The sequence below is a fragment of the Epargyreus clarus genome, unplaced genomic scaffold (genome assembly GCF_041222505.1).
Source record: "Epargyreus clarus isolate Ecla_fem2 unplaced genomic scaffold, WU_Ecla_fem_2.2 ptg000004l, whole genome shotgun sequence".
NCBI classification, from domain to species: Eukaryota; Metazoa; Arthropoda; class Insecta; order Lepidoptera; family Hesperiidae; genus Epargyreus; species Epargyreus clarus.
The window spans coordinates 5,878,477-6,000,372 of NW_027332212.1; the positions used below are offsets into that span (position 1 = coordinate 5,878,477).

At 36.1% G+C, this 121,896-nt stretch overlaps 9 protein-coding genes and 1 long non-coding RNA gene across 12 annotated transcripts; 5 read left to right on the forward strand and 5 right to left on the reverse strand.

The window, feature by feature from the left end:
• Window positions 1-3,362: 3,362 nt before the first annotated feature.
• Window positions 3,363-5,856, forward strand: spt4 (Transcription elongation factor subunit spt4). Its single transcript, XM_073093006.1, has 4 exons — window positions 3,363-3,602; window positions 4,370-4,476; window positions 4,675-4,730; window positions 5,689-5,856. The coding sequence occupies exons 1-4, from the start codon at window positions 3,534-3,536 to the stop codon at window positions 5,805-5,807; spliced, it is 351 nt and encodes a 116-aa protein (XP_072949107.1). The 5' UTR covers window positions 3,363-3,533; the 3' UTR covers window positions 5,808-5,856.
• Window positions 5,857-6,692: 836 nt separating this feature from the next.
• On the reverse strand, window positions 6,693-7,410 carry LOC140757342 (TP53-regulated inhibitor of apoptosis 1). The gene is made up of 2 exons (XM_073093007.1): window positions 7,176-7,410; window positions 6,693-7,097 (listed from the first exon to the last, which is right to left on the reverse strand). The coding sequence occupies exons 1-2, from the start codon at window positions 7,320-7,322 to the stop codon at window positions 6,993-6,995; spliced, it is 252 nt and encodes an 83-aa protein (XP_072949108.1). The 5' UTR covers window positions 7,323-7,410; the 3' UTR covers window positions 6,693-6,992.
• Window positions 7,411-9,221: 1,811 nt separating this feature from the next.
• On the forward strand, window positions 9,222-14,804 carry LOC140757344 (ESF1 homolog). The gene is made up of 8 exons (XM_073093009.1): window positions 9,222-9,784; window positions 10,088-10,211; window positions 10,946-11,048; window positions 11,519-11,636; window positions 12,492-12,682; window positions 13,011-13,212; window positions 13,665-13,865; window positions 14,122-14,804. The coding sequence occupies exons 1-8, from the start codon at window positions 9,358-9,360 to the stop codon at window positions 14,781-14,783; spliced, it is 2,028 nt and encodes a 675-aa protein (XP_072949110.1). The 5' UTR covers window positions 9,222-9,357; the 3' UTR covers window positions 14,784-14,804.
• Window positions 14,805-14,931: 127 nt separating this feature from the next.
• On the reverse strand, window positions 14,932-24,000 carry Dnmt1 (DNA cytosine-5 methyltransferase). The gene is made up of 9 exons (XM_073093008.1): window positions 23,742-24,000; window positions 23,449-23,548; window positions 22,452-22,932; window positions 21,985-22,198; window positions 19,545-21,890; window positions 18,694-19,351; window positions 17,265-17,445; window positions 16,353-16,534; window positions 14,932-15,051 (listed from the first exon to the last, which is right to left on the reverse strand). Exons 1-9 carry the CDS (start codon window positions 23,867-23,869, stop codon window positions 14,971-14,973), a joined length of 4,371 nt encoding a protein of 1,456 aa, XP_072949109.1. The 5' UTR covers window positions 23,870-24,000; the 3' UTR covers window positions 14,932-14,970.
• A 7,881-nt stretch (window positions 24,001-31,881) lies between these two features.
• Window positions 31,882-37,572, forward strand: SerRS-m (Seryl-tRNA synthetase, mitochondrial). Its single transcript, XM_073093010.1, has 4 exons — window positions 31,882-32,628; window positions 35,619-35,806; window positions 36,728-36,895; window positions 37,242-37,572. The coding sequence occupies exons 1-4, from the start codon at window positions 32,026-32,028 to the stop codon at window positions 37,555-37,557; spliced, it is 1,275 nt and encodes a 424-aa protein (XP_072949111.1). The 5' UTR covers window positions 31,882-32,025; the 3' UTR covers window positions 37,558-37,572.
• A 681-nt stretch (window positions 37,573-38,253) lies between these two features.
• On the reverse strand, window positions 38,254-39,678 carry dbe (KRR1 small subunit processome component homolog dbe). The gene has a single exon (XM_073093011.1). It carries the CDS (start codon window positions 39,488-39,490, stop codon window positions 38,468-38,470), a length of 1,023 nt encoding a protein of 340 aa, XP_072949112.1. The 5' UTR covers window positions 39,491-39,678; the 3' UTR covers window positions 38,254-38,467.
• A 6,678-nt stretch (window positions 39,679-46,356) lies between these two features.
• Window positions 46,357-84,702, forward strand: LOC140757347 (uncharacterized). 2 transcript variants are annotated; one of them, XM_073093012.1, is made up of 27 exons: window positions 46,358-46,526; window positions 48,731-48,802; window positions 50,914-51,069; window positions 52,360-53,042; window positions 53,989-54,199; window positions 54,742-54,787; window positions 55,549-55,774; window positions 56,641-56,817; window positions 56,916-57,935; window positions 58,421-58,570; window positions 59,080-59,227; window positions 59,767-59,850; window positions 60,507-60,775; window positions 61,745-61,891; window positions 62,255-62,429; window positions 62,850-62,992; window positions 63,842-63,996; window positions 64,935-65,124; window positions 65,646-65,762; window positions 66,741-66,863; window positions 68,233-68,391; window positions 76,444-76,603; window positions 77,448-77,607; window positions 79,000-79,111; window positions 80,224-80,276; window positions 80,930-81,063; window positions 81,406-84,702. In XM_073093012.1, exons 2-27 carry the CDS (start codon window positions 48,766-48,768, stop codon window positions 83,733-83,735), a joined length of 7,365 nt encoding a protein of 2,454 aa, XP_072949113.1. In that variant the 5' UTR covers window positions 46,358-46,526; window positions 48,731-48,765; the 3' UTR covers window positions 83,736-84,702. The 2 variants fall into 2 exon arrangements, with proteins under 2 accessions (XP_072949114.1, XP_072949113.1); XM_073093013.1 differs by lacking the exon at window positions 68,233-68,391 and having other exon boundaries at window positions 46,357-46,526.
• Window positions 84,703-84,844: 142 nt separating this feature from the next.
• LOC140757348 (serine protease persephone) lies at window positions 84,845-97,517 on the reverse strand. 2 transcript variants are annotated; one of them, XM_073093015.1, is made up of 10 exons: window positions 97,018-97,513; window positions 96,864-96,942; window positions 95,953-96,095; window positions 95,098-95,130; window positions 93,111-93,202; window positions 90,416-90,525; window positions 89,241-89,384; window positions 88,535-88,650; window positions 86,706-86,863; window positions 84,845-86,165 (listed from the first exon to the last, which is right to left on the reverse strand). In XM_073093015.1, the coding sequence occupies exons 1-10, from the start codon at window positions 97,079-97,081 to the stop codon at window positions 85,995-85,997; spliced, it is 1,110 nt and encodes a 369-aa protein (XP_072949116.1). In that variant the 5' UTR covers window positions 97,082-97,513; the 3' UTR covers window positions 84,845-85,994. The 2 variants fall into 2 exon arrangements, with proteins under 2 accessions (XP_072949116.1, XP_072949115.1); XM_073093014.1 differs by lacking the exon at window positions 84,845-86,165 and having other exon boundaries at window positions 86,505-86,863; window positions 97,018-97,517.
• Window positions 97,518-99,244: 1,727 nt separating this feature from the next.
• On the reverse strand, window positions 99,245-100,801 carry LOC140757349 (uncharacterized). The gene is made up of 3 exons (XR_012103961.1): window positions 100,495-100,801; window positions 100,156-100,234; window positions 99,245-99,535 (listed from the first exon to the last, which is right to left on the reverse strand). It is a non-coding gene; the product is annotated as an uncharacterized LOC140757349 (long non-coding RNA).
• Window positions 100,802-103,294: 2,493 nt separating this feature from the next.
• Window positions 103,295-107,717, forward strand: MET1 (methoprene-tolerant protein 1). The gene has a single exon (XM_073093016.1). The coding sequence runs from the start codon at window positions 103,593-103,595 to the stop codon at window positions 105,153-105,155; it is 1,563 nt and encodes a 520-aa protein (XP_072949117.1). The 5' UTR covers window positions 103,295-103,592; the 3' UTR covers window positions 105,156-107,717.
• Window positions 107,718-121,896: the final 14,179 nt, after the last annotated feature.

The window sequence follows — 121,896 nt, forward strand, 5'->3', positions numbered from 1 at the left end:
GAAAGTCTTAAAATTATTATAAGAACATTTCCTAACTTCGGGTTAATAGAATAGATATATTATGAGAAGATAACTTAAGTTATCCGGATTAAGTAAGTACAGTTAGTGTCGGTTTTTTACAATTATATGTAATTTTCTTTTCTCATAGGCACGTGAAATCTATCAATCCGCACTTGACACCGACAAAACAAATTTATTAGACTTCGAGAGAAGCCCCATGCCCAGAAGGGAAGGAATAATGGGTGGACGATGCAAAAGTATGTTGTTCTTAGATAGTCTATCAGTATCAACATTATTTGTACCTTATCAACGAAAAAAAAAATAATAATTATATGAAATAGCGAGAGAAACCATCTCACAGATCGTAACGTATACATCATACTTACATATTAATCGTATTATTTATCATGATACAACATTGTGAACCGAAATAAACTAGTGCTAATCTCATGCTGACCTATCATATGCGCCCTTTGTCGTAGATATATTACTATACTTCCATCTGCCTACTTACTCCAACTGCGGATAAGTTCGTGACATAATCACAATTATTATAATTAGGTATAATGGTGAATGGTGGATATAATTAAGTATAAAATCACACATAATATAATAATATATGTATATATATATAGCAGTGATAGCCTAGTGGTTAAGAAACACGGCCTCTCGATCGAGGGGTCCGAGGTTCAAATCCCAGGCACGCACCTCTGATTTTTCAAAGTTATGTGCGTATTAGAAATTAATTATCACTTGCTAAACGATGAAGGAAAACATCTTGAGGAAACCTGCATAACTGAGAGATTTATAAAAAAAAAAATCTCAAAGGTATGTGATGTCTACCAAAACGCACTTGGCCAGCGCGGTGGACTATGGCCTAATCCTTCTCATTCTGAGAGGAGATCCGTGCCCAGCAGTGGGACAGTAATGGGTTGATGATGATGACGATGATGTATATATCACAGTTACTGAATGCTATTTTCTATCAAATTTTCGATTAAAACATAAGGGTATGTGAATTTTAAGGGTGGGCTCGCTCGCTCGTAAGTATATACATATTGATCGTGCATTACCATTCCATTGATAATAATAAACATTTCACATTCACACCCAGAATATTTTCTTTATGCTACTATTATTATCAACAGTTATTTCCTCCTTGATCGTAGATAATATAGCTAGCTATAGTCGAAGGCGTCGATTTCGGCGATCCCTAAGCATCTGGAATGAAATAATAGTCTGTGAAAAATTATCTCATTTCTTTTCGAACGCAAATAGAGAGGTCCGGATCCCCGTTAAATACCTACACCATAGCTGGTCAAGTGCGAATGGCTGTAGGTAAGTATGGTATGTCCCTGTAGTCCCGGGACTAGAATAGGGTATCCCCTGCCTGTCGTAAGAGGCGACTAAAACGGGGCTTCCGGGGATGCGGACGGCAAGATTGGGAGGTCGAGCCGTCCAGCAAGCAACTCCGGGAAGGACGGCGGTATGTGTGGTCGCATACCGTCGTAAACACCAGACGGTGTGGTGAGTCCTGAAGCTCACCTAAGAGGAGCCCGAAAGGGCAACGCGTTCAGAGGACTAGGGTTGCGTTTCGTAGGAAATCCCGGAGTCCTCTTGGCGGCCGGCTGAGGACGGCCACCGGGGGGGTTCTAGTGCGGTAAGAATCCCACATAACCCCGTGTCGCTCCCACGACACTGGGTACCTTTTGAAGGTATCCCCCTCGTAAACAAAAAAAGGTAAGTATGGTAGCCGTAACGTAATCTACCTTCGTGAACATTTTTGTAAAACTTACAGGCATATACGCCGTTAAAATATAGAGCAATTAATTTGTAATACCTACACATAAACATCGAAAAATTAAGCCTGTAATAAGGGCACAGGGCCCCCGCCGTCAAAGACCAAATTCATTCATACATTTTGGTCTAATATCTTTTAATGAATAATAATACTATATCAATGTATTTAACTAGTTCACAAATGTATAACGAAGCGGATTTAATTATTAATGATAATACCCATTCATACGAGTCAAGTTCGTCGTAAATTTAACTGCGTATAACGCTAATTAAGTAACGTACTCGCAAGAATTGCTTAGTTAGGCACAAATAAATGGGAATAGATTACCACATCATAGTATGATAATACGCAATAAGCAACAATTTAAATGAAATAGTATGTATACATATAAATGAATGAATGAATTTAAACGTGTCTGTCCGTAACATAATTACTCCTACCCTGTCTCACTATAACTCTTGTATTTATCCTTTTTTCAATTTTCGTACACAATTTACCTAATAAACAACTTTATATTGTATTAAAAATTAATTAATAAATCATGTCTCGCAAATTAGAACCGTAAGATAATATTGTACCGCTAGTCCCCTAGGTATACCTTCTTTGTACTCTCTCCCATAATAAATTACAAGGCTATGTTTAATTACTTAAATTACAAAATAATTATGTTCTTCAAATGACATTTTACAATAATTACTCATTTTTAGTCTGTCTGTCAATCAGGTCATAGCATCGCATCAAGTCAACGCTTCCTGCTCCTGAACAGCTACTATCCGGTACTTCACGGACGGCTCGAGTAGCCATTACTCGCCCACCTCACTTCCCTCCAATCTCAAGGCCTTGATTCTCCCTCACATCTCGACTCAACGCAGACAAAGGACGTTTGGAGCGCTTGTAAGCCATGCGAAATATACCGAAGTACGGATCACTGAAGATATCGACCTCCGGTCTAAGCAGGGGGTGATGTGCGACTTCCCGTTACTCATCAAGAGATGGCGCCACAAATATACTGAATCACGCTTTTGAAGTCCTCTAAACATCTTGTACATATGCAAGTTTGGAACTGAGAATGTTGGAGCATAGCCGCTCCCCGGGCATGATCACCTAGCCCGGCGCGAGACCTCCCATTGCCAAAATAGTCTATCCATATCAAAAAATATAGTAACCTATAGTGGATTTCAAGGAACAAGAACGTGGTGAATTTGTACCAATATTACCTATATGTTAAATAGGTCAATAATCCAATCAAACAATAAAAGCATCAAAATATATAGGTTTTTTCTAAGTACTTCTTTTTCATTAATGCTCCAGTTGTTTAGGTGCTACCACCAAATATTTCCAATTTCACTTGAATAAAATCATACCAAGGAGGCTCGAAAAATACACCTTATCATGTGCAACATGCAGCTACAGCAAGTATAGGTGTTCTGTGAACTACAGTGTGTAAGTGAGTTGGTTGTATGACTGTTTATATTATGAGTTTGTGAGAATATCTGTGACTAATAATGTGCAATGCTCCGTTAGCAGTATAGGTATTCTGTGGTGCAATGTGCCAGTTGTCACAATAACATTGTCAATCAGTCAATGTCATACTATACTCAAAATCAAAAAATTGCAAACGCAGACCTTCCTCGCGTAACTGAAACAATAATACAATATAAAACTACTATAGAAATTTGAGAAACAATTATAAATACGTATTTGAGAAATAAGCACTAAAACTATTTCCAGTATGTCTCTAGATACCGTGCCGAAGGACATCAGAGGACTACGAGCTTGCTTAGTTTGTTCTCTAATAAAGGTGATATTTCAATATAATACTAACATTTATTACATGTGTCTACTTCTAAGCATCTATATTAATATTATAAAGCCAAAGAGATTGTCTGAACCCGGCAATTTCTCTAATTACCAGTGGTTTTGACAAAACTATGGATTCTTTGGGCCGTTCAAAATTTAAAAGATCTATCGCAGGGAACCCCAGAAAAAGAAGTTCACTTGCAACATCATTATTGACTTATTCTGAGCACTGTCGTCTTCTCAGAATGACAAGAATTTAGGCCATAGTTCACCAAGCTGTCTAATGTGGATTAGTAGACTTCATACACCTTGCAATTTTTTTTAAGTACATAACTCAGATATGTTTATTTATTTGGAATGATTTTTGTAATCAATTATTCTATATATCGATATATATTTTATAATATCAAAATATTAGGGTTGCATACCTAACTGTGCAACAATCATCTGCAAAGTGATTGTAGTGAATCCTCTTTAAACCAGCCATTTTGTCCTGATAATTTTGTAATTAAACAAACCAAACATTCCTCTGTATATGCTTGAACAGGTTACAATTGCTTATGTGGCTGCATGTGTTTTAAATTTGTCGGATTACAATGTACTGCTCTTAAAAACCTCTGGATTAAAGTGGAATGGACGCAGTACTCTATTATAATCAGACCCTCAAAATGATTTCCAAGAACTGCTAGACTTGTGGTTTTTAGAATTATGACTTTATTTTCAATATATAAATACTCCTATGCAACATACACGTTACACTTATTTCAGACATTTGACCAATTTGAATATGATGGGTGCGACAATTGCGATGAATTTCTTCGAATGAAGAATAATAAAGATAATGTTTATGACTGCACAAGTAATAACTTTGATGGGTATGTATTAACGAGTAATTTAAATTGTCGTCTAATAATAATTACATAAATTACAGTAGTATAGTTCTGATATAATAATTAAATAAATGTAAGTTTCTTTGTGTTGGTTTCTGCCTGCAACTTTTGAAATAGCTTATCTTAGATAGTATCATTATTTTATTTTAGAGATGTTAACATTATTAATTATTATTTTTACAGAATGATAGCTGTTATGAGCCCCGAAGATAGTTGGGTTTGCAAATGGCAACGTATAAGTGAGTATTTCATTATTTAAAATTGATCTTAAGGTATATATGCTACACTTAAAATATTATATGCTTTCTAATTAATAATAATATTGACGGTAGCAAAGAACAACTGGCTGGCATCTACAAAACCACTACTTGTAGATAGCCGTTTGTTCTTTGCTGCCGTCGATATGGACCACTTGTTTATTGTGCAATGCGACTGCCAAGAAAGGGTTGTTTTTTGCATGTATCTTTCTTTATTACTTAATATCTCTCAAACAGCTAGGTAGGATTTTGACAAGGTATTGGTGTTTGTTATATCCAAGTCCTTAGATAGGTGTTTCAAAAATAACAAAAGGTCATCAACACATTACTATTCCATTGCTGGGTGCCAATCTCAGAGTAAGACGTCTTTAGGCCACTGGACCATGTGTACTAAATGGTGTATGACCAAACCAAGTTCAAAAAGTGCAGATTAGTGGCTTTAAAACTTTAATAAAAAAATTTAAAGGACTCACTGATGTGTGGATTCCCTCACAATGTTTTTCTTTACTGTCATAACAAGTAATAGCTCATTTCTAAAATATACTATAATACTAATAAATAATAAAATTTGTCAATTTCGACTCCGGCAGTTCCAACACTACACTTATTTCTGTCTCATAACAGCAAGCATAAATAATATTAAACGTTGCTATGTTCTGGTTTGAAGGGTGTGGTAAAGGAGACACTGAGGCATTCCAGCTTATTCCTCAGGAGTAGCGGCGCGTTTGTGGCCGACCTCAGGTAGAAATATCTAATCATATCTGGAGTTGATTACAGATGGCCAAGGGCGGCAGTGGCCACTTACCATCAAGACTGCGTGCTCGTCTGCTACTCCTATATTATATAAAAAAATCACATCTATAAATACATTTTTTAGTTATTAAAGCAATTCCTATTGAAATAAATGGTGTGCTTAATTCTAAACCATATCTGATTACAGGTCGTTTTTGTAAAGGAGTTTATGCTATATCAGTATCTGGGCGCCTGCCTGCTGGAGTGATAAGAGATATGAAAAGCCGAGGTATCGTGTACAGACCAAGGGATACCAGTCAACGATAATCAGATATTTTTTTAATTAATAAGTTAATATATAAAATTTAAGCTTGAAGTGTCTTTGATTATTTCTTTTTATATTAATGACCTGTCCCTGTAGTTTATGAAATAGGTCATACTCACAATATTAGCTTAGCTGTCAGAGGTGAATTAGAATAGGTGGATTATCTACCTGTTTTACTTATCAAAGGCTTCGCTAAAAAAAGATCTAGGGTTACTAGAATGTGTATAAAAATTTGGAACTCCATAATACAATAAAAATTGTCTACTATTTATACTAGGTGTACAGTTAAGCAGGATAAATTTATCGGGTTCGGATTCCAATAAAAGAAACCTATGAAATGTCATAAAATGGAGATCAAAGGGTAGAGTATAGATTATTTCTTAGTATCATTATAAAATAAATATAAATATTTTATTTACTATAATATATTTTTTGCAGAACTATTATTGAACATGAAGAACCACCAATCCTTCATAAGGTAGTTCATTGTAAGAAAGTAGTGGCACAAGATATATTATCTTAATTAATTTAATTATATTATGATAGTGTGAAGAATTTATATATCTATACCTTAATTCGCAAATCAGCCAACTCCACTTTTCATCAAGATGTTTTTTTTATTTTTTTTTATAATAAATGGAGTTGAACTAAATAAAAATAAAAAAAAACATTTTGAAATAATAGTAGACTTGGCTGATTTGCGAAGTAAGGTATCGATATGTGAATTGAATTCTGATATATAGCATTCTATTAGATACTGATGCGAATACTATTGTGTCAAGGATGTTAACTATATTAAACTATTACTATTAATTTTATTACAATGGAAATCAAATCCAATAATACAATTGTTAACATTGATGAATATTTGTAAAAATCAAACAACATTTTGCTAACAAACATAATGTATTCTAATAGTTAACAAATAATACTTAAAATATGTAAAGTGCTAAAATAAATGCAATTTACTGGCGTCATCTGTATGTGATTAAGATATTTGTCATGATTGCATAAGTAACACCATAGCACTGAAATTTGTACATATTGAATACTTTTTCAAGTTTAAACTTATTACACTATAGATTGTAACACAACTTTTGTTAATCAGGACATTTGGTTATGCCTTTGTTCTTAGAGTTCCAGTAGAAAACTGGACTAAATGCGCACATGAGCAAACTACATTTTTGTCAGCTGCTATTGTTTTCGGATGGCGGTACTTTGAACTCGTTTTCGGTGCCCAGCACATCCTTTTCAATTTCCTTAAAATCAATGTTCTGCTGCTTCATAGCTTTCTGAAAGATAAAGAACAATTTAGATACAACATGCAGGTTGCATAACATTTGCGTGATTTTATGTTTTTGATTAGATACCTTTACACAATCTTGATAAACTTTGAAGATTCCAGCACACACTGAATCGTCGTGATCGCCCTTAAGGAAACGCTCCGAAAACCAACTGTTGAAACAGTCGTCGTATTGTTTCTTTAAGTCTGTACATTCTTCCCCTATGCTATTCATAATTACTTAAAATTAATATTAATCTTTATTGATGAAAAAGACCGAATTGATTTGATTTGACAATTCTGGATTGTCAAGTTTACCACAGAGTAACATAATTATCTGTCACATCAGTCAATCTATGATCAATAATGTAGACTGATATCGCGGCACACTTCTAACGAAATTAGATTTGACAGTTTTTTCCAATATAGACTAGGTGTAGATAACTTAATCGTTTCGTTTAGCTCTATTGGCAAATTAAAAATTCTATAATATTTAATTAGGATAATAACAATGTCTACTGTTTACTTCAATTTGCTTTTGCCTAGTACTCTATTTTAATACGCTTTTATTAGCTTCAGACGTATGTATGTTGGTATGTTAGTATGTAACGGAATCTTTGAACGTGATTTTAACCCCCTTCAAAACGTCGGATTAACACGAAATTTGGCATACTTATTAAGGACCGATGACAATTCAATATTTTAAACATTCTGACCCGTTATCCTTACTAGGATAATCAGGATCAGCGATTTTTGTTTTCCTGAGACCCGGAAGGTCTGCGTTAAGACCAATAAAGGAATCTACCAGGCGCGCCGATCACCTAACCTAACCTAACCTGACCTGACCTGACCTGACCTGACCTGATCTGATCTGACCTGACCTGACCTGACCTGACCTGTCCTGACCTGACCTGAGCTGACCTGACCTGACCTGACCTGACCTGACCTGACCTAACCTCAACTTCGACGCGTCCGTTGTTAATAGCATCATGAAGCGGTGTCTCATCATCCTTATTCATTCAGCACTTCAACATCTGCAACTTCCTTTAACAAGATTTCCACTATTTCATTGTTCCCATTTCTTGCTGCCAAATGTAAAGGCATATATGATTTCAGCTCATCGTCATACACAACTTTTATTATTAACTCGAGCTGTAAAATTAATTAAACTACTAACAGTTTTAAAATCTCTGCAGGCAGCAGCAACACAAAGAGAAGAAATTCTAGAATTATTTTTGATATTAACATCATCATCATGCTGTAATATTAAATCGATGATTGGACGACGTCCTTTTGAAATGGCTAGATGTAAAGCAGTTGACCGTTTTTTTCTTGAGTATTGCCATCAGCGCCTGTTTTTAAAAGATGCTCTATCATCCTTTTTCCGTGATTACTTTTATCCAAGATAGTGGACCTGGGATATGGTATAAATTATGAAAGAAAGCATTGGCAATTCGGATGTCATTCAACAACTCCTCTGGGATTTTCACGATAACAATAAAAATAAACACCAATGTAAAACACCACTTCATACAGCTGTGTTAAACAATGACCCAATATTCATTTTTGCACTGCTAAGCAAAGGTGCTGATGCTGATTCGAAAGATAAACTTGATAATACGCTACGTAATAATCGTTAAAATAATCGCTAAAATAATCACTAAAAAATGAAAAATAAATAATAGTTAAAAAAAACTAAAAAATACGCTTTTATAAAAAATTCGACCAAAAAATGAAAAATAAATAATAGTTTAAAAAAACTAAAAAAATACACTTTTTATAGAAAATCCAACTAAAAAATAGAAAATATTTTTTTTTAAATTTGAATTAAGAATAGTGTAAATAAGATAAAAATATTTTTTATTGTAAAAAAAGCGTGGGGTGCTTTTTAAGATATTATCAAAATGATAATCCTTCTACTCAATATCTATCAATAAAATATTTATAACTATTGACACCATGCACCCCACGCTTTTTTTACAATAAAAAATATTTTTATCTTATTTACACTATTCTTAATTCAAATTTAAAAAAAAAAAAATTTCTATTTTTTAGTTGGATTTTCTATAAAAAGTGTATTTTTTTAGTTTTTTTTTATAAGTACACTTAAGTTTCAAAACTGTCAAAATCACATGTTATTGTGGAATGTCATGTATTCATTACACATGTCCTGTACTCCTGTCGTGTAACCTAAAATATTTTTTATAATTATATACCATTGATGTAAATTGCAAAACAATAAATGAGATAAAAAGACTATAACTAAAAACATGGGTGACATCCTAAAAGATAGTCGTTTCGCGAAGTATCTTAACGATCCGCGTTATAGGCAAATTCCGAAGCATGAACGTAAAATTAAAATCGACAAAAGATTCCAGTCTATGTTCAACGATGACAAGTTTAAGGTGAAATATACTGTCGATAAGCGGGGTCGACCGGTGAACGAAACATCTACAGAAAATCTGAGAAAATATTATGAACTAGAAGACTCGGGCAGTTCCGATGCAGAATCCGAAGAGAATAGAAAACATGAAGATGAAAGTGAGCCCGGGCGCTTCGTCCGACCGCCAAGTGAGGATAAAAAGAGTAGCGAGGAATCGCCAAAATTCGCTAATGACAAGCTAGTTCGCGGCAAGCTCGATGGGAGAACCAAGAAGCGGCTACTAGATCTTGATATTGATTATGCCCGCGGTGAAGGTATGTTTATTTAGTTCATAAAATTATATTCATACTCTTTTTATTTACACTACTTCTGTAGGTATTTAGTTCAATTGTCTCACTAGTACACTTGTTAGCTTAGAATATAGTGCATAATGCTGATGTTTGGTTAAAGTTTTTAATTTACGAATAATTATAAAAAAATATATCTTAAAGTAAGGCTAGTGCTTTGTACCAGAATTTTATGTTTTACTATTATTACTACTTTTATTTACACACAAAAGAAGTACTAAGATTTAGTATGGCAATTGTAATGAAAATTATGGTCATTTAATTAATTAGGTGTGCTGATGACTGACAGCTCGAGTGATGAAGAAAGCAGTGAATCAGAGGCAGACAGTGAATTGGAACATGAGTGGGGGGAATTAGACGCTGATGCCGGGACAACTGATGAGGCAACAAAAAGGTGATATCTTCATATGTGTTGGCAATAGCAGGGTTATTTTATATAAAATAAGAATAGCAGACGAGCATGCAGTCCATCTGATGGTAAGTGGCTAATGCCGCCCGTGGACATCTGCACTCCAGGTAAGATAAGATTTTATTCCTGAGGTCAACCACAGATCGCCGCTACCCCTGAGGACTAAGCTGGACTGCGTCGGAAAAGTATGTCTCCCTTACCACACAAATAGAACTGGCAGCCTATCTCTGCCTTATTGCCTGCTATTGCTGCACTGCTGTAGTTTAATTTGGATGATGTAACTTACCACACCCTTGGAGATATGCTTACAATAGGCATTCTAATTTAGTTCTTAGGAGTATCATTCTAACTTATATTGGTTAAAAATGTCCATTGATAGCAGTGGCAACTTATTGTCAGGTGCTGTATGATACAGTACTTAAAAAAAGCCATCTACTTCATGTTAAGTGGTCACAACAACTCATTGGCATTATTACAATCTAATAAAAACTTGTAATCATAATATTCTTAATACTGTAATATGTTTTTCTACTGTTTATGTTTTTTTTATGACAGAATAGATCGATAGATTTTTATAAAAATGCACTATAATTTTTTTATATAACTATAATGAGGCTAAAGAAACTTGTTAGAGCAGACAATACGTCTTACTTATGATGTTTTAAATTTTTGTGTATTTCTTTTGCCGCAGTTTATTAACTATTAAATAATGTTTTCAGAATTGCAATATGTAATATGGATTGGGACAATATTAAAGCAACTGATTTAATGGTCTTGCTGAGTTCATTTTTACCACCAGGTGGTGTGATAAAGAGTGTTACTGTGAGTATCACAAATTACCAAAATGAACTGTAATTATAGTCTATAATTAAATAATGATCAAGATATACTGTAATAATAATCTATTCTTATGACATGTAGCCTTTCAAAAAGGCAGAGAAAGAGCTTTTCTTGAATGCCAGTGATGCATTGACGCCCCTGGTGTTGTAAATGTTTGTGGGCGATGGTGACTGCTTTCCATCAGGAAGCCCATTTATCTCATCGCTACATTTAATGATAATAAAAATTAAAGTAATCGCTTTCGCAATTGGAATACAAATCTGATATTATTTTGAAAGTGCTACAAAACAGCAGAAATACTTTATAAAATATTGTAGCTTCTCATCACTACAGATATAATGTACATTGTACAACAAGTCAGAATCTTAATGGACATTCAATCAAATACTGATAGTATATGATATTCATAACTTTATCGATTTAATACATTATTTGGTGATTCAAAATTTCAGATATATCCCTCAGAGTATGGATTGAAACGGATGCAAGAGGAAGAAATTCGTGGGCCCATTGAACTAACCGATCGGAAGGAAGACGTCGATTTATCAGATGACGGTGGCAATGAAGAAGGTATGCTTAATATACAATATGTGCAGTGTTCAAACTATCAGTCTCACAGCTATTTCTTCTGTTACTTTGTTGCGGTTGTTGGCCGAACTGGAATATTTACTTGTGTTATACAATTTACATGGTGTGATACCTCAGGACATTTCCTATGTAAGATATGTACTTCTACACGAGCTCAGTAAAATTTCCCATTTCCCATAAATTCCAAACACACATGTTAGTCCTGCATCTGGATTTTTTATCGATATTTACTTATCAATGGCACCAACCACCACTTGAAACTATTTACCGACACTAGTTGATTTGGTATAACTGGTATAAGTTCTTTGGTAGTGTTACTCATTACTGTAAGATATATAAATCTGGCCTTTTATGATAGTATTCCAGGGTTCGAATCCCAGCAACGCATCTCGGACTTCATGAAATCATGTGAATATAATAGATGAACTTTACTCATTTATTAGTGAAGGAAAACATTGCATGGAAACATGTCTAAGAGTTGTCTAAAAGAACAATCGTATATTATTATATGGTATATCTACAATTTCTTCTCATTCGAAGAGACCCATGCCCAGCTGTGGAACATAATCGAAACCTTGATCATGATGATGTATAACATCTTACATACAAAATTCTCGTGTCACAATGTTAGTTACCGTACTCCTCCGAAATGGCTTTACGAATGATTTCACCAAATTTTATATGCATATTCAGTAGGTCTGAGAATCGGCTACTAACTATTTTTCATACCCCTAAGTCATAAGGGTTGTTCACCCTTAACATTTTTGTATTTATATGGCAACACAACGTTTGCCGTGCTAGCTAGTATATGTGTCATATTTAGAAGTATTCGTCCAGGTTCAACGTACCACATGGAGAAGCTGCGTCGCTACCAGCTGAACCGGCTGCGGTACTACTACGCGGTGGTGGAGTGCGACTCCGCGGGCGCGGCGGACCGCCTGTACGCCGAGTGCGACGGCATGGAGTACGAAAGCAGCGCCACGCGGCTCGACATGAGGTTCATCCCCGATGACGTCACGTTTGATCAGGTATTTGTTCTTGACAAAGATAAGTAATAGTAATCTATGGTTCTTGAGTGAAACTTCTCTCAGTGCAAACTCAGAAAGCGATATTCTTGCAAGGACGCTAAATAGTTTTTTTTGTTTTGAAAACGACCTGAATCGTATACATTTTCGTATTTTACAAACGATCCATGATGCGTTTCTATTATTTTTATATATATTTTTTTATTATTATCACGTATATGGCGCGGCACGGGGAGGTAGTGCTAATATCTACCTTTATGTACGGCTTTTTATTTAGTAATTTGATGTGCTACTATCCTGTTAATGTCTGTATATTATTAAAATTATACAGGAACCACGAGAAGTGTGCACGAAACTACCCGACCTAACGAAATATAAGCCGCGGCTGTTCACGACAACCGCGCTGCAGCAGGCGAAGGTGGATCTTACATGGGACGCCACAAATCCTAATCGCACGGAAGCTATTCGAAGCGCACTGGATGGAAAGATTGACGATCTCGACCTCAAAGACTATTTGGCGTCTAGTAGTGAAGGTAGTTATAAATTCATTCCTTAAGTATATGCATTTCAAATTTGCCGACCTCTGCCCATGTATATCACGGCAAATTCAAAGCCTTGTTTAAAAAAATATACTACGTATCAACTGCTTATTAATATTTGACCATAATAATTATAGAAATTTTGAAGAGTTTTAACTTTTTAAAGTACATATCGTTAATAGCTAACAAACAAAAAAAAAGATGATCAATTAACAAACGAAAGATAAAAATGTTATTAAGTGTTATGTACTTTATATTTAGATTATTACCCTTAGGTATTTCACATATGAATCATATAAGAGAAGAAAATTCCTCCTGACTTAATACTTATAGTTATGTTAATTAGTAATTTGTAAAAAAAACTCCAAAAAATTGTTTTAAGATTAATATAGTTGGTATGTACATTTAATAATGTAGATTTTATTTTTAATGTTACTATTTCGCAGATGACAATGAAAACGAGGAAGCAGAAGAATCACAGTCTGAAACAGAGGATGGTGACCCGATAACGAAATACAAAATGTTGCTTCAAGACATTGAAAGTAAGGAAGATAAGAAACGGAATAAGGATATGGAAATGGAAATAACATGGGGCTTAGGTGTCAAGGACAAGGCAGAGGAGTTGGTTAAGAAGAAAATTAATGAAGGTATGTTATTTTATTACAACTATACTTGTAAAATAGATGAATATGTTCAAATCTGACGCATTTCAAACTATATTATTGGTTTCCATTTTAAAAAAGGCATTTTTTAAGATACAAGTCAATTGTTGTTGCGTAATTTATTTATTTATTAAACATGTTGTACTGAATTTGAGCGCAGATTTACTTTTTACTCATATTGAATTGAATGAATATACCTTTTGGATAACTGAATTAAAACTTGATAAACTATCATTTACAGAAAATAAAAACTTGACACCATTCGAAAAGTTATTACAAAAGAGGAAAGAGAAGAAGAAACAGCGCAAACTCAAAAATAAAGAAGAATTAGATAACGAAGATAATTCAGGAAACATTTCATCTGATGATGTACCGTCAGATATTGACATGAATGACCCATACTTTGCAGAAGAGTTTAACAAACCTGAATTTAAGAATAAAAAATCTATTAAAAACAAAGTTAATGACAATTCTAATGATAATGAAAGTGAAGACGAAAAGAAGAAAGCTGAATTGGAACTGCTGTTAGATGAAGACGACGGGAAAGCACACTTCAGTCTTAAGAAAATTCAAGAAGCAGACAATGTTAACAAGAAATCAAAGAGGAAAAAGAAACTAAAAGAAAAAATGAAAGAACAAAAGGAAGCCTTGCCAGATTTCGAAATGAACATGCATGATGAGCGTTTCTCAGCGTTATTTAACTCACATCTTTTTAATATTGATCCCAGTGATCCCAACTTTAAGAAGACCAAAAATATGGAGAAACTAATACAGGAAAAAATAAAAAGGAGGCCAGTTGACACTCCCGCAGATGTGACGCAGCCCAAGAAATCTAAAGAGGATGCAGAATTGAGTTTATTAGTTAAAAATATCAAACGTAAAACAAAGAATGTTATAAAATAAATGTCTTGAAATAAGCCTCAATTTTTGTTTTTACGGAATTATTTATAGTAACTAGTTAATAGTTAGCAGAATTATGTTTTTTCAGACTGTACCGCGCAACATAATGGCGTTAATCGATAATTAGCTTAGCACTAATAAAAAACGTAAGGAATGTCAAAATTGTATAATAACTCAACAAAAACATTTATCATGAAGTGGAGGCATATAAAGCTTTCTTGATCTCTCTGCCCAGCGCCGCGCCTAGTGGAGGAGGTACTGCATTCCCAATCTGGAATGGAGAAAAAACATTACATACTGAGACATCATTAATCCTAAATCTCTACTTCTCGGCACGGCCCTCACAATGAGTGGGATAATGAGATTTTGTAATAAGCACATAATTTTGAAACCTCGCGTTTTAAATTCGTATATGTAATTGCCGATTCTGTGCCGATAACACCCGTCGGTGCTAGGCCAGGATAAAGTCAGCACTGACCGTGCAGGTAGAGTCCACGACAAACTTCCAGTCCGCTTATCTTCGAGAGTATATTATATAAATTTTCGGAATTAGTGCTTGGTACTCCCTTAATTTCGATGTTATTCAATCGAGCCCGTTGCTCACTTTCGTGGGCTGTGGTTTCGAGAGCTTCTTACCAAAATTTCCTGTAGTGATGTGCCGAGTCAGGTCGACTCGAGTCAGTACTCGAGCACTTACATAAACTTGCATACTCGAGTACTATAAGTGATCATTTGAGTACCAGCGATATTCGAATACTGACGGTACTCGTACATTGAAGCGAGCCTTACGCTGTTTGTCCACCAACCACGATACCGAGCCGATACCGATAATTAATGACGGCGCCAAAGTAGCGTACATACATTTGCTATAGCAGCTTGTCCACCGAACGTCCGTCACCCGAGCACCGTCATCCCATAGTAAATGTATGTGTACGCTACTTCGGCGCCGTGATTAATTATCGGTATCGGCTCGGTGACGGTGCAGTGGACAAACAACCTTAGGTACCTTATTTAGGCAAACAAGTGAATACGGCAGGAATTGTGCAAGTTAAAACTTGTTTATTTTTGTTTAGTGAGTGATTTTTTGTACTAAAATAGTAAAAAAAATCTTGCTTGCTGGAGTACTCGAATACTTCATGCTAACTCGAGTACATAATTAATACTCTGGACTCGAGTCGTAACTCGATTCTTTTTTAAGAGTACTTTAGTACTCGAATACTAAAAATGGGCGACTTGGCACATCATTAGTTACCTGTAGATGCATGTCCATGACGGAGCCGGCAGTGTCCGTACATTTTTATTTTATAATATATAGGAGTAGCAGACCATGGACATCTGTAATCAACCCCAGGTAGGATTAGATATTCCTACCTGAGGTCGGCCACAGATGAGCCGCTACCCCTGAGGAGTAAGCTGGAACGCCTCGGAAAAGTATGTCTCCCTTAACCTTCAAAACGGAACACAGCGGCGCTTAACACTGCTGTTATAACAGAAATAGGTGTGGCGGTGGTGCCGCCGGAGTCGAACCGCAAAGGGTTCTACCTTCAAGTCTGTAGTCTTCACTGCCGTTACCTGTCGATGCTTGTCCATGACGGATCCAGCGAAGAGGTACTGGTCGCGGAAGCCCTGCGATCGCGCACACTCGCGTACGGAGACCACGCGCGCCTGCGCGGGGTGCAACACGCGGCCTTGCTTGCCCATCGGCTCGGGGTCCGTCACCGTCGTGCTGAAGTACCCGCCCCACGACACACGCCCTGGAGTACAGGCGAGTGATGAACGACTTAAATACGCTTATGACATAGATTAGTAAATATTACTCACTCCTAACAAGAAAACGTAACCAGTTTTGACAATTGAAATAGTTGCGTAAAAAAGTTTTGCCACATCTCCGTGCTAAAATGGCCCTAAAATATTTGAAATACTTATTTATTTCTAATGTCAATTATGCAGTATTAGTTATTTATTAGTAAATTTTCTCTTTTTATTTGTCATGAATTCAAAACAATAACTGACAAATCAGCCGTTGTGGCTTCAATAAATTTCAAGCGGCGAAGTATCTTACGGTTTTTTGAAAAAGAATTTTTTTTATTTAAGTAACAAATGAGTAGCTCCGTACGCCCATGGACATCTGCAATCAGTCCCAAATAAGATTAGATTTCTGATTTTAATTTGAGGTTGGCAACAGATGAGGACTAAGTTGGAATGCCTAAGTTAGGCATGTCTCCGTTCCTAATCACTACACATTTCAAAGCGGCTTAACACTGCCGTTATTTAAGAGAAATAGTGTGGAATCGGTGCTTCCAGAGTAGCTGTGTTAATTTAATTGGAGCCATAATTTTTCCAAGGTGTCCCAGTTTAGTCCTCAGGAGTAGGAATCTAATATCATTACAGATGTCCATGGGTGGCGCAATTACCATCCAGCAGAGTTACACGTCTGCTATAATAAAATAAAGAAATGAATATAAAAAAATGTGTGCTTGTTACCGTAGAGGCCAGCCCAGTGGTTGTGTCTGTTGCCGGTGTGCGGCAGGCACCAGGGGATGAGCGTGTTCTCCTGCTTGTCGCCGGGCGCGCAGGCGGCGGCCGCGGCGCACGCGCACACGCCGCGCAGCGCGCCCATAGACGACCGACCGTTCTTCTTGTCGTCGTAGCGGTACTGCAGCACCTGGACACGATACACGGCTTATATAACTGTAGATGAAGGACGTAAGTAGGACGTGTTTGTGTAAACAGCAAACAATATTGAGATGTGTAAGGGAGCCCGTTCTTCTTGTCGTCGTAGCGGTACTGCAACACCTGGACACGATACACGGCTTAAATAACTGTCGAAGGACTTGTTTGTGAAAACAACAGTAAATAATTCGCCAAGTACGAGTCGAACTCGCACATGGAGGCTTCTGTACCACCAAATTTTCATTATTTTTTACTATTTTTTTTAATTCCTTTTATTATTTTCAATAAAACCTAGTTATATGAAACAACGCCATCTATCACTATTTTCTGACAATATATGAGGCTGCTAGAAACAGAGTAGATCATCGTAGATGGGGTTGGAGTGATGATGAATGATATGTAAACAACGTATAATACAATTAAAATAACTATATTAAAATAATAATATGTTTTAATGTTCTTATTTGCATTTATTATATTAGCAGTTATAGTAGTAAACGGATTATAAAAATTTCAACTGTCCTCCTAGTATGGTTTGACAGTTAGATCGAAAAATATCAGTATGGAGACCACCTTTAATAATAAATTTCATTTTATTTTTACTCTTTGTTGTTAATAGCTGCCACCGTTATGTATCCTCTGTAAAAATTTCAAGTGTCTATCTATTACGGTTCCAAAGATAAAGCCCTGTGTCAGCTGGACATACAGCTAATTCTTAGTAATAGGGTTCCATTTATACCCTTTGGGTACCCCTAAAAATATTAAGATGTGTAAGGGAGGATTTTACATTATTGTAAAAGGCACTCGGGTGAGACTTGAGTATTATTGGCGCAAAGTCAACCTACTCAAATGATGCTCTGTTTTGAAGCAAAACACGTGTTGGTAGTGGTTTGTATTGCGCCACATATCCTATGTAAGAGGGCGGTGGTACTTGGGTGCAAAAAAAAAGGGTCTGTGGTAGTACTGTATTATTTACCATCATACACATTGATAGCAAAATGTTGTGAAGTAATTTTTATCCCATCTTTTTATGCTAGATTTCCACTAAATAACACCAGATACTATGAATTATATAAGGTTTGATAGTAGTCAAATGTTGCTGTGTTCTAGCTTATGATAAAATTTGGCTTTGGTATAAAGTGTTAAACAATCATTACGAAAAATATTTGCATTATAAATCAAATATTGATTATACAACACATAGACACAGCTATTGATTAAGTTACTTGTGTTTACATACCTTGCATTTCGTTCCATCTGATAATGTCACAGATATGTTTGGTAAATCTCTCCAGTCTGAGCCCGGTGTAGTGGGTATCCGACAAATCCTTGCTTGAATCAACGGGGCCATATTCTTACAAATATGGTCGCGCAGTTTTGCATTCTCATCCTTGCTGCGAACCATGCGCTGGAAGTGACTCTCGGGCATGCAACCATAGTCTATTTCTATTTTATTAGCTCCATTGCATATTTCCGGCAAGTCGCTCATAGCATCACTTATAGTACACGTTCGTCTTGGAGCTGATTCGTCCCATTTTATATTAGTCACAAATCTTTTGCCGTCAATAGTAGTCGTCAGGGAACAAGCGCGTCTACTGAATACGTGCGTGGGTTCTGGATATAGAGGCAACTTGTATCCAGGAGCGGCTGCCAGGATAATTAACCGTCTCCGCGTCTGAGGAACCCCATAGTTACCAGCCTGTAGAATGCCAAACGTGCACTGATAACCCATGTCGAGCAGCGCCCTCAAGGTCAACTTTAAAACCATGCCCTTCTTAAAGGCGACGAAGTTTCGAACGTTCTCCAGTATAAAATATTTGGGGCGGTAGTAGTCACAATAAGACAAATAGGACGCCACCAATGAGTTCTTGAAGTTGGAGTACTCACGGGAGTTGAACCTAGTTGAAAATAAATAATCATTAAATGCTGTGAATTATACATCAAGTTTTGTTGTAATGTAATATAAATAAACATAAATTCCTTTTATAACAAAATATAATAAACAAATGGATATTGGGGAACCTGTACGTCTATTTCTATAACATAATTTTATAAAGCCACGTTTATACAAATAAGAATATAAAAGCTAACCTGTTCATGCCCGAGAAGCCCTGGCAGGGCGGGCCGCCGCACAGCAGCTCCACCTCGCCCTGCGCGGGCAGGCGCAGCCCCGCCGCACTGTGCGACGAGCCCTCCATGGCGGCCTTCAGCAACGCGTTGCAATCCTCATTGAACACCGTACAGCTCTTGTTGTTCAGCGAATACGCGTGCGCCGCCGCCTCCACGTTCTCGATGGCCCACTTACACTCCGCCAGCCCCGACTGGTGCAGCCCGTCCGACAGCCCCCCGCAACCGGCGAAGACGTCTAGCGTTCGCAGCGGTCGCACTTTAGCTTCCGCCACCGACTGGCTGACCTCGACCGGCTTGCTCGACTTGCCCTTCCCTTTCCCCTTGTCCTTGCCCCTGTCGGTGCGACCGACCGCGGTCGCGTGCTGCGGAACGTCCTCGAGCTCGCCGGAGGCCCTGTTGAACGCCATTCGGAAGTAAAACCTGCTCGGGTCCCTCCCGAGCCATTCGTGTAATGTATCTTGATGTGGAATATTTTTTTCGTAGACTAGATGACACGGGCCCATTACTGCCGAAAAGGATATCTCTTTTATTTCATCAGACCAATAAACGACGTTTAAGTCTTCGTGCTGTGGGAATCTGCTCGTAGTGTTTTCAGGTCTGTACAAAATATTCACCTTTACATAAATGTCTTGGGGAGATATAAGAGGGCCCTCCCCGGCGGCGGTGACGGCGGCGATGTGGCCAACACAAAAAGGTTCTCCCGTGTCAACGTTAGAACCGCGTAAATTATTATCACTTTTTCTGTAGTACTCTGGGTAAATATCTTCATCAACATTTTCTAATTTAATGCTGCAATTTTCTTTCATGATATTATTGTTATTTTTTAATTTAAATGTACCCGGTTTTAGAAAGACACCACAACCCTTCTTGTAATCATAGTTGTGCCACCTAACTGTAGTCCATTCAGTTCGATTAACTTCCTTCACAATTTCAGATTTCTCCACTAGTTTTCCTGAAACTTTGGGAATGTCAATTGCATCTCTCTTGGTCTTGCGCTCACAAGACGGACAAAAACGGTGCTTCCTTAATACATTTGGACAAATTGGATCTTCTGGTACATCCTCGAACCGTGCCGTGAATCGTTCGTAATATTTTTTATAGTAGTATGTTTTACCATCATCTTCAATAAACTCCTCATCTACTTCTTTTCCACCAAGTCTGAACCAATCAGCTGGTGCATTTTTCCTTTCTACATTTGCTTTTCGTAGTATAGAAGATAGTGGAGCTCCATGACAGCATCTATCAGCTAAAAATACTTCTCTTGGATCACCACACTCCCCCAAAACCGTATCTGATGACCTTATAAAAACTTCTCCATGAAAATAGCCAGCTTTGGGATTAATACTGTCTTTCCACATATATGTTACTCTCGCTACTAAAGCAGGAATATTAGATTGGGAAGTTTCAACCATAACAAAGTCCCCAATAGTCAGTTCTGCATCATCAATTTCTACTTTTTCAAAGTATACTTTAGTAGCATCTGCTTTTGTGGGTTCTCCAATCCATTTGATTTTTCTGCTATTGGTTCCAGTAAGTTTTACAGGTAGAATTTCATCAATCTTGTCATGTTCCTTCTTTTCTGCCATCTGTCGATATTCTTCTTCGTCTTCAGGATCCGAATCTTCTGCTTGCTGTACAGCCATGTTTGGACAAAGTCTACGTACACACGCTTTTTTTGTACGCCCATGACCACCAAATTTAGCCATCGCCCTACATGCATTACATTGACCACAATCTGGTAACTGACAAGCTTCACAAATACCACATCGTTTTCTTCTCAACACAAGCTCATGGTTCGTTTTATCCAATTGATTCGTAAAGAAACTCTCAAATGTTTTTCTCACAAGCGGTGTAGTAGTAGCTTTAGTCCAAGCTTTTTTGTCAACCTTCTTATAATCTATTTTAGGACGAATTTTACGTTTACCAAATTTGATTCCCATTAGCTTTATCAATTCCCTCATACATGGCAATGTGATCAATGGTTCTGCATCATCATCGGCTTCTAAGGTAACAACTTGATCACATACAAATTGGGCGTGTTTGTGTAGTATTTCCTCTGACATTTTTTTATCATTTAAATCTGGAATTACTGATTCTCTTACAACCTGTAATAAATCTTCATAAGTTGGTTGAAGGTAATGATTCTCTTCTAAATACTCAACAACAACTTTACTGAGCCATATTTTTTCATATAAATTGTCCATTAATGGTGTGTATTCAGCACTAGGTCTGAGCAAGTTGTATTCACCAAATTCTGTGGAAAGTGTTATACAATTCCTCATACCTCCATCAAAGCCATGAATAAACCTGCAAGAGCAAAAAATAAGTCCACAGTAAAATAACACAGAACTATTACAAAAAAATAACAAACGTAATGAGAGCATAATTCAAAACGAAATACCATTCTATTATAGGGCCCACATCCTTAACCGGAATAGATTCATCATCAATATCTGGAGAGTCAGAGCAAATTGATTTTAGATACCCTGACATGTAAATTCGAACATCACTTTCAATTAGACCGCCATCAATAGGGCACAAATGTCCATGGTGATCAAAGATTGAAAAGCCGGTTATGTTAGTTTGCGGTCTTTCCATAATATCTCCTTCATCACCTAAAAAAAAATTATGTTACAATGAAAATAATTATGTAATGAAAACGTTACCAACAATTACATCTCTTCTCAACTCTGATCTCTCAGGTGTACAGGCGTTAAATTTCTTACTTGATGTAATAAAAAAATTACATCATTATAAGCATTAGGCTTATTTAAATCTAGTGTTCCCAACCCTTTACCCCCTTTACCCAAAATTTAAAATGATAGTAAAGAGGTAGTAATGGGAGTTGGTTAAGCATAGGAAACTTACCAGCTGATAATATTAGTTTATCATTAGTCAAAGCTATGAATTCTTCAATAGCATCCTGTGGGTGTCCTTGGTAAAATATAATATCAGAATTATTTAGAAATTGCCCACAAGTATCACATTTCTCTATGGGATTGGGTTTGTGTATAATTTCATTTTGGCTTGAATTTTCAGTACACAAATTAACTTCTATATTTTTAGTCATTTCATTGTTACTTTTTTGCTCAATCGATTCATTTTTGTCGCACATCTCATTTGCAGGTTTAATTTCATTTGAATTTTTATCTATTTCCAGTGATTCACATACAATTTTAGTTTCTTCCGCTGTTTGATGTTCAATCTCTTTAGTTGAAAGTGTGGTGAGCTCAACCTCTTCAATTGAAGTATGTTCAACATCTTCTATTGGGGAGTGATTGAGAGATTTGGTATCATCATCAATAATTGTTTCAGACTCATTTTCTGATTTATCCAGTTTTAATCTTTTCTATAAAAAACGGTATTTAGTTATAACTACATACTTGTTGAATGACACAATAAAAACACATACTTTAGAGTTTTACATTTAAGTAATCAATAACTCTAACAATTATGTTCTATTTATTATTGATTGATTTTTATAGGATATAATAAGAACTGCTGTAAAAACACTCAAGTCGGCAATTTAACACTTGACAGCGCTCAAGCTGATTACAAACTCTCAGGTCGGCACTTGAGTCTGTTCTGTAACGCTCAAGTTCCTGCCTGTTTTCATAGAAAAGCTTTCCAAAAGCATCAGCCTCGACATTCGACTCAGACTTGAATACAAGTCTTAAATGTTTGAGCGCTAAAGACTCGAGATTTCAATGTTTGACGCTCGTTGCTTATTTTACAACACAAGTAATAAAGATAGGCCATGCACCATCCTACCCACGTGGAGATTAATGGTAGACTTATTCTTTGAGAAGCTTTTTAATAAAACTGCACATTGCTTCAATCACATAAGAATTTAACAAATAGTTACCTGCTCTGAGTTATCACATGAAGGACTCCTATTCCTTTTGGCTGGAAACATATTTGTAATTTTCAACTGGGTTCCATTGCTTTTTAATTTTTTGTTAATTCTGAAATTTTATATTAGTACAAATGTTAGGTTCTTGTTCGTATACGTAGGGAAATTGAAGTTATTTGACACTAAATGATGTATGAGAAAATATATTTCACTGATTTTAACAAATATATCTTGTCTAGCATGATTTAATATTTTTATTACTTGTTACTACTTATTTGGTGTTGTCTGTTTAAATCTGTACTTACTTTTCTTGTGGGGAAACAGTTTTTGGCGTGAGAGAAGCATTTTCTTTATCAGGAATACCTGTATTTTCATTTGAAAAACTTTTTTCTTTAAGACGGGGACTTACACGTAAGTTACTTGACACCGGCATTTTTATCGAGTGTCAACTAATAAAATTCAATATAAGCACAATGAAGCTCATAGTTTTACTCAAATCTCATAGTTTAATTCAGATTTCAATGAATAAATAAAACATATGTATTGAACAATATTTCTAACTTTTATTTGGTTTGACATATGAATGTAGCGACTTGTCAAAAAAAGGCGCGAAATGCGCGAATATTTATGGTCATATGATTAGTATTCGATCCTATATAGTGTCCGTGAAACTAGCACAGCATTTGCCAGCAGAGCACTAAAAAATGAGAGTTCTATTCGCATGCACATGAGTTCTATAGTTCCTGATAGTTTTCAGGAATAGTTCTGGCGATTTCAGGGAGATAAAGCAGAATGAAATAATGCTCTGCTAACTTCACACAGCAGAGCATTTTCTACAAAATTGAAAAAAAAGCTATTGATTAGTGTAATTAGCTAATACCTGGAGTTCCTAATAGTTTTCAGTGATAGTTCTCGCGAAATAAACTTAAAAAATAATTTATTGATAAAATAAATTGACACAAATTTAACCAAAAAAAATCTGCAAAAAGGTTATTTAAAAGTGGAAACTCGTCGATTTTGCAAAGCTTAGTAAAAAAATGATACATTTGTACAATAACTGACCCAGGAACTCACACTAAAGTGCCAGCACAGCATACTAGAATAGTACAAATCGGAAAGATTTTCGACAAAACTTTTTTAATATTATTTTCACGTACCCAGGGGGAAGGAACTCAGCGGTTTTACATAGGCTAGTAATATGGCTACAATTTAAAAATATAACCAATCCCAGAACTTACACTAAAGTGCCAGCAGAGCATACTAGAATAACAAAAATCGGATGGAGTTTCGACAAATATTTTTTTTTAATTATTTTCACGTAACCAGATAGCGATGACTCATCGGTTTTATATAGAATAGTAACATAGCTACAATATAAAAATATAACCAATCTCAGAACTCTCACTAAAGTGCCAGCAGAGCATACTAGAATAACAAAAATCGGATGGATTTTCGACAAATATTTTTTTCAATCATGTCCACGTAACCAGATGGCGGGAACTCATCGGTTTTATGTAGACTAGTACAAAGCTACAATTTAAAAATATAACCAATCCCAGAACTCACACAAAAGTGCCAGCAGAGCATGCTAGAATAACAAAAATCAGATGTATTTTCGACAACTATTTTTTTTCAATCATGTCCACGTAACCAGATGGCAGGAACTCATCGGTTTTATGTAGACTAGTAACAAAGCTACAATTTAAAAATATAACTAATCCCAGAACTCACACTAAAGTGCCAGCAGAGCATACTAGAATAGCAAAAATCGGATGGATTTTCGACAAATATTTTTTTTTCAATCATGTCCACGTAACCAGATGGCGGGAACTCATCGGTTTTATATAGACTAGAAACATAGCTACAATTAAAAAATATAAGGAATCCCAGAACTCACACTAAAGTGCCAGCAAAGCATGCTAGTAGAACAAAAATCGGATGGATTTTCGACAAATATTTTATTTAATTATTTACACGTAACCAGATGACGGGAACTCATCGGTTTTATGTAGACTAAAAACATAGCTACAACTTAAAAATATAACCGATCCCAGAACTCACACTAAAGTGCCAGCAGAGCATACTAGAATAACAAAAATCGGATGGATTTTCGACAAATATTTTTTTTTTTCAATCATGTCCACGTAACCAGATACAATTATTGTTGGCTACTGGCTACAATTATTTGTTGAAAATCCATCCGATTTTTGCTATTCTAATATGCTCTGCTGGCACTTTAGTGTGAGTTCTAGGATTGGTTGTATTTTTAAATTGTAGCTATATTTCTAGTCTACATAAAACCGACGAGTTCTCGCCATCTGGTTACGAGGTCATGATTGAAAAAAAAATATTTGTCGAAATTCCATCCGATTTTTACTATTCTAGTATGCTCTGCTGGCATTTTAGTGTGAGTTCTGGGATTGGTTATATTTTTAAATTGTAGCTTTGTTTCTAGTCTACATAAAACCGATGAGTTCTCGCCATCTGGTTACGATGACATGATTGAAAAAAAAATATTTGTCGAAATTCCATCCGATTTTTGCTATTCTAGTATGCTCTGCTGGCACTTTAGTGTGAGTTCTGGGATTGGTTGTATTTTTAAATTGTAGCTTTGTTACTAGTCTACATAAAACCGATGAGTTCCCGCCATCTGGTTACGAGGTCATGATTGAAAAAAAAATATTTGTCGAAAATCCATCCGATTTTTGCTATTCTAGTATGCTCTGCTGGCACTTTAGTGTGAGTTCTGGGATTGGTTGTATTTTTAAATTGTAGCTATATTTCTAGTCTACATAAAACCGATGAGTTCTCGCCATCTGGTTACGAGGTCATGATTGAAAAAAAAATATTTGTCGAAATTCCATCCGATTTTTGCTATTCTAGTATGCTCTGCTGGCACTTTAGTGTGAGTTCTGGGATTGGTTATATTTTTAAATTGTAGATATGTTACTAGACTACATAAAACCGATGAGTTCCCGTCATCTGGTTACGTGAAAATAATTTAAATAAAATATTTGTCGAAAATCCATCCGATTTTTGTTATTCTAGCATGCTCTTCTGGCACTTAAGTGTAAGTTCTGGGATTGGTTATATTTTTAAATTATAGCTATGTTTCTAGTCTACATAAAACCGATGAGTTTCCGCCATCTGGTTACGTGGACATGATTGAAAAAAAAATATTTGTCGAAAATCCATCCGATTTTTGCTATTCTAGTATGCTCTGCTGGCACTTTAGTGTGAGTTCTGGGATTGGTTATATTTTTAAATTGTAGATATGTTACTAGACTACATAAAACCGATGAGTTCCCGTCATCTGGTTACGATGACATGATTGAAAAAAAAATATTTGTCGAAATTCCATCCGATTTTTGCTATTCTAGTATGCTCTGCTGGCACTTTAGTGTGAGTTCTGGGATTGGTTGTATTTTTAAATTGTAGCTTTGTAACTAGTCTACATAAAACCGATGAGTTCCCGCCATCTGGTTACGAGGTCATGATTGAAAAAAAAATAGTTGTCGAAATTCCATCCGATTTTTGCTATTCTAGTATGCTCTGCTGGCACTTTAGTGTGAGTTCTGGGATTGGTTGTATTTTTAAATTGTAGCTTTGTTACTCGTCTACATAAAACCGATGAGTTCCCGTCATCTGGTTACGTGAAAATAATTTAAATAAAATATTTGTCGAAAATCCATCCGATTTTTGTTATTCTAGCATGCTCTGCTGGCACTTTAGTGTGAGTTCTGGGATTAGTTATATTTTTAAATTGTAGATATGTTACTAGACTACATAAAACCGATGAGTTCCCGTCATCTGGTTACGTGAAAATAATTTAAATAAAATATTTGTCGAAAATCCATCCGATTTTTGTTATTCTAGCATGCTCTTCTGGCACTTAAGTGTAAGTTCTGGGATTGGTTATATTTTTAAATTATAGCTATGTTTCTAGTCTACATAAAACCGATGAGTTTCCGCCATCTGGTTACGTGGACATGATTGAAAAAAAAATATTTGTCGAAAATCCATCCGATTTTTGCTATTCTAGTATGCTCTGCTGGCACTTTAGTGTGAGTTCTGGGATTGGTTATATTTTTAAATTGTAGATATGTTACTAGACTACATAAAACCGATGAGTTCCCGTCATCTGGTTACGTGAAAATAATTTAAATAAAATATTTGTCGAAAATCCATCCGATTATTGTTATTCTAGCATGCTCTTCTGGCACATAAGTGCAAGTTCTGGGATTAGTTATATTTTTAAATTGTAGCTATGTTACTAGTCTACATAAAACCGATGAGTTTCCGCCATCTGGTTACGTGGACATGATTGAAAAAAAAAAATTTGTCGAAAATCCATCCGATTTTTGCTATTCTAGTATGCTCTGCTGGCACTTTAGTGTAAGTTCTGGGATTGGTTATATTTTTAAATTATAGCTATGTTTCTAGTCTACATAAAACCGATGAGTTCTCGCCATCTGGTTACGAGGCCATGATAGAAAAAAAATATTTGTCGAAATTCCATCCGATTTTTGCTATTCTAGTATGCTCTGCTGGCACTTTAGTGTGAGTTCTGGGATTGGTTGTATTTTTAAATTGTAGCTTTGTTTCTAGTCTACATAAAACCGATGAGTTCTCGCCATCTGGTTACGATGACATGATTGAAAAAAAAATAGTTTTCGAAATTCCATCCGATTTTTGCTATTCTAGTATGCTCTGCTGGCACTTTAGTGTGAGTTCTGGGATTGGTTGTATTTTTAAATTGTAGCTTTGTTACTCGTCTACATAAAACCGATGAGTTCCCGTCATCTGGTTACGTGAAAATAATTTAAATAAAATATTTGTCGAAAATCCATCCGATTTTTGTTATTCTAGCATGCTCTGCTGGCACTTAAGTGCAAGTTCTGGGATTAGTTATATTTTTAAATTGTAGCTATGTTACTAGTCTACATAAAACCGATGAGTTCCCGCCATCTGGTTACGTGGACATGATTGAAAAAAAAATATTTGTCGAAAATCCATCCGATTTTTGCTATTCTAGTATGCTCTGCTGACACTTTAGTGTAAGTTCTGGGATTGGTTGTATTTTTAAATTGTAGCTATGTTTCTAGTCTACATAAAACCGATGAGTTCTCGCCATCTGGTTACGAGGACATGATTGAAAAAAAATATTTGTCGAAATTCCATCCGATTTTTGCTATTCTAGTATGCTCTGCTGGCACTTTAGTGTGAGTTCTGGGATTGGTTATATTTTTAAATTGCAGCTTTGTTACTAGTCTACATAAAACCGATGAGTTCCCGCCATCTGGTTACGTGGACATGATTGAAAAAAAATATTTGTCGAAAGTCCATCCGATTTTGGTTATTCTAGTATGCTCTGCTGGCACTTTAGTGAGAGTTCTGAGATTGGTTATATTTTTATATTGTAGCTATGTTACTATTCTATATAAAACCGATGAGTCATCGCTATCTGGTTACGTGAAAATAATTAAAAAAAAATATTTGTCGAAACTCCATCCGATTTTTGTTATTCTAGTATGCTCTGCTGGCACTTTAGTGTAAGTTCTGGGATTGGTTATATTTTTAAATTGTAGCCATATTACTAGCCTATGTAAAACCGCTGAGTTCCTTCCCCCTGGGTACGTGAAAATAATATTAAAAAAGTTTTGTCGAAAATCTTTCCGATTTGTACTATTCTAGTATGCTGTGCTGGCACTTTAGTGTGAGTTCCTGGGTCAGTTATTGTACAAATGTATCATTTTTTTACTAAGCTTTGCAAAATCGACGAGTTTCCACTTTTAAATAACCTTTTTGCAGATTTTTTTTGGTTAAATTTGTGTCAATTTATTTTATCAATAAATTATTTTTTAAGTTTATTTCGCGAGAACTATCACTGAAAACTATTAGGAACTCCAGGTATTAGCTAATTACACTAATCAATAGCTTTTTTTTCAATTTTGTAGAAAATGCTCTGCTGTGTGAAGTTAGCAGAGCATTATTTCATTCTGCTTTATCTCCCTGAAATCGCCAGAACTATTCCTGAAAACTATCAGGAACTATAGAACTCATGTGCATGCGAATAGAACTCTCATTTTTTAGTGCTCTGCTGGCAAATGCTGTGCTAAGTTCACCAACATTCCTATATAAGATACATTGATATTCTTTTGATTTCTTTGATACTCTGACTCTGATAACTGGTATTTTTTATAAATATAAAAATTGGGTACTTGACAGTTATAACAATAAAATATGAAATATGTTGGATATGATAGCTTATAAGTAAACATAAATTATGCAGTATTTCGTTTATTTTTTAATACGTTCTAAGTATTTTAATTTTTAAAAAGAAATTTTCGATTTTTTATCTGTGGATTTTAAATCCCAAAACGGCGACAGTGCTGCCTCAAATGTCATGTGACGTCACTACATCGAAACCAAACAAGACAAATAATAATTAAATCGTTTGCTGTTAGAGTTGGTTGAATTTATTTTGTGAACCGAAATGAAGCCATACTATATTAAAGCTGATAGCGTGAACCTGCTTAAAGAAGATCCATATATGCAGTGCAATAAATCAAAATGGATACAAAAACTTCCGTGAGATAACCTATGGAAATATCAAATAAACAACGTAAGTAAAACATTCTTTATATTTACATTTAATCATATCGGACAATTAAAACATTTCTTAACTGACTTCAGACAGAAGAAAGGTTGTCTTCAAGTAATTATTAAGATTTTTTTAAATATACTTATATTCTTATGTGAACTGTTTTAAGGTTATTAATTGGTTATATTTATATTTACAGATCTTCCCGACAATCGTATAGTGACGACGTTATAGAGTATGTGCAGTTTAAGAGGAAGGCAAGTTTGTGTTTCATGAAAAGTAAAAGTTGTCCTGAACACAAGGTACATCAATGAAAATGAAAATGTGATGACTGTCCTGCCTAGAAGAAGTGAGGAGCCAAAACTTTCCGGAAAGTGGAAAGTTCTGGAGGAAAGTGGGCACCAGTCTGAATACATAAAGTAAAGTACACGGGAAATAGTACTTCTTTACTTGCGTAACCTACCCAACAAGATAAAGGAAGAAAAGTGACCATACAGTTCCTATTATTGCATTGCAATTTAATTCTGAAAATGACAGTGATAAAAATATATATCCATTTGTTACGGAAAATAATTTTAGTAATGAAGAAAAGCAGACACGCAAGCAGCACAAAAATTTAGCTTAGGTGATCTGTAGTAATTATTGTAACTGTAACATATGATAAATATATACAAAAGTTCTACTGTGTGTACTCACTAATAGAACCATATAAACCAAATAAACAAAGAAATCGGTTAATAAAATACTAATATTAGCAAATCATGTATTTTTAATTATACAGTCCTGTAACTTAATCAGTGCACATGCACCATCAATAATAACACAGTCATGAAATATTTTAATTGTGTCCTATTTGGGCCCTTAAAATAGAATTCTCATAGACATCTTATAATTCTATTCTTATCATAGACATCTATATAATATATTAAATATATGAATACTTCCACTTGCTGTTTTGTTTTGATTACGTCCCGTTCCAATGATTTGGAATTGACGAATCACTCGAGAGTTACTAAATTTATTCCTTTTCAATAATACTTCTCTTACATAGATAGTATAAAATGTCATTGCTTGCAAACAGATGATTTAAACATATAAGAATCTGCAAGTTCTTTAACGTTTATGAGATTTGGGTTTAGGAACTTGTATAAGCAAATTTGTTACGATCGTACTTGTACACATCGTCACTGCACACGTCTTATAACTTGTCATTTATTTCAATTTTAGTTATAAAAGCTAAATAACTCCCTATTTTCTTCCGAGCGTTGTTTGTTTACAGTATAATGACGTTTCGCCACAAAATGACACTTGACCGCCTGATTTAACGCGACGTTCCGTTCACCGTAAAGAAACTTTGTTTTTTATTAATAAATAGCCCTTTTTTCGAACAAGTGATCAATGAAAGGCATATATAATACGTATACTAATTCATTACAACACTTTCCCAAAAAGTGTCAAGTAGCCAATTGTCTTACCTTTCGGAGTTTCCAGGCAGTTTAAAAATTGTTATATCTGGATGTGTTATTGATGAATTGAAGCAATCAAAAATAGCACAATATAGTCTATAACTTTTCTTCGCCATATTATTCTTGAAACAAAAAAATATACTTCTTAAAAAACCGTCACATTACCCGCTCGTCACCGTGGCACATTCACGACAGTGCGTATACCAAGTGATTACGTTTCGTGCGTTTGTATGAAGATAAAATACTGTATATCCTTATACTGTGCTATAGTTTATCCGGTTTTATTTTTATCTTTACTATTCTTTACTTTTTATCTTTGTTATGAAAGTATGTTTATATTTCAATTTAAGACTGAACAGACTGAACAGATGTCAAACTTGACAGTATATGAACTCGCACCTCAGTTCATAGTTCGTAATCATTAATCAATGGGATTACAATTTACATTAAGTTTTTATATAAAACTTTGAATTAAAAATGAATAAATTGTACCATTAAGCTATAATTACTATGTAAAAAATGATTTCCTCGAGGCTCACAAGCAAGTCACTATGGAGAAAACTGTCAAAACAATTTTATTCTACAGTATCATTACCAGATATCGATACAATTTATTATTGTGATTCTAAAAATGCTACGGAAATAAAAGAAAATATTGATTTACGCAAAGGTGTCGGCGATATAAATCGAGTGTTGGATATTTATAACAGTTTACTGAAATTGCCAGATGGGGATGAAGGTTATCGGAGACTTAGGGAAGATTTATACATGGAATTGAACAAACTACCGAATAGGACCCACCCCGCGGTCCAGAACTATAAAGACCAGCCACATTTGGTACACGAAATAAATGCGAAAAGGAACTTTGGTACATGTACACCATTGCAGTTCAGTGAAATAACAGACCGGCTAAACTTAATGAGGACGGACAAGCTTGGCAATACTTGTGGTAATAAGAGTTACTATTACATAGCAGAGCTCGCAGAATTAGAAGAGGCGTTAATCAAGTACACCGTCTCGGCCTTACTTAGTAAAAACTTTCAGTTAGTGTCTGTCCCTGATATTTTATCTAGTAATGTGTTAAAGAGCTGTGGGATGACTATAAATAGTGATAGAACTCAGGTTGGTAACAAATACTGAGTGTTTATTTTACTATAAGTGCCAATGGCCAGTGTGCTGTTGTTAGACTCCCTTTTTTTTTTTAACTTACAATAGGCTTACGTTTGACTGCAACCTTACCTGATGTTGAGTAAGATGCACCCTTGGACCAAACACGCTTGCCTAGAAGTAGCCTATTCACCCTTGTCTTGACCAATCCTATATCATATGTATGGGGAAACAATGAAGGCGGGAGTGAGTTCCATTCTTTTGCAGTTCGCAGCAGGAATGAGTTACACTTAGTCTGCACAAAAGGAACATCAACTGAATATTGATGGTATCCTGCGGTTCGTCTAGAAGTCCGATGATGCCCTTCCATCATCGGACTTCTAGACAAACCGCAGCAGGAATTAAATTTTGAAGTAGTTTGTCTTCAATGACACCCCTGCCTTTTTCTACCTTATAACTGCAGTATTAATCTAGCATGTTCGGTTTTGGTGATGTGTTTAGGGAGATTTATATGAGGTATTCCAACTTAGTTCTTTGGAGTAGCAATGCATCTATGGTTGACCTCGGGTAGAACTGTAATCCTACCTGGGTCAACAACTCTCATCAATCATTAGTCAATACCTTGCCTATTTATTTATTTATTTATTTATTATTATTATGTTACACCAACAAAGTATACACCAACAAGCGGTAAAGGTACACAAAAGGAAATAAGACACAGGTACAAGTGCTACCTCAATTATAGGTGCAAACTACAATGCAAATAATAGAATAACATAAAATAGTATACAAATTAAATGGAAAGAATTGAATAAAATTGTAAATATAAATTAATGAAATAATTGTAAAATGTTAACACTTAAATTTCTCATAACAATTATAAATTACATGTTCATTATTATTATAAAAAAATACATTGATGAAAAAAAAAATTGCATTATTACAGCGACATACAAAAAGAAAATAAACAATCATAAAAGTAATTAAAAAATTTAGAGATTTATTTCAAAATGTTAATTAGGTTATGCTTAAAATTGTACATGCTATTTGAGAAAATATCTATGCTATTCTGAGGGTGTGACTGTTCTTTACCATGTACACTGCATGGAGAAATGTCTGTATTGCGGTGATGAATGACATTATAGCTTCTGACTGATCTATTTAAAGGAGAGTTATGCCCTAAATTAGATTTGGCCGATTTAGTTAGAAAAGGAGTGTACTTCATATGTCTAGGCAATACTCTTGGCACAGATATATTTATCTGAGAAACCAAATAACTATCATCAATATGCCCATTAACGAGTTTATAGAGAAACATAGTATCCAGCAGGTATAGAGATGTCAGACTAAAGTAGCGTAATCGGTCAATATAGCTTGGTAAAACTTTAGCTAAATTGCAACTATAGACTAAGTGCCATAAAAACCGCTTCTGAACCCTCTCTATGCGTTTGTTATATACATCGTAGTATGGATTCCAAACCACGCTACAGTAATCGAGTCCGCTGCGAACAAGAGAGTTGTATATCGCGATCTTAGTACCTGGGTTTTTGAATTCTCTACAAGTTCGCAAAACAAAACCCAATGTTTTAAATCCTTTTTTTACTATATTATCAACGTGAATGTTAAAACGTAATTTCCTATCTAGAGTTACTCCCAAATCCCGAATACTGTCTGTCTCATCAAGAGGTACGCCGTTTATGAGATATGAACGAGGAACAGTTGTATTTTTCCTAGTAAAACAAATCACTTGACATTTTTTAACATTTAAATCCATACCATTCAACTTGCTCCATAACACGAGTCTATCCAAGTCCATCTGAAGTGATATACTATCCTCTACTGAGTTTACTTTGGCATAAAATTTTAGATCATCGGCAAACATTAAAAATTTCGAGTGTACGAAACATTCATTGATGTCGTTAATAAAATAATTAAACAACAGGGGTCCCAGGTGCGAGCCCTGAGGAACACCAGATAGTGTAACAAAAGGCTCGGACCTGTAACCGCCCACCACAACCATAGATTTCCTATTCTCTAAATAAGATCGGCACCATTGTAGTAAATTTCCGGCAATTCCACAAGATGAAAGTTTTCTTAACAATATTTCATGGCTCACTTTGTCGAAGGCCTTGCTGAAGTCAGTGTAAATAACATCAACAGACTGTCCACGGTCAACATCCTCAGCAAGGTCCTCGACAAAGGAAACTAAGTTGGTTGCGGTAGATATTGCTTTCACAAAGCCATGTTGTTCTGGCATAACAAGTCTTTTAAAATGCCAAGCAAGAACAGGACATACTAGACTCTCGAAGACTTTTGCAAATACAAGAATGATAGAAATTGGCCTGTAATTCTCTACAAAGCTGGCATCACCACTTTTCAACAAAGGGATTACCAGTGATTCCTTCCACACGCTAGGAAATATACCAGAATGTAACGATTTATTTATTACTCATAAAGTAATTGTAAATATGGAAGGCATATTGAAGGTAGAAGTTCCTTCTCAATAACAGTGACAGACTCATATTGCATATTATTGCATCGACAACCCGTGTGGCGGAGCGGTCACCATACCGGCCTGACGCGCAAAGGGCCCCGGGTTCGATCCCTGGCCAGACAGATATCTGAATTTAGATTTCTGTTTCTGGGTTTGGGTGTTTGTGTATTTGTCTATGTGTGTCCATGGCACCCACGACACAGGGAATCCTAGTGCCTAGAGGCTGTGAGTGTAGAAAGTGTTTGTTTGTTTGATTATTCCATTAAAATTCATACAAACAGTTTGTATTCTACCTCCAAAATAACTTAATTTGCAGTTTGCATGCGTAAACTGCCAACTGTAGTACTACAGTCTGAGTGCAGTTTTAACAAATGAACTATTAACACTTGTATCAACTTAAAAAAACTGCAATTTTGAAATTCGCTTGCAGTCTAAATGTAGACCATCTGTGATCTTCTTCCCAAATCTTCACATTGAACTTTGTAGACCAGAGTTGCTTACTTTTTTATAGATTTACTCATTGGATCCTGTGCATCATGGGCCAGATTTGTACCTGTCAGGTACAGCTGAAATGTCATTAGCAGGTCTGCTAATGAATTCTCTGCATACTAAGGAACAGTTGCCCCTCAAGCTAGCTGCTGTCAGCAGATGTTATAGAGCAGAGACGTCAAATGTAGTAGAAGAGAGAGGAACATATAGGTATGTATAAAATATGTAAGGTGTTTTTTTATATTGATGCTTGCAAGGCAATCCTTACTATACAACTACAACAAAAACAAATAACATTAAGTTAAATTTACAACAGAGTACCAATGCGCATTTGGTCAGCGCGGTGGACTATGGCCCAATCCTTCTCATTATGAGAGGAGACCCATGCCAAGTAGTGCAATGATGCTTGCAAGGCAATCCTTACTATACAACTACAACAACAACAACAAATATGAAATAACATTAAATTAAATTTACAACAGAGTACCAATGCGCATTTGGTCAGCGCGGTGGACTATGGCCCAATCCTTCTCATTATGAGAGGAGACCCATGCCAAGTAGTGCAATGATGCTTGCAAGGCAATCCTTACTATACAACTACAACAAATATGAAATAACATTAAATTAAATTTACAACAGAGTACCAATGCGCATTTGGTCAGCGCGGTGGACTATGGCCTAATCCTTCTCATTATGAGAGGAGACCCATGCCAAGTAGTACAATGATGCTTGCAACAACAACAACAAATAACATTAAGTTAAATTTACAACAAAGTACCAATGCGCATTTGGTCAGCACGGTGGACTATGGCCTAATCCTTCTCATTATGAGAGGAGACCCATGCCAAGTAGTACAATGATGCTTGCAACAACAACAACAAATAACATTAAGTTAAATTTACAACAGAGTACCAATGCGCATTTGGTCAGCGCAGTGGACTATGGCCTAATCCTTCTCATTATGAGAGGAGACCCATGCCAAGTAGTGAAACAGTAATGGTTTGAAAACAAGGTAACAAAAGTTGGGCCTCTAGAAATTATTATGTAGTTTTACACTGACCCCAAAAAATAAACCGGAATGTCCTTTTAATCTTTACTTATGTAGGCACCTAAGTATTGATGGATTTTCAGAGTACACCAATTTACTAAGGTGGAGATGTTTGCAGTTACAACACCAGAACAATCTGATGACATGTTAGAATATCTGAGAAGGACGCAAGAGGAACTGTTTGCACCCCTGAATATCCATATGAGAGTGTTGGATATGCCACCTCATGAACTTGGTGCACCGGCATATAGGTGAATTCTTCTATCTTGTGCTATAAACATAAACTTTAGTTATGGAATTAGTTATTCCTTCATATTATTGCACGTATAAAAAATGATCTATGTGAAATAAATGGTTTATAAATCAATAATTATTATTTAGAAATAAGTGTGTATTAAAATAGCACTATTAGGACCTTTTTTAATTGCAACATTGTACGTATGAATTATTTGTGACGCAAATAAAAATATTACATCCGCTATTACCTCAACTATACTCACTATGCTCTAAAGCTGATTTTTATTTATCATTATGACACACATTTGTGTAGATAAAAATAAACACCATGTATGTAACAATCTATCTATATTGTTTAAGGAAATATGACATTGAGGCTTGGATGCCCGGGCGTAATAATTATGGCGAAATATCAAGTTGCAGCAATTGCACCGATTACCAGTCTAGAAGGCTACACATCAAATATGCACAAGATGATGGAACAAAGTATGTCCATACATTAAATGGAACAGCCTGTGCAATACCAAGAATGCTTATTGCCTTGTTGGAAACACATCAAGACCCTAAGGGAAAGATATTTATTCCCGAAGTATTGCAACCTTTCATGAATGGCAAGGAATTCATAACTAAAAATAATAAAGTGCCCAAGTTGAAGTTGTTAAAAATAAAGAAATAAATGCAATCCAAAATACCTCAGCTTTTTATTCCAATTCATATAGAAATGAATGAAACTCCTGCTGAAGGATATCATTCCTTTTTTAGCAGACGAGCATGCAGTCCACCTGATGGTAAGTGGCTACTGCCGCCCATGGACATCTGTTATCAGCCCCAGATAGGATTAGATATTCCTACCTGAGGTCGGCCATAGATGCACCGCTACACCTGTGGACTAAGCTGGAATGCCTCGGAAAAGTATGTCTCCCTTACCACACCCTTCAAAACAGCACCTGAGACTGCTTTTAGGTACAAATAGGTGTGGTGGTGTTGCCACAGGAGTCGAACCACAAAAGGTTCTACCACCTTCAGAGTTCAGTTCTACTACCTTGCTACGATAATAATATACCTTTCCTACCACACCACAACCTAAGACTTTTACCTCACATCTATTAACTTGACCTGTATGTATGTATATGGGTCTGTAACAAAATCTTTGAACTCTATTTATATCACTAGGGTATTTCTAATCCTCGTTTCCCCGTTTTTTATTTATAAGTTCACCTCAGTTTTTTATTTATAAGTTCACCTGATGGTAATTAATCGCATGGTCATAATATTTGTGGAAGTAATAAGCATTGTAGTATTAATTATTGTTATGCTCAGATTAAAGGAGGGATAAAAAGATATGGGAAACATTGTGCAAATTAGATGCAAGTATAAGTACATTATTTTTAATTATTCATTATTTATATCTTTATGCAAAGTATGTATCCATACATTATATTGAGTTCTCATTTCTATGGCCTTTAATCAGACTAAATATACTAATAAAATAATAATATCTCTTAAATCCTTAATTAAGAACTAAAATTGTTGTTAAAGATGGTGATGATATAAATAGTGCACTTTCTAGTAATACAGTTGAGTTTTTAATCATTCTTACTCCTTTTTTTAGTTAATTTCTTCATTTTAGCCTTAAACTGAGTTATGTCAACAGCAGCTTCTTCAGTATCTTTAGTGGTTGGTATTTTTTCTTCAGGTGGTATGAAATCTTTCTTTCGTTCCTCCTCTCGAGTTTTCTTCACTTGAAGCTGTTTCTCCTCTTTCTCGTGACGACGTTTAGCTTTCTTTTGTTCGTCTTTGAGGAAGTATTCACCAGTGGCCAGCTGCTGGTCAAGTTTACTTTCAGGTTGTGGCGGAGGGAAGGGTGTGTAAGGCTTCTTCTTAACTTTCTGCTTGGGCTGCTTTCTAGGTACATTCTTACTTTTAAATTTAGGTAGGAAACGATCCCAGCTTTCATTTTTAAGCCTAGGATCCTTCATTAATTCTCTCTTAATCATTAGGCTCTTAATGTTATACATAGGGTGAATATTTTTCATGGTATCTTCAACTATGCGTCTCACTTGGATTAAACCTTTATAGGGGCCGACGGCAGAAACTGTATTTCCTTGAACTAGTACATAACACTCAGTGAGCAACTCTATAGATTTCAGTGTGACTCCATTAGGCCCTATTAACCGCTGACGTCGCTTTAAAAATGTCTCTTTCTTCCGAACAAATGAATTTATCTTTATAATATCACAACCTATTTCATCTTGCAGCACTCGCATTGCCTGTTCAAAGGGAACACTCCTCGAGAGTAGTTTCATAAGATCTCTAGCTTTGATTATGATGTACGGGTCCCAGGTCTTCCTCGTAGTTTTGACTGTTAAACTTCCTTCAATAAGATCCAATTCAGCCACAATATGATGTTCTTTTAATACCTTCTGAACTAAAGGCCAGCATTCCTTAAGATACTGTTCCCGGTATTTTGGAAACAAAGTAGCAAACTTACTTTCTTCTAAAAGACCATGTGGATTATCTTCTGGCGTAAATTTAGGGATTTTCATTGCCCATGCATTTTCTACTGGACCGGTTTCAACTCTCTCCTCGTTTATTTCTTCTTCATCCATAATAACGAATTATACAAAAGGCAATGGAAGATAATTGGTTTAATTTTACAGTTTTTCAACTAATTGAAATTGTTTAATATATCGCGAATCTTGTTCTCCACTATATCACAATAATTACATTTGTCAAATATTTGACAAATTTGATGAAATTTGTACTCAATACTCATTGTGACTGTGACTTGACATCATCAAAAATTCTAAAGAACTAACAATAGATCCACAGAATATAAATTGTACATATCATACAACATCTGATTTTCATAAAATTATATCATATTGTTTCATATATATTTCATTATTAATTTGCGCTCTGCTAATCAGTTAATCTATAATATGTTGGTGAACTTAGCATAGCATTTTCCAGCAGAGCACTAAAAAATGAGAGTTCTATTCGCATGCACATGAGTTCTATAGTTCCTGATAGTTTTCAGGAATAGTTCTGGCGATTTCACGGAGATAAAGCAGAATAAAATAATGCTCTGCTAACTTCACAGAGCAGAGCATTTTCTACAAAATTGAAAAAAAAGCTATTGATTAGTGTAATTAGCTTAATATCTAGAGTTCCTAATAGTTTTCAGTGATAGTTCTCGCGAAATAAACTTAAAAAATAATTTATAGATAAAATAAATAGACAAAAATTTAACCAAAAAAAAAAAATATGCAAAAAGGTTATTTAAAAGTGGAAACTCGTCGATTTTGCAAAGCCTAGTAATAAAATGATACATTTGTACAATAACTGACCCAGGAACTCACACTAAAGTGCCAGCACAGCATACTAGAATAGTACAAATCGGAAAGATTTTCGACAAAACTTTTTTTCATATTATTTTCACGTAACCAGGGGGAAGGAACTCAGCGGTTTTACATAGGCTAGTAATATGGATACAATTTAAAAATATAACCAATCCTAGAACTCACACTAAAGTGCCAGCAGAGCATACTAGAATAACAAAAATCGGATGGAGTTTCGAGAAATATTTTTTTTTAATTATTCCCACGTAACCAGATAGCGGGAACTCATCGGTTTTATATAGACTAGTAACATAGCTACAATTTAAAAATATAACCAATCCCAGAACTCTCACTAAAGTGCCAGCAGAGCATACTAGAATAACAAAAATCGGATGGATTTTCGACAAATATTTTTTTTTAAATCATGACCACGTAACTAGATGGCGGGAACTCATCGGTTTTATGTAGATTAGTAACATAGCTACAATTTAAAAATATAACCAATCCCAGAACTCGCACTAAAGTGCCAGCAGAGCATACTAGAATAGCAAAAATCGGATGGATTTTCGACAAATATTTTTTTTTCAATCATGTCCACGTAACCAGATAGCTGTAACTCATCGGTTTTATGTAGACTAGTAACATAGTTACAATTTAAAAATACAACCAATCCCAGAACTCACACTAAAGTGCCAGCAGAGCATACTAGAATAACAAAAATTGGATGGATTTTCGACAAATATATTTTTACAATCATGTCCACGTAACCAGATGACGAGAACTCATCGGTTTTATGTAGACTAGTAACAAACCTACAATTTAAAAATATAACCAATTCCAGAACTCACACTAAAGTGCCAGCAGAGCATACTAGAATAGCAAAAATCGGATGGATTTTCGACAAATATTTTTTTTTCAATCATGTCCACGTAACCAGATGGCGGGAACTCATCGATTTTATGTAGATTAGTAACATAGCTACAATTTAAAAATACATCCAATCCCAGAACTCACACTAAAATGCCAGCAGAGCATACTAGAATAGCAAAAATCGGATGGAATTTCGACAAATATTTTTTTTTCAATCATGTCCACGTAACCAGATGGCGGGAACTCATCGGTTTTATGTAGACTAGTAACATAGTTACAATTTAAAAATACAACCAATCCCAGAACTCACACTAAAGTGCCAGCAGAGCATACTAGAATAACAAAAATTTGATGGATTTTCGACAAATATATTTTTACAATCATGTCCACGTAACCAGATGGCGGGAACTCATCGGTTTTATGTAGACTAGTAACATAGTTACAATTAAAAAATACAACCAATCCCAGAACTCACACTAAAGTGCCAGCAGAGCATACTGGAATAGCAAAAATCGGATGGAATTTCGACAAATATTTTTTTTTCAATCATGTCCACGTAACCAGATGGCGGGAACTCATCGGTTTTATGTAGACTAGTAACATAGTTACAATTTAAAAATACAACCAATCCCAGAACTCACACTAAAGTGCCAGCAGAGCATACTAGAATAACAAAAATTTGATGGATTTTCGACAAATATATTTTTACAATAATGTCCACGTAACCAGATGACGAGAACTCATCGGTTTTATGTAGACTAGTAAAATAACTACAATTCAAAAATATAACCAATCCCAGAACTCACACTAAAGTGCCAGCAGAGCATACTAGAATAGCAAAAATCGGATGGATTTTCGACAAATATATTTTTACAATCATGTCCACGTAATCAGATGGCGGGAACTCATCGGTTTTATGTAGACTTATAACATAGCTACAATTTAAAAATATAACCATCCATATAAAAATATAATAATCCATCCGATTTTTGCTATTCTAGTATGCTCTGCTGGCACTTTAGTGTGAGTTCTGGGATTGGTTATATTTTTAAATTGTAGCTATGTTACTAGTCTACATAAAACCGATGAGTTCTCGCCATCTGGTTACGTGGACATGATTGAAAAAAAATATTTGTTGAAAATCCATCCGATTTTTGCTATTCTAGTATGCTCTGCTGGCACTTTAGTATGAGTTCTGGGATTGTTTGTATTTTTAAATTGTAGCTATGTTACTAGTCTACATAAAACCGATGAGTTCTCGCCATATGGTTACGTGGACATGATTGAAAAAAAAATATTTGTCGAAAATCCATCCGATTTTTGCTATTCTAGTATGCTCTGCTGGCACTTTAGTGTGAGTTCTGGGATTGGTTATATTTTTAAATTGTAGCTATGTTACTTGTCTATGTAAAACCGATGAGTTCTCGCCATCTGGTTACGTGGACATGATTCAAAAAAATATTTGTCGAAAATCCATCAGATTTTTGCTATTCTAGTATGCTCTGCTGGCACTTTAGTGTGAGTTCTGGGATTGGTTGTATTTTTAAATTGTAGCTATGTTACTAGTCTACATAAAACCGATGAGTTCTCGCCATATGGTTACGTGGACATGATTGAAAAAAAAATATTTGTCGAAAATCCATCCGATTTTTGCTATTCTAGTATGCTCTGCTGGCACTTTAGTGTGAGTTCTGGGATTGGTTGTATTTTTAAATTGTAGCTATGTTACTAGTCTACATAAAACCGATGAGTTCTTGCCATCTGGTTACGTGGACATGTTTGAAAAAATATATTTGTCGAAAATCTATCCAATTTTTGTTATTCTAGTATGCTCTGCTGGCACTTTAGTGTGAGTTCTGGGATTGGTTGTATTTTTAAATTGTAGCTATGTTACTAGTCTACATAAAACCGATGAGTTCTCGCCATATGGTTACGTGGACATGATTGAAAAAAAAATATTTGTCGAAAATCCATCCGATTTTTGCTATTCTAGTATGCTCTGCTGGCACTTTAGTGTGAGTTCTGGGATTGGTTGTATTTTTAAATTGTAGCTATGTTACTAGTCTACATAAAACCGATGAGTTCTTGCCATCTGGTTACGTGGACATGTTTGAAAAAATATATTTGTCGAAAATCTATCCAATTTTTGTTATTCTAGTATGCTCTGCTGGCACTTTAGTGTGAGTTCTGGGATTGGTTGTATTTTTAAATTGTAGCTATGTTACTAGTCTACATAAAACCGATGAGTTCTCGCCATATGGTTACGTGGACATGATTGAAAAAAAAATATTTGTCGAAAATCCATCCGATTTTTGCTATTCTAGTATTCTCTGCTGGCACTTTAGTGTGAGTTCTGGGATTGGTTGTATTTTTAAATTGTAACTATGTTACTAGTTTACATAAAACCGATGAGTTTCAGCCATCTGGTTACGTGGACATGATTGAAAAAAAAATATTTGTCGAAAATCCATCCGATTTTTTTCTATTCTAGTATGCTCTGCTGGCACTTTAGTGCGAGTTCTGGGATTGGTTGTATTTTTAAATTGTAGCTATGTTACTAATCTACATAAAACCGATGAGTTCCCGCCATCTGGTTACGTGGTCATGATTTAAAAAAAAAATATTTGTCGAAAATCCATCCGATTTTTGTTATTCTAGTATGCTCTGCTGGCACTTTAGTGTGAGTTCTGGGATTGGTTGTAATTTTAAATTGTAGCTATGTTACTAGTCTACATAAAACCGATGAGTTCCCGCCATCTGGTTACGTGGACATGATTGAAAAAAAAATATTTGTCGAAAATCCATCCGATTTTTGCTATTCTAGTATGCTCTGCTGGCACTTTAGTGTGAGTTCTGGGATTAGTTATATTTTTGAATTGTAGCTATGTTACTAGTCTACATAGAACCGATGAGTTCTTGCCATCTGATTACGTGGACTTGATTGAAAAAAAATATTTGTTGAAAATCCATCTGATTTTTGTTATTTTAGCATGCTCTGCTGGCACTTTAGTGCGAGTTCTGGGATTGGTTATATTTTTAAATCGTAGCTATGTTACTAGTCTATATAAAACCGATGAGTTCCCGCTATCTGGTTACGTGGAAATAATTAAAAAAAAATATTTGTCGAAACTCCATCCGATTTTTGTTATTCTAGTATGCTCTGCTGGCACTTTAGTGTGAGTTCTGGGATTGGTTGTATTTTTAAATTGTAGCTATGTTACTAGTCTACATAAAACCGATGAGTTCCCGCCATCTGGTTACGTGGACATGACTGAAAAAAAAAATTTGTCGAAAATTCATCCGATTTTTGCTATTCTAGTATGCTCTGCTGGCACTTTAGTGTGAGTTCTGGGATTGGTTATATTTTTAAATTGTAGCTATGTTACTAGTCTACATAAAACCGATGAGTTCCCGCCATCTGGTTACGTGGTCATGATTTAAAAAAAAAATATTTGTCGAAAATCCATCCGATTTTTGTTATTCTAGTATGCTCTGCTGGCACTTTAGTGAGAGTTCTGGGATTGGTTATATTTTTAAATTGTAGCTATGTTACTAGTCTATATAAAACCGATGAGATCCCGCTATCTGGTTACGTGGATATAATTAAAAAAAAATATTTCTCGAAACTCCATCCGATTTTTGTTATTCTAGTATGCTCTGCTGGCACTTTAGTGTGAGTTCTAGGATTGGTTATATTTTTAAATTGTAGCCATATTACTAGCCTATGTAAAACCGCTGAGATCTTTCCCCCTGGTTACGTGAAAATAATATTAAAAAAAGTTTTGTCGAAAATCTTTCCGATTTGTACTATTCTAGTATGCTGTGCTGGCACTTTAGTGTGAGTTCCTGGGTCAGTTATTGTACAAATGTATCATTTTATTACTAGTCTTTGCAAAATCGACGAGTTTCCACTTTTAAATAACCTTTTTCCATATTTTTTTTTTGGTTAAATTTTTGTTTATTTATTTTATCTATAAATTATTTTTTAAGTTTATTTCGCGAGAACTATCACTGAAAACTATTAGGAACTCCAGATATTAGCTAATTACACTAATCAAAAGCTTTTTTTCAATTTTGTAGAAAATGCTCTGCTGTGTGAAGTTAGCAGAGCATTATTTCATTCTGCTTTATCTCCGTGAAATCGCCAGAACTATTCCTGAAAACTATCAGGAACTATGGAACTCATGTGCATGCGAATAGAACTCTCATTATTTAGTGCTCTGCTGGCAAATGCTGTGCTAGTTTCACGGACACATCTATAATTAATATTAATCTATAATATTATTAATTAGTACTTTTATAACATGGCGTAATGATGGCATACTATTATTAATAGGTATATAGCGTCCAATAATTTACTGCGTTGATTATGGATCATTTCTATTATAATTACTACCGTAATAACTTAATTATTATAGTCTGTACTTATGATCTTTGATTTTGCTGCAGACTGCTGTGCGTTACGTACACACGTGCATTGTCTATGATTCCATTATAGAGAAATAAACAAACCGGTAAAGTCCAACTATAAAGTACTCGTGTTGCCATCAAAAGTACATACATGTTTCCAAATAAATAAGGATAATTTAACTTGACCTAATTTGATCTGATAATATTACTAGATAAACACGTAATGCATCGTACTTCTATATAAATTTAAGAAGATAAAGTTTTTTGTTACATTCAAATAATAACTATCTATAATATACAAATGAAAGTAGGTATTTTCATAACATAGATTAGTATTTCATAATAACTAAATAATATGATTGCTTGTGTTAGCTTTCTATGAGAATTAATCATAAAAACGGATAATCTCATTTTACAGTACGAAAGAATAATTATATGAGAATGATATAAGCACCGCAGGTAATACATATTTCTTCGCGATTGATTAATGTTAATCACATACTAAAGTTTACTAAACCATGAGCCGTGACTAGGTTAAATCTTATTTTTCAAAAACTCATGTCCAGCAGTGAACTTATAAGAACTTATGGATGAATGGAAATTCAGAATGTTTATTGTTATTTGACGTCCCACACAATTTGTCTTTAACCCACATTAATTATTATTTGTATTTAGTTTTATTTAATATATATTATATAACTTTACAGAAATAGAAACATTTTATTAAATATTTCAGAGATTTATAAGATAAGTAAAATACAATTTAAACTTATGTTGGAGTATTCGTTGCTAAAGTCTTGCAACATCTTTTATTACTCACCCTGTATATATAAGTATACTAATTACGTACAGCTCAATACTTGCATGGTAGACTCTGGTAGAGTGTCTGCTAAGTGCTAGTGTTAGCTGTGCCCTACTATACTTTAGTACTGAATATTTTTCTAAAAACAAGTAATAGGAGGCCATAGGTAGCGAAAGCGTTAGAACAATCATTGCGAAGTTATCATCTGCGGTTTGCAAGCACGTAAGTATTTCTTATTCATAGCTCTTTAATCAATTTGAAACATATCCATACCAGGCGTGAATAAGTTAACCAAGTCGGAAATGCACATTTTCATGGCTGCTATTTGTATTTTTTGGTGAGAGAGTTATTTAAAACTTTACAAGTTCTGTGTGTGCTTACTTAGCACCCAATAAATTAAACAATCCTAATGCTTATTTTGAATTAAAGTAAATAAATTTATATATACTAATATGTATATGTATATCGGCTTATCACATATACACGCCTGTTACATGTATATAATATCAATATTTTTTATCTATTTTATTATAATGACGGAAATCCAAATTAATCGATAAGAACGAATCATACCTACTGAATACAATCATAACATTCATAACTTATCATCATTGTGGTTGTTAGATGAATACTGTGCTGTTACAAACAGGGAAGGGATGCATTTCCTTCATTTCCATAATGACGGAAATCCAAATTAATCGATAAGAACGAATCATACCTACTGAATACAATCATAACATTCATAACTTATCATCATTGTGGTTGTTAGATGAATACTGTGCTGTTACAAACAGGGAAGGGATGCATTTCCTGTTTGTAACAGCACAGTATTCATATACATATCCCATAGATTAGTAAAGATTACTCACTCCTAACTAGAAAATGTACCCAGTTTTGAGAATTGAAATAGTTGCGTAAAAAAGTTTTGCCACGTCTCCGTGCTAAAATATACCTAAAATATTTGAAATAATTATTTATTTATTATTTAAATTAATGTAAATTACGCAGTATTAGTTATTTATTCGTAAATTTTCTCTAAAAATGTTTTTATTTGTCAAGAATTCAAAAAAAGAACTTACGATAATAAGCCATTTGTGGCTTCATTCAATGTCAAGGCGGCGAAGTATCTTTACTAATCTATGACATATCCATATTAAAATTAATATTACTCTGACAGATACGATATTCGCTCATTAAATGGTCACTTGTAGATTGTAGATAAAAGATTTTAAATTGCACGATTGCAATATGCGGACTGCGGTTGTAAGGGGCAGAAGGAGTAAAGCAATACATAAAACGGTTTTAAGAGTGAAACCGGTTAAAACACATTTGGAGAAAAATACATACTTAAGTAGTGTAGTAGTGACTTTATTTATAAGTAGTTTTACAAGAGTATTATCAGTTTTATATAGATTATTATAGATGCTTTTCATTGAATTTTCAGAAACGTTAGCTAATAGTCATGATATTCACGATAATATTCTTGTATGTAGGCAGGGCTGGATTTAAAGGTGTGGAGGCTCTGGGGCAATGAAGGAGCGGAGGCCCTTATTTTTCGAAAAAAAGGAAAAAAATTCTTCCGTCCGAGATCTTCCATAAATTTAACAAATAGGTCATAAAGTACAGTTATACCAATAAAATTATTTCGACAAAGAATGTAGTGATTTTAGTTATGTGCTAGTATTGACGTTATAAAGGGGAAAAACATAGCTGGGAAAAGAAAATGCTAAAGTTGCTGACCCGTTGAAATTTAGGTATTTTTTTTCATTTCTTTTTGGGGGGGGGGGGGGCTTCCCTGTGGACGCCCCAGGGCAGTAGGCCTGCCTGTCCTCATAAATCCGGCCCTGTATGTATGTTCGGGGATGCATCAACCGATTGCGATGATTGTCGATGTCCTAATCTCTTAAATTTTGAAATTTCTACTAGTTTTTCCAAAAGCTTAGAAATATACGATGATTTCGTAATTATAAATATACTCGTATTTTTATCCCGAATTAATTTTTTTAATTTATTCCTTTAAGATATTTTCACGCTTTGTGATATTCGTTCTAATTTTGAAATGAATTCGTTCTAATGCTGATCGATATAACATCTTGTCCCCCCGCCGTGAGGCCCCTGCATTATAGAAAAGGGGCCTCCCCCTCTTTTCCCATGGATGCCGTAAAAGGCGGCTAAGGGGATTTGTGCTGACCATCCATGCACATTATATAAATACGTATTTTATTTTATTGTTTATTTATACCTTACTTTATTGCATTTTGCATTAAGTGCATTGATCGATCGTATCAGTATCAAATCGTAGTGTGGGATGGGGTACGATTGGCACCCCATCACATTACGATTTATTTTTATTTGAGCGTGGACTAGTAATCGCCGCATTAAAAAAGGCCTTATCATCGCTAAGTATGTATTTCTTATTATTTCAGTATATTAGCTGCAACTGCGCATAACCGTCGTCGTTATGGACGTCGATACAGACGTAGATTGTGAAGAACCAGGTAAATCCTAATGTATACGCGACTTACTATTAATTAATGTTAGAATTAAGTAGGTTGGGTCTTAAACATTTTAGTGAAATAACAGTATTACATCTTTAATAACTTTATCGATGGACGAGATTTTTTTTCGGGGGAGAGGAGATGGGGGGGGGAGGGTGATATCTGATTTAGAGCAAATAAGGCGTAACGGTTGACTGCTGAGATAAATCTTCGGCTTCGGCTTAAATAGGTAGACATTTTGGCCGAAGCCTACGGCCGTCTTAAGGAATGCCGGGGCCCCTCAGCAATAACTCAGGCCCGAGGGGAGGGGGTGGGGATAAAAACAATGTAAGGTTAAATGAAACCCGACCATTGGTTGCTTATTTGGGCCCCGCTTGTAAAATTGAATAAATTGTTACGAATGCGTGACATCGTAGCAACGAAACAATATTTTTAATTACACGTGAGTAATATTAGTTCTTATTTTAATCTGATAATTATCAGTAAAAGACGTGATCACATGAGACATCACTTATTAATAAATAGTAAGTTGTTTATTTTTATGTACAGTCAAAATAAACCTTTCATTTAAATGTTTTTAAAACATAAAATATTCTTCATTCATCACACAATCGTCGTTTCTACGATTTTTCCTAACCTAGACCCAAAATATAAATCCGAAATTATCATTTAGATATATCTCTTTGGCCGGGGATCGAAGCGGGAACCGAGATATCATAGTATCATCAACAACCTACAGGTATTTAACTGCTGGACACAGTTCCCTTGTGTGCAGCAGTTAAATATCTTATGGCTCATTTTTATTGGTCGTTAGAGCCCGCGTTCGGGTACGGGCCGTACGGGAGATTTCTGTTTAAGCATGCCGTAGGGCTCTAAGTCGATGGGACTCGCATGCGAGGTACGGGATATTTCTGTTTATACATATGTTCCGCGTGCGTGAAAACGTTTAGTTTTCATTAGTCGATGACGCCCGCATGCGGGATGTTCGTGGTGCTGAATAGACGTACCTGCTATGGAATACCAATTAATGTTGTGTGGAGTAATTTTATCTATTTCTGACATACTAAAGAAAAAAATTATTAGCTTCACTAAAGAAAAAGAAAAAAGAATTTGGGTGCGAAATTTACTGTGAAATAGAAAGGTGCACGGTGCGTCAGAAACATTGTGTATGAAGTTAAATTTAGGTCTGGACTGTGACGTAGAAGATCACAATAACTTTTGCAGAATTTTTCAGAACCCCCGCAGCCCGCACTATGGTTGCTTTACACCACCCGACGAATTTCATTGGTTGTTATGGCCGCTTGCGGGGAGCACCCGCATGCTGTATATCGACTACATATTGACGACGCACTTTCACTAGTTGTTATAATGTATTCGGGGACGCCCCGCATGCTGTTTATCGACCGAGTTATCGACCAATGAAAATGAGCCATTACAGTTATGAGAAGGATTAGTCCTTAGTTCATCACACTAGTGGGGAAAACCAAAGCTAAGATATGTTTGACAACTTTTTAAAAGATCTTTCAGGTGTAGGTTTCCTCACAAATTTTCCTTAATTCAATTTTCATACATACTTTTCCGAGGTATTCCAGCTTAGTCATCAGGGGTAGCGGCGCACCTGTGGTCGACTCGGGTAGGAATGTAATCTTTTCTGGGATTGATTACTGATGTCAATGGGTATATCACTTACCATATTAAGTGGCAAATGCCAATACGATAGAGTTATCCAGAAGTGTCATCATCATCAACCCATTACTGTCCCACTGTTGAATACGAGTCTCCTCTCAGAATGAGAAGCATTAGGCCATAGTCCACCGCGCTGGCCAAGTGCGTATTGGTAGACTTCACATACCTTTGTTTACCGTTTTTTTTTTTGATAAATCTCTCAGGTATGCAGGTTTCCTCACGATGTTTTCCTTCACCGTTTAGCAAGTGATAAATAATTTCTAAGACGCACATAGCTTTAAAAAATCAGAGGTACCTCGAATTTGTACCTCGGACCCCTTGATCGAGAGGCCGAGTTTCTTAACCACTAGGCTATCACTGCCTGCAGTGTACTGAGGGGTACTGAGGCTGAACTAAAATTTCAAGAGGTCAAAAATCTGTTTAAGGACCTTCACAAAATCAGTCTTGGAGATCAAAAGCTGGAACAAGGCCTGAATCAAATTTGACATCGAATGAACGATATAACAATGCGAGAAGTAATCAAGCCACACAGAACCCTCGTAGGGGTCAACCGGAAAACTGGCGTCAACGAGATACTAATGGTAAGTATTATACTTGAGTATAAATGGTATTGAAGATCGTAGAATCCTCTGTGGTTCGACTCCGGCTACACCACACCTATTTTTGCTTGATAGCAGTATTGAGCGTTGCTGTATTCTGGTTTGAGGAGTGTGGTTAGGGAGACCTGCTTTTCCGACGCATTCCAGCCCCAGCTACCCCTGGGGCTGGAATGCGTCGTCTCATATTATCTGGGTTTGATTACTAATGACGCCCATGAACATCTGTAATCAACCCCAGATAGGATTAGATATTCCTACCTGGAGTCACAGGTGCGCCGCTACCCCTGAGGACTAAGCTTGAACGCCTCGGAATAGTTTGTCTCCACACCCTTCAAACCAGAACACAGCAGCGCTCAAAACTGCTTTTATGAGGCAGAAAGTTATGAAGCACTAGATGTGGCGGTGGTGCCGCTGGAGTCGATCCACAAAGGGTTCTATCACCTTCAAAAGTATTAATTTAGTTCTTAAGATAATTATAATAATTTATTTGCCATGAACAATATGAATATTACAGTCATCATTATTTATTACAATATACCTATACAGGGTTCCTGAAAATTCGATACATTCCCTTGAAGGGGTAAAAGTAGAGCTCATTTGCAATAGATTTTGTCATTAAGTACCCTAGCCGATAGTGATTTGTTTTTGAGATATTCATGTCTTTGTGTTTTTATTTCTTAATACCGATTTCAGGCATAAAATAACATGCTCCTAAGTGAATGTCCATGGACATGGTCCATGGACGGGAGTGACCGTTTGCCATCAGGTGGACTGCATGCTTGTTTGTTATTTATATTTTATAAAAAATACACAATCGTACATACCTCTTCCATCGAAGTCGGTAAAAATGTACAATGTACTCGTACATAGTTGATTTTATTTTCGTTCGGAAATTACCTATACCTACCCAACTAACTATAAGACACACCTGAATTCTCCTCCTAAATCTCTAAGTAGGCAACAAACCAAAATTGCGGCTCAGTAGGTACCATAAGTGCAATTCTTCGTATTATTTTGGTAAATGAGGTAATAAAAAACATAAATATATTCATTAGTACATGTTTAATATATTTATATATAATACAATATATATATATAATATTAAGTAATGTAGTTTTTATACTAATACCGTTGGTACTTTCTAAATACAAACTGTGAATTGAAATGATTAGGATTTCCATTTCAAATAATAATTCAGATCTCGTCTTGAGGCCTTCTTAATACGGTGTCACTTCAATGATGAGTATCGATTTACAATTTTATTATTTTTAGCTGGAACTACAACCGCTTTTCAATGGAATAGACCAAGGACCGACGGAAATGATAATATGCAACAAAGAAATAATGGTCCCGTACGTCACAATCAAAGAAATAATATCCGTCCATTAAGCAGAGAAATGAAGAGTATGTCATTACAAACTACAAGCAGAGGAAAAGACGTCGGTTTCAATTATTTGCTGGAGTTATCTAAGTCAGATAGTAAACAAATTATCGGATCGATCAATGTAAGGAGGGAAGCTTTTTTACAACTTCTACAGTCGCCCATCGAAAGGCTAGATTTGTATGTGTTAATTGTGAAAATATTGACAATAGTAAGCAAGTCCTCGTTCGAACAAATTAGGTCTAATTTGTTGTTGGACGTTTGTAATTCGCAATTCATTACAAATTTGCGTAACTATTTAATGGATTTGCCATACACGGAAGAACGTTCCTCAAATACCATGTACTGGGATAAACCAGAAGAATTTTGGGAGAATTTTATATCATTTTGTGATTATATCATAAAGACGATGCCCTCAATTGCAATGTTCAAGTGCAAAACGTTAATTGAGGGCACTACGAAATGTTGTTTAGAAGGACTGAGCCAGAAACACGACTTTAACTTATCGGAGGAGCTGGTTGAGAAACTTGAAGTTATGCGTCGGAAATTGATAACTCAGGAAGAAGAAAGCAAGGTATGTGGTCCTGCGACAATATTTTTACTATAATTACTATTTTATACTATTTTTAGCTATAAACTTCTTGTTCGAATGGAATAATTTCAATTTTACCGAAGCCGAAGTATTCACTGAAGGGGAGTAAGATGGCCAAAGCCGAAGCTTCGGTCGGACATTTATTAGCCTGCGGCTTCGGTTTCTACACAAAATAAAGTTTTTTTTTTGTGCTTTCTCATCATCATCAACCCATTATTGTTCCACTGCTGGGCACGGGTCTCCTCTCAGAATGAGAAGGATTAGGCCATAGTCCACCGTACTGGCCAAGTGCGTATTGGTAGACTTCACATACCTTTGAGATTTATTTTTGTTTTTTATAAATCTCTCAGGTATGCAGGTTTCCTCACGATGTTTTCCTTCACCGTTTAGCAAGTGATAATTTATTTCTAATACGCACATAACTTCGAAAAATTAGAGGTGCCTGGGATTTGAACCTCGGACTCCTCGATCGAGAGGCCGAGGTTCTTAACCACTAGCCTATCACTGCTGTGATTTCTGGTTTGATTTGTGATTGATTGTGGATTGTGTGATGTGATTTGTGGTTTCTAGCAAGTGCCAAAATTGAATGATCTCGTGTAACGAATTCGCCGCCCGCGATGCAGATGCGATGCGACGTGTGGGAGGCACACGCACATTTGACTTGCGTCGGCAAATGTGTTACAGTTCACATTAAGTATTTAGAAAAGTTATCATAACGTAATTATATATTTAATGTATTTAAACATTAGGCTTCCCCTTGAAATCTACCTTCGATCGGACAAGTTCTGGAACTTTTGATATGTGACTTATTGATGTTGTGCAATTAATTCCAATACACATGTAACGAGGTTGTTTACGACGAGAAAAACTATGAGATAATTATTAAAAGATAATTAAATAATATCGTTCTTAAAATAATTGCTTGCAGGGTGTGACATCTGCAAAAGGCTACGAAACCGAGCCGCCTGAGAACTTTCGTCTGCTCAGTATCCTACCGCAGGTGGAGGACTTGGTGGGCTGTCGTCCGTACCTGCGCCCTAATATAGTTGAAGGCAGATATGCTGACGTAGAACATTACCTTGATGTACAATTTAGATTACTCCGTGAGGATTGCTTCGGGCCACTTCGTGATGGAATATGTAAGTGTCAAGCAGGAGTGGGTAGCTAGCAGCAGGTTCACCACTTCCTTCACGTCGATAAGTTTGTGGCGAGACACCTGTGAATCACATAGATAGATTATCTTATATATAAAATTATCGTGTCACAATGTTAGTTACCCTACTCCTCCGAAACGGCTTTACCGATTATCGCCAAATTTTATATACATATTAAGTAGGACTGAGAATTAGCTACTATCTATTTTTCATACCCCTAAGTGATAAAAGTGGTTCACCCTAACATTTTTTTTATTTATATGGCAACACAACGTTTGCCGGATCAGCTAGTAATTTAATAAACTTATTACACAAGTAGGAAACTCCGTTAGTCATCTATGATTAAGATTCCCAATGATTACCTAGCCAGCCATGTTTTTACGTTAAGGATTTTTTCATACAATGGCATTTGCTAGTTAAAATTCGTTTTAATTGTTTAAATCTTATCACATAAGTAGGGACTAGACATTCGTTTAATTTGGGTTGGTTAAAAAAATAATCTCATCTCATCTCATTTTATTTTACAGCTCAATTTGTACAAAATCCAAATGAGAGAAAATATGACAATATACGGTAAGTGCATACAAACGGAGTAGTTAAATAGCTGTACAGCATCCCATAGGTACTCGTAACTACTATTTCGAGCTGCGAGTTTCTTGTAAAGTTGTAATCAATGGTCTCCCAAATATACTTGTATATTACGTCCAAAGTCCGTAAGCTATGTAAACATATCCGGGTTTGATTATGTTTTCTAATATATATGAGTAGCACACGAGCATGCAGTCTACCTGATGGTAAGTGGCTACTGCCGCCTATGGACATCTGTAATCAACCCCAGATAGGATTAGATATTCCTACCTGAGGTCGGCCACAGATGCGCCACTACCTCTGAGGACTAAGCTGGAACGCCTCGGAAAAGTATGTCTACCTTACCACACCCTTCAAAACGGAACACAGCAACGTCTAACATTGCTGTTATTAGGCAGAAATAGGTGTGGTACAAGTCTAAGTTACTCTTAAGATTCCAGTATAGAACGACCTTCATAGAGCTGGTAAATGGATGAAAAGTATTTAACATCAAATTAAATATGTCATTACTCATTAAATATATTGCAAATGTGTTGACTTAAAATTTCAGTCCAGAATATGATTAAATAACAATTTAAAAAAATGTCTTTATTGGTTTGGTTAATGGACAATTTCACGACAATAGGTTAAGTAATTAAAACAAACAAACAAGCTCACATTTGCATTTATAATATTAGTTAGGAAGTTAGAATGCAATAAAAAAACTAAGAAATAAGTACCTACATATTTATTTTATTATTTTGCAGTGTTTTTCGAAACGTAAAATTTGCCGAACCCTACGTATCAGCAGATAAAATTGGAATGATGGTGCAAGTTGATGCAAATACTACAAAATGGTTTAGAACAATAAATTGGGCGCAAAGCAAGCGGTTAATTTATGGCTCCCTGGTGCTATTGACAAAGGACAACTGCAAAACTTTTATCGTCGCTACCATTTTGGACAGAGACATGAAACATTTAAATAATGGAATGGTAAATAGATTTAAATGCTTTTTATCTAAATATATATAACTCAAAGGTGACTGACTGACATAGTGATCTATGTCACATCTATGCACAGCCCAAACCACTGGACGGATCGGGCTGAAATTTGGCATGCAGGTAGGTGTTATGGCGTAGGCATCCGCTAAGAAAGGATTTTGATCAATTCTACCCCCAAGGGAATAAAATAGGGGATGAAAATATTACTTCGCAACGCGAGCGAAGCCGCGGCCAAAAGCTCGTCGTAAATAAAACACAAATGTAATGTAAATGTAAAATCCTTTGAAATATATTAAATATATATCCTATTTAATTGAAGTTTAATAATTATTGCGCAAGTAATAAAAATATGTATTAAAACTACCTTTGTTAATACTCTACGATTTCATCCGTGTGTGTAAGTGAACTCTATAAAATTAATAAATAGGCTATATGTATTTTTATAATATTTAATTAACGTAGGTAATATCCTATAAAAAACAATCAAAATAGTACAAGTTACACTTTAACAAAATTTACCTTAAGCGAATCCTTTAAAATCAAATACTTAACATCTTTTTCAATTTGACTTAAACATCAGTGACACTTACAAAGTTACGTTATTTTTTAACAAAGATAAACATTTAGATAAATTGTTAAAATTACATGATAAACTTAGTTTTAGTAGAAAAAAAGTTACTGAAAATAGTATTAGATTTACTCTTTGCGTTTTATTTTTTTCCCGAGTTTTGGGATTACATCTAGCTCTTAGGACGCGTTCAAACGTAATCTTTGAACCTCAAATAGTAACAGGATCGGTCAAATTCAGTTACGTCTTATTTGATATTTAAATACATCATTTTGTATTTCTTTTGCAGATTCCAATTTCTCTGGTCGATAAAACAATAGATGATTATATATGTAAAACAAATGAGTCATATATCATGATAGAAAGTGACGTATACTTCGAACCATACTTTCACGTTCTTAGAGCCCTCCAGGATCCAACGTTTCCTGAACACATTGCCATGAGCAAATATATTGTTCAAGTTGATGTAAGTAGCTACTTACCAATAATAATAATTTGTGTCAAGTACTTAGCAAAGCATTAGTTGGTTTTCAACAAAATGTAAGCCTTTTTGTTCCGTTTCAGTCCATACCCCGACATCCAAGGTACTTGAGAGAAAATTCAATATACAGATACCCCAATTCAGATTATAAGTTTAAAGTCCTTGACGAAAGTACGTGGCCTTCGAGTGTAGAGATGGGATTCAATGAAAGTCAATATGAAGCTTACCGGTTGGCCCTTACTCATGAGTTCGCGGTGATTCAGGGGCCTCCAGGGACGGGCAAAACATTTCTAGGAGTAAAAATCGCTGAAACATTGATAAAGAATCGTACTGAGAATGGATGCCTTATACTATTAATATGCTACACAAATCATGCTCTAGATCAGTTTCTAGAAGCTATCCTGAAAATAACGCGGTCTATCGCTCGAATTGGCGGGCAATCACGGAATGAAGCAATGGAAATGTATAATTTAAACTTTCTTCGCCACGTTGCCAGAATGAAAAGAAAGAAAGTGGGGTGGCGTACGTATGACCTGGATGACTCATATGAATTCGATGAACTTTATGACCTGGATGGACAAAGTAAACTGAATGTTGACCTAGATGAACTGAATAAACTTTTCCTACAAAAAAGATCAATTTTAGAAGATATAGTTATATGCTTACAAGAAAAGATAAAAATCATCGAAATTATAGACGGTAATAACGGTGTACTTAATTTTCATTATGTGAAAAAATACATTGAAGAGAGTGGTGTGATCAAAGACTTTTACGACAAACGTAGGACAGATCCACTTCATAAGTGGTTGTTTGAAAACATGCCTATTATTAGCCTAGATTCCAATATATACAAAAAAGAAGAGCTTCCAACAAATGCTGATGTCGTCGATGATGATATATATAAACGGGATAATATTATTTTGGATGATTTCGACGACATGGACGATTACAAGATTGAAATCAGTGGCGCTTTTTTAATTAACGACGCGGAAATAAATTTATGGAAAACAATATATGAATATCGAAAAGAAAAAGATATTCATTTAAAAAACAAGTTGGAAGCGGAAATTATTGTAAAAACCTCGCGTATCAAAATGTATCAGGTTAGTTTCATTAATAAAGTTTCACATATAATAGGTATACAGGGTGAATTTCTCAAATAGGCGTTCAGGGCCAAATCCGAAACAATAAGGATTAGCGAAAAATGCTGAAAGGAGTTACGATGCCGATTTTGATAAAAACTAAAACTGCATGATTCAATTTTTTTTTAATCTATTTCCATAGCCGGGAATCGAACGAGTTCATTTTGAAAAAAAAACGCACCCTATATTATTCTACTATCGGATAGTTGCTTATAAGGATTAAATTCTGGGAAGTATTGATAGATCACAAACTGAAGGAAAAGCCTCATTTTTAAGAAAAAACATTTTTTTTTCATATTACTCTGGCAGCTATGTTGCCGCCATTCATTAATTTAAACATTTCGCATATTATCTATCACACTAAAATAGATATGGCATATTACGTACACTTAATCTACGTATGTATCACATAATCCAACTTTAGATAATATTAATGTATTATGCAGAAAATGTCAAAACTGCGCCTTCGATCAGAACATCTGGAAATGGAGTCAGGAGATCCAACACGGTACACTAATGAAGAACGTTGGAGAATATATTTTGGATGGGCTCAAAGAATCAAGCAAGAGTTGAAAAAAGAAATCAGAAATTTGCAAGTTAGTAAACAAAATATAAATCTTTGTATAGTACAAACATAAAGTCACACTCCGTTATCAGTATGTCTAGCCGCCTTTATCTTCTAACCTACGAAACGGATAATTATACGGTTTTTCTCTAACGGAAAGAGCGATAATCCAGGAAGACATATAAAAATCATTTCTGATTCTGATTGTAATGAATTATAACTAAATAAATGTTTTCGTATGCTTACATGGCTAACGCTAACGCTAACTAAACCTTACGCGATGCGAGTATGAATGTATATACAACAATTTACCTTCTAGAAAATTGTAGATCTCAATAAGTCCTATTGAAAAATCTGCGATAATAGAGTCTAACACTTTAGGTACGTTAACAATAACGTGAATGAAACCACGGGGTCCGGTAACTTTAATATACTTAATTTTAATAAAATTATTCTGACTTGTGATAATGATTATGGGTAGTTGTTAAATAAAATATTTAGGAACCAATTTAACCTAACCATAAAATAATATTTTTAAAGACGTGCTTGCAAGTAGCAAACGAAGAATATGAAGAAGTAAGAATGATGATGGATCTGGCGATATTGAGAAATGTCAAAGTGGTTGGAATGACTACTACTGGAGCGGCTAGGTTGCGGAAAGTGCTTCAAGCACTGGCACCGCCCATAGGTAAATATTTTTTTATAATATTGCATTAGCAAACGAGTATGCAGTCCACCAGATGGTAAGTGGCTAATGCCGTCCATGGACATTAGTAATGAGCCCCAGAGAAGAGTAGTCTTACCTAAGGTCGGCCTCAAATGTGTTGCTGTCCTCTGAGGAATAAATTAATCATAGTAGTGTTTAACACTGCTGTTATAAGGCAGAAACAGGTGTGGCCGTGGTGCCGCCGGAGTTAAACCACAAAAGGTTCTACAACAATTCAATTTATGAACATGATTAATTAATTAAGTTCAGCTAGATTCATATGTGTTATTATATAAGTACGCAGGCTGTGCTCATGACAAATGCAGTTTTAGTCTTTATCAAAATCGGCTTCGTAACTCCTTTCAGGATTTTTCGTTAATTCTTATACTTTCGGATTTGGTCCTGAAGGCCCATTTGAAAAATTCACCTCGTGATTCACCATTTATATATGTGGGCGGTATTGACTCAAAAGGTCTATTCGATGGATATTTCGTAATTTCGTGTCATTTTATTTTGTACAGTGATTGTGGAAGAGGCTGCTGAAGTATTAGAGCAACATATAGTCACATCGTTGACAAAAGACTGTCAGCACCTTATATTAATAGGTGAGTAGAAATTGCACTTGCGAAATACAGATTTCGTATACACCTGCCTTTGCCATATTTATTTTCCTTTCCGAAAGTTGTTTGGTAGAGGTCCCTTATACCGAGAACACCGCTTTTAAGTCATCCATAAATTACGTCACTCGTCAAGGGGAATGGCCCTTCCTTCCCCTTGACGTGTGACAAAATTGGGAAGGATTCCTGAATTTCGTGACGTCACATTTCAAATGTCATATATCTACAATTTTATCATATGTGAGATAATTTAAATAGAAATATCAATAATTTCGAAACTGCTATTCTAATTTAATAATTTCTATATATAAAAAGGCAAAATATGGAAAAGGAGGTGGGTATCATAAAATGTGTGTCGGGTCGGGGAAGGATGTAAAAATCAAGAAATACGTGTGACGTAGGTAATTTATGGATGGCCCCTTTTCGAATTATAAGTACCGACTATGTTTAACTCATCCACGACGACATTATTGTTATTTTCATTTTTTGTTGCTGTTAACACGAGATCATATTTGCTCCAACACAGCGGATAGGTATAAGTTGTGCTTGTTAAGATGTACAAAAAGATAGGAAAAATATATCTATGAAATTTTCCCGTTTCTATATTCTTATTTATTTCGACAACACAAATATTTTGTTTTAAGGTGACCATCAACAACTGCGGCCATCGGCCTCCCACATGAGAATGGCAAGAGACTTCAACTTGGATGTATCGTTGTTCGAACGCATGATCAAGAACAATATACACAGCCGGAGATTGTCCGTGCAGCATCGCATGCGACCCGAAATAGCTGCACTCATCTCGCCACACATATATCTCGACCTCTCGAACCACGAGAGCGTCGAGAGATTCCCCAATGTACGGGGAATGTGTAACAACTTATTCTTCTTCACTCACAACTATCAAGAAGAAGTAAGTAGTTTTGGGCTTGTACATGTAATTTTTAAAAGGTATTCGTTTTGGAAAAAATAGGTTTGAGGTAGAATCTGCGCCAAACTGCTAGTCGGCTCCGAACATAGAAACGAGTCGCGTCGCAATAGCAAATTGTAGATATTAGCGGGACGAAGACAGCGCGGGACCCCCGGCACCCTCCGCTGCCCGCACTCGCCCGCGGGGACATAGCTGCGTTAGTGTGCCATTACGTTGCTACGGAGTATAAGCTTGTAGTTGTCTCCGACCTCATTGGCTCTCTGACTGACACCTACGCGCATTAACTTCAGAGCGGAGTTGAAGTTTGGCACAGAGTATACTTACACTTGTATATAATAATTAGTGTTAGACCCTCGGAACATGCTAGTTATTGTTCCGAGGTTTGACTGAAGTTCGGGAACTCTCAGGTTACATTCGGCCGTAATCGGGAGTCTGCATCGCAGCACCGGCATTTCGTGACCACTCGATGGTCAGTACGCCGGCAGATCACTTCTGTCAACTGAAATTTTTGCTTTTATATTTCTATTATACTACTACTATACTAGCTGACTCGGCAAACTTTGTACCGCCTCAAAATCTATTTATCAAATATATTTCATATAAAACATAGCCTATGTTACTCGTGGATAATGTAGCTTTCGAATGGTGAAAGATTTTTTAAAATCGGTCCAGTAGTTTTTGAGCCTATTCATTACAATCAAACAAAAAAGCAAAGTTTTCCTCTTTATAATATTAGTATAGATACACGAGGTAACACGTTTAAGTGATCCTATCCTTTAAAAGATTTACGTATACGTAAATCTTTTAAATCGCAGGGCATCGCATTTTCATAATTCCTCAATCTGTTGAAACTAGAACATAAATCAAAGGTTTGGTAGAACAATTTCGATCGGAAAATAATAAAAGTTATTTTATGTACGTTTTATATTAAAATTATTATTACTTGTACAGCAAGTAGATGACAATACAAGTAAGGCGAACCATAAGGAAGCAGACATGGTGTTGCGGCTGGCCAACTACCTCATGCAGCAAGGTTACGACCCCAGCGAAGTCACTATATTAGCTGCTTACTCCGGGCAAATGTTTTATATGAGGAATGTAAGTGTACACTTATAGACTTCCGTACCCAAAGGGTAGAAAACGTAACCTTATTACTAAGCTCTGGCCGCCTATCCATCTCTCACAGGGCTATATCTCCTGAACCATAATAGATAGAGATTTTGATTTTTTAGAGAGTATGTAGAATGGTGGCCGCTATAACAACAAATACCAAAAATAAAAAAAGTTGGAAATAAAATTATTTATTGAATGAGAGATAGTACGCACCTCCACTGCATGATTCATTTAAAAAAGTTTTTGATTTCGCCATTTTGCGATCTTCTTTGACATATTTCATGAAATTTTGCATAGTTGTGCATTACAATTTTTTGATAAATTCTCACGAGTGTTCAATATTTTCAGCAACGAGAGAGATATGCTCATCTATCTGAAGTGAAGATTACTATTGTCGACAATTATCAAGGGGAAGAGTCGAGGATCATTCTGTTGTCACTCGTAAGAAACAACATCGGTGGACATATAGGATTCTTGAAGACCGAAAACCGAGTGTGTGTTGCTTTGTCACGTGCCAGGGAAGGTAATAACATGTTTGTAATCCTTCAACTTTTTTGTCCTTTTTGGTGGTGGTAGAACACTCTGTAGTTCCACTCCAGCGGCACCCCGTTACACTTATTTCTGCTTAATAAGAGCAGTGTTAAGCGCTGTTGTTCCGGTTTGAAGGATGTGATAAGGGAGACATACTTTCCCGAGGCATTCCAGTTTAGTCCTCAGGGGTAGCGGCGCATCTGAGGCCGACCTCAGGTAGAAAGGGTCTTCCTATCTAGGGTTGGTTACAGACGTCCATGGGCGGTAGTAGCCACTTACCATCAAGTGGACTGCATGCTCACCAGCTCCTTCAAAAAAAAAATGAAAATTATACTGTTCATTATACTTACCATATTTGAATATATTTTATGCACTTACTTACACGATTCAATTATTTTTACGTTCATTTTAGGTTTTTATATATTTGGCAATATCAATATATTAAAGACGAATTCCAATCTATGGGTAAAAATCGCAGAAACGCTAGAACAACAAAACTCTCTTGGAACTAGTTTGCAGGTCCGTTGTGATGAACACTATCACAAAACTACCACGGTAAGAACATTACAGTCTAAATATTATTAATTAAGTTAAGTCCTGACCTGAAAAGTCGGTGCACTGTAACCTTATTCATGTTAATTTGAAAAAAGCCGTGGACATTGAGTGAAATGAAATGTTAAGCGGAGAAGTCTCGCCAAGAAATATCACCCAGACATTGGGCGAGAACCGAGAAGGCATGTACACTCATGCGATCTTCTCATTCACATTCTGGACATGTTCGCACTGAGACCGAAAGAGAATGTGATACCGTTCTTTTTTCTCGCTCGGGAGAACCTTTGAAGCGGGCTAAAATACCGACACCGATCGGAGAACAGGCGAACGCTGGAGCGAGAAGGCAAGGAAGCTATCACATTCACGCTTCTCGGGTGTTCTCGGCGTGAGTCTATAGCCGGGGTTACATTTTGGTTGCAATTGTCACAGGACGCCATTATATTTCTAGGACGTCAAGAAGGGGTTAGTGTAAAAATTAGGTTTTTTCTGGGATCGCAGCTCTGGTTCCTCTTCAAAATAAATAAGGACCAATTTATAAGAAAAAGCTATTTTTCGGCATTTTTCGCTTTATCTACTAAACCGTAACTTTATCTATTGAACAAGGTAAACAGTTCAAATTTCACATTGCATTTACTTCTATAGCGGCTATGATAACATAATTATACTATAAATAAAAAAAAAAATGAAACTTTGGTGACCCTCCGTGTTCGACTCGAATTTGGCCTATTATTTAATTTAAATAGTGTAATGTTGTTAATAACCCTTTATTTATAGGATTTTACACATTTGAAAATATTGTTTCGTTAACATTTTAATTTTGTTGACTAATTAAAAAAATGACTTTTCCCACAGATAACAAATGTCACAGATTTTGAAGAAGTACCTGAAGGGGGATGCTTGGTGAAATGCATTTTTAAACTCCCATCCTGTAATCATCGGTGTCCTCTTGTTTGTCATGGCTATGATCTAAAACATATTTTTATCAAATGTCCTCTGAAATGTGAACGGTAAGTATGATACTAGTTTGTTTTTAAACAATATTTAGATACTAGTCGACCACTGACGAATACGCGCGAATACGAATATCTAAATAACCGACTCGGCTGTATCGTTGAGGCGCAGGTATTTGCCACGATGCGATACTCGTCCATATGATACTATGCGGGTGTACGTTTTTAGCGTGATTAGGATTAAACTGCGTCTTTATTCGTTTACAAACTCGTAAATATGCGGTGTATCTAAATATTGCATTTAAATATTTCATACGCTCTGTATATACACGTCTGGTGTATATTGCTGATGTGTTCTGTTTTGAAGTTGTAGTTAGTGGTGGTAAGCACTTATATTGCCAACTTGTTTATCAAGGGTATAGTATGCGCCAAACTGCTAGTCTGCTCTGAAGTTGTTGCGAGCAGGTGTAGTCATACAAATTGCTATGACGACGCGATTCATTCCTATATTCAGAGCGGACTAGCAGTTTTACACGTACTGTACCAATGTAACTCTTTATTTATTAGGCCGACACGTAAAACTTGCATCCTATTTGGGGTTTATTATAGATGATAATGGGCGACGGTGGCCGCTTACCATCAGGTGCATTGCACGTTCGCTAATCAGAAAACTTATCGTATTGTATTTTGAATGTGGTAGAACTCTCTGTGGTTCGACTCCGGCTCCACCGTCACACCTATTTCTGCCTATTAACAGTAGTGTTCAGTGTTGTTGTGTTCTGATTTGAAGAGTGTGTTAATAAATACGTTCACTTCCGAGGCGTTCCAGCTTAGTCCTCAGGGGTAGCGGCGCATCTGTGGCCGACCTCAGGTAGGAATATCTAATCCTATCTGGGGTTGATTATAGATGTTCATGGGTGACAGTAGTCAATTACCATCAGGTGGACTGCATGCCTACAACTATATTATAAAGTAAAAGTAATAATTTTCGTTAGTGTAATCTGCGAGTTGGGGCACGTATGTCCGCTGACATGCTGGCAGGAGTGTGGTCCGTGCGAGGTGCCCGTGACGAAGGAGCTGCCCTGCGGACACTCGCAGGACTTGCCGTGTAGCGTGAAGCCCACGGACTCAGGCGTCAGGTGCAACGTTACCGTTGACTTCACGTTCCCACGCTGCGGCCATCGGGTCAGTCTCTTTAGCAGTATTACGATTCATGTTTTCCAACTTTTTTTATTAATATATTATTATATTATTTTGAAGGTAGTAGAACCCTTTGTGGTTCGACACCGGCGGCACCACCGCCATACCTATTTCTGCCTAATAACAGCAGTGTTAGGCGCTGCTGTGTTCCGGTTTGAAGGGTGCGGTAAGGGAGACATATTTTTCCAAGGCGTTCCAGCTTAGTCCTCAGGGGTAGCGGCGCATCTGTGGCCGACCTCAGGCAGGAATATATAATTCTGTCTAGGGTTGATTACAGATGTCCATGGGTGGCAGTAGCCACTTACCATCAGGTGGACTGCATGCTCGTCTGCTACTCCTCTATCATATAAAAAAATATGAGTCATAAGGGTGCGCGCTAAAGTACACGCGGGTAGTCATTTTAAAAAATATATATCCTGTTTTAGTTGCTGATAGTGTCATAAAATGATCAAAATAATGTGTAATAATAAAATGAAGTGTAATATTTATGTTTTTCTTTTTTATAGATAAATAAGCCATGCTATGTAGATGAATGTCCAATCATCTGCGGTGGTCCATTGAAATGTGGACATACGTGTGTTCGGACATGCCACGTCCCGATTGATCCTGATCACAAAAGATATGTGAGTAGATAGATAGCAAGATAGATAGAAATAGATAGTATTTGTTTTCTAAAAAAAAAAAACTTTCGTATAAATTACATTATGCTTGTTAAAAATTCGTTTCTTAATTTAAAGATATGATAGCGAAACTCTGAACATATTAACTACCCTTCAAAATCAGATTGCCTAAAGTAATACCTAAAGGCCAAACGAGCCTTTGAATCGCATAAAATAAGCAGTGTAGTCTATGTTAAGAATCTCTAACAGAAAGTGTAGCGTCCGTTATTAACAATCTACCTATCCATCGTTTTGCCAATCAAAGATCGACATTTGATTACTTCATATTAGCAATTGTCAAATTTGGATTATTAGTAGGTATTACTTGGATAGATTGACTACTAAATAATATCAAGCTTAATTCGGCCTTCCAGTCAGACAGACAACGTAAGCCACACATGGCTCGGTAAAATTAGCACGGGGTTTTCTTATGAAACGAAAATTAATATGCGATCCGTTGTCAACCCGTTACTGTCCCACTGCTGGGGACGAGTCTGCTCTCAAAATGAGACCAATAAGGCCACAATCCACTGCGCTGGTCCAGTGCATATTGGTAGATTTCACATACTTGTACCTTTTAGAACTTTTTTTTAAGATATGCATATATAGGTATGCAGGTTTCCTTAAGATTTTTCCTTCACTGTAAAGCAAGTGATAATTAATTTCTAATACGCACAAAACTTCGAAAAGTCAGAAGTGCGTACCTGCTGAAGTGGTGATTCAGAACTTGGATCCTTCGATTGAGGGGCCGAATTTGCAACCATTAGGCTATAAGTCCTCAAATTATGCGACTCCGTTTCTGCAAATTACATTAAAATCACGCCTGTTTGACCTTAAATGTGATAATTTTGGCAGAAAAAATGCCAAATATAGTTTAAAATATATGGATAAATTAATTAATAATACCAACGAGCGTACCTAAGTTTGTTCACTTATTTACAGCATACTTGCGAGCAGCCGTGTCTTAAGGCGAAGAATGGCTGTAGTATGAAAATGGAAGGAGACCTAGGGCCCCATCGGTGTCCTAAGATGTGCTATCAACCTTGCGAATACTGCAAAGTCGAGGTATTTTAATTAATTCTCTACACGTATATAAAACTATTTAAAAGTGGTATCCCTTCGTTCCACTCCGGAGGCATCACCTACTTATCTATTTCCCATCTTATATTAGCTATGTTATATAACACGGCTAGAACGCCAAATATGAGGCGTTCTAACTTTACTCTCAGGGTAGCTACGCATCTTGTCGACATGGTACGACGTGGGTGGCAGTTGCTATTACGACCAGGTAGACTGCAAACTCGTTTTCTACTTATAATAAAAAATATACTAATAAAGCAATTAACTACTTGTATCCCAAATTTTATAAAGCGTTATTGACTATCCCAGGAGTAATAAGAGAGCAATTTTATTGGACTTATGTTTAAGAATCGGGTTATCTTTGGCTCGGCCTCTGGAAAGTTTGCCGAACTGAGTCGACGAAAGAAAAGGTCATTTTATCTTCCAGTGTAGAGTTGCAAGCTTCCGCAGCTAAATTTCATATATAAATTACCTAAAACTTGCCTCATCCTGAACCTTTTCGGAGCTATTGACATGTGGATTGTGCATATCGGAAAGTGTGATTGACAGACGAATCGTTTTTCTACGCCGCCAAATGTCAGCGCCATTTTTTCTTTTCTCTTTATTATTTCACCCCAGGGACCAGTGGCAGACTAAGGTCGTTGGAGACCTGGAGCGGAAAGTTGAATGGTGGCCTCCAGTCATAGATTAGTAAAGATTACTCACTCCTAACAAGAAAATGTAGTTTTGAGAATTGAAATAGTTGCGTAAAATAGTTTTGCCACGCTAAAATGCTCTATGCTTGCTAAAATGTCTCTAAAATATTTGAAATAATTATTAATTTATTATGTAATTATGCAGTATTAGTTATTTGTTCATAAATTTTCTCTAAAAATGTTTTTATTCGTCAAAAATTCAAAAAAAGAACTTACGAATAAGCCGTTTATGGCTTCATTCAATTTCAAGGCGGCGAAGTATCTTTACTAATCTATGCCTCCAGTGTAAAAAAATGATTTGATTTTATAAGATTAAAAATATGTCATAGAAGTTTTCGCCGACAAATACTTATGAATCCGGCGACATTTTTTTAGCTGGTTTATACACATTTCTCTGGTTGTTTCTGACGACATTTTTTTTAGGTAGTTGGCAACTGTATTTGGGGGGCCCCTAAGGTTCGGGCTTGGGGAGGATTGCCCCTTCCGCCCCTCTTTAGTTCCCTAGAGCCACGGAACTTTGGCATACAAAAGAAAAATACCTATGATTCAAATAGGACGTTTTTTTCTGACAAATTTTGAGTCCATTTTGGTCCCCTTTAAAAAGCCATGGAGCACTGTATACGTATATTTTATCATTACATGTCCGATTTGTACCATAGGTAGTAAAGAAGAGGAGTAATTGCGAGCACACTGATAGAATAGCTTGCAACGAGGACGTTGACCTGACGCCGTGTTTCAAGAATTGTTCCAGAATTTTGGAGTGTGGGCATATCTGCAAGAAGATGTGTTTTGAAAAATGTGGGGATTGTAAAGAAAAGGTATTAATTATCTCCACCTGTCTCTAATTGTGAATATCATAGAGAACTAGTTTTTATCCATCAAATCATATGCAACTAGTGTATAGTGTTTGTACCATAGGGCGTCTTGTGGTTTGCCTCTGTATTATTTTTTTGGTCATATCAAATTTACATTACATAAAATAAATAAATACAAATAAACATTAACGTTAAAGTATCTATTAATTGAGATTTATGTGGATAGTATATGCATTTCATTCGAACCTCGGAGGCCGAGTTTTACATAAATTAGTAAAGATTTCTCACTTCTAACAAGAAAATGTAACCAGTTTTGACAATAGAAATTATCCCTGTCATCTATTTTCGTGTTTGAAAAATATTAAAAAAATGTAGTTTTTAGAGCATATACGAATGAAACGATATTTCTCCGCACTTTTTCTTCAATTTCGTGTTGTTATTGCACCACTTAACTGCACATGTTGGCATTGTTCCGCGTAAATTACACCACGACAGTCGGAGACGTAATAGGAATACAGTCAGCCATTTTACGTATGTGTATGCCATTTGTGGCTTCCTTCAATTACAAGGCAGTGAGATATGTATACGAATCAATGCTGCGTTACTATAAAACCAGGGTAAATAAGTATTTTAAACTTTAATTTATTAATATGTGTAACGCCGCCTTATATAGCATCGGTTCGCTCGCGCCTTTACCTACGTCTCCGGCGCCGCGAGTTTCGTTCGCTCGTTCCCCCCGTTCGCCGCGCCAGTCCGCTTTACGCCGTCTTTATGAATACACGCTTTTGTGCAAGTACCAACCGACTATCATTCCGTGTCTCCCGCCCTCAGTTGAATCATTTACAGTGGCGTCCCAACTCGTGGCATCTAAAGGATTTTTAGAACTCACATTCGTAAATTAATTAGTGTTAACGATCGTGTTCAACTGTGTTGACACGCCTGTGACTATAGTTTATCGTGTTCGTGTACTTGTGTTAAGTGTTAAGTTTTAAACATGCCTCGACCACGTCGTAAGAGACAATCCTTGGACAGTGCAGAGGGCACTGACAAGAACTTGGACTCGTCATACGAGGATCGGCTGGAGCCGTTGTTGTCAGCGTTCGCCAGAGCTCAAGCTCAGTCGAATCGTGAGCTTATTGAATCTATTCTGAACTCGCACACGCTCAACCAGAGCTCTACCAGCCCTACGTCTCCAGGCATGTCATCAATGGTTCAGACTGGAAACTTCGCGAATTGTACCGCTCGTTTCAACGGATCAAAGCAGGACTCAGAAGTCGTAGAAGCATTCGTCGACGCTATATGTGTGTACAAGGAGTGCACTAACATCAGTGACGACCATGCACTACGTGGCCTTCCGATGCTCCTAGAGGGAGAGGCCGCTGTTTGGTTCAGGGGAGTTAAATCGTCGATCGCATCGTGGGACGACGCACTCAAGCGCCTACGTTCAATGTATGGAGCTCCTAGGCCTCCGCATAAGATTTTTAAGGACATCTTCGCGTCAGACCAGCGCTCCGAACGTGCAGAGGTCTTCGTGACTCGCCTCCGTGCTCTGATGGCGAAACTACCCTATACCATCGAAGAAAGAATACAGTTAGATATGATTTACGGTTTACTCAACAACATAATTCGTGAACGTGTCAGTAGAGAATCCGTTCACAGCATCGAAGATTTGATAAGTAAAGCCAGACACATAGAGGACACCATCAATGAAGCGCCAGCGTATCCAAGTACTGTCGGTACTTTGCGCGGTTTTCATGTGTATCAAAAGAAAACGCTCCCTTCGTTCGCCGCGCGCGGCTTTGCGGCGCCCGCTTTGAATACAAGCGTGCCGCCGCCAGCCCTTTGTAGCGCGCCGCCGCCGACTTTAACCGCCGCCGCGCCGTCGCCCGCCCTTTGTGCGAGCGTGCCGCCGCCGCCGGCCGTCGCGTCGGTTAGAAGCGCGGGAAACGCATCAAACGCGCCGGTGCTGACCGCTACTTCTACGAGTGACGACACGACTAAAGTAGTAAGACTTTCGTCGAGTGCAGGTAAACTTTTCTGTGTTTATTGTCGTAAATCGGGACATTCGCGCGATTTGTGTCCGAAAATTAAAAGTAAGAGTGAAGTGTCCGGTTCTCAAATTTCGTGTTACGGTTGCGGTCGAATAGGTGTTATCCGTTCTAACTGCGTAAAATGTAACTCTTTCGCGTCCATTAATGTTTTACAGAACTCTAACTCGGGTTGCAAATGTTCAAGTGATGTTTCTGTTTGTAATCGTTTAAATCATGATTCTGTTTATGTTCGTAATGTTACAAAAGATAAAATGTGTAAAAGAAATTTGAAAAAGTGTAAGGTTCAAGGACACTTGTCTTCACGGCCCGAGTCGAAACTCAAACGCATGCCGACAGCGTCCAAGGCTAATGATTTTGAGTCTTCAATTTGTGATAACATACCTACTCGCGAACTTTTGCCTCTGGAAGACAAGTTACCTTTCAACGGTTATAGTAATAATGTATCTAAGAATGATGTTGTACCTACTTATGCATGTTTGCCTATGAGCGGAACGGTTTTGCGGACGGGGCGACCGACTGAATCGCGTGTTTCAGATTCTAGTAAGGGCCGTCCCATTCTTTATATCGAGATTTGTGGTAATACCGGTACGGGTTTAGTTGACACGGCTGCCAAGCGTTGCATTGCTGGAGCCTCACTTTATGCACTATTCCAAAGGCTAAATTTACCTTTTCGCGATAGTGTCATGTCAGTGAAGCTCGCGGACGGAGTCGTTCAAACACTGGATGTCAAACTAGTACATGTAAAGGTAAGGCTCGATCGAACTGATGTAGTAATACCTACCACCTTCGTTATTTTTCCGCACGCCGTCAACAACGAAACTCTTCTAGGCGTCGATTTCTTGCGCAAAGCGCGCATTACTATTAACATGCATCGTAATACATGGTTCACGGCTGATCGACCTCATGTTACTCACCGCTTGCACTGCGAGTCTTTCCGCGGCACGATTACGATTCTTACGGCGCCAAAATTTGAATGCGGATCCTTATAGATCTCGACGAGACAAGACGAAAAGTAAGAATAAAATTTTTTGATATCTCGCTTAGTTTTCGAGATATCGATATTTAAAAATCGAAAAATAAAAAAATATATATTCTTTTAATGATGTATTTCGATAGATTTTTGGAAAAGAAAACGAAAACAAAGAATAATTTTTTTCGATATCTTGCTTAGTTTTCAAGATATTAATAAATACATTATTAAAAATGTTGGAATTTTATTGAAAAAATTTTTTGAAGATATATTTTATCCTTTATTATGATTATCACTATTATTATGATAATAATAATAAAAATATAATCTCAATAAAAATCCACACACTCCATACTACACTTATACTGCCCTTCCAATATTAGAAAACACCACACACAAATTATATTACGATCGCACTGTCCTTACAGATCATACTATATATAACAACAGACCTGACATCACTCTCGTAGACAAGAAAAATAAACATACATACATAATAGATATTGCAGTACCTAACACAAACAATTTACAATCAACAATCGCTGAAAAGATCAGAAAATACACAGAATTACAGGAAGAAATGAAGAAAATATGGTAGATGAATTCTGTTACAATAGTTCCTATAGTTGTCTCCACCACCGGCGTTATACCAAAGCAATTATTCCATAGCCTTAAAACGTTAGATCTTCCGAAATTCTCATACCTTACACTACAGAAAGCTGCAATATTAAATACATGCAGGATAGTTCGAAAATTCCTCCAATTAGATACTGATAATAACACCTTACATGAACCGAACACTATCATTCTGAATTAACACTTGGCTGTGCCCGTGTTATTTCATATAACCTGGTAAACCCAGAGAAAAGAAATATATACCAAAAATAATAATAAAAAAAAAACCTAACCTAACCTAACCTAAACCTAACCTAACCTAACCAATACCAACTCAAATCTCAATCACCTCTAACTTCGTTGTCCCTTGCCCGATTTCTAATTATTTTATACCATCGTACTCGTCTCAACGATACCTTTTCGCACATACTACTTCCGTTTCTCTACGTTTTCTAATTTTTTAAATATAATTTTCTCCGTTTTTCAAAAATCAATTTTTGGTTTTTCTCATTTTCCTCCGCCGTTTCTTAACGAATTCTCTTCATTTTTCTTCTACCGTATACTGCACGTCCTCCCCTATCCGGAGATACCAGTCGCACCCGTTTCCGCCGCGCCGTTCCTCGGCAATTTCACTTTTAAAACGCAAAAAATCAAAATTTTCGAATAATTTTTGAGTATCGATATCTCGAAAACTAAGCGAGATATCAAAAAAAATTATTCTTACTTTTCGTCTTGTCTCATCGAAATCTATACGGATCCGCATTCAAATCTTGGCGCCGTAAGAACCGTAATCCCCCCCTTTCCGCAGTCTGCTTCCGCGGATTTTCTGAGGGCAGACGAGGGTACGATGTTGGAACCAGATGAGCGTACAACACTTGCTGAAGTACTTCAGGAGTATGAAGACGTTTTTAAGGAAGGGGGAGGTCCAACACCGTTTGCTGAGCACCGAATAGAAACGGGTGATCATCCTCCCATTGCAGTTCCTCCTTATCGCCTCACTCCAGCTAAGAGGGCTATTATGGAAGCCGAGCTCGAGAAGATGTTACAGCAAGACATTATTGAAGAATGCGAGTCTGCATGGGCTGCGCCAGCATTACTCGTTCCAAAGAAAGACGGAACTTACCGTTTCTGCGTCGATTATCGAAAGCTTAATGCCGTCACCAAGAGTGATTCCTATCCATTGCCGATCATCGACGACCTACTGCAGTACACCGGTAAGAGTTGTTACATGAGCACGATAGACCTTCGCGCCGGGTACTGGCAGGTGTGTGTTCGAGAAGCCGACCAGGATAAAACCGCTTTCGTCACGCCTTTTGGGGTTCACCGTTTCAAACGTATGCCCTTTGGCTTACGAAATGCGCCCGCGACGTTTCAACGCCTCGTTGACCGATTTCGTTCGGGTTCTTCTCTCAAAAACACCACAGTCTTAGGTTATATCGATGACCTTATTATAATTTCTGACAGCTTCGTGAAACACCTTGAGGATCTCCGTGCTGTATTTGACCGTCTTAGAGTCTTCAACCTCCGAGCCAACCGGGATAAATGTGTTTTTGCTCGGGAGAGTGTGAAATATCTTGGTCACATCATAATGCCTCAAGGAGTATCACCTGATCCTGATAAGATCAAGGCCATAGCTGATATGAAAGAACCTACATCCGTAAAGCATCTCAAGAGCTTCTTGCAGACCTGTTCTTGGTTCCGGAAATTCGTGCCAGAATTTTCGAAGGTCGCACAGCCTCTTACGATGCTCACTAAAAAGGCTCAGTCTTGGATCTGGGGTGACGCACAAGTCAATGCGTTTACAGAACTGAAAAGGTTACTCACCTCAACGCCAATACTCGCCCAACCGGATTATATTTTGCCGTTTGTTATCCGCACTGATGCCAGCAATTACGCCTTAGGCGCCGCTTTGCTCCAGGGGGAGTTATCACGTGAAGAAAAACCCATTGAGTACGCGAGCCGACTTCTCACGCCAGCAGAACGTAATTATTCAACGACCGAGCGGGAGGCTCTTGCCGTCGTATGGGCTTGTGAGAAGTTCCGAGGATATATTGATGGACATCCAGTTCGTGTTGCCAGCGACCATCAACCGCTCAAGTGGTTACTTACCCTGAAGTCACCAACCGGTAGATTGGTACGATGGGCCATGAAGCTCCAGTCTTTCGATCTTCAAGTCGATTACACACCGGGAAAGGCCAACGTCATCGCGGATACGCTGAGTCGACCGCCCTGCGAAGAGGATACTCGCGAGTCCTGTGGAGTATGTACAGTTATCGTAGAGGTACCTCGATGGGATGCGACGAACGTCCGTCAATCTCAGCTCGATGACCCCGAAGTTTCGAAGATCCTTAAAGACCTGGAAGGAAAAGATGAAGTAGCTCTTAAAACGTGGACCGAAAGAGGATACCACCTTGTTAGAGGAGTGTTGTACAGGTACATCGAGGCTGACACCGAAGAACCGCAGCTCGTCGTTCCTGAAAGCCTTAGGAAACAGGTTATGTTGGAATGTCATGATTCTCCAACTTCCGGTCATGGCGGTATAGAGAGAACTCTTCACCGCATTGCCGAACGTTTTTATTTTCCCGGGATGCGTCGTTATGTAACAGAATATCTCAAGACTTGTGTAGAATGTCAACGCTACAAGCCAAGCAATGTGAAACCAGCTGGGTTGCTCCAAACACCAGTTCCGGCTCAGCGTTTTGAAGTTGTCGCCGTCGATCTCTTTGGGCCTTTACCCAAAGGACCTCTAGGTGAGAGGTGGATCCTGATAGTCGAGGACACCACAAGCAAGTGGGTGGAACTCTTTGCCCTCACCGAGGCCACGGCCCAGATCTGTGCGAAAACATTAGTCAATGAAGTCTTCATGAGGTTTGGACTTCCGAGGCGTATGATTTCTGACAACGGTGTGCAATTTGTAGCCGATGTCATGCAGCACGCTATGTTTGTTCTGGGAGTCAAACAAAATCTGATACCTCTGTACCATCCAGAAGCTAATCCCGTGGAACGGAAGAACAGGGATTTAAAAGTCCAACTCGCCATATTAGTTGAGAAGGAGCACCGACAGTGGGCCGAAGCTTTGCCGTTTATCCGGTTCGCTTTGAATACTTCGTTGACCCAAGCAACAAAGCAGACTCCTGCCTTTCTTACTTTTGCCAGGGAATTGCGTTCGCCCATCTCTGTTCAAAGTGACCTTCGAGCGATAGTTGAGACCGAGAATTATGTCCCTCAGATCACGCCTTATTTGCTCAAGCTAGCCGGTATTCTCTCAGATGCTAAGGAAAGCATCGAGAATGAGCAAGATAAGAGGAAACGCGTTAAGGACAAGACTCGTCAAAACGCCGAGGGTTATGTTCCAGGTGACTTAGTCTTGTTACGCGGTCATATATTAAGTAGTACTAGTAAGGGGTTCAGTTCAAAACTCGCCCCACGGCAAGATGGTCCGTATGTTATAACTAAGAAGGTTAGTCCAACTACATACATCTTGTCTCGTTGTGGTAGACCTGACGAAATTTTGGGGAAGTACCACACCAGGGATCTGCGTCGATACCACGCTCGTCAGGACGATCAGCCGGAGCCTGTATGTCCTAAAAGACCGCGCGGTCGTCCTCGTAAAAACCCTGTCGCGTAAGTTTTACTGGTGTTTGACCTGTCGTGAGGTCACCTGACTAGGTCAAAAGGGGGAGACTGTAACGCCGCCTTATATAGCATCGGTTCGCTCGCGCCTTTACCTACGTCTCCGGCGCCGCGAGTTTCGTTCGCTCGTTCCCCCGTTCGCCGCGCCAGTCCGCTTTACGCCGTCTTTATGAATACACGCTTTTGTGCAAGTACCAACCGACTATCATTCCGTGTCTCCCGCCCTCAGTTGAATCATTTACATATGTTTTTTGTTTATAGTTTTTTAACTTTAATTAACAATTTACATTTAATTATTTACAACATTAACCTAATACAAAAGTACTAAAATAATATGTGAAACAGGCTTTAAAAAAATACTTACAATAAAATAATTAAATATAATAAGTTTCATCCAAATTGCTATACCTTGGAAGACTCTCCAAAACGCTGGCGACATTACTTCGCTGAATAGCAAAGCTAATTTCTTTGCCCGAGGTAAGCGCCAGCCCTAAACCGTAGATTAGTAAAGATTACTCATTCCTAACAAGAAAATGTACCCAGTTTTGAGAATTGAAATAGTTGCATAAAAAAGTTTTGCCACGTCTCCGTGCTAAAATGTCCCTAAAATATTTGAAATAATTATTTATTTATTTATTATGTAAATTACGCAGTATTAGTTATTTATTTGTAAATTTTCTCAAAAAATGTTTTTAATTGTCAAGAATTCAAAAAAAAACTTGTGGCTTCATTCAATTTCAAGACGGCGGAGTATTTTTATTAATCTATGCCTTAAACTGATTAAAGGTGAAGAAGACTATACCGGATTGCGGGCACGAAGTGATGTTCGAGTGTGCGTCGGTGCCGGCGCGCGAGCACTGCACCGCGCGGGACGTGTCCGCGCGCGACGCGCCGTGCGGCCACCGCGTGCGGCCGCCGTGCGCGGGCTACCCACCTGGGAACTATGGTGAGATCGTTTATTGCTTTCTTTATTTTTTTCTCAGGAAACTTTATATGGGTTTAGGAACCCATATAAAATTTCCTAACCCCTACAGTCCTACACCCCTAGTATCCTAGTATCCTCCCCGCTACCCCCACACTTGATAGGTCAAGTGTGGGGGTAGCGGGGAGGATTTGCCGGACACCTATCGGCTAGAGCTCGTCCGCGGTCTTGACGGAAATGCTTGTTTATTTTTGTTTTCGAGGGGAAAACCTTCGAAAGGTACCCGGCGCCGTGGGAGCGACACAGAGTTATGTGGGATTCTTATCGCACTAAAACTCCCCGGTGGCCGTCCTAGGCGCTGCGTAAAGGACTCTGGGATCTCTAGAGGAACGCAACCGGAGTCCCGGAACTATGACATGTTTATCTCCACCCAGCACCCCCCGCTAAATAGCGGGGTTACTATAATTTTAATGTTGTCTCGTTATCTTAGAATATTTTAAATAATATTATATTAGAATTATTATATTATTATATGACGGAATATTGAAAGTCCGGGGGGTATTCACCCCCTTAAGAATATGCTCGGGCAAAAACGGAACCCTCGAGAGCTCAATAATCCCTATTAACCTCCATATTGAAAACGTAGTCACGGCATATGAGAGACCAGATGGGTAAGAAATCCCCTTGTCAGACATCCTTCTAGCCCTTTACCCCAGCGCTGATTTTACGACAACCTGCTTTACTTGTCTTATTCCATGTTTTACAGTCTGTCGATGGCTATGTTAGTTGTTAACAAAACGTCAGTCATCATATTATAAAAAATAAGAAATAATACCAGAGTGTTTACATTTCGGTTGTTGTCCATCAGAATTCGACGGGAAAGCGTTAGTGGAGTTGTGCACGGCGGCGTGCGACGCGACGCTGGCGTGCGGCCACGCGTGCGGCGGCGACTGCGCGCGCTGCCGCCGCGCCCGCCTGCACGCGCCCTGCGCGCGGCGCTGCGCCCTGCCGCGCGCCTGCGGACACCCGTGAGTGCTGACGCCTCTTGCACCTTGACTGACGAGGTGCATCTTGTCCCTGTTGTTCCGGAACTAGAATAGTAGAATAATATCCCCTGCCTATAAGAGGCGACTAAAAGGGGGCGGCGAGAGTGGGGTTCGAACCGTTCAGTAAGTGACCCCGGGAAGGACCGCGGTATGTGTGGTCGCATACCATCGTGAATACCAGATAGTGTGAAAGGAGCGAAAACTGCTCCCCCCGGGCAAAGCCTGATCGGGGCATCACGCTTGGAAGACTCCGTTTGTGTTCCGTTGGAAATCCCGAAGACCTCCAACAAGCGTTGAGGACGGTCACCGGGGGGGGTTTTAGTCTGGTAAAAATCCCACATAACTGGGCGTCGCTCCCACGTCATCGGGTACCTCTTGAAGGTTTCCTCCTCGTAAAAAAATCAAAGGGAAGTGCATCTTCACCTATACATACCATTAACGTATTAAACATATTTACCATATTATAAAGTATTTAAATATACTTGTACAACCTGTATAGCCTTTTGGGCCGTACCGCGTATTATCGAAATGGTGATAACTGCGTAGTCTACATACATACATACAAAAATATATATACATCAATGGCGGACTAAGCTCGCCGGAGACCTTTTTTTTTTGTTTACGAGGGGGAAACCTTCAAAAGGTACCCGTGTAACCTTCAAAAGGTATGCCGTGGGAGCGACACGGGGTTATGTGGGATTCTTACCGCACTAAAACCCCCCCCGGTGGCCATCCCCGGCGCAGCATTGAAGACTCCGGGATCTCCAGAGAACGCAACCGGAGTCCTCTAAGCGTGTTGCCCCATCGGGCTCCTCCCAGCCGAGCATAAGCTCGCCACATCCTCTGGTGTGTACAACGGCATGCGGCCACACATACCGCCGTCCTTCCCGGGGTCGCTGGCCGGGCGGTTCGAGTTGCTCGCCGGAGGCCTAGGGCGGAAATGTTGAATGAGGCCCCTAGTGTAAAAAGTTGATTTTTTACAAATTTGAAGATTTTTTATTCGCTGATGTAATATACGTTTCACAGATAGTTTGGTCCTGGCGAGGTTTTTTGTCGCTGATAAATGCGGATCGGCACGCCTCTGTCGGCGCCCGTAAAACTTTACATACGTAGCTGTCGTAGCTTATATTAATTCGGCGGAATCCTTTTAAGAACGTCTTTTTCGTTTTTTGTCCATTTAACAGGACACAAGTGTAGCTATCCATTCCGTTGCATATTGTTGCATATGAATTCTGTAAAGGTTTGGCCGTTTGGATCCGCACAGTCTCGCACTCAGGGCTCCAGCCACGATAGTTACAGTCGGTCCCTTTAGATTCCCTCCTCCTCTTTCGAAACCACTATTTAATTAATATGAAACTATTATTTATTCCGTAGGTGTGAAGCGAAATGTAATGAAGTCTGTCCACCGTGTGCCAAGCCATGCGAGGTGGAGTGTGAGCATTCGAAGTGCAAAAATCTTTGCGGAGAACCTTGCGTGCCGTGTAAGGTAAGAGTGATCGTGATAAAATAAGATAAATATTACGTATAGTTGTTAAAAATCATAATATACATTATTTACTTTAAATTATCTTCATTTTTCAAATAATATTTAAAATATCATTTACATATTTTTTCCAAGATTTTATCATTCATTCATAGATGGTGTTAGGTTGATGATGAATGATACATATACAATCTATAATAAAAGTAAAATTACTATATCAAAATAACAGTTACCGTTTTTATTGTTACCGTTTACCATTAGTTACCGTTTTATTTTATCTATATTTATTACAATAGCAGTTTTAGTAGAAGATAGATTGCAAAAATTTCAACTGTCTTCAATTACTACGCTTCAACAATTAGTTCGAAAAATATCGGTTTGTTGTATGGGGACCCCTTTTTAACCGACTTCAAAAAGGAGGTGGTTATCAATTCGGCCGGTATCGTTTTTTTTTTACATTCAACTGTTTTATTTTTAGTTTTTGTTGTTATAGCGCCCACCGATAACGGTGAAATTTTTACAGAGAATATATAAATATTCTCTGTAAAAATTTCAAGTGTCTATCTATTACGGTTCATGAGTGAGAGCCCTGTGACAGACGGACAGACAGCGGAGTCTTAGTAATAGGGTTCCGTTTTTACCTTTTGGGTACGGGACCATAAACATGTTTTAACGTGCGTTACTAATTAAGCGAATAATGTCATAAAACGCTTAATTAATTGGATCGCCATGTAAGGTGCGGAATAAGTTAAACAACTGATCCGTTCCACGTCTGGTTTATTACTCACTGTTACAACTACACACTTAAATATATGTTAGTATTACTAGCTGACCCGGCAAATGTTGTATTGCCATATAAATAAAAAATGTTAAGGGTGAACAATCCTTATCACTTAGGGGTATGAAAAATAGATAATAGTCGATTCTCTCAGACCTACTGAATATGCGTATAAAATTTGGTGAAAATCGGTAAAGCCGTTACCGAAACGGCTGGAGTACGGTAACTAACATTGTGACACGAGAATTTTATATATAAGATTAGTATTATAAAGGTCGTGTTACACTATAGTCCACAGTAAAGCGAGCAGTCTCATTTAAGCTAGTTTTGTCCGCAGGAGCAGTGCCCGGCGCGCCGCCCCGACATCTCCGGGGAGCGCTCCGCCGACAAGTAAGCCCACCTCCCCACCGCCCCCCGTCGACGTTAACATTTTTTTTTATAATATAGAAGTAGCAGACGAGCATGTAGTCCACCTGATGGTAAGTGACTACTGCCGCCCATGGACATCTGCAATCAACCCCAGATAGGATTAGATATTCCTACCTGAGGTCGGCCACGGATGCGCCGCTACCCCTGAGGACTAAGCTGGAACGCCTCGGAAAAGTATGTCTCCCTTACCACACCCTTCAAACCAGAACATAGCAGCGCTTAATACTACTGTTATGAGGCATGTCGGGAGAGCGACTGATCTTGTGTAAACTCGATCTTAAATGGTTCGAGTGACACCTCTCAAGTAGTAGACCCCGTAAATTGTTGTGTAGCTTGTACCTAGTAGGTAGTGTTGAAAATGATCTGACATCGATTTAATAACTTAAAAAATAAAACCAACTACGAAAATTACACTTTAAAGTAAAAGTATACATGGTAAACAACACGGAACAAGAAAATTTATGTAGTTTTATGGTTAATAAGCATTGGTAATAGAACCCTTGCGGTTCGACTCCGGAGGCACCACGGAGCGACAATTTATGTCTTGAACATTTTTGTATTCAGTATAAAGTATTGTATAAAGTAATAGATGCTAATATATTCTTTCATTTCAGGTCCGTTCTACTTGAAGATCGCAATCATGTGTTAGAGCGTGAATACGGAACTGAGGCACAAATAAAAGCCAAGAAAGCAGAACTAGTAGCAAAAGTTAGAATGATTGTAGACAACCCTCCAAAAATATATACAGGTAGGTAAAATGTGGTCAGTTGTGGCATCTGTTACTTACTCCTTGTAGGATTATTTCTAGCGTGAAGCAGTCCTTGCGCTTCGGAGGTGGAGTGTGGATGCTGGCTTAATAATTATGAGTCTTGTAACTTAGTCCTCAGAAGTACCAAAGCATTAGCAATCGGATTCGGGCAGAACCCTACAACAGAGGTTCTGTATATAAAATTGTTTAAAACGTCCATGGACGTCCATATCTTCTGGACTGCATGCATGTTTGCTTCTGGAATAAGAACCTCACCCGAGAGACAAATCACACCCAAGAAATGTATTATTTTTACTAAAAATGTATCTCATTTATTTACAGATAAAGTTTGGCTTGTTCAGAAGTGGTGTACTGCGTTTGTTATCTTCTTAAAGAAAGTTAATATGAAAATGAAACTATCCCTCCCACAATTGGAAATGCAATTTGTGTACCTTAACATATTAGAGAGCCTTTCTGACACTTACAACTTGTATATCGATGCAAATTTGGTCGAATTTAAAGATGAAGTGATACAGCAAATAGACCTTATATGCGAAACCCTTATCAACAATGCAAATAAAATTAGTCAACAACAGAAACAAGACATAGAAAAGGAAATAAAACGCACAAATTCTATAATACAGTTAGCAAAAATTGCGAGTAACCCAGATTACAAAAGTTTGCAGGAACAGCCAAAAGTAAAAGCTGCTTTCGACAAAGCTAAAGCTGTAATAACCCACTGGGCTGTTTATGACGAAAATATGGGAATTACACGTATGAAATTACTTCAAGAGGAGATAAATATACCCGATGTAGATACTAAACACGAATGTGAGTCACCAATTGGGCCAAAGGGCGGACAGTGGTACAAGTGTCCTAATGGTCACATTAATTATAACAAAGAAGGTGACGAACCAATTAATGAGTTGAAATGCAATGAGTGTGATGGGGTAAAGCGTGGACGTTGGTACAAGTGTCCTAACGGTCACATTAATTGTAACGAAGGTGACGAACCAATTAATGAGTTGAAATGCAATGAGTGTGATGGGGTAAAGCGTGGACGTTGGTACAAGTGTCCTAACGGTCACATTAATTGTAACGAAGGTGACGAACCAATTAATGAGTTGAAATGCAATGAGTGTGATGGGGTAAAGCGTGGACGTTGGTACAAGTGTCCTAACGGTCACATTAATTGTAACGAAGGTGACGAACCAATTAATGAGTTGAAATGCAATGAGTGTGATGGGGTAAAGCGTGGACGTTTGTACAAGTGTCCTAACGGTCACATTAATTGTAACGAAGGTGACGAACCAATTAATGAGTTGAAATGCAATGAGTGTGATGGGGTAAAGCGTGGACGTTGGTACAAGTGTCCTAACGGTCACATTAATTGTAACGAAGGTGACGAACCAATTAATGAGTTGAAATGCAATGAGTGTGATGGGGTAAAGCGTGGACGTTGGTACAAGTGTCCTAACGGTCACATTAATTGTAACGAAGGTGACGAACCAATTAATGAGTTGAAATGCAATGAGTGTGATGGGGTAAAGCGTGGACGTTGGTACAAGTGTCCTAACGGTCACATTAATTGTAACGAAGGTGACGAACCAATTAATGAGTTGAAATGCAATGAGTGTGATGGGGTAAAGCGTGGACGTTTGTACAAGTGTCCTAACGGTCACATTAATTGTAACGAAGGTGACGAACCAATTAATGAGTTGAAATGCAATGAGTGTGATGGGGTAAAGCGTGGACGTTGGTACAAGTGTCCTAACGGTCACATTAATTGTAACGAAGGTGACGAACCAATTAATGAGTTGAAATGCAATGAGTGTGATGGGGTAAAGCGTGGACGTTGGTACAAGTGTCCTAACGGTCACATTAATTGTAACGAAGGTGACGAACCAATTAATGAGTTGAAATGCAATGAGTGTGATGGGGTAAAGCGTGGACGTTTGTACAAGTGTCCTAACGGTCACATTAATTGTAACGAAGGTGACGAACCAATTAATGAGTTGAAATGCAATGAGTGTGATGGGGTAAAGCGTGGACGTTGGTACAAGTGTCCTAACGGTCACATTAATTGTAACGAAGGTGACGAACCAATTAATGAGTTGAAATGCAATGAGTGTGATGGGGTAAAGCGTGGACGTTGGTACAAGTGTCCTAACGGTCACATTAATTGTAACGAAGGTGACGAACCAATTAATGAGTTGAAATGCAATGAGTGTGATGGGGTAAAGCGTGGACGTTGGTACAAGTGTCCTAACGGTCACATTAATTGTAACGAAGGTGACGAACCAATTAATGAGTTGAAATGCAATGAGTGTGATGGGGTAAAGCGTGGACGTTGGTACAAGTGTCCTAACGGTCACATTAATTGTAACGAAGGTGACGAACCAATTAATGAGTTGAAATGCAATGAGTGTGATGGGGTAAAGCGTGGACGTTGGTACAAGTGTCCTAACGGTCACATTAATTGTAACAAAGGTGACGAACCAATTAATGAGTTGAAATGCAATGAGTGTGATGGGGTAAAGCGTGGACGTTGGTACAAGTGTCCTAACGGTCACATATATTGTAACAAAGAATGTGATGAGGCCACAGACCTGGATGAGGCAATGAAAAAGTTGAAATGCAATGAGTGTGGTGCAGCCTTCGACCTTAACTAAGCACCAAGGACATTATCCAGAAACGTGCAGATCATTGCTGTATAGTCGGAAAAGTGCAACGCCATATTATTTTGATTAAAAATGAAACTTCAAAACAGGCGTAGATGATCATTTTATGCACTTTATTACGTTGCGAACATTTTTACATTGTTATCTTTCAGTGACAATTTGTAGTGTAAGAATAGTAATAAGTAATTATAATTCTTTATTGTAGGTTATTACGCAACCAATTTTACGATTAAGTTAATTTTATATTCTTTGTTTACTGTTATTTACTGCTTACATTTGGATATTTTTCAATAGACATGAAACTGTACTCCCTAATCTTCCTATACCTTTACTTATACCGTGCTTGATATTTTAAATGTTACAATCATTCTATTGGCAATTATCTATGAGAGAATAGCTATGAACCGCAGTAAAATGCACCCCGCATTTTTTACTATTGAATTGAATTATTATTTTAATAACTTAAATTTTGTTATAATTATTTTCTAGTTTATAGGCCGATTAGCAACATTATTTAGTCTGTGGCAAACTCATAAATTTGGAAATTAATAAATCTAATAAGGATAATGGGAAACTGTTATCAAATTATTGCATTGTCATCGGTCATTAATCTATGCAAAGTTTCAAATAAGAGTTGTGTAAAATGGAGAAAATTAAGCTCAAAGATTCCGTTACATACAAACATACATAGATACAACCCAAAGTAATAAAAAGAGTGTTCAAAATCGTCCCACTGCGTTTTGGACCACGAAGTGAAGTACACTACGAAAGTACGAACATAAATCTAGAATCTGAGAACCCTTTTATCATGTAGAAAGAAATTATTGTAAGTAGTTTTACCACGTGCTTTATTTAATCTTTAAGTAAATTACTCTTCTCATGTTTTCTATAAAGTATATTGTAAGTGATATAAAACTATGTTTGTTCTCATTATTGTATTTTTCATGAATAAATAATATTTGTACCTACTCTTGTTTTTTTTCAACTTGCATGGAAATTATTACATTGAAGAGGTGATTTGAGACCTTATTTTTATACAACATAGAAGGAATTTTGTTATTCTTTGAAGGAAAACTTGGATTGTAAATAAAACTACAAAATTAAGAAAATATATGTTTTATATTTCAACTCATAGGTGATAGAGAGCATGACTAGTATAATATAACATATGACTGACATTTTGTTCAATAGTCATAATTAACATTAATAATTTCATTTAAGTAATATACCATTAAAAGTAGTTTATATATATATTGGCTTAGATTGACAAATTATATTTGACAATACATTACAAAGTTTTTATGGCACATTCAGGAGCGGCGCCGGGTAAAATTGATAGATCATTTTCATTCTATTATGGTACACATAATTAAACTGCAACATAAAGGTGCGTCTACACTACACGAGGCAGCACGAGTGGAAAAATGAACGCTTTGATCGATTCTACAGACGGTTATTGTTAACAAAGTCAGTAACAAATCCATTGGCAACGTAAATGGGCGTCCATTTCTCTTTTAGTATAGACGCACCTTTACATAACGATATTGTAAAAAAATATTGGGAAAAATTGTGTCCCAAAAATTGTTTCAAAAGGGCGCATATTTTTATAAAGGCGTTTTTACAGTACTATGGGGATGCGGTGCAGTTGCATATTAAATATCAATGAGTTCCCTTAGCTATGTGAAAAAATATAAATATATTCGGTTAATTAATCTATGTTGGAGACCTTTTTATGAATCCTATTTAAGAAACTATTACCCACGAAAGTTCTTTCGTTTGGTTTTAAAGTAAAATTGTATTATCTTTACATGAAATATAATTAGTTACAACCTTTGAGTAAGAAAATTGGCACAGAGTACGTTCAGGGCCAGATTTGAAAGCCCGAATGTCCTGGGACAACAAACAGGCGCACTCCTCTAATTATTTTTGGAATAACAGGAACAATACTTTTCTGTTATCTTTCAAAATGAATTACTTACCAAATATTTTTTAACAAAGAATGTAGTAAGTTAAATGCAAATATCGTCCGTGAAAATGCGAAAAAGTACGGTTTGAAAAAAAAACATGAAAGATCCCTTCCTTTAAATGCGGCCCTGGACATATCCATGCTGTGCTAATAAGTTGGTACGAATCGAAGGTAGATTAGTTCAAAAAAGTAGTTTTTACACCAGATTTTCAATCATAATTTTTACCAACGAATTCATCCAACGCGTTCTATATTAAGTTGAATTGTGTTCGCACTACATTTTATTACACTCCATTAGGCCAGACGATGCCTTCTATCCAGTCGAGGTAGGCAGAGACTTGGGTGTAAACGCCCGGTACCGTAGACCCACAGCCGCGTCCGAAGGAGGTGACTCCTATTACTCTGTAATGTCCGTCCCGTGCGGTTATGGCTTGAAGTGGGCCGCCAGAATCTCCCTGTAAAGTATTTCAGAGTTATTAAAATAGTTTTTTCGGTAAGCTCGCAAAAAAATCTAGTCAGAATTAAGTAATTATAAAATAATTAACTTAAGGACAAGAATTGCAATATTAACAATAATGAAATAATTAATTTACTAAATTATTAAGTTGTTGCATGTCCTAAACAAATTGTTATTTGTCTTCATTGTGCGTAAATGTGTGTGTACTATGTACGTGACGGTGTTTGTGTGCATGCAAGTGTGTGTGTGTATGTATGCGTGCGAGTATGTGTGGTCTGTGTGCGTGTGGAAGTATGCATGCGTGCGTTTGTATGCATGGGTGAGCGCAATTTTGTGTACGTGTGTGCGTATGCTATTTGTGTAAGGTAGTGATTGTGTGAGTGCTATATGCGTGAGTTTGTGCATGCGTGCGTATGCTATTTGCGTGAGTTTCTGCGTGTGTGCGTATGCTATTTGTGCGCGTGCGTGTGTGCGTTATATATGTGTGAGTTTCTGCGTGTGTGCGTATGCTATTTGTGCGTGTGTGTCTGTCACTCGCCTGGCAGGTGTCGGTGAGGCCGTGCGAGTCGCCGGCGCAGAGCTGGCCGTTGCCGATGCCGGAGGGCAGGCGCCGCCAGTTGGCGTACCCGGCGGAGCACTCCTCGCGGCTCACCGCCGTCACGTTCGCCTTCTGCAGCACGGGGCTGCGGATGTCCTCTGCGGAAACACGCGCCCGTCTTTTACAATTTTCTTTTTAATATAGAAGTAGCAGACGAGCATGCAGTCCACCTGATGGTAAGTGGCTACTGCCGCCCATGGACATCTGCAATCCACCCCAGGTAGGATTAGATATTCCTACCTGAGGTCGGCCGCCGCGCTACAGATGCGCCGCTACCCCCCCTGACGACTAAGCTGGAGCGCCTCGGAAAAGTATGTCTCCCTTACCACACCCTTCAAAACGGAACACAGCAGCGCTTAACACTGCTGTTATTACGCAGAAATAGGTATGGCGGTGGTGCCGCCGGAGTCGAACCACAAAGGGTTTACCATCTTTCATTAATTTATTAAAACTCACCGACACAACAATAAACACATAATTGGCCAAGAGACAGTCGAACTCGTACACAGAAGACTCTGGGTTCTGTCTCACCACATTTTAATTGATTTCTTATTTTCTTATCTATACATACAAATAAAATTGGAGTGTCTGTTTTTAATATTGAAATAACCACTTTTTACTACATGCATATGAATATACATACGGTGCATTTTTATAATTTTTGTCTGTCTGTCTGTCTGTTTGTTCTGGCTAGTCTTTGAAAAGGCTGGACTGATTTTGACGGGACTCTTATTGGCAGGTAGCTGATGTAATAAGGAGTAACTTAGGCTACTTATATTTTAGAACTAGCTATGCCCCTGTTTCTTTTTAACGCGGGTGAAACCGCGGGGCACAGCTAGTTTTTAATATCTGACCAGACAGAAGTAAATGAATTGTGATAATTTAAACTGCCTACTTAATGCGTTTCAATAGATAAACCGTATAATAATACAGTTGCTTTTAATGGTGACCCCACGTGACCCTGTTTAATTTTATTTTTTTATCTTTAGAGTTTATTGTTATAGCAGCTACAGTAATCTCAGATACTCTGTAAAAATCTTAATGTATCTATTACGGTTCAAGCGATGAGTCTTGTGATGAGGTGACTATTTAGGCAATCCGTGATCACCTTCAGGTAGAATACCTGCTGTAAATGTATTTAAAGATGTCTACGGGTGGTAATAACCACTTACTATTAGGCGAACTAATAACACTTTGAGAACATAATATGATATTTGTATGAGATATATATTTTTATATATATAAGAGTAACAGACAAGCATGCAGTCCACCTGATGGTATAGTCCGCTTAAAGCTCCTAATCCGCTCTGAATATAGAAATGAGTCGCGTCGCTATAGCAAATTGTATGTCTACACCTGCTCGCAGCAACTTCAGAGCGGACTAGCAGTTTGGCGCGGACTATAAGTGGCTACTGCCGCCATGTACATCTGTATTCAACCGTAGATAAGATTAGAATTCCTACCTAAGGTCGCCTAAAATTTCTATTACCCCAGAGGACTACGCAGGAATGCCTGGGAGAGTATGCCTCATGTTATCTTATACGTTACTAGCTGACCCGGCAAACGTTGAGTTGCCATATAAACAAAAAAATATTAAGGGTGAACAACCCTATTACTTAGGGGTATGAAAAATAAATAGTAGCCGATTCTCAGACCTACTGAATATGCATATAAAATTTGGTGAAAATCGGTAAAGCCGTTTCGGAGGAGTACGGTAACTAACATTGTGACACGAGAATTTGATATATAAGATAATGTTAATGGCATACTGTTAACGCTGCTTTTTCCCCAGCCTGTTATAGTGAGAGCGTCTCTTGGGACATCATCTTTGGTGTAAAGACAAGCAGGGTTGAGAAGGGCCGAATATTCCACTTTTCTCTGCAACCTGTAATCATTTAACAGCCTTCATAAGCACATCAGTACAAAGTAAAATAAAACAACCTACTGCAATGGCGGATTAAGATCGTCGGAGACCCGGGGCGGCAGTTGGCGACCTTTTTTTTTTAGCTGATTATTATTAGGCTATCACACAGCAGTGATAGCCTAGTGGTTAAGAAACTCGATCTTGCGATCGAGGGGTCCGAGATTCAAATCCCAGGCACGCACCTCTGATTTTTCAAAGTTATGTGCGTATTAGAAATTAATTATCACTTGCGAAACGGTGAAGGAAAACATCGTGACGAAACCTGCATACCTGAGAGATTTAAAAAAAAAACTCAAATGTATGTGAAATCTACCAATACGCACATGGCCAGCGCGGTGGACTATGGCCTAATCCTTCTCATTCTGAGAGGACACCCGTGCCCAGCAGTGGGACAGTAATGGGTTGATGATGATGATGATGAACCTTATTTTTCTGCAGCACACAAACTAATGATCACGGTACACACTTTGCGGAAAACTGCACTAGGCTATCACTGCTTCTTAATTTGCATTCGTATCATTGTAATTATAAAGTTGAAAACTATTACTTACCTTATTAAAGCTATATCATGGTACTTTACTACAGGCTTCCGATCCGGGTGAACAATAATATTTGCAATACGTATATCAGATTCTGGATTAAAGACATCTTTGCCAATTTCCACTACGCCTAGACGTACTATGCTGGGTGTCAATCTGTAATAAAGACACATATTCATCATATTACATACATACAATATCAATATACAGGGTGAATTTTTCAAACGGGCCTTCAGGGCCAAATCCGAAACCATGTCATGCCATTGTCACATAAAATTACTTTCCAGAATTTGATCCTTATAAGCGACACTATCAGATAGTGGAATAATATAGAGGGTGTATTTTTTTTTTCAAAATGAATTCGTTCGATTCCCGGCTAAGAAAAAGATGTTTTAAAAAACTAATGATGCAGTTTTAGATTTTATCAAAATCGGCCTCATAACTCCTTTTAGCATTTTTTGCTAATCCTCATAGTTTTGGATTTGGCCCTGAAGGCCTATTTGAAAAATTTACCCTGTATATATATAAACTTCCATCCTGCTTCAACTGATACGCTTTTTGGATTGACGTTTAGTCATACATTTTTGAGAACAACTTGTTACCAATCGGTAATAAGTCGCTATTTCGATGGAAAGGTGTGGATTCCGGCCGACGTACACAAATACTACCATCTGAGACCAAAGGAGTAGTGACACATCTATGATCGGTTTGAGGTAGAACCTGCTTTATATGGTTACAGATGTCCATAGGCGGCAGTGACTACTTACCATCAGGTGGACTACATTTGGTGATGGCTACTCCAATCATATAAAAATATCCACGGCAGTGACTACTTACCTAGAGATTTATGTAATAAACGAATAAAGTAAAAAGAGTAAGAGTTTTGAAGGTGGTAGAACCCTTTGTGGTTCGACTCCGGTGACCACCGCCACACCTATTTCTGCCTAATGACAGCAGTGTTAAGCGCTGCTGTGTTCCGGTTTGAAGGGTGTGGTAAGGGAGATATACTTTTCCGAGGCATTCCAGCTTAGTCCTCAGGGCTAGCGGTGCATCTGTGGCCGACCTCCGATACGAATATCGAGTCCTATCTGGAGTCGATTACAGGTGTCCATGGGCGGCAGTAGCCACTTACCATCAAGTGGACTGCATGCTCGTCTGCTACTCAATATTATAAAAAGAAGAGTTACCCTTGAATATTTTCTATGCAGTGGGCTGCTGTGAGAACGTATTCTTGAGAGATCAGGGATCCACCGCATGAGAAATTATAGCCGTCTCCCAGTGTGTAACCGAGTGCCGCCTTTAAATAAAAACAAAAATTATTGCAAATAAAATTGGCGAAAATAGTAAAACCCTTTAGAAAGTATTATCTCTAAACTTATTTCTACATGATTGAAACTCGATTATAAAATTATAGGAAATTAAATGATTTTTACCGAGCAAAACTAAGGGTCGTCAAAGCTGCCAAGCAAAAAAAAATCACTTACTTATTTCCTAAAGGCACCAAAAGAATGATATATTAAAAAACAAAATCGTTTGACAAACAAAACAATAACAGTATGTTCTTATAACGTACTTGGGAATGGGTAGTGCGGAGAACTATTGCCTAAGTTCCTCTCACTCTGAGAGACAAGGTTTGAACATAATGTCCTTGTTAATATAAAAATTATGACCCAATAAGCTTGCAATTTGATTCATTTGAAGGTGGTAGAACCCCCTGTAGCTTAAGGCGGCACCCCGCCACACCTATTTCTGCGCCAGTGTTAAACGCTGCTGTGTTCTGTTTTGAAAGGTGCGGTAAGTGACACACTTCGCACTTTTCTTAAGCATTGCAGCTGAGTCCTCACGGGTAGCACATCTGGGGCCGACCTCAGGTAGGAATCTAATGTTAGTAGTCATTTACAATCAGGTGGATTTTATGCTCGTCTGCTACTCCTATATTAGACACTAGCAGACCCGGCAAACTTTGTACCGGCTCAAAATTTATTTATCAAATATGTTTCATATAAAATATAGCCTATGTTACTCGTAGATAATGTAGCTTTCGAATTAGGGTTGTTGCGAATATCAGCATCAGCATCAGCATCAGCTGATTATCAGCTTTCTTTTACATATCAGCATCAGCATCCGCATCCGCAACAAAAGATGCTGATATTTAATGCTGATATTGAAATTGTAACGTGTTCGTTGAAGGCGGGACCGAGCTTAAATCACGTGGGGTTTTAGCCAATCACAGAAGTTTATAAACACAAGTTGTCATCAAACAATCATTAGATTGTATTGACAACGTAATTTGGTCAGACATCAATAACTTTCGATCATAGTTCAATCAATCAATAACAGAATTATGTTCTCAATTCATAATGCCACATCCAGTGAAAAGTGCAATATGACCAAATATTTCGTTATTGAACAAAGATACGACACAGTGTAGTTTTTGTAAAAAAAAATAAGAAATAAATGCCGACTTCTGTGTCACTGCAGAGTGGAGGGTAGCTGAAGTGGGTGTTGGTTTGGTACATGGTTCTGAAGTTGGTGCTAAATATATTTCGTTGGATAACGGCGTAAACAGCGTGTTCAATATGAGCGCCGGCTTCGGAGATATGTGCTGAGCCAAAATTTTGTTTCAGTTGATTTTTGCTTTGTAGTGACAGGGAAGTCGATTGTATTTTTTAATTATTTTTTTTTCACCTTTTTTAGTGATGACATACTAAAAATCTTACAAATGCACTAGTCGCCCTTACGATTTTTGAAAGTTCTCCTCGATTTCTCTGGTGATCAGACCCTTATTTTCTTATAATGGAACTACTTTGGAAATATCTTTTTTCCCAACAAAATAAAAATCATCCAGTTCGGTTCATAAACGACAAAGTTATCCGCGAACAAACATAAAAAAGACATTTGGTAGAATTGAGAAACCTCATTTTGTGAAGTTAAAAAAGACTATTCTCGTAAGGGACGTACAAATACCTCAGTATAAAATATATTTATTATTTAGTATTTTTAAATATCAGCATCAGCATCAGCATCAGCTGATATTAATCTGAAAAAATCAGCATCAGCATCAGCATCAGCTGATCTAGTAAAAACCTGCATCAGCAACAACCCTGTTTCGAATGGTGAAAGATTGAGCCTATTCATTACAATCAAACAAACAAACAAAGTTTTCCTTTTTATAATATTAGTATAGATATAGATAAAAAAGAATGGTTTTACCCCAGCGCTGATATTACCCCAACTTAATTATTTGGAGTCTAAATTAGGTTTACTGATTTCATACAGTCTGTCGATTGCCATGACGTTAGTATTTTGTTAACAAAACATTGATATGTGCAACTGTAGGAGTTATTATAAGTATATAGCTATGTGTGATTTTTCTACTCTATCATATCATAATAACAGTATATTCGTATATAACATATACTATGGAGTGCTTACGTCATTGTTACAGGTACATACGTCAATACGGACTATAATTTTAAAACAAATTATTCATCGGAATTTCCTTGTTGACGTGTTGGAATATTAATAATTAACAATGGGTATAATAATTCTTTAAATTTATTACTTAGCTTTAATTTTAGTGTATGTTCGTTATACAAAATAATTAATTTATATTTCCTATTAAGTACACGTATTCAATGAATTGTATTGAGTAATAAAATTTTCCTCCTAAGTTTTATAATGAATCATGAGTCTAGTCGTAAACTAAATATATTTCCGTCAAAATTATAGGATACATTATGTTTTTCCTATAGAAACATACCTAATTATGGCGTTCAAATATATCATTCAAAACTCATGAGTCAAAGCAAACTAATTGGGTCATATTTATTAAATTTGTCAACGTTATTCAATTACCAAAAAAAGTAAAATTAAGCTTACCATATGTGGGAATTCCCCGGGTTGTGCTTCCTCTCCGCCTATTATGTGCACATTGAGTGGCGGTAGAGTGACTTCGATGGTCTTTTTACAAACTAAAATAAAAATATTATATCATTGTTATTATTAATATTTGATAATAATTGTATCAAGGTTGAAATGTATATGGTAATTAATAATTTAATGAATACAATTAATACTTATGAATGTAAATTATTATATTCTACATTTTTCTTTTTTTTTCTTTAATGATCTGTAATAAATTTTGATAATTTAATTTAATATATATTTGTATACCTGCCAAGGTGGAATATAGCGCACTATATGTAACTTTTTAATACCTGTATTCACAAATAAAGAGATTTGATTTGATTTGATCATTATATAAATTGATATTCTATATTTGTACTATTGTACTGTATATGTATTTTCTTCAAAATTAGCCTTTTATTTTAGTTTGTCATATATCATTACTTCCCATAATTTGATCCTTATAAGCAACACTATCCGATAATGGAATAATATAGAATATATGTTTTTTTTTTTACAAAATAAAGTCGTCCGATTCCCGGCTAGGGAAATAGATTTTTAAGAAATCGAATGAACTCATCGCGGTAAATGCCCACAACGAAAGTGTGAAGGTGAGCGGTGCGAGTAGAGTAACATAGTTCGCATGGCACTATTAACCCGTATTTCATGAATGAATGAATGAATGAATGAATTTATTTATTTGTAAAAGCATGCGTTTATAAAGTAGTTCATACATAGTAATTGCGTTCGGCATACTCTACCGGTTGATCCGGTGTACAAATCTTTGTTTTATACTTATAAATAAACATTAATTTATATACTTAGTTGTCCATTACAATTTACATATAAAATTTAAAGTGTTATAAATATTTATTACAATATATTGTCACTATAATTAAATCATGTCATTTATTAAATTATATTTATAATCAATTACTTTAATTTGTCATGTGCCACTTTTCGAATGTGTATGACCTATCTATTAAAACGGTATTTTAATAGTGGTACTTATATGAATGATCTAGACTGTATGATTATGGCTATTATGAGTATGTAAGGGTGTTAAAAAAATTAAAGAAACTTTTTCTGTCTATTCTTTTTTTTATTTTTACTTGATACAAATACCAAATCAAATCTTGATACCCAATCATGCACCCTGTATAACAAATATTTGATAAACAATGACATCATTAAGCTAATCATGCACTGTCATCCAAACTAAATAAACATACAAACTTTCAGATCAATTGGTAAGGGTTAACTGGTTTAAAATACAATAGCAAGATTTGATCCTCACTTACTAATGAACTAACAAAACAAGTTAAATAAAGATTCTAAAACCGAGGTATTAACCGACTTCAAAAAAGGAGGTTTCTCAATTCGACGATATTTTTTTTCATGTTTGATCGCGGATAACTTCGTCATTTATGAACCGATTTTGATTTTTTTTTTGTTGGAAAGATATTTCCAAGGAAATTTCCTTTCCTTATAATTTGTTGGAAAGATATTTCCAAGGAAATATCTTTCCAACAAATTATAAGGAAATCAGGGTCTGATGATGACAGACCAGAGAAATCGAGAGGAACTTTCAAAAATCGTAGGGGCGACGAGTGCGTTTGTATGTTTTTTCATTAAGCATTTTTCTTGATATATTATATCAATATAAACGTTAGTATGTCATCACTAAGGGTGAAAAATTAAAAAAAATAATTAAAACAAATGTTGGTTTAGTATATATTTCTGAAGTCTGCGCTCATATTGGACACGCTGTTTACATCTTATCCAACGAAATATATTAAGCGCCGACTTCTGAACTATGTACTAAACCAACATTTATTTCAATTTTTTTTTACTTTGTAGTGACATAGAAGTCGGTCAGTTATTTTTTTCTCATTCCGATCTCAAACGAAAATAGCATAATAACAATAAATATAAGCTTGTAAAAAGGTAAATTACTTACATTGATCAGCAATCCGTTCTGAATCTTTTGTACCTGAAAAAGGAACTGTAATATAGATGTTATACTTACAAACTTAGCTCTCATACAAACAAATTAAGACATTATTATTATTAAGCATATTGCAGAACTTAATTAACATAGGAACATTAACATAATTAATTTGCATAAGACATGGTTGGGTGGTATGATGTGTCTTTCCTAGACAGTGGACACCTATCAATATCATAGTCACTAACTACTTTATGTGGGCATTTTTTACTATATTTATTTGTTTGTCTTGGTCATATCACTATCTAACATGGACATCTAATAGCAGTATACATATAAGAATTGTATGAAGTAATAATTGTGTGAAGTATAAGAAATAGTGCAGCAGGTTTGTATCATAGACACATCTGATTTTTCACTGTTATGTATGTATTAGAAATTAATTAACCCTTGTTTTAACAGTGAAGGAAAACATCATACACACATACATTAAATAGCTTTATAAAAAAGATTCTTAAAGGTATGTGAAGTCCACCAATTCGCACTTAGCCAGCAATAGTGGATTTCAAGGCACATGCTAATCTTGCTAGATTATTTAAAATATGTATTTTGTATATTTAACGGCATAAAGAATTGATATTTTTTTTTCAATAATAATCTATTTCATTAATTAGAAGGGATATCTCCCATTTATATTAATTAATAAAAATAATTAAATTTAAAAATTCAAACTATTATAATATCATAGAATAAAAATAAAGTAAAAACTGAACATATACATAAAATAAAATAAATATATATTTAATTTTTAAAAATAAAACACATAAATTAAACACAAATGTTAAACCGTAATTGCTAGAGACTTACCAACACGTTGTACTGTCTTTTCAGTGGTAGTAGTAGTCTTCCTTGTCACAACTGGGTTTAATTTTCTTGGACAACAAACAATCTCCATTTCCCCAATAAAGCCACATCGGTAGAATGGATGTGATTCCCTTTGTTTAATGTACCTTAAAAAACAAATTTAGTATGAAAATTCTTTAGTATATGTTTCATAGAGTTTTCTAATACACCTTTTAAAAATCACCATCATAATCATTTCAGGTTTTTGGTACAAAAAATATTGTTTACACACATAAGGACTGCATCATGCCCAGTGGACAGTAATAACAATTAAGAAATTGAACATGAACAGATAAGTTTGTGACTCATATACTATGTGTTATTGTATCGTGACACGATTCCTAATACACCAAGCCACACATAACCTTATAAGGCAATGGTAACTGCTGCTGTTCGTGTTTGGAGAATGTAGTTAGAAAGAACAGAAACAGATCCCTGAGAAAGCAGCATCTGTGGCCAATGTCAAATAGGACAATAATGTTATCGGAATTTGATTACAGGTGTGAGTGCACGACAGTTGCCACTTACCATCAGGTGGACTGCATGCTCAGCTAATTCTATTGCTGATTGCTTCTATAATATAAAAATGAATAATCAAGTGAGAGCAGAAGCATTAGGTGCATTAGATTTATGTAATTTGTGGACATTTTTGTGTCCATTAGCAGTTATCGTCACCTATTTATGTCATTGCATGAATAACTGATTCCAAGAAGATTGGAACTCGTCATCAGGAGGTCTGAGTAATCGTTTAGTCCGCCTTAATACATATTTAAACAAATAATAATAAATATGAAAAAATGAAAAATATTCTCAAGACACGAAGAGTCATCGATTAATATTTATACGCATATAAACTTGATTGTATTATCACTAACCTTAGAGCGAGCTCACAGTTGGTGGCAAATACACAAGTTCCATGGGGAATATTCGATGTGGGTTCGCAAGCATCACCAACTGAAATATTCAATAACGGTACTTCTTGTTCTAAACACGCACAACATATAATTTAACTGTAAGACAAGCACTTACCATCTTCAGCGCCAATATCGTTAAAAATTAGTATAACAAATAAAATAAATGAATGTAACAACATCGTTCTACGTATTCCGAAATCAAACGGTGTAAGACCACTTTGGTTTTCCTCACTCGAAACAAAAATAACTCGATAACGCTCACTTAAAAGTTCATCAAACCGGTTTGCACATCAACTATGCACGTCAATAATTAGTTTTATTCACAAAATATATTGTTTGTCAAGTTTTAATTCTGCAAACACATCGCTCTTTAAACTACTACAGTCCATCACCACCACAAAATGAATTGCTTTATCATAAAAATGAATATATATGTTCAACGCTCCCAAGAGGAAAACATTAAACTAAAAGTAAAATAAGATGAGTAGGTATAGGTACAAATCGCTATAATGAGACACGAGATGAGACAAGTAGGGAAGTAAAGTCAAGTGATTTTGAAACTGGATATTTCCCCGCGTATTATTAGTGTTGTGACAAAACGCACTTTGTAAGATAATACACATAAAGATATAGATTTGTCGAATCATCGAGTCGATGTATTGTATAATGTATGAGATACAGGTTTTCTAAAGAGAAATAAATGAAAACACTTAAAAATATTAAAATGCATTCTTAAAATTGATAATATTGTATAGTATTTGATATAAAAGCTATATGAAGGTCATTTAATTCGTAGTTGACTAGTGGGTTGGTCAATATTTTATCTATCTGGGGTTGATTACAGATGTCCATGGGCGGCAGTAGCTATTTATTTAGTAGGTGGACTGCATGCTCGTCCTGCTACTCCAGTATTATTAAAAAAATGGCAAGATTTTTTGATGGAATCTTGAATTTTACGGAGAAGCTTCTTTTTAAAATATTTAGCATTTTTTGACGAGAGGTGTTTCTGAGGATAAGCTTAGTTATAAAGATTAACACAGCGATAAATGTTTTATCTAATACCCCATTTATATAGAGAGAGTTTCTCGTCTCGAAGATACGATTATCAAAGGAATATTATTTTGTTCGTCTAAACATTCGCTCTTCTCGCTCGTTGCCATGGGCGATAATTGCCTCGCATGGAATATTTCATTGCGTCCGTGTAAACAGAATTTCAAAGCAATAATCGTATTTCGAGAATTTATGCCAGTTGCTAGTGTTGCTACCATGAGTGCAATAGACGAGGGTGTTTTTAATTATGTCTTATTTTAAACGAGGTTTAATTTGTAATTATGTCTTATTTTTCCGTTTAATTAATTTTTGTAATTAAACGGAAAAAGAAGAATAGGTTTTGTGTTAAAAATGGATAGCGAGAAGAAATGATTTGGGACCATATAACACGTTGTACCTTGAATTCGTCTTGAATCACTAAACTCGAATGAGAATGAGAAATCTCTCACTGAAAACGGTTCAAACTGATTTATACGATACTCGTACGAATTTCAAAATATGTCATACGAGATCGTGTTTTTACAAGTCGAGATTCTCATAAGCGAGAATTTCCTTACTATAATTTCGTCTTGTAAACACACAGGCAATTATCGCCTGGCGGTATGCGAGTCTCGTGTGATATAATCGTAGGCGTGTTTTTGTTCTTGCCTGTGTGTAAACATTTTGATACGATTATGTTATGGCGATTATTGCTTGTTGTTGCTTACGATTTCTCGACCCACAATGTGCGAGAAACACTCTCCATTTAAATGGCTCTTAATGCTGCAACATCTATTCGAGATGTATATTACAAGAATTACGTGTATATAGTCTGATTCATAATTAGGTGTCCAAAATGTAAACAAAGAAATGTCATTGTCAAAATTCGATTACATGTATTGCAAACCTTAACAAAAATAACAAGAAACGAAAAATTTCACAAAATTCAACATAAAACAAAAACTTAATAACTGCACACAATTAAAAAAAATGCGCTAAGAAAACTAGAAAAAAATCGAGTTAAAAATGGCGGCACCAAAAATGTTTTGGATGCCGATTGTGTGACCATTATCACAATTTAATTGTCTCTCATAAATATTGTTTTTATTATTATTACTGTATGAAATGAAATTGAGTTAATATAAATATTGCAAAATGTGAATTGATTTTAATTTATTTAGATTATTATTTTATTATCGATGTATTAATTTAATATTATCCAAAATAAGAAACCGCCATTTGACACATATTTGCTTGATAGGTTAACACCTTTGTTTACATTTTGGACACCTAATTATGAATCGGACTATAGAGTTATACATAAGAGCAAAACTCTTAATATTTTTCCGACACCTCTTTTCCACTGCAGAAAACATACTCAATGCTTCTTACATTATTTCAACTATAGTATTATAAAAGTGGTCATTAAAAAAAAATGATATTGTGGAAACTTACCAGGATGATATATTGGTAGTGGAATATTAATTCTTGTGGTAGATTTCGTCGTGTCATCTAAGTGAGATTTCTTTGGACAACATACAATCTCTACTTTGCCATCAAAGCCACATCTTTTGTATGGATGGCTTTTCTTTTTCATAGTGTTGCTTTAAAAACAATTATACCATAATTATTATTCAAAACAAGTATAATACAATTTTCAATTTTTTAAACGGTATAAGCATTTTTGTGGCCTTCTGTGTAATGTCGATACGCGCAGGAATGCACATGAACATCTCTATTAGCTATATACTTAATTATAATATAAATACCACAGTAAATACATAGATTAGTAAAGATACCACGCCGCCTTGAAATTGAATGAAGCCACAAACGGCTTATTAGTAAGTTCTTTTTTTGATTTCTTGACAAATAACAACATTTTTAGAGAAAATTTACGAATAAATAACTAATATTGCGTAATTTACATAATAAATAAATAATTATTTCAAATATTTTATTGACATTTTAGCACGGAGACGTGGCAAAACTTTTTTGCGCAGCTATTTCAATTTTCAAAACTGGGTACATTTTCTTGTTAGGAGTGAGTAATCTTTACTAATCTATGTATAAATATAAGTATGTAACGCATAGCTGTATAGCAAATAAGCACATTTATTAATTTATATGTAATCGGCACCAAGAGCCCGGGGATATCTGCGCCGATAAACGCTCTGGAAAGGTATAATTATAATAATACTCGGACGTATTATCACTGATCACTAACCTTAATGCGACCTCACAGTTTGTAACCAATACGCATTCTCCATCGGAAATATTCTGAATGGGTTCGCAAGCGTCACCGACTGAAATATTTAATAAATAAATATAGTTCAAAAAACAAAAAAAAACGCTTTTATGATAAAATCAACTAAAAAGCTTTCGGTATTCTATTTCATTATTTCATACAAGCAGGGTAAGATAAGGATGTATGTTGATCTCTTTCTACTGAATAACGGAGTTGCTCACTGACAAACATACAAGGATACAAGTGAAGCTAATATAAAGCGTGTAATAAAATATTATCTATTCAGTAGCTAAATGAAACTAATTGAAAGAAACTTACCATCTTGAGCAACGATGACGTTAAAAAATAACATAATAATATCAAATAAAATTAATGTATGTAACAACATGGTTCAATGTATTCGAAAATCAAACCATTATAAAAAACCACTTTGGTTTTCCTCGCTCAAAATAGAGTGAAAGGTGTTTTTTTTAAATCTTAATTTTCAAATTCACTGATCGATGATTACTACGTACTATCTGCTATGTAGATACCGCTAGCATCAAATGACCTGTTTTTACATATAAATGGATCTATATAACCCACTGGATAAAGGAAATAATAAACTTAAACTAAAATATGCTAAAATAAAAGGACAGACATACTTACGGTCTTATACGAGACATGAGATGAGATATTCAGGAAAGTGGTTTTAAATTTGCATATTTGTCCACTTATTATTACGGTTGCAGTTTGAATGTGCATTAGGTACATACGTCATTTTATAAATCGAATCAACGGGTCAAAGTATTTTTATATCAGGAGACTGCAGCATCTTCAAGAGAGTAACGAACTGCATTGCAAATATATGAAAAAGCTCCTAACGATGACAAAAACAACGTCGCTCAATGAATTGATGTAGTAATTCAAGTAGATGTAGAAGTTGATGTAGTAGGAAAGGTTCATTTCCCAAAAATCTGGGAAAGTGATAATTTTTATGGTGGTATGAGAATGTATGAATAAAATGACTTTTCTTAAAAATGAGCCCTTTTCTTAAGATTTTCATAAATTATTACTTCCTAGAGTTTAATCCTTATGGGACCATTAAATCATTAAGCCATTAAATGAACAATGCTGACATGTGGAGTTATGTGGTGCAAAAACACGAAATAGAAAAAAAAGTGCGGAGAAATATCGTTTCATTCATAAATGCTCTAACAACTATATTTTTTTTAATATTTTTAAAGCACGAAAGACTTAGTTGACAGTTCTACTTAGTTCTTGTTAGGAGTGAGTAATTTTCGAAGTAACTGGTGAACTTTAGTAGGAACTTAGGAAGAATTATTATAATGAATTTATTACCTTAACTGCTATTAAAATAAATACAAATAAGAACAATAAAATATAATTTAATATAGTTATTTTAATTTTATTATATGTACTTTGCTTACATATCTTTCATCATCGCCCCAACCCCATCTATGATGATAGTCAGAAAGCCCACTGATAGACATGGCTTCCTATCTTTGGATAAGGCATATGCACAGACCTATCTAAACAAATACAGGTCTGTGGGCATATGTATCGGTACTCGGTAGTTCTAAAGGGTAAACTAGATGGCGTTGTTTCCGCACAAGCAGACCTGCGCGTGCATATAACTTACACATATACAATATGATCTGTTTGTCCGATGTACATACATAATTTATATTATATAACTTAATTATAAAGTCATTTAGACAATTAATATTTTCAAAATACATGTACTTATAGCTGCTATGGTATTATATACTAAAAATAAAAAATAATAAACATTTGGTGGAAGCCTGCATGTGCGAATTCGACTCGTACTTGGCCACTTATTTAGTTTTTAAAATACATTATAGTCATTCTTCTCTTGAAAGAAATAAAGATGTGGAATATTGATTGGATTACATTCAACCACGGCCATCAACTATTGTTAAATAGTTGTATACTAACCCAATCATTAATATAATATGTATATAGGTAAAAAAAAAATGACAAAATTAGTCGATAGATGCCCCGGAGGAAGGTACTAAATAAATTAACCGTCTTGGTTGTATAGTCCGCTTAAAACTGCTAGTCCCCTCTGAATATAGAAATAATTGCGTCGCCACAGGAAATTTCCTGTGGCGACGCAATTTAATTGAATGACTACACCTGCTCACAACAACTTCAGAGCCATGTTGAACTTAAATCTCGTTAAAAAAGTTCTCTGTATTTATCTGTAAATTCTAAAAAAATATTTTATGTATACAAATTATACTATATTAATGGGCATTATTTGTACATTTATCTTTGCCTTCGTAGTATAAGAATGAAAGTTGTCGATGGTTATTAATGCTTACGTAAATGTTCCCTGCTTCCAAAAATCTCCCATAATTCGCCCTATTAAAGAGTTATAAAATAGGTCCGCTTAATAATATATTTGTAGCTAATAATTTATACGGAATATACGTGTATAATGTTATTTATAATTTGAATACAATAGTATATATTTTTTTATATTTATATTAAAAAAGGTACAATTTGTTTAGATAACAAAATATAGTAGACTAAAACGGTTAAAAATAAAAAAAAACGTCTAGTGTTAAGTAATGTTAAATGCAAAATTTTAAACGATGGTAACTGCATTTTAGAGTAACATTCTAGGTATTACGAGGATGAAGTCAAAATGTAAAACTCTTTCGCTTTTTTACATGAATATTAGTATTATATTTAATATATTTATACCAAGGAGTCGATCGTACTAACTAATAACGAAAGATTCAAATGGTTATCATTCGCTGTTAAATAAAACATATTTATGGGAGATAATGGTGTTTTAATTGTGTAACGCAATACTTATGATGTCTATCACATTATATTTTAGATTACTATTTATTATATAAATAAACGAGAGTGTAAAAGTTGAAAAAATGTAAAATTACCGTGATGTGCACATAAATCACAAAAATGCACACAACTTGCATTATTTCAAATTGTCTTTCGTAGTTTTCTTCAGTAAATTGCTATATCTTATACAATTATTACGGAATTAGGGAAACTAAGGATAATACTTTAAAGTTTAACCAATAAGATGACAACACCACATTGCTCTATTTGTCTATAGTTCAATCAAGTCGCATTCCTCTAGCTTGTCTGACTGCAGCTGTTCGTATGACAGTGCGGCAGGATTGGTAAACGCGGGTTTATTTCCTAGTGAATGTTTATTTGTGTTTGTAGTAAGTGACTAAAACATCCTTAGTGTTCATTTGTTGTACATTAATAATACAGTATCATGGATTTAAGTGAAATGTGTGGAAACAAGAAATGTAGTTCCGTGTTTACGCCGATGAATAATTTGATAGGGCTCATTGTAATGAGTGACATCTAAACAAGGACATTATTCGCGAGCGACACGAGGTAGGTTTACTATGATGTCGACGCCTGGTGCAGCGGGCGGTCGGTACGCGGTCCACGCAGTGTCGGCCGGCCAGGTGGGCCTGCCCAGTCCGGATTTCGGTATGGCTATCGCCGTGCCGCCACCTTCAACACCGTACGACTTGGTCACGAGCGGCGGAGAGTCTTCCTCGGAGTCTCGCTCACCCGACATACCGGTGCCGAAAGCCAGCGACCGTGAAGCTCGTATAAAGGCCGAGAAGCAACGTAGAAGTCAATACAACTCTCAAATAGCCCAGATCATGACTCTACTCTCCGATATAATAAACTCACGCCGCAAGGTGGACAAGACTAGTGCGCTAAGACTGGCGGCAGACAAGCTTCGTAACGAGCACGTATTTGGGAACTCCATTAAGTGCAGCCACTTAGAGACTTGGACGCCAGCTGTCATGAAATTTTTTGATCTCTTCGGTGGCTTTATGCTGGGCATTACCTGTCGCGGCCGAATATTCCTCGTATCGCCAAACGTCCAAGAGAAGCTGGGCTATTGCCATATAGACCTGCTCAGCCAAGACATATACAACTACATACATGTTGAAGATAAAGAAATTCTGAAAAGACACATCTATCCTCCCGAGTTGCAGGTTGGTTCAGATACTAGTTTATTTAACCAGCATCATAATTTTCAAATAAGAATAATGCGTGCGGGCGCTCGCACTGACCCCCCTCGGTATGAACGATGTCGCATTGATGGCATGTTGAGGCGTTCAGATCGTGCCACAGCGAATGGTGTCCAAGACGAGCAACAGATTAGAAGGCAAAGAGTGAGGCAAAATAGAACATTCTCCTCCAGTGGCAACGACTTCGTTTTCATTGGTATGGTTCATGTCGTGTCAAATGCCTTGCCACCCCGAATCTTACCTCCCTCTGCATACTCTGAATACTGGACGAGACATCTAATAGATGGCAGAATAGTACAGTGTGACCAGAGCATATCCCTCGCAGTAGGTTATATGATAGAAGAAGTCACTGGAACATCTGCTTTTGTGTTTATGCACAAGGAGGATGTGCGCTGGGTTATTTGTGTTCTCCGACAGATGTACGACCAGAGCAAAGAATTTGGTGAGTCTTATTACAGATTGATGTCTCGTTCTGGGAACTTTATATACATGAGAACAAGAGGTTTTCTTGAAATAGATAAATATACCAAGAAGGTGCAGAGTTTTGTGTGTATAAATAGTGTAATTGGGGCAGAGTACGGACAAAAAATGATGGAAGAGATGAAGAGGAAATATTCAGTGATTGTGGATATGGATATGCAACCAAATGATAAAGTAGTTACAATTGATGATGTCCCTGTCGAACATCCAAAACGGTTAGAACGCATCGTTATGCACTTGGTAGAGCCGTCTATGAGTGAAACTGTGGATGAAATAAAGCTAGTAGCACCATCAAGAGAACACATCATTTCAGCAATCAAAAACAGCGAGAAGGTAGTTCACGAGACTGGAATAAGGTTTGATACACGTAAGCGAAAAAACTCAGATAACGATGGTACCGATCAGTTGAAGAGGCACAGTGGGTTGCTGGACTGTTAATTACTGTGTTTGCACATAATTGTTGAGTTCCTTGTTTAAATATATGGATTGGATTCGTTTGCAGAGAGTGTCGACTGTCCTGTACCTTTTTAATAAGATATTGACACCAGAGCGAGTGACGCTCTGTTAGTTTTGTAATAAGTATAATTTTTTAATTGTAGTTGTATCTCTGTCTATTCTTTCGTTATCCTATTGTTATGATGTTGTAATGTAAATAGTATTTGGACTATGATTAAAGGCAATTTTTGTAAGAACCATGGTTTTCTTACATATCCGTAAGTGAATATACATAAATTGTAAAAGAAGACCATTAGGCAGCATAAAATCCTTTACATGTACAATGCTAATTGATCACTTTGAATAAAGTTAATTTTTCAGTAACTATAAGTCTTAATGATAAAATTTTCTTAATTTTATATTAACATAAAATAAAATATAGAAACTTGCCAAATATTATTCATTATACTATATTGGATAGATGGTATTTGTTTATTGGGTAAGCGATATCAATTGATATGTTAGCATCATAGACCAGATTGCATTCATACTTTTAAGCTTCTCTTTGTTTTCGATATGCAACTATTATTTGATGGTAATTTAGACATAGAATACTGTCTCCAGTGATTGTGGCTGGCCCCTGTGAGTCTAAACTGTGTCTTAAAAGAAATTGTGTCATCCAAACATGTTATGGTGGTATATAGGTATGTTATTTCAAAAATGAGGTGTGCAGTGTGATTTTATAAGTGATGGATTTGCAACAGTCATGGAGGACCCCTCATAAATTAACTGTTATCCTTACAAATTACATACATATGGTACATTAAATGTTGTAAGTGTCAGTCTTTGTTAGTATAGATTCAAACTTGGTGTACATGAAGTATGATCAGAATCAGGGTCAGATTTAGGGAAGGGCAAGCGGGACTATTGCCCAGGGGCCTTAACAAAAGAGAAGCCGTACAGTAGAGAAAAAAATATCCAAATTTCGCTGGGTCAGCTTATAAGAATCTTATAAGATTTTTTTCAAACAGTATTATTTGTGTTTCTCCTAACAGTGTTAAAATAATTTTATTTGTAAAGAGAAAATTTTTTGGAAGACTTGATGAAAAAAATAATCCTTTTCATTTGGAAAATAATTAAGGGTTTCCTTTCTTTCGCTGCCCTAGGGCATCAACTCCCCTGTTGCTCGAGGGTCTCCGTACCTCTAAATCTGGCCCTGATCGAAATATGCAATGAAGTACTAGTATATGAAAATATACATGTTGTTATAAGTTTATCATAAGGATTTGATGTTGTAAAAAGGTTTTTGGTTTATGGATGCTTGTAATATTACTCCTAAGGACAAGATAAACTGTCATATGTATGTGTTATTATTGAATTGGTATTTGTAACATATGCATGCTGCTTTATGGCGGAATAGGTGTTTTAGTTACAGTGACCCACCCAAATCCCACCATAAGGAGGGAATTCTATAATCTATTTTCTAAAATGTAAGGTAATTTAGGGTTATATCAGGGCTGAGGTAAAATAAAATGATTGAAATTGTAGGCTAAACTGGTCATCCTTAAAAATTGGCATCACTTACACATACATTATTATTTTTTTTTTTTAATATAGGAGTAGCAGACGATTAATTCACCTGATGGTAAGTGGCTACTGCCGCCCATGGACATCTATAATCAAACCCAGATAGGATTAGATATTCCTACTTGAGGTCGGCCACAGATGCGCCGCTACCCCTGAGGACTAAGCTGGAACGCCTCGGAAAAGTATGTCTCCCTTACCACACCCTTCAAACCAAAACACAGCAGCGCTTAACGCTGTTGTTAGTTAAGGCAGAAATAGGTGTGGCGGTGGTGCCGCCGGAGTCGAACCACAAAGGGTTCTACCACCTTCAATTATTTATAGGATGTGGTGTGCGATGTTGCTAATTTTTAAGAAGATGGCTTATTTAGTTTACTCTTACAATTTTATGATTCTATTCTAGCTCTGATATTACCGCAACTGATCTTACCTTTTTACTTTTATGCCATATTATTTTTTAATTTTGTAACATAGCTATAACAATCAAGTTTATGACATTGTACTTTTAAGAGTACTTGAAAGCGAAATGGGTTTATAATGGGATGATAAACAGTAAAATGTTATTATAAAAATATTGGTTTACGTATACAAAATCCTATAAGAATTAATACCTTTTACTAAATCTGCATAGAATGATAAAATTATTTGAATAAACTGTATATAATGCATTCATTGCCTGCACTAGAATTCCTTGTATAATGGAAAAACAATTACTACTATTATGAACAAACAAGCACAATCGTTAAAATTTTTGTCTGTCTCGGAATTGAACCTGGGACACTTGCTCGGTAAGCCTGCATGGTGACCACTAAAATGCGGGTTGTCATTTGATTCCTATCTAAATTGCTCAATGATGGTCCAAACATGCATATGAATTTTATAAGTATATGATATAATAATGCTTAGGTAATGAAGGCATTGTCGAAGAGCCAAACATTTTTTTTTAATTCATTATATTATTTTGGGGAGAAGTAGATAAAACGTGTTTTCTTTAAAAATCACACATCCAAAGGTAATTTTAACCGTTCGTATTGAAATTAATGGAAATTAACAAGTAATTATTAATACAATCAAGACATGGTTACAGAAATAACATATTATGCGAAAATTTAAACTACATCATTAATTACATTCGTTACACTAGATGCCATAAATGTATTTGAAATTAGTTTTTTTGTTTAAGGGAGGTTATTTGGGTTAATATTGGAACTGGGGTCAAACCATATAAAACAAATTGTAAGACGACGAATTTTAATTTTGGTGGCATCATAATTATACGATGCTATAATAATCATGAAGTACCTATTTGTATTTTTAAAACAATCGCGAAAGGGCATATAACCTATTTGGTATCTATGCTAATGAATGCAGAAAAAAATAGTTTAGACGGCCAGTGGGTTCATTTTTCATACATGTACGATAATATTTAAAAAAAAAATGTTTTTTTCCACGGTTTTGAACCCAAATATCAGAAACTACGTCATCGTCGTAACCGAATACTCTATGATTTAGTCCCGTAGGCTATCGCTGGCCGCCGAAACTCGATTTTTTAATGACGTCCCATACAAAATGTAAGATGCCCTCAGAGTTCCAATCGTAAGGTTTTATCCTAGCATCGAAGCTAGGTGATTTCCCTAAGGAAGCGACCATTAATTATGTGAGGCGTTAATCGGGGATCGAGCAAAACATCGCCTGATCTTTGGTGGGGGAGAGAGGGCATCTCGGCATATATTACGCATTCGCAAAAAAAAGAAAACAAAAATTCGGAAACGTTAAATTAAACTTGTATCTCTACTAAAAAATGTCCGAAACTATACTAATTGTCATAAATGTGTGAATGCATTAAAGTAACGCATTTCGATTATTCGTATTTACACTGAAAACGAGGGCGAGGGCCAATACAAATCACGTGACATCTCACTAACGGGAGAGATTCGATTTTTTTTTTCAAAATTACTTTATGTACCTAATTAATGGACACCCCTAACTTACCTCACTACTCGTATATGTACATTTGTTTTGCTGCATATTCTTGTATTTTTTAAATTTGTTCTATTTTCCTCAAACAAAACGCAATTGATATTTGGATAACAAACTTTGCTCACTTTCCCACGAGAAGGCATGTTGCAACAGGTTGAACATTTAGGGTGCTTATGTGTATAACCCTATAGGTAAGGGAATATTATTTGATAATTCAAGTCTACCAAATAAGTTGAAAAATTTCCGTCGAAATCAACAAAACAGGACAAAACAATTAGAGTGAAGTTTTAGAAGTATGAAAATTAATAAAACATTTTAACATAGACCTGTGTTTACGGAATGTTGAATTAAGAAGATAAAAACAATACTATAATAAGTAGAATTGATTACGCCTGTTATTAATAATTAACCTATCCAATGTTTTACTTACCAAATATTTTAGTTTTTGTTCGATTTATCTTTGGTAGGTCAAAAACAGACAGATCTTTTATGAATGCCTGCGGTTCCGTTTCTGTTTAGGTAATAATTTTCCCTGTATTCACTAAGTTTCCCCGTATGTCGTTTTACAAAGTAAACGAACACCTATATCTGTAAAAGATATTTAATTAAATTTACGGAAATTCTGCAACAAGATATCAAAATCATAAACTTTCGTCCTGTTTGTCCGTCCGTATGTCACGGTCATTTCACTCCAAGACTAATGGCATTACGATGATGGCATGTAGGTATGCTTGATCTGCGAACTGTTATATATTAGAGTAATTAAATTATACAATTTCAAAACAAGTCCTAATTCAAAGATGAAAAAGATTTCGAGTGCAATTAAATTTGTGGGATAGGTCAAAAATTACTGGTTATAAATGATTTTGTGCTTAAGTCGTTTATTAATAAGAAGAACGTTAAAGGTTTTTCGGATCGACTGCATGGTCATTGATCATGGTGCTTCCAGTATATTAAAGAAGACGCACGGGTCTTTAATAAGAATAGATTGCAGGCATTGTGTGAACTGACTAACAATAGGAAACATTTAAGCAAGATAGTATGAATTAAAAAATTTGCTTTGACATTTTGGTTACTGGACATTGGAAAAAATATTTTATTTTGTAGAGGAAATTGAAGCGTCGTGTATTTTCACATTAGTATCCTTGTTTATAAATAAACTGCTTATAGAACCTACACTATTTTTTTCTGCGTGGATGGCCAGGGTGAGCAAAAAATATTTATATATTGAGGACATTCTAAAACAAGAATTAAAAGATAAAGTATGGGAAATTTAAAAGAGAATGTATACGGCAAAATTTTGTCAAGTGCGAGTCGTCGGCTAAGGATGGTTACGTGTTTATTGTTACGCGACCCCTAAGGGAATCGTAAGGCCTCTACAAGGAAGTAGACGACCGCAGTCTCATTAAAAATAAACTAAATAACAATACAAAGTTCAAAAATATATAACTTCGTTAAAAATGTGAATTAAAGGACATTTGTAGGTACCTAATTACGTATTTGACATATTTAAAATATTAAGCAATTTATATTTTGGTAACATAATAAAATACAAGTTAGAAATAACGGAGAGAAATACAAATACATACAAAGGGGGTCGTAAGATAAAGGAGATAGAAAGATTGTATAATATGATGAAATAGATTATGATAAATAACAATATATACAATTATATACTTTCTTAATACCTCGTCAATAACTTAATCATCTGTATTGTTAATTTTATATAATATGTATGTATTTTATATTTATATATTTTGATATATATGTCAAGTATATGTATTTATTTATGTATTTATAATAAATTACAAAATTAATTTCATGTATATAATTAACACCTGCCTCCATTTTCTCCATCCACCAAGGGTTGACTGGCAGAGAATGCCATCAGGCATTAAGTTTGCCCTATTGTGTCTTTTATTTTTATAGAGGTGCAATAAATAAATAAATAATCTCCCCTTATTCAATTGATGAGGCATTTAAAATACATCGGGTACAATTATAACATTTCACTATGGTACTCATAGATTAGTAAAGATACTTCGCCGCCTTGAAATTGAATGAAGCCACAAATGGCTTATTATCGTAAGTTCTTTTTTTTTAATTCTTGACAAATAAAAATATTTTTAGAGAAAATTTACGAATAAATAACTAATACTGCGTAATTTACATGAATTTAAATAATAATAAAATAATTATTTCAAATATTTTAGGGATATTTTAGCACGGAGACGTGGCAAAACTTTTTTACGCAAGTATTTCAATTCTCAAAACTGGGTACATTTTCTAGTTAGGAGTGAGTAATCTTTACTAATCTATGATGGTACTCTAATTTATTCATTATGTGTATGATATCAAATATAAATTACCCATTAGAATTCATGTGTACATAATTGGTAGTGCCAAAATTATTATTACATACGCATAGTTAAATACATCTACAATTCAAATAATATGTAAATAAAATAAATGTCAATTTCGCTCTTATCTACCATAATTATGGGTCTTTTAGTTTTTACGATTATGTATTTTTATAACTGAATATTTCAAAAGAATACATTTAGGTACATAATACATCTAGTAAACAGGATTTTATGCAGTAAATTGTTTAATCGGTAACCTGTCAGTGTCTCAAAATCATTTTTATCTGGTTTTCTCTGGTGACTATCTACTTTCAAAATGAAATCGAGTTTACGAAATTTGGCATCAGTTTCTATATTACTACGTTGAAAGTACTATATTTACGTCTTAAAATATCATCAACCGTTGTATGCACCTAGCGTCGTTGGTATCAAACGATTGTGAATCACGAGTGAACTTAGCCGTGTCACATTGTCCTTGGTCTTGACTGAGAACGACATTGCAAACAACCTATTATTTAAGTGTCTAATGTTAATAAAATACATTTCTCGGGCTTTTCTCTTGTAGACAATACAAATTCTTAATGCACGTGCCAATCAAATTTGTCCACCTATTGTTGCCATCAGATGTTGACTTTCTTTCAATGTGCCGTCTGCCATCGTCTAGAATTACCTTAGTCTCTGCATAACACGGTTCTCCGCATATCTAGCTATACAATAAGATAAATCTAACACACGTATCAAAAACATTAGCAATCGCATTCGTCATTTTTATTGTTTCATTTTATACAACATTGTAACGCGCGCGTTATGTAACCGTGTTGGGTTAATGCAGTTAATTGTTTACCTTAAGTTCAACTAATTGGAAATGATTGAATGACTCCCAAGTATTTTTTTCTATAATATTTACTCGTGCTGTTTTGTAGGGATTTATTAATTAGTTTTAAGTTCTTATTCTGTCTATAAAAAGCATGAATAATGTTTTGGCGTTGAAAAATTGAGAATTGTTTTGTATTTTTTAGTAATTTGTTTATATAATTCTAGAAAGTATAATCATCGCTATGTATAAAATGGTTTTCTATAACCTGTTTGTGACGGAGAAGTAGTTAAAGCAACGACGTGGAGAAGAATTTGGCGAATTTATGACAGACTGTATAATAGTGATTGACAACGTTTATCAATTGACAATACTTGTTTCAGGATGGGACAAGTTGTGCTGTTAGCAGGGTAAATCGTAGATTATACTGTGGTTTCGAAAAATATATCAAGTAAGAATTTTGACTGAGTCGATTGGATTGAAATGTAAACGTACAACTGTTGTACACAAACTGGCGGATATATAAACTATATGAATATATTGGTCTGACGACGCTAAGTATTTAAAAATGATACAACGTGTCGTTTGAAACGCTACTTTGTTTTGACTTAAAGGATATTGTATTGGAAAAGGATATTGTAAGAGAGAGTACTCGTACTTTCACGAGGTGTTCTAACTTGGTCCTCAGGGCGGATATCAGGTAGGATTGTAATCCTATCTGACACCAATGATAACAGAACCCTGGTGGTTTGGTGGTGGGTGAAAACATCATTAGTAGGTGCTTCGATGCAGTTTATAAATCCGCTAGTTTGAAAAATAAAATTGACTGATTAATTTGTGGTTTTATGAACACGAAATTATGAATCAACGAATGATGTGTGATGGTAAAGATTATTGTAAATGCGGTTCTAGAGCAAAATTGTTTATTGTTGATAAGGTGGCATGACTTATTGTTTTTATTTAGCTAATTTGAATTTAGTTAATGATTGTTGATTAGACTTATTCAAATTTTTGATCTGAAAATTAAATATGTTTAGCAAACTGATTCAAAACAAGTTAATAGCTATACTTACAAAACGATATATAAATGCTTTACTAAGAAAGATTCTGGTATTGTTATAGAGCAGTGTATTTCAATGTGTGCGTCTCGACCACCTGGGGATTGCAAAATCTCTATAGAGGGTCGCGAAGTCTTAGTAAAAAGAAAAATTCATATGTAAAGAAAAAATGTTTTTACTAAGGTAATGTTTTACTACGAAATTAATGAGAATTAATTTGTTGGTACTTAATTATGTATTTAATAGTGTACGGGTGTTATTTGAAACAATAAATTTGCAGCATAAAAACTAATGTATTGACGCTTGTGCCATGAAATACTTTAAAAAACACTGTTATGGACTATAATCCGAGATGCTTTTTATAAACCACTTTATAAAATCAAGAAGTTAAAATATAAACGAAATAATTTATATTTTAAATTTACATTACACATACCGACTCTTTATAAACATTATAATAAAACGTACGTTGAACGTTGTTACAGTACAAAATGTTTTTTTTTTTTTGTAATTGTTGTAGTATGCTAATGTACGCGGTAATGATCTTTTAGTTCCTCAATTTAAATTAAAATAATGAACACATTTTTTATTGATAGAAACTTAAAATTTCGTTATAAATTTTTAATAATTTTAAATTATTATTACCTACTTATTATTTAGGACATAATTTGTTTTGTTTGAGAGTAAGGATTTGGTAGCTTGGTACGTAAATTTTATATCAGTATATAATTATCTGGTATATAGTGAATAACACTTCGCGTGCTCATGCAATGCCGGTCCATGCTGAGCACATGGCGAGATTGCCTTTTAGCGCCCTTTGCACAGTACATGACGTTGTTAGTACGTGAGGGTCAAATATTGCAACTGAAATTTAGCTCAATTAATTCCAACCGATTGAGCTAAAACTTTGCATACACAATTGGTTTTGACGATAAGGCACGATTAGCTGAGTAACGCTATTTTAAATCCATTATGGCGAATGCCCCAAGATTGCTAACCAATTTTTTATGCACCCCGATGATATAGGTATTTGATGAAAATATTTTTTGGGAAGAATACAAAAAGAACTTGTTTTTAAAAATTCGTAATTACTAATTTGACATTTCGTCGCTCGTCTCGCTCTAACCCAGTATCGGTGCTGCTCTCATGTCATCTTAAAACGTTAATTCATTTGCATGTGGTCACATCGATAATACTCTCGGTGTTGTTTAGAAGAATAAATTGTCTATTTGATGTTACATACTAGGGTAAATATCATAATACGTGTATCTGTTGTATGTTGTAACTTAAGAGATATTATGACGATATTTGTATCATGAACGTTATCGCTACTGTCATCATTGGGTGTTCAATGTATCTTCAAGTATATTTGTAGTGATTGCATGTAAATTATTTGTAGGGTGTCGTCTTCAAAAATGTGTTATTCATACCATAAACATTGATCAAGCTACATAATTTTGTGGCCTAATTGTGCTGATACGAGTATACCAGGAATAGGAAAAAAGCGTGTTAATAGTCGTGTATACTGATGTTCTCACGTTGAAACATATACTTTTTGGCGTATTTGATAAAATATGTTTATGCATTCAAAGTAATGTTAAATGAAAATACTAGTATAGGTGAAATAATAATTAAAATCATTATTTGTTTCATTGGCCTATGCTAAAATACAATCTGTTTTCTCAACCGCGCCAAAAAAGTATACCATCAATAATGGAACTTAAAGTAATTGTTATGGCTGGTTTATGTATCTATGTATATCTAAGTGTATCAAGACGCGTTCCCGACAGATTACTAAATATGGCCTACACACGAGAGCTCACAAGCGATCAAATTTAAGGTCATAAGACTAAGTTTAGTATCTACTTTAGTGTGAGCCAACGTTTGCTGTTATTTGCAAACTTACTTTTTTGTAGCTAAGGCTATTCTTTTAGCCCGAGCCTCATAGGTCGCCAGCTCAATGTTTGAGCCAATGTGTGGAGCCATTTATCATAGTCATGTAACGAACGCACATCTTCTATTTTTGAAAGATTGCACAAGTACTCTACGAATTGTTATTTTGAATATATTGACCATAAGAGGGCTTTTCTAACGTCCTGATGGAACTTGTACTTGTATCGAAAATACATTTTTGATATTATTGTATCTAGTTGGTTATGTTATCGGTATAAAATGTATAAAATTGAGTGTAATCATTTGTATTACATACTTCACGAAAACATTGGATGTATTGCTTTCTATATTCAATATATATCACCGTTAAAAGTATATTGTTCGAACAAAGACTGCACGTCGTACCTACAAGGTATTGCCCAGGCAGTGATGACTTCGCATTGATTTTGTGGACAGATTAAATCCATCACAGCAGACTTAGATTTAATGGGCAATGTCAAATTTTGCGCATTTGAAGTTGACCATTAACAACGAAATAAGTAACAATTTTACATCGCGCATTGCCGCCGTGAATATTAGGCTTATTAGACTTGCAATCTGCAGGGTGTGTGAAGCGACACTGCTCCGGCATTTAACTTTGAGCGTCTTGTGGACTTTGTTTGTAATATTATCTCAGAGGCGTAGCGTACAGAGGGAATGGTCTGCCTCGGGCGGCAAGGTTTGAGGGGCGGCAAAAACGTTTCGTGTTGTGTATATTGTATTACAATAGAAGAGCTTTACAACCCAATTTGCGGTACGTTTCGAGGGCGGCAAATTTTAGAATTGGATGACCTTTTTCTACCCGCCGACACATCGCGAAGGTACATTTCAGAGAGTAAGCGGTCCTTAGACTGTTTATTTTTCTTGGGTTTTTGTAGAATTTTACCATTTTGAGGGCGGCGAATCCAACTTCCGCCTCGGTAATATGATCCACGCTACGCCACTGTATATTATAACAAAAAATCATATTTTCATATTTGAAGGATGGAGGATGTAGATATTTAAGTAAGGGTTGTGACTTGGGGCAAGCTGTTCTGTTAATAAATGGAAAATTAACATCGCATTCCGTATATCTGTATTTAAATTAAATTGTTCGCAGATTTAAACAATTATTCTCAAATTTGATGTGAATGTTATATGTATTAAAAATATTATATGTATGTAATATATAACTGTGTGATAGTTATGATACAGTCGTCTTATCTATTTGTGACCAAAATTTTACATTGATATTATTTGATGTATGTAATAAAAATAAAGAAATACTTTATTGTTTTATTTTCACTATTACATGTATCCTTTGATTTTAATCTCTATACTTTTGAAGTTAGTCCTTTTGGCCAATATACTTTTTAGTGGCAATTTCGAGCGCCGATGTAACACATAATTTAGTTCTTATATTTACTTAGGTACATATGCCAATTCGTCGTTTGGTAAGTTAACCGATTCATTGCGATGTCAAATTTTCAAACTTCTAGCTGTGGCGTTGAACAAAAATACCGTGACACTGCTGCCGTGCCAAGCGCCATACGATTAAATGACACGGCTCCTGTGTCTTCAGCCATGCGGAAAAGAAACCAGTGTTTTAGTCATTTTTACGTGATTCTAAGCCTAAAAACTCTTAGTTTACATTCGAAATCTAACGTGGACGGCAAGGAGCGTTGTTTCAAGTGTTAAAAAGGGGCAAAATAAGTGTATTTTTTGAAATGGAGGGTAAGTTGCTTTTTTAATACAGGTGTGCTAAACCTTTAGGTCTAAAAAAATTGTTTTGATTTTTCTCGTAACAAATTTCAAGTATTTTAAACTATGCAAATGAAAATTTACCAAGTTTGATTAAGTAGTTATTAGATATTGTCATGTAATGTAATAATAATCAAACTTAAGTAGTCAGTTACAATTATTATTGTCAGTATAAAATAACATTTTGCTAAATTCTGCCATTATATTCTGGTTATCTATTGTCTATTTATTGTTTAAGAATTACGGCGTAAGCGTAAATACATTCCCGAGACAGAAATTGAAACTCAATTCGACTATGATGACGAAATGTTTGAAAAGAATTCGCAAACATATTTAGAGGACTGGGAACACTCAGAACACTGGAAATCTATACAAAAGGATAGTTCTACGTGCATAGATAAAGTGATGGTAGACAAAGCAACGTGCATAGAAAAAGAGATGATGGATAGAGCAACGTGCATAGAAAAAGTGATGGTAGACAAAGCTACGTGCGTAGAAAACAATATGGTAGACAGTGCAAAGTGCATAGAAAAAAATAAGGATGATAAGTGTCAGGACCCAACTGTATTGGATATCCATGGGTGTAAATATTTTGGCCAGTTAGTTTCAAATGAATTACTGCGCTTCAAACCATGCGACAGAAATATAAAGATGCAGAAAATTTTAGATATAATAAGAGAACAATTTTAATATTTAACAAATCTTAGGTACATTTAGGTACATTTTGATTTTAAAATAATTATACATCAAGCATAGAAACATTATTAATAACGTTTAAGAATTGTAGGTAGGAGCGATTTAATACAATTTGTGGAATATTTCAACGTATGACATGTTTGTGTGAACTGTTTGTGGTTTAAAATAGTGCAGAATTTTAACAATTTATAAAAAAATTGCGATCCGTCTAGCTTTGCACGTTTCAATTTTCAAAAAGGTTGATTACCCCTATGACTCTTAAAATCGTATAATATCCAGAAACGAAGGCTACTAGCTTGATTCACGTGAAAAATTAATATAGTTTTGTTCTGGGTAGATCTCCCTAAAACTTAATTTGAAGGAGTTACCATCAATTTCAACATGACACGGTTCTCGTGCCTAACGCCACACGAAAGAAATTATCATGGCACGGTAGCCGTGCCATCCGCAACGAATCGGTTAAAACTAATATCTATCTCCATTTTTATTTTAATTTACGAAAGTATTTTATCAATTTCGCCAAGGAAGTATAACTTTTTACGTGCGAAGGTATAACTTTTTATTATGTTCTTGATGTTGGTTCACAAGCCATTATATTTAATCTAATAATTTCTTAAATACCTAAGTATATAAATTATAGCAGTCTTCGTTAAAAACAATAGTCCACTTATGGAATTATTGTCAATTCTACAAAAAGAAAAACGTCTAGGTACGTAACTGGTAATAAACCTAAGTTGTTTACAATAGTCGTTGTCAATTTAATGATGACTATAATACTTGATCAACTAGTTTTTCTCTTGTTTGTACGTAGGAAGTACCTATGTTGTCTTGCAAGTTACGTAATGTGCGACAATTGTATTGAATCTATTGTATAACGTACATACACTATATTTACTTCTTAATTATATTTATATAATTATGCGCCTACATATATTTCGCAACAGATTGGCATTTTTTGTTTTCTTACGTAGATTCTGTCAAAACAAAAGGTGATGTTAGTTGGTGTAAGATTGGAGCTGGAGATAAATCTAACGAAAAATTGGAGGCCAAATTTTAAAATTGGCGACATGAGAGATATATCTACCGTATACCACACCACATAAAACTGAGGTAGGTACGTGTTTGATGTTACTAGTTTAAAAACCATTCCTAAAACCTACAATTTTATTATTTTATACATTTTTATTAAGTAACTACGTATTGAAGGATACTTTAAACATTAATATGGTCTCCAGACGGTAAGCAGACTGGTATGATATGTCATACATGGATATAGTAGGTTCGCTGAAACGGTAGATCATGGCCCTTTAAATTGTGTTACAAGTGAGTATTTTTATTGAAAATGTATAATAAAGTGGATGGTAACATGAAAATAACTATTCATCTATCTCAAAGACGTTCCCCGCTACACATCCTTTCGCCATTCGCCGTTTTTTAACGCAGATACAAAAAATATTCATCTTACAATCAATACAAAAGTAAAAAATCTTATATTTTTGTGAAGTATTATGTCATAACGTAAGATTTTTGCCAATAAGGACAATCCAAGATTAGAACATGCCGAGTAGAGACAGACACACTAATTAATTCATTTACAACTTCATAAGTATCTCAAATGCGGATAAAATTGTATTATAAATATACGCAAAGTAAACGCTAATCGAGATCAGAATGGGCGAGGTTATTTCGAGAGGACAAATGCCAGTAACGTTATATTTTGAAATTCAATGTCATATTGAAAACTGGTTGGAGAGATGATTAACCAGAAGTTTGCTTCATGCGATCCGGTTTGGCCGACTTTGGCTATACTGATCGTGCGAGAACGAGAATCCATAGAGAATTTTTAGGCGAATGTCATTAAGGGCCGATGTTTTAAATATACTTTGTATTTGTTTGGATCAAAATCTATACAAACACGCGTAGGAGATAGTATAGGAATTGCGGACACTTAATTTCAAACGTTTATAATAATAAATTATATTACTAAGTAGGAATTGTTTTCGGTATTAATTAACTTAAACTTTGTAATTACCTTATTATATTAACATAATATTTTAACCGTAAAATTTATAAAGAAAGCATAAAAAATCTTGCCTGTAATTACTCTCATGTAATTACTCAGAAGGTGGTAGAACCCTCTGTGGTTCGACTCCGGCGGCACCACCGCCACACCTATTTCTACCTAATAACAGCAGTGTTAGGCGCTGCTGTGTTTTGGTTTGAAGGGTGTGGTAAGGGAGACAGACATTTGCGAGGTGTTCCAGCTTAATCCTCAGGGGTAGAGCGCATCTGTGGCCGACCTCAGGTAGGAATATCTAATCCTATCTGGGGTTGATTACAGATGTCCATGGGCGGCAGTAGCCACTTACCATCAGGTGGACTGCATGCTCGTCTGCTACTCTTATATTATAAAAAAAAAAAAAACTCTGAACTCGTGGGGTAAATCCGAACAACAATGATAGGTCACAATTACCCCAAGTATCAGTATTTATTACTAAGTTCTAATGTTGCGTTCCTTATGCGTTTAAACTAAAAGTATCGCTTTGGTAATATAAATATCACTGAAAATATCACTAAAATAGTCAAATATTGTTAGAAAATACATAAAAAGCTTTTTTGGTGCTTAATTCGAAAAGCGGCTTTCCATGACGACTGTCGATGCTTGGGATATGATGGGTGCGACCGAAACATTGCAATGGTGGGAGGTTTAACCCATCAAAAACAAACGTGAATTTAACCCGCCTTCGTATTTATCTCACTTTCCCCTAATGCAAAAAATGTAACAGGTTACAATATATTGATTTTAAATTGACAAATGATTGCATACGAAGTATAGTCCGCGCCAAACTGCTAGTCCGCTGTAAGTTGTTGCGAGGATATAGTCTTACAATTTACTATGGCGACGCGATTCATTTCTATATTCAGAGCGGACTAGCAGTTTTACGCGGACTTAATTAACATTACGGCATAATTTGTTGCGAATATTCATTTAAGCTTTTTAGTGAGCGCATTATGTAAGTAGGTACCTAAGATATAGGTCAAATTTAAAATACATAAAAAACTATGTTCGTTATTGATGTTTCAATTAACGTTACTGAATTTAAATAAATACATTTTTAGCGACAAATAAACTGAAATGTAAAATATTATGTACCAAATGTATGTAAATGTAATGTAATATATGTATGTATCCAAATATCCAAAATTAAAATTCCAAGTATCCAAAAACAGCCGTTTACAAGCCAAGTAATACCTACTCTTAACTATAAATATGTGGCTTGCTTTTATCACTCAATTTATTAACAGTGTTAAAACTACCCTCGGGCTAATTTCAGGAATCAGGAATTTTATTTATGATTTTAGACTGATATTATAACGGAACTAGATGAGTAACATTTTTTTTATATTATAGTAGTAGCAGACGAGCATGCAGTCCACCTGATGGTAAGTGGCTACTGCCGCCCATGGACATCTGTAATCAACCCCAGATAGGATTAGATATTTCTACCTGACGTCAGCCACAGATGCGCTACTACCCCTGAGGACTAAGCTGGAACGCCTCGGAAAAGTCAACCTTAGTCTTACCACACTTTTCAAACCGGAACACAGCAGCGCCTAACACTACTGTTGTTAGGTAGAAATAGGTGTGGCGGTGGTGCCGCCGGAGTCGAACCACAAAGGGTTCTACCACCTTCAATACAGCGGAGTTGAAATTATGCAACTGGGACAAGGTAATTATCGACAATACAAAAATTAAACATCTTACCGTGAATACCTGTTACATCATCCCACTGCTGGGCACGGGTCTCCTCTCAGAATGAGAAGGATTAGGCCATAGTCTACTGCGCTGGCCGGATGCGTAGAGTTCACATTCCTTTGAGATTTTTTAATATATAAATATGTCAGATATGCTGGTTTCCTCATGATGTTTTCCTTTACCGTTTAAGCTAGTAACAATGAATTTCTAATACGCACACAACTTTTAAATCAGAGGTGCGTTACTGGGATTTGAACCTCGGACCCCTCGATCGAGAGGCCAAGTTTCTTAACCACTAGACTATGACTGCTATGTTACATACCTAATACTTATTACTAAATTACTTACATAATAAAATGAATATCTATCTATGGATACATGAAATGTTTAATTTTTTTGAGTAAGAAACTTACAACTCAAGGACACGGATAAAATATACAAAAAAGTACATTGCGCAGCTGTCACACGCCATTGTTCTTTGACCAACTTTTATAGTCATTCATTACTCATTACCTACTCACTTCGTAATACGTGCGCGCTAATCTTTTTCTGCTAGCATTAGTTTTACTGGTATTACAGCGACAAACGCAATGGAATGGCGCACGTTGGGTCACGGCCGCGTCCCTGACCACGGTCAACGGCTGCGTTTGAAGGTGCCCCCTACGAAATGAACGACGCCGGTCGCCGCCTTCATTCTTAGGGTTACCAATTGGCGAAAAGCCAGAAGACTGTCCGCGTTACATTATGTATGTAATTAAGCATCCACTCGTATGTATTTTGTAATAAATCACACGATCAACATTTTATTTTTAAATAAATT

Excerpts from the sequence above, each read along its gene's own strand:
- LOC140757348 (XM_073093014.1), bottom strand. The coding sequence starts at position 97,081 with ATGTTGTTACATTCATTTATTTTATTTGTTATACTAATTTTTAACGAT. Across the intron at positions 89,385-90,415 it reads TGCATAGAAAATATTCAAGG|ATTGACACCCAGCATAGTAC; the intron begins GTAACTCTTCTT and ends TCTTTATTACAG. Across the intron at positions 88,651-89,240 it reads CATGATATAGCTTTAATAAG|GTTGCAGAGAAAAGTGGAAT; the intron begins GTAAGTAATAGT and ends AAATGATTACAG.
- LOC140757342 (XM_073093007.1), bottom strand. The coding sequence starts at position 7,322 with ATGAATAGCATAGGGGAAGAATGTACAGACTTAAAGAAACAATACGAC. Across the intron at positions 7,098-7,175 it reads TTTATCAAGATTGTGTAAAG|AAAGCTATGAAGCAGCAGAA; the intron begins GTATCTAATCAA and ends TTTATCTTTCAG.
- LOC140757344 (XM_073093009.1), top strand. The coding sequence starts at position 9,358 with ATGGGTGACATCCTAAAAGATAGTCGTTTCGCGAAGTATCTTAACGAT. Across the intron at positions 9,785-10,087 it reads TGATTATGCCCGCGGTGAAG|GTGTGCTGATGACTGACAGC; the intron begins GTATGTTTATTT and ends TTAATTAATTAG. Across the intron at positions 13,213-13,664 it reads TTTGGCGTCTAGTAGTGAAG|ATGACAATGAAAACGAGGAA; the intron begins GTAGTTATAAAT and ends ACTATTTCGCAG.
- dbe (XM_073093011.1), bottom strand. The coding sequence starts at position 39,490 with ATGGATGAAGAAGAAATAAACGAGGAGAGAGTTGAAACCGGTCCAGTA.
- Dnmt1 (XM_073093008.1), bottom strand. The coding sequence starts at position 23,869 with ATGCCGGTGTCAAGTAACTTACGTGTAAGTCCCCGTCTTAAAGAAAAA. Across the intron at positions 17,446-18,693 it reads CAGATGGAACGAAATGCAAG|GTGCTGCAGTACCGCTACGA; the intron begins GTATGTAAACAC and ends TATCGTGTCCAG. Across the intron at positions 16,535-17,264 it reads CCACTGGGCTGGCCTCTACG|GGCGTGTGTCGTGGGGCGGG; the intron begins GTAACAAGCACA and ends CCTGTACTCCAG.
- MET1 (XM_073093016.1), top strand. The coding sequence starts at position 103,593 with ATGATGTCGACGCCTGGTGCAGCGGGCGGTCGGTACGCGGTCCACGCA.
- spt4 (XM_073093006.1), top strand. The coding sequence starts at position 3,534 with ATGTCTCTAGATACCGTGCCGAAGGACATCAGAGGACTACGAGCTTGC. Across the intron at positions 3,603-4,369 it reads TAGTTTGTTCTCTAATAAAG|ACATTTGACCAATTTGAATA; the intron begins GTGATATTTCAA and ends CACTTATTTCAG. Across the intron at positions 4,477-4,674 it reads ACAAGTAATAACTTTGATGG|AATGATAGCTGTTATGAGCC; the intron begins GTATGTATTAAC and ends TTATTTTTACAG.
- LOC140757347 (XM_073093012.1), top strand. The coding sequence starts at position 48,766 with ATGGACGTCGATACAGACGTAGATTGTGAAGAACCAG. Across the intron at positions 65,763-66,740 it reads ATCCTGATCACAAAAGATAT|CATACTTGCGAGCAGCCGTG; the intron begins GTGAGTAGATAG and ends ACTTATTTACAG. Across the intron at positions 80,277-80,929 it reads GGGGAGCGCTCCGCCGACAA|GTCCGTTCTACTTGAAGATC; the intron begins GTAAGCCCACCT and ends CTTTCATTTCAG.
- SerRS-m (XM_073093010.1), top strand. The coding sequence starts at position 32,026 with ATGATTTCCTCGAGGCTCACAAGCAAGTCACTATGGAGAAAACTGTCA. Across the intron at positions 32,629-35,618 it reads TAAATAGTGATAGAACTCAG|ATTTACTCATTGGATCCTGT; the intron begins GTTGGTAACAAA and ends ACTTTTTTATAG. Across the intron at positions 36,896-37,241 it reads CTTGGTGCACCGGCATATAG|GAAATATGACATTGAGGCTT; the intron begins GTGAATTCTTCT and ends ATATTGTTTAAG.